The sequence below is a fragment of the Eubalaena glacialis genome, chromosome 10 (assembly GCF_028564815.1).
Source record: "Eubalaena glacialis isolate mEubGla1 chromosome 10, mEubGla1.1.hap2.+ XY, whole genome shotgun sequence".
NCBI classification, from domain to species: Eukaryota; Metazoa; Chordata; class Mammalia; order Artiodactyla; family Balaenidae; genus Eubalaena; species Eubalaena glacialis.
This window is the reverse complement of record NC_083725.1, coordinates 13,332,137-13,473,219: the sequence shown is the minus strand read 5'-3', so window position 1 is coordinate 13,473,219 and position 141,083 is coordinate 13,332,137. Positions and strand designations below refer to the sequence as shown.

Sequence of the window (141,083 nt, the reverse complement as noted above, 5' to 3'; positions counted from 1 at the left end):
GGGAGCCCAGCGGGAGGAGGGACCGTCTGTAGCAGCCCTCCAGACTATCTTGAACGCACACGGAGGGCCCCTCAGTGCAGGGATTGTGGGGGGTGTCCATGGGCACCCCTGAGCCGGGCCAGGGTTCAACTTCAGGGCCCCGCACCCGAGAGGCCACCTGCTCCGGCAGCAGTTCTGGAAGGAGCCCGAGGGGTGGGCGTGAGGGGTCGGTCTAGAGCCAGACATTGGGGTTTCTGCTAACCACTTGTGTGCCCTGGGTAAGTCCCTTGCCCTTGACCTCTTCATCTGTGACACACAGGGTCTGGGGCTTTCTTCCATCCAGCCTGGTCTTTCTGTGGTTCTGGAGATGCCACAGGAGCAACCGGGGTGGCTTTTGGTCCCTGAGGTTTGGAAGGGCCCAGGAAACCACACTTTCTAGGCTGTGGAGTGGCCCTGTCTTCTCTTCACGCTCCTCGGGGGAGTGTTGAGGTGGCTAATCCAGGCTCTTTGAGACAAAGAGGCACGTGGATCAGACTCCCCAAGCCTGAAGGATCCAGGACTTCTCAGACCCCCAGAGGGTTGGAACTAAGTGGCTGATTCATGGAGGTGCATCTGGAAACATGTCACCTTCCTTCCCATCAGCCCTGGGGTCTTCCCGTGCATGCCCAGGATAGCCCACTGGGAACACAATTCTCCAGCCCTGCCTGCCTTTCTTTTTCCACGAGCTGTCTTTCTGAGGTTGCATGGCTCCCTCTGAGTTCTTGAACGCCTAGGACAAACAGAATGGAGGACGTTCTCAACACGAGTGTGGGTAGTTTGCTTCCAATAAAGCCACGGTGTGGATAATTTACCTGTACAAATCAAGAGACGGATGTCTTTTCCGTCTGGTCTCACTCTGATTTCTTCTCAAATCAGAAAACACCTACTCTGTAGCCCCCAGCCCAGCTGATGCTGACTGCTCCTACACAAGCCCCCTTCCCAGCTTCCTCCAGGGCAATGGTGATGGATCTCCCCTGACGCTGCCATCCAAGTACCCCGGGATGAGAAAGCTGAGAGGTGGAGGAGCCTGGAGGAATCTGGAGAGAGAAGAGCCACTTAAAAATATCTCTTTGGCTTACAACTTGATGTAGGTGGGGAAGATACCATGATCACAGGGAAGTTAGGGTGGCAAACCTCATCCTGACACATCACAAGAAAGAGGTTGGGCCCTGATGCTGAGGCAACCTTCAACAAAGTATGTCAGGAGAACTTTTCTTCAATACTCCTAGCTCCCTTTCCTGTGCCACACCCTTTCCCCACCCTCTCCAGGGGCTTAATGTCCCCATGTTCTCTGCTCCCTCACTATATCTCTACAAGTCATTTACACCTGCATTAGAAGATAAGTTACCGGGTGACATCATGTGTAAATTCTTGGGTCATCTTTTCTGAAGATTTTCTATTTAAGTAATCTAAGACTTTAAAAAAAAAAACAAAAACAAAACTAACCCTGGGCTTTATTCCCTGGTCAAATAAGACCAACTTTGATGGCACTTGGGGGTTTCAGAGCCTCTGCAAGTAGCGGTAAGGAAGCACTTCCTTTGCCATCCGATGAAGTGACCCTGCTGAGGCTCTGGCAGTGGCGCAAGCCCAAATCAGGGCAAGGATCCCAAGCGGCCTTTCTCTCTCCCACCCCCTGCTGCAGGTTGCTGAGCTGGACCCAAGGGCTAAACTTAGGCTAAGCCCAGAGATTCCTGAGGGCTGCTTTCTCAGTCCCTCCTTGGTCCTCTTCTGAATCAGCCTGAAAGTGACCTCTCTTGGGAGAGCAGATTTGGGAGCGCAGATTACAGAAGCAGAGCCTAGGAAGGGCTGGAGGGAAGGAGGGAGGCGTGGGTTGCCGCAGCCCGATGCCGGCAGCTCCCTCCTGCCAGTCCCCAATGCCATCCCTCGGGGAGGGGAAGCTAGTCAACAGGGCACATGCGTTCGAGCCTCTCAGCTGGACTGACAGAGGCTCATAAATGGGCCTGTGGGTTGGAGTGGGTGAGGGAGGAGCTGCAGCTCAGGGGACAGAAGGCAGATCAGAGGGACTGAAGGACGCTGCACCCTCCTCACGGCCCACCCACTGCAGCCCCCTCTGTCCTCAGGTGGATCACAGCACGAGGGGACAGAAGCTCAAGAGATGTGCAGCCGGAAGACCTGAATCCTCTTCACCTGGTAACTGTCACCAAAACTTCATTTAGCCTCCGTCTTCTCATCTGTAAATTATGCATGATGTGAGACAAACTCTTGATTTGAGGCTTAAGTGAGCTTCGGTATGGGAAAGGACTGGGTAGTCTGCAGAGTGACGTGCAGATGTGAGTTATTATTGCTTTTCCCGTGTGCAGGAAGGGAGAGCCTGGCCAGGCCACTTTACCTCATAGCGTACATGGCTCATCAAGCCACTACCCACACAGACAGGTGCATGGTCCATGGTAAAAGGCAAAACAACAACTAACACCAACCAAAACTGAGGGGGTGGGGGGGTGATGCTTATCCACATGGGTCCCTCCCCATCCAACAGGAGACTTAGACTTGGAGAAGGGCTTCTAGGACCTAAGCCAGGTGAGGACCCTCTGAACACTCATGCAAGCTTTCATGGGAGCCTGCAGAAGTTAGGGAGGTTGGAGGAGGGGAAGTTTTCCCTAATGCAGACCAAGCCAGCCCATGTTAACTGGCACCACTGAGCATCCCCTGGGTACCCATTCTGAGCTGGGCACTTTATAGGACCTAAGAAAACTCTGAAGCGTTTTACAGTCCAATTGAGGTAATCAGGTGGCCCTTCAAACACGGGAAATAAGAGGCAACATAGACCGCCATACCCACAAAGGAAGAAGGAAGGAAGCTGTTTAGCCCCCCACCATGCCCTCCTGTCAAACAGTGGTCCTCCTTGGGGAAATGGAGTCCTCTTCAGCTGGGCAGGGAGCACGTGAGCCCGGGAGGGAGGGACATGGGGGTGCCAGGCATCATGGCAAGCTCACCTTCCATCCTCCAGTTCTCTGGCACCAGCTGGATGGCCTATAATTCAGTTCAATTCTGACACTAACTACCCAGAGTTAACACAGACCCCACAGGTTAAGGGGCTTGGTCCTGCAAGATTGCGTCCACTTCAGATGCCAGCTGCAGCACCCCTGCCCACGCCTCAGGTTCAACAATTTTCTAGAAAGATTCACAGAACTCATAGAAAGCACTATATTTATGATTATTGTTCTGTTATAAGCAGTACAAATGATTAGCCAGATAAACAGGACTGTTGGGTCCCAAGCATAAGCGCTTCTGTCCCGTGGAGTCAGGGCGCATCTCCTTCGCAGTATATCTACATTGATTGTTCACCAACCAGGAAGTGTGCATTGTTCAGACTTTTTAATGGAGGTTTCATTACGTAGGCACGATTGAGTAAACCATCGGCCACTTGCTTGAACTCAATCTCCAGCTCCTCTCTCCTCCCTGGACGCCAAGGGTGGGGGATGAAATTTCCAACCCTCTAGTCACCTAGCTGGTTTTCCTAACAGCCAGCCCAGCCCTTATTCTTAAACTACCTAGGAACCTACCCTGAGTCACCTCATTAGCATAAACTCAGGTGTGGTTGAAAGAGGCACTTTATGACAAAGACACTTTATAGCAAAAGATACTCCTATCATTCAGGAAATTCCTAGGACAAATACCAAATATATATATTATTATTTGAACACACCTTCCTATTCATGAGAGGGTCCAGGCCATGGCTATGATGGGGAGAGAATCGGGGAGGGTGCCAGGGGCTGGTGATTTTAGTGAACTGGAGATCTGTCCTGTAGAAGAAGGAGGCTCTGCCAGGAGGAATCTGGACCACTGAGCCAGAGTATCAGGGAACCAGGTTTCAGCTGGAGCTTCCTGGCAACAGATGGGCTGCCTTGAGAGGTAGTGAGCTCACAGCATTGGAGATATTTTAGCAGAACTGAATGCAAGTTCATAAGAGCAGACCCAGTCAGGTGTGATCTCTGCTGGATGCCTGGGGCCTGAATATTACCTGGCGAAGAGTAAATAGTTGGTAAATATTTATTTGTTGAATGCCCATTTGTCAAGGCTAGAGAAGTTAGATTAGACAGCGCAAAGGCACAGGTCCAGCCATAAATATTTAGAAGCTCCTACCATATCCAGGCATTGTGCTGTTTGCTGTTTGTTTTTTTGAGGCAAAACAATAAAAAAAAAAAAAAAAAGGAATCTCTTAAGAAGCTCACAGTGGGGAGACAGACATTTACATCTAGAAAGAAGTTCAATAAAGAACAAACCAGTTCCAGTTAAAGATGGCAAGTCGAAACCATCCATTAGTTTATACTCTCCTCAAACCCCATGAAAATGACAGTAAGGGGATTTTATTAAAAGGCATAAGCCGTTCAGTTCAAAGGTGAAATGCAGATGGAGACTTCCAGGTAAAGATGGTGAACTGAACACACACAGTTAATTTCGCTCTTCTTGAAAAACCTACTAAAGTGGCTATAAAGGAATTTTTGAAAAGTCAGAAACCCAAAAGATAGACAGAATGGGAGAGGAGGCAATAGAAGCTGAAGTTTGGAGACTGAAAAGCAATGAATGAGTGGACTTAGCCCACCCAGAAAAACTAAAGCCTAAACCCAAAGAGGGGAAAGTTAAAAATCCATTTTTCACCTTAAATCCCTCCAGAGTCTCAGGCACTGGTGACAATAGGCATTGAAAATTGAGAATTTGGATCCCTGGGACCCTCTCCAAATCTGTGCAGTTTCCCCACACCAGCAGAAAACTGAGGTTTGTTCCCGGACATGGTAAACAGAGGCTCTCTAGATTGGGGATGCCAGGATGGATGCCATGCTGAAAAAGGAGGGGAGATGAAATTAACTCATGTATATAAGATGCTAAGACTTTTACACCCCCCTCCCCAGAATGCCAGGCCTCTACTCTCAGGGCAGGAGACTGGAAGGGTTTCCTCTGGGGAATCTGACCAGCTAAAGAGGAGAGACTTGAGGATACAGACATCAGAGTTTCCCCAACTAAACAGCTAATCAGCATACAGGAATCCCACAGTCAACAAGTCCCATCACCTACAAAAAGCTTCCAATTAGCATTTGGTCCCCTACTCTTACATAGCAGCTGACCACCAAGGATTATCACTTATATGAGAAAAGTTACTAACGTGTAAGACAGGAGACAGGGACTAAAACAAACAGAAAGAAGCAATTTAGCAGAAATAAGTCCTATGCAGGAAGAAGAAAACTTCAGAAAAATTATCATTAATGTCCTTTGAGAGATAAGTGAAGATAATTGCTTGAAATAAGAAATGGATGCTATAAAAAATAATGAAAAAAGAGTTCTTGGAAGTTAAAAATATAATAGCATAAATGAAAAATTCAGTAGAAGCAGTAGAGGATAAAGTCTAGGAAATCTTCCAGAAAGTAGAACAAAGACAGAGATAGAAAACAGGAAGGATAGAAACATGTGGGGAGCCATCCAGGGGGTCCTCTATGTGAATCAAAGTGTTTCCAGAAAGAGAAAACAAGAGGGAGGAAGTCGTAAACTAACTCAAGAGATGTACCAGGCCTGACCTATACAAGTTTCCAGACTGAAAAGCCCCCCCGAAGTGCCCAATAATGGAAAAATAGACCACACCAAGGCACAACATGGCAAAATTTCAGAACACAAGAAATAGAGAAGATTCTACAAGCTTCCTACAAATGATTAGACATCAGAATGGCATCTTTATAGTCATAATCTTGTAACTAGTGATCTAACAAAATTTATAATACAAGTAAATTGTCAGGATGGGGGGTGGGTAAGAAATGTGTTTGTGTGTGTGTGTGTGCACGTGCATGTGTGTGAGGGTGATGTGACGGGAGTGCGAAGAGGGCCAAATCCTCATTCTACGTGGTGGAAAGTCAACAGGTAATGCCCCAAATGGAAAAACAAAGAAATAGCAATATAAGCACATTTTAAAAAAGATGTGGAGGTAAATATCCAAAGAATCAGCTAAAAGCATTGAAAGTAGTTGCCTCTAGAGAGTGGTTGCCTCCTCCTGGGCGGGGGCAGGGCTGGGGGTGGTGGGTATGATAGAAAGCACGAGATTGTTGTGTTTTGTTTTGTTTTTAATACCAAACCTGGTAGAATTCTATCACTCTTCAAACCATGTGCATGTATAACATTGATAAAATAAAGAACATAAAACTAAAAAAAAAAAAAAATTGGGTGCATGCATTTTGTTACAGTAGTATACATTTTTGTATCTCTGTAATCTCTCATAATAAAAATGTTTTAAAGGAAAAACTCCAGGCCAGGGATTTCTGAGGGCTGGAGCTGCCATAGAAGGTTCTGGGAGGGGGGTTCCTTTAGCTGGGTATTGTGTGTAGAGAGGAGTTATATGGGCAGGGGGAAGCAGGAAGGGAGGAAGGGGTGGCCAGAGCAAAGGCTCAGGGGGGCTATGATGGAGGTGTGTTTAGTAGGTTCTTTGCTCTAATTGGGTGAAATGCCCACCGGTACTTGACTCACAGGTGGAAAATGAGGTGGATTGTGAGGGAGACTGAAAGCCAAGCAGAGGGACGTTACCTGGGGGGGCGGCTGGAGCGACTGGGTATTGCTTCTGGTGCCTGAAGAGGGTGAACATCCCGGCCATGAGCAGGATGGGGCCATAGGAGAAGCTGGAAGCAGGAAACCAGCCAATGACTGCAGAAAACCAGTGATGGGCTCGAGCGGTGGCGGTGGAGATGGAAGGAGGGGAAGGAAGAAAGAAAGTTTGAAAGTTGAAAGAGAAGAACTTGTGGTGACTGGAGGAAAGGGGGTGGAGGGAGGAGCCCAGGTGATGAAGGCTGGGTGTGAGAGGATGGAGTCATGGGGAGAGATATGGGCGCAGGAGGGGAGCAGTGGAGGGATCTAGGGTGGGTTTTGGAAGTGCGCTGTGGCAGAGGGACCGGCCTGCAAGTAGGAAGGACTTATTGGGGGTTGGGAGAGGAGGAACTGAAGTGCTAGAGGAGTGTCCCCAGGTGATGGGACAAAGCCCACTGTGACACCTGACGTGTTTCTAGGGCTTCCCAACCTCAAAGCACTTTCTCAGACTCAGCCTTGTTCAGCCCTGCGAAATGGGTAAGGCAGGCATCACTATCCCCGTTTTAGCAGTGGGGAAGCGGAGGCTCCCTAGAGGTTAAGTGACTTACCCCATGGGCACACGATCAAAACTCGCGTCTTTTGCCTTCAGATTCCATCGTTTTCCTACCGTGGTAGGTGATGGGAGTGGATGTTGCCTCTGAAGGAGGTGTGTGAGGGGAGAGGAGAAGAAGATCCAGGGGGCCAAACATCCCCGGGGAAGGGGCAGGAGAGGCAGAGAAAGAGAAGTCGGGCAAGGTGAAGAGAGAAGGAAGTGGCAAGTACAGATGGGAGAGAGCTCGGGCCTCAGGATGACGTTAGTAACAAAAACAACAGCAAATGAGATGTACTGGGCTCCCTTCCCATGCCAGGCGCTGCGCTAGCTCCTCCTCTCATTTGGTCCTGGCGCAGCTCCATGAAGTAGGCGAGGTACCATTGAAGACACTGAAATTGAGCACTTTCCAAGGTCATTTCATCCGTGAGTGGTGTGGAGCCAGGATCTGAATCCAAGCATCTGACTCAGACACTTAGAAATAAGCTCAGCTCTGCCGTGTTGAAGGTCCTGTGCCTTCAGGCCTAGGAGGTAGGGGACAGGAGCAGTACTTTTTCAAAATTAAAACCTCTTATTAGTATGAAAAAGGCAGATTTTATTTTTCCATTTGCCAAAAGTAGTGATGATCATCATGTTTTTAAAAAGTCAACTGTTCCTGAAAGATGACGAATGGGACTTCCCTTCCCCTCCTCTACCCACAGCCATCTCTGTATTCACCCTAATGAGGGTAAGAACAGGATGGCCTGGGACCCTCACGTCAGGGGACTTAAGCTGGGGACTCGGGGTGGGTTTCAGAAAGGATATAGGTCCTTGCATTGGTGTGCAAACGTTTTGCATCTGTCTGTTTTTCTCTGTAGGGAGCAGCCAACCTGGGGACCCCTCAAAAGTTGAAAAGCTACTGATGCTGCCTTATAGCCTGGCCTTCAAGTTGGGGCAGGAGGTGCCCTGCCTGTGCAGTGAGAGGGGCGTGTGTGTGAGGGAGTGTGTGTATCCATGTGTGTGCATGTATGCATGCATGTTTATGAGCTTCATCGTGTGACTGTGTGCAGGCCTTGTTTGTGATTATGAATCGTGTGTCTGTGAGCAGAGAGTTGTGTACACGATGCCCGTAAATCAAGGTATGCGTTCAGACGTGTGTGTGTTCATGTCTGCGTGCATGCTGTGGGTGGAGGTGTGAGGATGTCTATGGTCGTGAGTCGTGTGCCTGGGAGCAGGTACATTTGTGAATGGGGGTGCCTGTGTGTGTGTGTGTGCACGTATGTGAGCTTGTATGTGGATGGAAGTGTTTTGTGATAATCATGGGTCATGTGTAAGAGGGCAGATGTATATAAGTGTGAGTAACTTATGTGAATTTGTGGATATGGCTGGAGGTGTGAGGGTGTGTGTGTGTGGTTATGAGTCCTGTGTCTGGGGCAGGTAGACGTGTGTGAGCGTGTGTGTGTGCGCGCGTGTGGTTACCTGGGTATGAATGAGTGCAAGCGTCCAGGTCTGTATATATCCACGCAGTGCCTGTGTGTGCTCTGTGTGTTGGGCTCTGGGAAAGAGGGCCTTCAGAAGTCCTTGCCGTTTCCCATCCCAGCCCCCAACCCTCAGGTCTTGCTCTCATTTGGGTCTTGAACATCCAGTTGCAGAGAGATGCGAACATCCTTTCAGCTGCCTGTCACCTGCCTGGGTAGCAGTGACAAGAAGATGTGCTTGTTTATATCCAAATACCTTAATAACCGTCAATTTCACGCGCGTGTCGGTGGGCGGTGGGGGGGGGGTGCGGGAGGGGACAGGTAGCATTCAACTTGAAGGGCATGCAGATATTAAACTCAAAGTTAATTTGTGAGCCGGGCCAGCTGGAGAGTGAGCCGTGCTGGAGACGGACTCCCCCTGCCCCTGAGAGATCGGGAGCACCATTTCTTTTTCACTCCTTTCTCCCATGCACGCCTATTCAGCAGAGCCTTGGAAGAACGTTAATTTATCTAATGCGTGCATGCCATAAGTTACTTTTTTAATTATTATGATCAAAATATTGCTTAAAATTGACGCCAGCTGCATGTGTTTCTGTCGGAGATCATAATTGCAATTGTAAATTGGGGAGCAGCTCAGAGCCGGGAGCTTCCCTGAGTAACCGCCCGATACCATTTTGGAGAGGTAGATAAAAATAAACCCGCAGATCGCGCCGCAAAAATACGCCAGAGCGAGTTAAAAGGATAATTAGCAGAGTAGAAAGGAAGCCGGGATGCTCACCGGCTTGGCGGCTCGCGGGGGCGGGGACCGGGAACCCGGGGGTGAGGGTCGGGCTGATAGGTCAGGTTCCCTCTCTGCATCTCATTTTCTCCTTCTGTAGACTGGAGATAATAAAAACATCTATGGATAATAAAACCAGGTGATGCATGTGAAAGTTTTCTGGAAACCCACAAATCTCATACCTAAGTAAAGGAATTATTATTAACGGGGCTAGGGGGACTGAGTGTTTTTTTGGTTTGTTTTGGTTTTTTGTTTTCTGTTTGCTTTTTACCTTCTGGATCAGGAATTGTTTAGACTTTAAAAGGAGGCTGCAGGTCTAGGATCAGAAGGCTGCCTTAGAGCATAATCATTGGGAGCACAAGCTTTGGAATTCATTCATTCATTCATTGATTCGGCAGTATTTATTGAGCACTCTCTGTGTTTTGGACCCAGTTCTAAGCATTAGGTGTACATATAGCAGTGAACAAAATAGAGATCTCTGCCCTTGTGGAGCTCACATTCTAGTTGTGGAGCCAATAAGCACTGAACATAATAAGTAAGTAGTGGGGTTATATAGAAGTAAATTATATAGCACATTAGAAGTAGATACATTTTAGTTGTATGACTTTGGGCAAGTTACTTAACCCAGCACTGTCCAACCCTTTGGACAAAATGACACTACCATTATCATCATATTAGGAATACTAATAGCAATAGCTAGTATTTATATAGCACCTATGGTGTGCCAGACACTGTTCTAAGCGTGGTGTATATTCAGCTATTTAATCCTCAGAACTAAACCTCTAAGGCAAGGAGAAAACGATGATATTTTAAGGCTCGTGGAGTGTACCCATGAGTCTGCCCTCCTGTGGCTGAATGGTTCTGTCCTCATTCCTGTACCCTATTTTCTACACACATCTCTGAACGTGTATTTCCATCTCTGAGAAGTGGGGGCAGTAATAGTGCCCAGCTCACAAGGGTCAAGAAAATGCCTGTGAAGTACTTAGCACAGTGGTCAGCACATAATCAACGTCTAAGATATGCTTGCTTTTGTTACTAACCAGAAAGCCTTTGACCAGACAATCCTGAAGCTAGTTGGGAGCAGAGAAAGGGGAGTTCCCACCTGTTAACTGTTAACCGGGGGACCTGCAGAGCTGGTAAGGCACAAAAGTCACGTGGAGGTCACTGAGGTGGCTGGCCTGTGAGAGGTGATTTCAAGTGGAAAGGGTCTTTGTTCCTGGGCTGTTGTCGAATAAAGAACAAATTGGGTTTAGGTGAGGAAGAGATTTTATTCAAAAAGACAATTGCTATAGGACGTCAGCATCTCAAAGATAAGACAAAGGGCTTCCCTGGTGGCACAGTGGTTGAGAATCTGCCTGCCAATGCAGGGGACACGGGTTCGAGCCCTGGTCTGGGAAGATCCCACAAGCCGCGGAGCAACTGGGCCCGTGAGCCACAACTACTGAGCCTGCGCGTCTGGAGCCTGTGCTCCGCAACAAGAGAGGCCGCGATAGTGAGAGGTCCGCGCACCGCGATGAAGAGTGGCCCCCGCTTGCTGCAACTAGAGAAAGCCCTCGCACAGAAATGAAGACCCAACACAGCCAAAAATAAATAATAAATAAATAAGAATAAATTTAAAAAATTAAAAAAAAAGATAAGACAAAAAGGGCTTTTTTTTTTTTTTTTTTAACAGAGAAAAGTAAACAAGGCTAGAAGAAATCGGGTGTCTGGGGTCGGGGGTGGGATGAGCAGGTGGCCTGAAGGGACAGTTGATCAGGGAACACTTTTCCCTGCAGTCAGCGGAGTCCTGGGAGGGGTCGTTAAGGAGGGGTTGTTTTGAGTCCTACGCGGGCTCAGGCGCGGGGTGGGTCAAAGTTCAGGGGAGAGCAGCCTGACTGAAGTTTGGTCAAGTTAGTGGGCATTTCATCCAGACTGGCCAGTGGGGACAGATGGTTGGGCTATCATCTCTCACAGACAGAGAGAGGGCATTTGCAGGGTCTCTGGCACTGTCACAGATGAACAAGGGAGTCATCTTCGAGTCTGATCTAAGTCATCTGGGGAAGTGTGGTTCTCTGCAGTGAGCCTTTTCCTGGAACATGAAAGGGCAGGGGATTACTGAACCGTGGATGCTTTCCAGGAACATAGGACTGAGTCCAGAGTAGCACTGTCACTGCAGGCTGGGTGGGAGATGGAGACAGAGGAGGTTGGCTGGCTCCAGGTTCCCCTAGTCCCCTACCTTGGAAAGGGGAGGGTGGAAGGTGGGGGCATTTGGAGCCTGGGTCCTGCCTGGTGAGATGGAGGCCTTGGCGCTGGGTGGCTCACAGCCTGATGGGTCTCCCGCCTCCCTATCTTTGGCCTAGGTAGACAGGGGGACGGGGAACTCAGGGGTCTGGGCCACCCCGGATCACCCTCTGTGTTTGCCTGGAGCTTCCCTGAACGATGGGAAGAGGGGCCCCGTCCCTCTGGATCTGAGCAGAGGGTGGAGGTGGGAGCCCAGGTCCGACCAAGTCAAGTTCATGGACTCTCTGTGTCTAGGGAGCAGGTTTACTCTGGCCTTTTCCTCCCAGCCGTTTCCCTGGCCCTGGCCTATGGGAAGAGTGCCCTGACTGGGCCCTGCTGCTCGTCGTGGGTGCAGAGTGCTGTGAGGCTGAGCTGGTACCCCGAGGCTGATCGAGGGGCACCGCCTTTGTCTGGAGCCCCGTGCCCTGGGCTGGCCCTCTCTCACAGTTTGTGCTGTGCCAATGTGGGCTGTTTTATGGGTGAGATGGATGACTCCCTGCAGGGAGAGGGCAGGAGAGAAGCCTCACCCGCTTCTCTTTCTCCAGGCGTCTGTGCTCCAGTCCCAGCTGGTCCTGCTTCACCCTGCCGCCGCCTCCCGCCTTCTGGGCCACGGATGTACCCACTGGTCTTCCCATCGCTCAGGGTGACTTCTTAATGACTATAATCAGGGTGTGCGCCCAGAGGGGAGCGTGCCCCCCCGGCCACCCAGTCCCTTAGTGGGGCGGTAGCTGGTCACGGTCCGGGAGGCAGAGAGACCCCGGGGCCAGGCCCAGAGGACGGGGTGGAGGGGGGTTGCTGGGCAGGGACCCCCTGTCTTCTCCACCTCTTCTTCTCTTCCCCAATCCAGGCTTCCTGCTCACAAGCTCTGCTCTAATTATAAATGGTTTGACAACTTTAGGCCAGGACCTGCAATTAAAAATAAAGAGGAAGACAGGCAGCATTGTCTTCTAACGATGCCTTTAATTGGTGGAGTTAATTTTAACGGGCCTAACTGGTCCTCGGAGGAGGGAATTCCAGAACTGGGGCTCTTGCTGCTTACTCCTGTGACGCTCACCCGGCCCTTTTACTCAACTGCATCACCGTCAGAAGGGAGCTCCTTAAGGCAGGAGCTGTGTCTTTATTTATTCGTTCTTATCCCTGGTGCCTGGCACACAGTAAGCACTTAATAGATATTTGTGGAACGAACAAAGGCCTAAGTGGCCTGCTGTGCGGAAGACAGGATCAGGAGCTTCTGAGGGTGGGTTTTTTTTGGGGGGGGGGTTTCTCTCTTAGCCCAGAATAATTCTCACTCTTAGAATCACCCCTTTGAGCTAAGATGGTGACTGGCAAGTAACAGAAAGAAAGCCTCTCAGACTAGCTCAAGTGACAAGGGAGATATTGAGAGGGCAGGGAAGGGGCTCTCATGGATCCCCCAGGGCAGGAAGGGAACAACAGCCGAACCGCTCGGGGTGGGGAGACAGGGACACCAGGGGAATCGGGAGCCCAGCCTCTCTCCATCTCCCGAGGCCTCCCCAGTAGCTGAGATTCCTCCCTGGGACGTCACATCCCCTTGGGGACCAGCCCCCTCCCCACCTCCCCCAAGAGACAGGGGACAGCTTTTCTTTTTTAACTTCAGCTCAGGCTGAAATTAAATCCTTTCCTTGGTTCTCTGAACATGGCCAAAAACAGGCTGGTGTTTTCAAATTTCACTGTATTCGAAAGATAGAAAATAGGAATAGAAAACACAAATAGCAGAATCAGTGTCCAAAGGGCAGGTTTCGAACATTAGGAATCCTGGTGGAAGTATAGGCTCACTTTTCTAAATTCCCAATCACACGATAACCTCACTCTAACCTCCCAAGAGCCGGGACAATTCTACCCCCATGAGATCCCCATGAAATGCCTCAGGTGGAAGTCACAGAAGCAGAACTGTCCCAGTCCTCGGGGGGACCCCTTTGAACAGAGCCTGGCACAGAGTAGGTGCCTTAGTAAATATTATATATGCTCTCCCACCTCCCACGAAGTGGAATAGTTTAGCAGGATGTCTTATTCCCTCCTGGGAGGAACAAAAAAGTCCCCCCAAAGACAAACCTTTCTGTAAATTAAGCCCCTTGGGTCTAAGCCTTCTCTCACCCCTTATCTAACCAAGCCTCATCCCTAAATCTTGCCAGTTTCCTAAGGGGCTGAATAATGGTTTTGAAATATTAGGCCAGTGTGTCCTATTGCCAGTGGTGGGGAGGAAGATTTTTTCCTCTACCCATCTAGGTTTCTGGCTGTTCTAAGAATTAAATTGACGTGAGACGGATTAACAGGAGAAAATAAAGCAGAATTTTAATAACATGTATACATGGGAGAGACCCAGAAAAACTGAGTGACTCACCAAAATGGCTGAAACCCTCACCTTAAATACCGTCTTCAGCTAAAGACAAAAGAGGACGTTGGGGGTAGTGGTTTGGGACTGCAAAGGAGAGGAAGGGAATTCACAAGGAAATGGAAAAGCAAATGTTTGGTAAACAAATGTTCGCTGGGCCCTGCAGAGACAATAGGACACAGAGTGGTCTCTGATCTCTGTCTCCCCGCCGCAACCCCAGCCCACATTTCTCTGGTGATATCTCTATTCCTGTAACAGGCCCTCCATCTAAATCCTTCAGGCAGTTAGGGAGAAGGTCAAGGTTCCTATCTGAGTCTTTTGGCCCTTGATTGTTTCAGCTTGAAATAATCCACAGGCCAAAGAGACACTTTGGGATGGCAGGTTTTGCTCCCCTACACTGGGTAGCCTGCACCCACTGAGTCAGTGGCATCGATGCCTCTGGGGAGGGTGGCTACAGCCTAGAACAAAGACATCAACTGAGTTGCCGAATGGATTTTTCAGACGCAGGTAACAATAGTCTATGAGCAAAGCGATTTTGATTGGCAAGATCTAGAGCTTAAGAGAGAAACCATTTAGCTTTAAACTCCAGAAAGGCTTAGCTTAAACTCAGGATTGGTCATTGAATTTTTAAAAGTTAACCACAGAGTATCTAGGGATGTTGTAGATGCTTAACTGTTGATTGAATTAACCTTCTCCATGTTCGAAAGTGTATCCATGCAACTAAACTTTTATTCTCATGCAATGCTTCTCATATTAGACTGAAGACTGAATGGCTAATAGTAGTTAACCTTGTGCTTACACAGTCGCTTACTGTGTGCTAGGCATTGTGCCAAGTGTTTGATGTATCTCATTTAATGCTCTTAACAACCTCATAAAAGGGTATTACGATTGTCCCCAGGTGACAGATGAACTCATGTCAATTGCCTAATACTATGCCCTATAACATGCCTCTCTCTCTCTCTCTTTAAATCAATCCTGTTACTTCTATTTCCACTACTGCTACTCCTCCAGGTTCTTTGTCAGCTTGGGGAGATCCAACCTCCCTTGTTCTGAGGCTTCTGGGGAGAGGTAATCACTTTCTCTTCCCTGCTACAACTAAACCTGAGAGCACTTATAAAGTGACTTTTGCACTTTACACGCATGACTTTTAAAAAAATTTATTTATTTATTTATTATTTTTTAAATTTTTGGCTGTGTTGGGTCTTCGTTGCTGTGCGCAGGCTTTCTCTAGCTGCGGTGAGCAGGGGCTACACTTCGTTGCAGTGCACGGGCTTCTCATTGTCGTGGCTTCTCTTGTTGCGGAGCACGGGCTCTAGGTGTGCAGGCTTCAGTAGTTGTGGCACGTGGGCTCAGTAGTTGTGGCTTGTGGGCTCTAGAGCTCACGCTCAGTAGTTGTGGCGCACAGGCTTAGTTGCTCCGCAGCATGTGGGATCTTCCCAGACCAGGGCCTGAACCCGTGTCCCTTGCATTGGCAGGCAGATTCTTAACCACTGCGCCACCAGGGAAGTCCCTACATGCATGACTTTAATAATTGTAAATGTTGGTCCCTCTTATTGTTCGACCCACGAGTACTGGAATTTTTCTCTGTATCTCTAGAATCTAGCAAATGCTTGGCACATAGTTGAGATCGAGGATTGACTGTGAAATAAATGGCTAAATGAATGTATGAATGAAAAAACAGTAACCACAGATTAGGGGCTTGAGGGTAGTTGCTGTACCACACGTGGAGGTGCTCCTCCTTGGGAAGCTGGGGCGCCCAAAGAGGCAGAGAGCTAGAGTGAGAGGCCTGAGATACTGCCTCTGGCGGCAGCCTTCCCCTGCTACCCTTTTGGTTCCTGGCCTGTGGCTGGAAACGAGGAAATCCAGAGTGGGCCCCAATCTGACAGATGAGGGCTGGTGGGACAAGTCAGGGCTAGCAGGAGGGGAGCAACCCAATAATCAAGATAAATATTATTTTACTGTAGCACTTAAAAAAAAAAAATCAAATTGGCGATCATGGCTGCCTGGTTTTATAAATAAAGTTTTATTGGAACAAGGGTTGGGATTACAGTGAGGTGAGTGAGACCAGGTTGTGCAAGAGCTGGGCTGGATCTTGCCTCTATTAAAACTTTAATATCTTGTTTCAGTTTGGGGAGGATGAATTCCAGAAACTGAAACAAAATTCCTCCTCCTGGGATTTCAGTTCCCCTTCACCCCCTTGGCAGACTTCCTGGACGAAGCTCTGTACAACTACATAAAGTAGCCTCATCCGGGGGACAGATCACGCAGGTCACCTGGCCCGTAGCCACTTCAGTGGCAGATGCAGCAAAGGCAGAAATCAATGCCCAAGGACCACAGAGGACAAGCTAGCCCTCAGGGGAGGACACGGGAGCCCTTGCTCAGGGCCATGATGTTACATTAAACCCCTGCCATGTACGAGGCGTCCTGGGGAGGAGGCAAGAGTAGAGAAAACCAGAAGCCCTGATAGGGAGTTTGAATCTGGAATCTGCTGCGTGTTGACCCCAAAGAGACTTAAGTTTTCAAAGGGAAGTGACTCAATTACCTTTACTTGGCAAGGTGAAAACTTCTTTGCTCTCAGTAGACATTGGGCTTCAGAACCGTATTGGTTATTTATTGCTGCATAACAAATGATCTCAAAAAGTAGGGGCTTAGAACAGCAATCACTTTTATTCTCTTTCACAAGTTTCAGTGGGTCAGGGACTCATTGGAGACACAGCACTGACAGCATGTCTCTGCTCCGTGTGGCCACAGCTAGAAAACCCGAAGGCTCAGGACTGCAGTTATCTGAGGGCTTCACTGGGTCTGAGGATCTGCTTCTAAGATGATGCACTCGCACAGCTGGCAAGTTGGTGCTGGCTGGTGATGGGAGGGTTCATTCCTGTCCATATGGGGCTCTTCACAGGCTGGAAGATGCTTTAGTGTCCTCATGGCATGGTGCTGCCTTTCCCCAGAGCGAGCAGTGAGAGAGAGAGAGAGAGAGAGAGAGAGAGAGAGAGAGAGAGAGAAATCTTTTTATTATCTTGCTTTGGAAGTTATTTAGCCTCGCTCCTGCCACATTCTATTAGTTAGAAGTGAGTCACTAAATTTGGTCCACGTTCAAGGAGAGGCGAATTAGACTCCACCTTCTGAAGAAATGACTGTCAAGATATTTTGAGGACATTTTTAAAACCACCGCAAGAACGAAGTTGAATTCAGTTATAGAGAGAGAAAGAAATTCACACTTCTGCATATCTCAGTTATGACTATATGTTTAAACCTGCTACATCCATCCTAAATACTTCTTGGATCTGACCGTTCCTCACCATCTGCACTGCTACTTCCTTTGTTTGGGTCACCATTATCTTTCACCAAGACTCTGTAACAGCCTCAGAACTATCAGGACTTCTCTGCTTCACTTTGTTTTCTACCCCATGGCCAGAGCACCTTCTTTCTAAAATGCAGACGAAAAATATCACTTCCCAGCTTGAAACCATGGCTTAATGGTTTTTGTTTTTTGTTTTTTTAAAATTTTTTATTTATTATTTATTTATTATTTTTATTTTTGGCTGTGTTGGGTCTTTGTTTCTGTGCGAGGGCTTTCTCCAGTTGTGGCAAGTGGGGGCCACTCCTCATCGCGGCGCGCGGGCCTCTCACTATCGCGGCCTCTCTTGCTGCGGAGCACAGGCTCCAGACGCGCAGGATCAGTAGCTGTGGCCCACGGGCCCAGTTGCTCCGCGGCATGTGGGATCCTCCCAGACCAGGGCTCGAACCCGTGTCCCCTGCATTAGCAGGCAGATTCTCAACCACTGCGCCACCAGGGAAGCCCCGGCTTAATGGTTTTTAATGGCTTATTTTTTTTTAAACTGACACATAATTCACATACCAAAATAATTCAGTATTTTCAAGTATACAATTCAGTGATTTTTAGTAATTTCGCAGAATTGCTGAGCCATCACCACAATCAATTTTAGAACATTTTTATCACCCCAAAAAGAAGGAAACCTGGTACCCATTGGTAGTCACTCTCTATATCCCCTCAACACCTCTATTCCTAGGCAATCACTAATCAACTTTCCATTTCTGTAGATTTGCCTATTCTGCCTATCTTATTTGAATAGAATCATATAACATGTGGCATTTTGCATGGCTTCTTTCACTTAGCATCGTGTTTTCAAGGTGCATTTGTGTTGTACCATGTGTCAGTACTTCATTCCTTTTTATGGCTGAATAATATTCCATTGTATGAATAAACCAGATTTGGTTTTTTGGCACAGAGCAGGCATTCAACATTGTTAGTTCCCTTCTCCTTGTATTAGAAAATTCTGTCTCAGACTGACCCTTAATTTGTTTCTCTGTGAATTTCAAATATCCGGTCTTGCAGCCACAGGAAATACATCTTTCTTATCCACGATGTCTGTCTCATATTTGGAGTCTCTGCCCTTAAAAGCCTCTCCTCTTCAAACTCCACATCTTCACTTCCTTCAGCTGCTCTGCTCCAGTCACCCACGCTGATGGGAGCATCACCTAGACTTCCTTGTAAGGCAGATCCACCCATGGGTACTGGCTGAATTATCTGTGGTTTTAGGTCATTTCTGTCAGCATGGGAGCCCTGTCTGATTCACTATACCCTGTAGAGCCTTTGCACATGGTAAGTACTCAATAAAGATGTGTTGACTAAGCCTGCCTCCCTTGGTCAGAATGAGTCCTCTAGCCCTGAGTCCCTCTTCCCTCCCTTGGCTGCTCCTTGAGACCAGGGAGTGAGGCAGATAGTAGTACTGTAGGATCATTCATTCATTCATTCATTCATTCTTTCAACATTTACTGACCACATACTGGTGAACCAAACACCATGCTAGGGACCTTAATAAGAAATCTGTTATGTCCCTAGGGCCGCAGTAACAAAGTGCCACCAACTAGGTGGCTTAAAACAATAGAAATGCACTCTTTCACAGTTCTGGAGGCTAGGAACCCAAAATCGAGGTGACAGCAGGGTCATGTTCCCTCTGAGGTTCAAGAGAAAAATCTGTTCCATACCTCTCTCCTAGCTTCTGGTGGCTTCTGACAATGCATGGTACTCCTTGGTTTGTAGAGTCATCACTCCAGTCTGTCTCTGTCTTCACATGGCATTCTCTTGGGTGTCTGTTTCCAAATTTCCCTCTTCTTAAAAGGACACCAGTCACATTGCATTTAGAATCCATCCTACTCCAGTATGACCTCATCTTGACTAATTGCATCTGCAAAGACCCTATTTCCAAATAATGTCGTGTTCACAGGTTCCGGGTGGGCATGAATTTTGGGGGGAGACTACTTAACGTAGTACAAGAAATGATTCCAGCTGTCAAGGAGTTCATTGTCTAGTGGAAGGGGGAGCAGACACACTAACAGGAGTGACGGAGTGAAGGGCATGTTGGAGCAGAGAGCTCATGACAGGGGGAGGGAGAGTAGGAGGAGGGGAAAAGAGGACATTTGAACCAAGTCTCCTAGGGGGATAGGAGTTGGTAAGGGAAAGGATGTAAGATGGGTATTCCAGGCAGAGGAAACATCGTGAGTAAAGGCCTGGAGAAATGCCCTGGGATGAGTAGAGAACTACTAGGAGTTCGTGATGCTGGAGCATAAGGTGGGGATCAGGAAGTGATGATGAGAGAGGAGGATGGGGAACTGAGCAGGGCTGTGGAGTGTCTTGGACATCACTGGCCTTACCCTATAGGTGATTGGAAGCCATCAAAAAGTTTTAGGCAGGAAAATGATAAGGCCAAATATATCTAGAAGGTGACTCTGGTGTCTGTGTGAGATGAGCTGGAGGGGTGAGACTGGAGGTCACTGCAATGGACCGAATGTTTGTGTCCCCCTTGAATCCATATTTGAAATTCTAACACCCAGTGTGATTGTGTTAGAAGGCTAGGCCTTTGGGAGGTAATAAGGTCATGAGGATGGAGCCCTCATGAATGGGATTAGTGCCTGTATAAAGGAGACCCCAAGGAAGTGCTTTCACTCTCTTTTCCACTATTTGAAGATACAATAAGAAGTCTGCAACCTGGAAGAGGGTCTCATCAGAACCCGACCCTGCTAGTACCCTGATCTCTGACTTCTAGCTTCCTGAATAGTGAGAAATAAATTTCTGTTGTTTGTAAGCCACCCAGTCTATGGTACACCATTATAACAGCCTGAGCTGACTAAGCTAACAGCCTGAGCTAACCAGAAAACTGGTTATAGGCTGTTGCTAGTCCAGGCTAGAGATGTGAGGCTGTCAACTGCTGTTGTGGACCTTGTCCAGTTTGCATGGACTATTCTAGTGATAAACACCATGCACTTGCACCACAAATTCCATTTTGCAGATAGAACTTGACCTTTGTAAAAGGAAGGCAGAGAAAGGAATCAGAAATTGTTTTCCCAGAGCAAAGGTTGGATTTCCAGAGGATCTGAAGCCAAGGCTGAATTTCTCAATGAGCTAGCTGGGCTCCACTTGGCATTTAGACATCCCAGGGTTTGCTTTCCATTGATTTTCCAGCAGAAGCCTTCTCCACATCCCTGGTCTTTTCTTACATTCTCAGTCCTCTGTCAGGTGCTGTTTCTGGCAAAGACCTGAAACCTTTCAAAGTGCCCAGCTGGTAAGGGAGCCCTTGGGGCCTATGTGACCTGGGGATGCCCCTGTCCTGTACGACTGTGTAATGCACCTCTTTCCTGGGCTACGGAGATCTTCCATGGGCCAATGCAAATGTTAGTGGCTAGGAAATCCAAGCATTGCAGGACCCTCATCTCCCCAGCCCACCTGTGCCCTTGATGTTGGCTGTTTGACGTGAGAGGCCCTCTGCTTTTTAGTACATTGTGATGCAACCTACTTTCTCCAGTCTAGACAAAGGAGATATTCCACAGGCAGCTGTAGTTGTGAGTCTGGGATGTTAGTGTCACTGTGAGTGGGAGTTGATTGGCAGTTGAAAGGCTTAGGGGACAGGCTGTGGGACCACCCCTTGTCTGATGGAAATAGGATGATAAAAGACGTGTGCAAAAATGCAATCCAAGAGAGACAGAATAAGGGGATGGCTGGGGGAGTGGACAATTCCTGTGGCAGCCCAGACAACTGCTTTTATTGATTCATTCTACAGGGAAACACTGTGAAAGGCTGAAATGGACCAAAAAGATAATTAGGTGTCCTGACTAACATATTCTTGTTTTTTTTTCAACTTTTCATTGTCTTTGAGCTATTTTACAACTCTGCAAGTGGTAGAAAACCGATAATAATGCAAAGGCTTGTTGTCTTTAAAAATGTAATTGAATTGTGTTCAGTGGAATGCAATTGGTTATTGCCTGTGGATAGACCCATTTTACATCTATTTGTAAATTCATGTCAGCATTCCTTATTTGCATGTTGTTATGGACTGAATATCTGTGGCCCTCCCCCCCCACCCCGCCCCAAATTCATATGTTGAAGCCCAACCTCCAGTGTGGCTGTATTTGGAGATGCAGACTCTAAAGAAGTAATTAAGGCTAAGTAAGGTCATAGGGTGGGGCTCTGATCTATAGGATTAGTGTCCTTATAAGAAGAGATACCAGAGACCTCACTCTCTCTCCCCCTTCCCTGCACAGGCACATACCAAGGAAAGGCCACTTGAGGGCATAGTGAGAAGGCAGCTGCCTACAAGACAGAAAGAGAGCTCTCACCAGAAAGGACCCTGCTGGCATCCTGATTTTGGATTTCCAGCCTCCAGACTATGGGAAATAAATTTCTGTTGTTTAAGCCACCCAGCCTGTGGTATTTTGTTATGACAGCCCGAGGAGACAAAGACATACATATTTGAGGTTCTTTGAGTTTTCCTTTGAACGAGTTGTAACATCTCAGTGGTTCCCTCATTAATTAATGAGTGAAATAAGACTTTCGATACAGATTGATTTTATATTTGTGTGTGAGAGTCATGATTTTATCTTTAGGACAGAAATTATTCTTTGACCATTAACCATTCGGCTTCCGTGGCCCAGGCAAACTGTGCTGATGGTTGGGAATACGAAGATGAATTTAACACAGTCCGTGTTCTTACAGGGCTGGTTGTCTGGTACAGGGCAGGCAGGGAGGCAAATCAGTGATTGTCATAAAGTGACATTGCTGAGGCTGCATTGGAGGAGGTGGCTTCAGCAGGGATTTCAGGCAGGATTGGGTTTTTCTCAGTGGGAAAAGCATGAGTTTGGGAATCAGACAGGTCTAGGTCCAAGTCCTAAATCCACCACTTCAAAGCTTTGCAATTTAAGATAAATTAATTTTCTTATCTGTAAAGTAAAAATAGTAGTATTTTAGTCTTAAGGGGTTGTGAGAAATAAACAAAGATGCTGTGGACAAAGTGCTTAGCCCAGAGCCCGGCAGGTAATAAATACTTGATACATGTTTGTCTTTTCATCCCTCCTTGGCTGGGATCTCAGAAGTGTAAGGAAGGCCCCCACTTCCTTTTGCTCCCTGTTAGATGACACCTGAAATTCCTTCAGAAGAGGAAAACCCTTTCATTACACAGCTAGCGAAGGGCTTGCAGTGTAAACAGCCTGGGACAGGAAATACAGTGACTGCAATGCACGTTAACAAGTAATTTGCTGATCCCAGGGCTTCCGCTTAGAGAAAGTTTTGATAAGAATAACCCCTTGCCTGTGAGTGCCTTGGAAAGCACTTTCACATCTCTGACCCCATTTAATCCTCCCAGCGCCTTCTGGAGAGGGTAGGGCCGGGATAATCATGCTCTTTTCGGGGAGGAGGGGATGTGGGCCCCGAGCAGTGAAACTAACAACTTGCTAGCTCCAGGTTCGCCAGCTAGACCTGGGACTCTGGACTCAAACAACTCACCCTTTCCTCCAAAGAGCAAGAGAAGGGAGAGAAGGAAGGAGGGAGGAAATGGAAGGAGGGGAAGGAGTCGCTCTAAAGAAGGGAACTGGGAGACCCCAAACGCAGAGAAGCTCGGGATCAGCTCTGCTTGGAGGAGACAGAGCCTCTGAGGGTGGTAGATCAAGGTTCTTCAACTACAAGCTGCCTGATTTTTTAACCACATTGGGCCTCAGTTTCTTTTTTTTTTTGGTACAATGGAGGTAGTAATGTCTATTTCACAGGGTTGCTATAAGAATAAATAGGATAAAGGAAGCCAAGTGTCAGGCACAACACTAGGGGAGAGGGCTGCAAGCTGCACAAGGGCAGGGACGAATCTGCCTGTTCACCGTTGGATCCGCAGCAATCTGTAATGCGCGGGGTACACGGGGGTGCTCCATAAGTGTTCATTAAACGGATGAATAAATGAGTAGCATGTGCTCAATAAAGGGCCACCATTGTAATTGTGCCGGAGAAATGGGGTTGCCTGTGGAACTAACCAAGTCTGGGGACATGGAGGGGAGGCTGGAGGAGCTGGGTCTGCAGGCAGCTCCCAGGTGGCTGTGAGGAGGACAGGCTCAAGGAAGGACTTGAGTTCTTGGGCACCAAGCCTCTGAGACACCTCTGCTGTGAATCAAGGGGCCAGGAGCCAGCTTACTCTGCACCCAGGCACACAGTAAGCCCCAGAGTGCAGAGGGATACTGAAGGCCAAGTCCATGCAGACCGGCAGGGGCAGCTCAAGTGGGTGGTCCAAGGGCCATGCACACAGCCCCTGGGGGGTGGGCAGAGAGAGCTTTGCTGCGGCCCCTGTGCTCAGGGTTGGGGGGGGTTGGTCACCGATGGCCAGAAGGACCCAAACAGCAACTGCATTTCCTGAACACTGCCTCTCCTCTGCCAGCCTGGCCTCACAAGGGGTTAGGATGTTCCATCAGGAGCATCTCCGTTCCTCCTATGACCCTCCTGGGACCATGGATTCGTGCCCAGATCTCTAATGGATTTCTGTGGATTCAGATGTTTTTGACAGAGCCTGTCTTTAGGAGAGGCCAGTGGGACCCTCCGTCCCCGAGCCTCAGAAGTCTCTGGTTGGTCTCCATCTGCATCTTCACTTCTGCTGTCTACAGCCTTCTCCACCCACTGTCTGGCTCCTTCCCACCATCATTTACCCTTGCTCAACTCTCCTTACACAAAACAAAACCAAACCCTCTCTCCCTCACCCCTACCTGTCTCGTCTCATAACGTCTTACCCTTTTTCCTCCATATCTTGCTGTCTTATGTTCTCATCTCTCCTTTACTTCTCAGGTGATAGTCCTCTGAAGGGAATCGCCAGTGATCTCTGAAGTCGCCCCCACCCCGCCCCACTCCAACACCCCACACCCTGTTTCTAAATCCATCCAATGGTCATTCTCAGGATGTTTCTGGAGCAGCATTGGACAACGTGGACCTCTGCCTCCTGCCCCCCACCCCACCCCTCCTGCGCCCCCGGATTCCCTGACATGAGTCCTCTCCACTCCCTCTGACCGCCTGGCCTCTCCTCTCTTGGTTTCCTTGCTGGTTATTCTCCCTGGGCCCCTCCCTTTCCTGGGGATGCTCCTGGGGTTCTGTCCAAGGTCCTCGCCTCCTCTCTCTCACACCTTCTCCCAGCCTGAGCTCATCCTCCCATGGCTTTAATTACCATCTGTAGGCCCATGGCTGCCTCTCCAGTGTGGGCTTGTCTCAGGAGCAGCAAACCCATACGCAGAGCAGCTTGCGAACATCTCTGTGTGGATGCCTCACAGGCACGTCCATCTCCACATGCACACACTTGATCGAACGCATTGTAAACGCCCCTCCCTGCCTTCCCACCATGGTCACCCCCTCAGTGAACATCCGTCAGAAATCTGGGCGTGATTCTTGGAGCCGCTCTCTCTTTCACCCTCCAAGTTCAGTCCTGTTTGATTTGATCCAGTTTTCCATGAGGTTTTCCCCTCCTAATTAGCTTCCCAATCCACTCCCTTATCTCCTTTCCAGTGGCTCCCACCCTGGCATGGAGGCCTCCTTCTGTTCCAGCCTCCGCCTGGGCTCCCTGCCTCCGGGCTCGCCTCTGCTCACTCCCCTCAGCTCAGCCGGTCTCAGGCTCTGCCTCATGCCTTTTGCTTTCTGTCGGGCACGTCCCCTTCCTTCAAGGTTCCCTCAAGCCTCTCCTCTTTGAAGATTACTGTCAGAGTTAGAAGGAGTGGTTCTGGAGCCAACGGACCTGGTTCAAACCAGAGATCCCCATCATTTGTGACTTTGGACAAATTTCATAACCACTCTAAGCTCGGTTTCTCCCTGCGTAACTGTGGTCACTGTATCGCAGATTGTTGCCAATCGAGTGTGTGTCTCTAGCTGGTTTGTGTTCTAGAGAAAGGTGCCAGTTGCTGGCAGAGAGACAGGAATCTTTGTTTTGGAAAGTGACACACTTTGGAGTGTGACAGGTAAAGCTCTCCAGCCAGCCCTCTCACCCACCCCGGCAGAGTGAAATCCGGGAAGAGGGGGCCAAAGTGGCGCAGGTGTCGGGAGGGTCTAGCAGTGCACTGGAGGGCAGAGGCTGAAGGGAGGACTCAGAGGATGTGCCTGGGGGAGGTGGAACTTGCAAGAACAGGTCTGGGTTTTAAATTTCCAGCTGTTTGCTGGGCTTAGAGAAGCGCCCATCTTTTCCCCAGCTACTCTCAGCTTTCGGTAAAGTTCTAAGTCCCTCCTTACGTTAGTAATGTTTGGGGGAAAATTAAGGAAAAAGCAGAGCCACCCCACCTGTCATTTCTTTTAGGAAGCCTTCCTTCCTGGATTCTGCCTGCACCCACCCCACCGCTGGTTAAGTACCCCCCTTCTGTAGATCAACAAGAAGACAAAAAAGGCCTGAACTCCAGTACTGAGGCAGAAGAGGATTGAGAGAGAAGAGGACATCAGAATGAGAGGGAATCATGAAAATGCCAGGTCCTGGCAATTCTCGGGAATCTTGGAGAGCACCATATTTATCTGAAGACTAAAGGAAAGGGTGACTCTCAAAGCCTTAAAGGGGCTTCAAGAGAGCATTTGGATCATTGAGAATTAAATTAGATGATGTACTTAAAGCTCCTAGCACTGAGCCCAACACCTAGGATACTCTTCAAAATTTGGAAGTTGCTATTTTTTGAACACATGATCATGTCCTGTTTTATATTTGGCAAGGGTACAAAAATCTCATCAGAAGTGAGGTGGGCACACATCTGCAGGAGCAGGTGCGGACCTCTCCTGTATCTTCCCTGGCACCCAGTCTCCCTGGTGGGGATGCACAGCCGCTGGTCACAGTCTCCAGGCAAGGGACGGTCTTACCATATTTGGAAATGTCCAATGTTGTTGTTATCGTCAGCTACTATTATTTTTAATAACACTGTTCTTCATCCTCTGTGTTCCCAGAGCATTTACTGTCTGTCTCCATCTTCTGTCGCTGAGTACTAATCTTAGATTACTATTTTTCTCTTTAGATGTAAGAAACCTGGCTGGTTTTCACGTGTGGTTTATGAAAATAGAATGACTATTTTTTGGTTGCGTCGTGTATTCTGTCTCCTGCCTCCAATTATACTGCAAGCTCTTTGAGTCAGAAATCGAACGGACAGTTTTCCTTTGGTTCCTTTTGTCTTACACACAATAGTGGCTCCACAGATGTGTTGCTACTGTGGGTGTTAATTCCCTCCCTGGCTGGACCCCGAGAGCCCGCACCTGGGCGGGAGGCTGGGATTGGCCCCTGTTCTGTTTTTGTCTGTTTCTTTACTCCAGTCTCTTGAGATATTCTGAGGTGCCCAGATGTGGTCATGGAGAGAAGGAGACAAAGAAGGGGGTCTTTGAGAGAGAAAGGTGAGCAGTGAGAAGTGAGGGACATCCCTAGGGCATGGAGATTGCCTTCAGTCACAAAGTCTGCTTCATGAGATCTCAACCAGAGACATGGTCCTTGGTTGAGGAAGTGTGTACACTTGTGAGCCATGTATAATTATTGACTTATAGAAGACTGACATCTTCTAGGCTGGAAAGGACCTCAAGGTCATCACATCCAACTCCGACCCACTACCAGAATCTCCTCTTATATCTCTGCTAGGTTTTATTCAGTCTTGAACATTTCTAATGATAGAAAGTTTGCTGCCATCAGAGCAGGAACTTTTGGTTACCTAATCGTATCTCTTCTCTCTGTCACCCCATTTCCCTTCCCAATGAATGATTTTGACAAGGGCATGGGTACGTGACATAATTCTAGCTGATGAGGTGGAGGAGAAGCCTGCTAGGGGTTTCTGGGAAAGGTTTCCTCCCTTTTTAAAAAGACACAAGAAGAGCTGGTCTCTTCTTCTAGTAGAAATTTGAGCCTAGATGTGATGTCTGGAACTGTGGCCGCTATCTTGTGACCATGAGGGAAGCTATGTTGAAGGGAGGGTGGAAAGACTGAGGCTAACAGAGCAAAAACATATAAAAATAAAACAAATAAACAAGCAAGCAAGTGAACAAACAAACAATGGGGGAATTGGTGCAGTCATTGAACAGCTAAGTTAAACAGCATTGGGTTGTATCTACCAATTTAAGCAAACCTCAGAAGCTGCTAACTCATTTTAAACATGTAGTCAATGAAGTTTACACGAACTGCAAATAAACCAGGACTCTCTCAACCTAAATGTATGTGACTGAATTCTGAACCTAAATAAAGGACTTTACATTTGTCTCTGTTAAAATTTGTTTTTCATTTCTGTTAAATTTTATTTTTTGGTTTTGATCTAATTGATCTAAGCTCTTATCTTTTACAGACCTTTTCAATGACGAATTTAATGATACAGAATATTCCTAGTTCCTTTCGACTCTACCTCTTTTACCCATAAGTTTTCAATAAGCACACTTTCTTCATCCAAAGAAATGATGAGAGCTGAAGCAAAGCAAAAGAGAGAGTCTGTAAAACTACACTGGAACCTCAGGGCACCAATGTACAGACATTTTGAACCTACCTTGCTGTACCAGGTAGCCCATATTTCTCTATCTTGTCCACATTTGGAAAAATGCCTTGCTGAAATCAGGATGTAGTGACCATGATATACTGATTCACCCCGCTTTATATAAATGGAACTCAAATTAGCAGACCTACGCTGGGTAAGTGTGCTCCCGGGGTTATGACCTTCTCTGTACAAGTTTGTATGTGGTGAGGGGATGGTCAGTCTTCTCTGCAAACATAGCTGGGTCCACAGTCCTGGTTTGGGGATGACGACTGAGGTCGGGGTGGGGGGGCGGGCGGGGCTAGAGGCTGGGCAGCTGGCTGGAAATGTAGAATGATAGCATAAGTTTTCTCTTGTCAAAGTCCAGATAGGTTATCTCAGGCCTCTCAAGCAAGCTACACACACTTCGGCTGCCTTCCGCTGGACCTTTCTCCTCCTGAGCTTCCTGACCCTCTGCCAGGGTAGGGCTCAATCTGATTGAACCCAGAAATAGATCTCCAGGGGGCTCTTGAGAAGGGAAGACTTGGTGGGGGAGATGGAGGCCCCCTGAAGCCTCTTCAGCCTATGGGGGGCCTAGATGAAACTGGGAATTCTGGGAGAAAAGATTTATCCTATCCAGGAGATAGGGACATTCCTGAGCTGCCCTGGCAGTGACCCGCTCTTGCTCTCCATCCATGATTGTGTACAAGAGCCAGCCTGGTCCCCTGCTTGCATTCTTTGGCCCAGGAGCAAGAAGAAGGCTGACTCTGAGTTGACCACGTCCCGGTCCAGTGATCTGGGGACTGGGACCGCCAGGCCCCGCTGCCCCCTCCCAGCTCTCCAGGGCCTGCTAGCTTGTGGGCAGATGTGAGTAGGGGGGACAGATGGCACCTTTATAAGGCCCAGCCCAGATGCCCCCAGGGCCCTCTCAATCAATGGCACTTGACACTCTGGAGATGCACTCTGTTCCAGGCCCGAGGGTTGGAGGTTGCTGGAAGATGGGAGCCTCTCCATGGCCTCCTGGGTCGGCTCTTTCCCAGTCAGAGGAGAGCCCGGTTGGAACAGAAGCTGTGTAGCTCCTGCAGGAGGAGGATCTCATAATTTGGGAGCCCCCAGGCTTCCTGGATCTCTTCCCCTGATGGTGAGCAAGGGGACCTGGCCCGATAGATATCCCAAGCTCTGAGCGGCCAGCAGAGTGCGTGGCTTGACCTTTTTTGGTGACCTGCCTACAGTGCCTGAGCTGGTGGGGAGTGGGAAGAAGGAACTTGCTATTTGAGTTTGGGGGTGATTTGTGGGGTGCTGGAGACCTGGGGGAACCACCTCATGGGGTCAGCTCTATTGTCCTCTTCCTGTGACCCTAACGGTCAGCTCCCCAGCAGGAGAGGAGAGGCAGCTGTCTCGGGCTGGCTTCAGGGAGGTGGGGGGCGGAGAGCAGTCAGGGCTGGGGCTCCGTCTGGAAGCATCAGAGAGAGGGTGGGGAGTGTGAGGTGCAGGGGAGAGGTACACACTCGGGCGTGCCCGCTCACTCTCGCTCACTCTCACCCAGATTCCATGCATTCAACCAACTATCGACTCACAAAAGCAAAGCCCCGTGTGTGCTGGAGGGAAGTGGAGCCTGCAGGTTCTGTAGGTCTGGGTGGAGGGGACTGGCATACAGGACGATGCTTCTGTCCCGGGCTGGCCCAGAGCAGCAGCTGGGAGCTGGGGTGAGCATGGGAGAGGGGACGGTGTCTTCTACATGGATGGCCATTAGAGGCAGGTACAGAGCCCAGGGAGGTCAGTGAAAAGAGGCTTGGGGAAGTGGTCAGGTGGGCAGCCAGCTCCAGGTAGTGGTCTTCCCAGAGGAAAGGGTAGCTCTGGAGGGCCAGGGGCCCATAGGTCTCATCCTGGAGCTCCAGGGAAAGACAGGAGGGGAAGAGGGAGGGCAGGGAAAAGAACTGGTGATAACGGGGTCTGCCGCCCACTGGGCACCTCCCAGTCCATCCCCTCCTCCCCGCAATGTGGGAGGGGGTCGTTATTCTCCCTACTCCAGCGTTGGGTGGGGGGGAGTTAACCTGCTCACCCATGGCCACGCGCAAGTAAGTGGCAGAGTGGGGTCTGAACTCAGGTCTGTCCAGGGCTGACCTCCCGCTGCTGCAGAGGAGGGTTTAGAGGAATGGAGGGGAGGAAGGAGGAGAAGGGGGTTCTCTCTGGGGCGAGAAGTGAGTAGCAATGGGGTGGCTGGGATCCTGAACTGATCTGCACTTGGCTCCCCACGACCCTGAGCCCTGGCCAGTATGTCTCGGGGTCCCCAGTCACTCCATCCTGTTCCCACTCCCACCTGAAGTCCTCCAGTGGCTTCCCTGGGGGAGCTCACCTTGGGGCTGAGGACTCCCTGGCTGCAGTGGCCTGAGGGCAGGGGCACGCTTCCAGGGCTGCCCAGCAGGGGGAGCTCTGCCCCACCAGCCCACATCCTAGGGTCTGACTGGGCTGGAGGGGCCGAGGCAGCAGCTTCCATTCTGCCCTCTGAAGACAGCTGAGGCCAATGAGTGGAGGAGCCTGGCTGGCTCTGGGGGAGGCTCCCCGGCCCTCTTCTCCCTGGCCTGCCCGGCCTGCACAACTCCTGGCCTCCCAAGAGGTTGGACATAAGACTTGGGCCGGGCTTCCCTGGTGGCACAGTGGTTAAGAATCCACCTGCCAATGCAGGGGACATGGGTTTGAGCCCTGGTCAAGGAAGATCCCACATGCCATGGAGCAACTAAGCCCGTGAGCCACAACTACTGAGCCTGCGTGCCACAACTAGTGAAGCCCACGCATTTAGAGCCTGTGCTCCGCAACAAGAGAAGCCACCACAGTGAGAAGCCTGAGCACCGCAATGAGGAGTAGCCCCCGCTCGCCGCAACTAGAGAAAGCCCTCGTGCAGCAACGAAGACCCAATGCAGCCACAAATAAATAAATAAATTTATTAAAAAAAAAAAAAAAAAAAAGACAAGACTTGGGCCGGGCTTCCCTGGTGGCACAGTGGTTAAGAATCCACCTGCCAATGCAGGGGACACGGGTTCGAGCCCTGGTCCGGGAAGATCCCACATGCCACGGAGCAACTAAGCCCGTGCGCCACAACTACTGAGCCTGTGCTCTAGAGCCCACAAGCCACAACTACTGAGCCCGCGAGCCACAACTACTGAAGCCCGCGCGCCTAGAGCCAGTGCTCCGCAACAAGAGAAGCCACCGCGATGAGAAGCCCGCGCACCGCAACGAAGAGTAGCCGCCACTCGCCGCAACTAGAGAAAGCCCACGCGCAGCAGCAAAGACTCAACGCAGCCAAAAATAAATAAATAAATTTATAAAAAAAAAAAAAAAAAAGACTTTGGCCATTCGGCTCCCAAGCCTCTTCCAGGGGTGAGCCTGGGCCTCCCACCTCCTCCAGGCCTAGAGGGGAGGAAGAACATGTGAGATTGTGAGGGGTCCTGGGAGAAAAGGCCGTCCGCAGGAAGGGGAGGAAGGACCAACCAGGGCCTGGGAGCTTGCTCAGGCTGCACACCCCCTGCAGGGATTTGCGGGGGGTGTGTCTCGCGGTAGCGGGTAAGGTGGCCACTTGCTCCCCGGGCATCGCTCCACCTTCCATCTCCCACCGTGCCCCGTGCCTGGCCGCATCTGGGCCATGGCCACTCGGGGCTCAACTGAGGAGGCTGGCCTGGTGTGCGGAGCCCTGGGGGCAGGAACTTCCCTTGCCCACCTCACCACCCCAGTCATTCCACAGACACACTTCAAAAGTCTCCACTGCCGAATGTGCCTGCGGAGGAGAGGGGCAGAGGCCAGGCATTTTGGTGGCACCTCTATCTGTCCCGTCCAGTACGGCAGCCCCTAGCCGTGAGTGTCTGTTTAAATTAAAATGAAAAATAAGATTACACTGGCATCCAAGTCCGTGGCTGGTGGCTGTGTACTGGAGAGCTTAGATACAGAGCACCTCCATCAGCACGGATAGTCCTATGGGGGCCCTGGGGTGTGTGGGGGGCGCTGAGCCAGGAAGCAGGTAGGAGCAGGTTGCTTTCCTCACAGTGTGTTTAGGGGGGGCAGGTGATCTGGAGGGTGGGGTGCTGCCATCTGAAGCCCTGGGACCAGGGAGTCAGGGACGGGCTTTGTTGGAAGGGGGGCAGACATCCAAGGGAGGGTCCAGTGGGTCCCAGCGGGTGGGGCAGGCCGGCAACGTTGAGCCCGGCCTGTGTACCTAGGCTCTGAGCTCCCATGTGCGCATTTACAACCTGAGAAGAATAATTCCCATCAGATGGTGTAGGGATGGGGGCCTGAGAGAGGCCAGGGCTGGCCGTGTGGCCTGGGGGCAGGTCCCGTCACTTCCGGAGCCTCAGTCACTCCCTGGAAAAGCAGGACCAGTGGAGGCTCCGGTGAGCTGAGCGCTCAGGGCTGTTGGCTGTGGGAAGCAGTGCAGACGGAAGATCTGTGCCGTGTCTCCCGTCAGGAGGGGCCTCAGAGGGCCTTGAGTTCTACTTCCTATGTTCTTTAAAATTATAATGCATGCAGAGCCTGCTGCCAAAGGAGGATTTGAGGCCGCTAACCCCTTATTTTACAAATGAGAAAACAAGCTTCGGGAGGTTTAGGGACTTACTCAAGTCACGTCTTCCTGAAGTTCCCTGATGTTTGGAGCCAAGAAAAGTTTCATAAATGCGGCCTCGGCCTTCCAGCTCCACCTCCCACCCCATCTAGACGCCACCATCCCCTTGAGGGATGTGGGGCTGGGCCGAAGCTGAGGGTGAGGACTCGGGCCAGAGGCTTGGCGAGAAGCGGCCGCCGGGGCAGGAGAGCCCAGTCTGGAGATAGAGCTGAGTGTCTGGTGGGGGTGATGGGAGGGGGCTTTCAAGTGGCCACTGCATCCTGGTGAGGATGAGGCCCAGAGGTCTGGGTTCAGGTGGAGCCTGTGTGCCGAGTGACCCCTTGGGGGTGTTAGGACTCCTGTCCTACAGGGCAGCAGTAGGCCTTACTCCCTGGACACCTCTGCCCTGGTCTCTACACACTTCCAGCCCTGGGAGTGCTATTGTAGTAGCAGTAGTATTAAGAGCAACAACTTACTGACCACCAGCTGTAAGACAGGCATCGTACTAGATACTTCACCTGCATTCTCTCCTTTAATCCACTCAACAATCCTATAAAGCAGATTAGAGTCCCGTTTAACACATAATGTAGCTATGTGTCAGAGAGGTTCAGTGACTTGCCCAAGGTCACACAGCCAGTAAGGGGTTGGCTGTTATAGTTTTCCAGCTTGTTGTTTGAATCCCAAGTGCTGGGAGCTTTCCATCAAACACAATGGCCTTTCCAGCACCAGGCTCTGGCTGAGAATGTGCTTCCCGGGGTGTTGGGATGCAGGACTTTGGCCTGTCAGGGAGAGTTACAGTCTATGGGGGGGGGGTGCGCTCCTGGAGAGTCTGGTCTTTGATGGGGGAGCCCAGCTTTGATCTCCTTTTGAAGTTCCGGCCTCTGGAACCGGCAACTTCAGTGGGGAGGGCCCAGGGAAGGGGGAGATGAAAGGGCAGAGGCAGCCGGGGTGGGAGAGAGAAGGGAGGGCGTGGGGGGCCGTGAAGAGACATAAGAGAGAAACAGATGTGAACCGAGAAAGGGGGCGAGGCAACTGGTGAAAGGGAGAGTGAGAGGCCGGTGGGGAAGAGGGACTGGGGGCAGGAAATGCTGCGGGCAGACAGAGGGACTGGCCAGGCCCGGGGCGGAGAAAGGAGACAGGGCCGAGTGGGCTGCGTGGGGCAGGAAGGAGGCGTGGGAGGGGGTGGCCTGGGGGCAGAGGCGGTTCCCGGGGCCCCAGCTTCCAGCCTCTTCTGGCCGGGAATCTGGGCTATGGGGTGAGCCTGTGCCATGGGGCCCACCGGTCCCTCACCTGCCATCCTCCTTCTCCTTCCAGGGGAGGCACCTCTCTCTCAGGCTAGTTCGCCAGTTGTCAGTGTCTAATGGTCTGGAGGTTCCAACAAGTTTCTGGCCAAGGCCTCATTGATGGCATCAGATGGCCCAAGGGATGGGTGAGGGGGAGGGGAGGAGCTCCCATCCTGGATTTCCCTGGGGTTTATGGCTCAGGCCTGCGCCCAGGCAAGGGGGTGGGGAGAGATTGGGGGGGGGGGTTTCTGCCCGCGGCCCGTGCACCTGTTCCTGTCTGACATCTTCCTTCCTCCCGCCGGGAGGGTAAGTGAGAACACGTGGTGGGAAGGGGCCAGTGGCGGGAAGCCAGCTAATTCCCGGCTCGGCAGCCTCCTTCCGCTCCTCCAAGCCACCAGCTCGGAGCCCCCTGCCCACCCCGACCCTGTCCCTAGCTCTGTGCTCCCTCCCCTCCACACTGCCCAGCCTCCCTGGAAGCTGTCAATTCGTCACAGCTTCTCCCCTGTCCTGGGCACCCTGGTCCAGCACCTTTCAGACCCTGGACCCAAACAGAGGGCCTCTCCGGGGCCCAGGATGGCACCCTTAGCTCTGCTGACGGTGGGAATGTGGGTGAGGTGGGGTGGGCCGTGGGGGAGGGGAAAGGCAGCAGAACCCCTCCCTTTCCTGGGTTTCCGCCAGCCGCGCCCAGGATTATATCCACCCCAACTCCCTGTACTTCAGAGGGGCCGGGAGGGCTTCCAAATTAGGATTTATGGGATTAATGGCTTTTTTCTGCCTCCCCCTGCCTGTCTCCCTCACTGCAAGCCTCATGCTCTCCCCCCAGGGCGGTGGTGTGGGCCCTCCCTGGGGCCCAGACCTCACAAGAAGGCTCTGCAATAGCTGAGCTGCTTCCCTTGGTTAGTGGGGGCGGGGGGGGAGGCCAGAAACCCCGCCTGGCGCCCAGCCCCTTCCTCTCGCCAGCCCGCAGCACCCTTTCCTTGGCGAGGGGGAGGACCTGTCAGAGTAGGGAGGCAGCCGATCCCAGTGGCAGGTTCTCCAAGCGTGGCTGTGCAGGGGCCTGGGGGCGGTCCCTACATCCCTTTGGGTCTTCACTCCTCCATACCCACTGGGGGGGTTTGAGGCTCAAGGAAATCGATCTGCAGAGGCGGCTGGGGATGATGTGTTGCAGGAGCACAGAGCTTGAGAGGCAGTGGGGTGGAGATGGGTGGCATGTGCGGGAGCAGAGTCCTGGCCCTTCTTGGGTCCCAGGACCCAACTGGCTCCTAGTTGGTGGGGAATGGTCTGCAGGGGCCACCAGTGAGTCCCTCCTGGGTCCTCCCCCCATGCCAGCCCTCACAGGTCTTGTGGGACTTTTCTCACACTCAGCACTGCCATGTTGCTCCTGGCTGATCCTTCCCTTCTCCATCCTGCCCCTTTCTTTATCCTCTTCCACCCTGCTCATCCCCAAACCATCTCAAGTGCAGGGCCCCGAGGTCAGCTCTCCTCATCTGTAGCTGGGGGGGGGGGGGGCGGGGAAGGGGGAGGGGGTGGACCCTTTGACCCAAGTCTCCAGCCCTATGATTCTACTTTCTCAGTTTGAGGGGCTTTCAGCTTACTTTAATCCCTCAAGAAGGCTCACGTGTTTGCTGAAACTCCTCTGACCTCACCATCTCCCCAAGTCAATATCTGAGTTCTCAACCCTGTGGCCTCCAGGTGACTCAGGATCCATGCTGCGGAGGGAGGCCTGCTCACCACACCCTGCAGAGCCCAGCTGGTCCCTTTTCAGCTCAGGGGCCCTGGGTTGTCACTTTGCTGGGAGCCCCTCAGGGGATAGGAACTTTGCCTCGAACTGTTCAGCTGAGCCAAGAGAGGTCAAGGTCAGGAGGAAATGTGGGTGTGCAGCCTTGAGCCATGGTAAGAAAATAAAATGTGGCACCCAGGTGCCCATGATGGCTAAGGGGCGTCAGTGTTGCAGTGAGTGAGGCCACTTCTGGGAGAGGCATGTGCCCATTGGACCCATAGAAGGATAAATGGGAGCCGCTGGAACAGGAAGGAGCCCTAGAGATTATTTCCAACCTCTCTGTTTCACAGGTAGAGAAACTGAGGCTCCAAAAGGGGAAATGAAGGTAACACAGTACATTGGTGGCAGAAGGGGACTACATTCCAGACCTCTGGGCTCCTGGTCCAGGTTCCTTCTCCTGCACCTGTCTGGCTCTCCCCCCCACCCCCCTTTATCCATTGCTGAAGCCCCCAGCTCTGCATCACTCCAGCCCTCTGTGCAGCTGGGCATTTGCACTGCTGGGAAGTGTGGTGGGCAGAGTGTACCTGTGGTCCAGAGGCAGGGTGGGCCGCTAGGGGTCATGTGCTAGGGTGGGCTCAGCTGGATGGTGGCATATTCCACAACCTCTTCAGACCCTAGCATGGTGCTCCGTGGCCCTGGCATGAGTTCCAGGGCTGATGTGTCCAACTCTGCATAGTGGATGTCAGTGTTCTTTGGACCAGAGCCCTAGGAATGAGGCAGAAGGGAGAGATGGCAGGAGGGGGTGGGGGAGGGGGAGTAAGGACCAGATGAAGCGCCCCAGGGCCAGGAGTTGGGATGAGATGGGGAGGTGTGGGAGTGAGGTGGGTGCGTGAGGAGAAAAGGGAACCAGGGAGGATTGTACAGTATGGAGGGAAGGAGAGAGAACCAGAAAAACAATCAATCACCACAAGCAATTGTATGCTCCGCTACGCTGTGTCCCCTTGGACTGATGTGGGGATGGGCAGAGGAGGGTGGGTCCCGCTCCTGGTCCCACTGCACTTGCCTCCCAGAGACTATTTGGGCCACCCCTCTCATTTTGCAGAGGGAAGAGAGTGAGGCCAAGAGAGGGGAAGTGATGTGACCTTCCAAGGTCACATGGAAGTAGCTGGCAGAGAAGCGGTGGCATAAAGTCAAACTTGGAGTCAGAAGACCTGGCTTTGAATTTTAGCTGGACCACTTGCCGTGTCTGGTCAGATTATTCAACCCACCTGAGCCTAGTTTTTCATCTGTAAAACGGGGGAATAAAACAATTCATTACATGAATCACTGTTAGAACCCAGAGCTCCAACTTCCACCCTGAGCTCTTCGGTGGCTCTGTATTACTTGACTCTTAACTTGATTTGGAAATTACTAGATAAGAGGGCTCGGAGGGCAGGGGCTGCCATGAAGTTGAAAGGGCAGAGACCCTCCCGGCCTCACATGGGCGTTAGCTCTACTGGTGGCCCCTGCTATGGCTGTGCCTGGGCCCTCTCCCTCACAGGGCCTCGGTTTCCCCTTTGGCAAAAGGATCCGTGATCTCCGAGAAGCTTCCAGCTCTTAGCCCTGGACCGTTCCTCACAAGCTCCTCCTCCTCAGCTCACTGCCAACATTTAGGCAGGCAGACGGATGGACCTGTCTGCAGAGCAGGGGCCGAGGGAGAGAGGGCTTTCCCCAGGTCGGAGGGCAGGGAGGAGGGCTCCCCGTCATGCGAGGCAGGCCCCTGTGACCCAGGCTGGTGCCCGCTCTCTGCCTCTTGGCGGGGCTGCCTGCATGGCAGAAAGGACGAGTGTCCTGATTTCAGCAGCGCCTGTCTGGTGCCCATCAGTGACTGCAGTCAGGAACACGTGGCTGGGCTAAGATTAGAGTAATTACCTCCTGATTTCTCAGAAGTGAAAGTCACGCCCTGATGCCTTTCCTTCCTCAGCCCCCTGTGCTTCCAGAGCCTGCCTGGAGGTGAGGGTGGAGGAAACACCTCTTTTCCAGGAGGAAGGGGTCTGGGGGAGGAGGTTGGAGGTACAAGAGGCCAGAGGTAGAAGGAAGGGGAAGGGGGCTGAACAGATGAGAGGTCTGGCTCCCAAGCCATGAATTGGAGGGCCAGTGAGGGTGGCCCAGGGCTGGGAACGTGGGCTCAAGGCAAGCAGGGCGGCATATGAGTAGGAGTTGCTGAGGGCAAAAGCCCTGACCCCCTTTGTCCCCGCGGGGCCCTGGAGGCAGGCGGAGCGTGGACACCACAAGTCGGGACTCCCATACGGTGGGAGGGTGGCTGGCACTCTGGGATGGTGTGAAGACCATCCTGCGGAGGCTGGGGATGGATGCACTAACTCTGTCCTCGTTCCACACACCCAACGTGTGGCAGGATGAACGGACCCCACCTCCTGACCTTCCCATCATCATGAGGATGCCTGCAGACAGGTGCTTCAGGGGGATGTGAGGCCGGGGGTGTCCTGGGGCTGCCAGACTCAGGCAGGGACCCCTCAGTGGGATTCCCACTGAGGCTGTCTGCTGAGAGACCACCAGCAGTGGGCCCAGTAACTTCTCTACATGGGCCCTTCCCAACTGAGGGCCATCTGTATGGAGCAGGCTTGGCTCTGATCCCCACAGAGGCCTGGGAGATTATGGGGGTGATGGCAAAGGTGGTTTGGGACCATCTCATGCAGGTGGGTGGAGGGGAGTTCTCCAAGGCAGGTGGGGCTGCCCTGGAAGCCCTGGCACTTTGCCTTCTGTCTTAACAGAATCCATCTCAAAGAGGCAAGGGAGGAGTGCCCTGAGACTCCTGCTTGGACTGGGGGAAACTTCAGCGACAGGTCAGGGAGTCAGCACCCTGTAGGCCAGGCGTGTCCCTGGCCCCAGGCACCAGCCTTTCTCAGGCTCTGCTCCCCATCTCATCCCAGAAGGTACACACCTCTTGGTAGAAGTTTGGGGAACTCGTAGAATTCTCACCCTGAGTTGGCCCCTGGAAAACTCAACCATCAGTTCCATCCCAAGGTCATTCCTGCCCTGGAGTTCCCACACTCCCTGCTTGGTCGTTGGAGCAGCTATGGAAACGCAACGCTCAGATCTCCCGCCGGGAGCGTGGCTGAACGACAACCCAGCCGCCGCCTGGCTGGATCCACCACGGCATTTGCAGAGGCCACATGTCCCCTGGCTGCCCCCTCCAGTGACTGAGCACGGCCGGTACTAGTGGAGACCCATTCCTGAGGGGCAGGACTCCTCTAAGGCTGGCCTGAGGACTCCCCTTTGGCCCCGGGGCAAGCTTCCCAGAGCTGAGCTGAAGACTGAGGCTCCTCCTTCCTTCCCCTCTCCTTTCTCAGGGCCAGACCTGTGTGGAGGTCAGAAGCCTGCCCCGCCTTCTCCTGTCCCCTCCCCTTTATCTGTCACAGGTGTTTCCCCCAATGAAGCTCTTGTACATCAAATCTTGTCTTGCTGTCTCTTCTTGGAGGCCTCGGATGATCAAAAGTGGTACCAGGAGTGGTCTGAGAAAATAGATGCAAAAGCGAAAGTGGAGATTTGGGCCTGGCTCACTCACTGCCTGGCAGCAAGGAGGCCCCACCTTGAGTGGAAAATAAGGCCCAGAGAGTCCCTGGCACAGTGTGGCAGCCCAGTGGTGAAGCTTCCACCAGCGGGGGCCTGGGAGGACATCATGGTGGAGGGGAATGCTCTCTCAGGCACAGTGATTCAGGCTTTGAGATGCCCGGGAAGCGACGCCGGAGGGGCAGCAGAGTTGGCTGGTTATTATTTAGTGATGTTGGCACTTACAGAGGGTTCATGAGAAACTGAGGGCCACTGACAGTTAAAGACTCAATGTGAGAGCTAGAGACCCTCTCAGGGAGCTTACACAGAGGCCCCATCTCCTCCAGCCGTGGGCAGTGGACACAGCAGAGAAGCAGATGTAGGATTTGAGAGCGGGAATCACGGGGCTCCAGAGATGCTCAGCCACGCCAGCTTTGTTATGCTAAGTGCGAGCTCAGGCTGGAAAAATCTGCAACTCTGAAACTGTGTCGAGGATAAATGGATAGAAGTCCCCCACCCTGCCGGAGGATGTGTCCCTCAGAGCACATGGAGGTGCCCAGCCTTCCCCTATAAGAGCTAACACCATTCCAGGCTTGCCCTGCAAGGTGAGAGGTGCCCCCCTTGAGAGCTGCCTCCACCTGTGTTCTTGGCTGCCAGGCTAATAACTAAGCTGGGGACAGCGGGACCTGATGAGGGAGGAGAGATTACACCCAAGGAGCAAGGACTGGCACACACTTCTAGCACGTTCCAGCAGAAGCCAGGCGAGCATTCCTGGGTGGGATTTGGGGGCATAAGCAAGACCGCATTGACCTGCAGGGCCCTTTCTCAGGACATGGGATTCAACAGCCTGGCAAGGACCGCTGAGAACAGGGCAAATTCACTACTAGGGGATATGGCATTCCCCAGTGCAGAACTGGAATTGACATGCTGACACCACAATAAGCCCATGGTCTGCGGGACAAGGCCCAAGTGGAGACCTCTGAGACTGCCCCCACCAGCCAAGAGAGTAAATCAAAAGTGATATGGTACCCGAGGTCGGGGAAAGATCGGTGTCGTCGTAGAGCCCTAAAGGACACAGGGATGGGGGTCTCTGTCTTATCTCCATTTAATTCCTCAGTCTGGCTGCACAGGATGCTAGAGGATCACTGTGGACCACCAAAGGCTCCATCAAGTGGCAGCCCCACTGTAGCTCCCAATGCCAGCTGAAATGCCAGCTCGGTGGCAATACTCTGAAAGGCCTCTCTATGGCACCGTGGCCCGAACAGGAAGAATGCGAGGGATGAAAACAGGTGTGACCCCACTCACCATCACTCCCAGTGACCCAGTGTGGGGATTGTGTGCTTCCCATCCCTGCCCCTCTGGGCTCTGCTGGGCACACTTGGACTCCTCGTGTTCCAGGCCAGCAGGCAAGGAGTCACATCTTGGCAGGTGTAACTGGCCCTGACCGGCAGGAGGAGGTCAGGCTGCTGTCACACATGAGGCGGGGAGGGCTATGTGACAGGCACGGGTGACGACTTGGGCCTCTTCTGCTTTAGCTGTGAACGGACACATGCAACAGCCCTGGCCTGCGAAGGGTGTCATTATCAAGGGCTCAGACGCCTCAGGAAGGAAGGCAGGTGACAGCTGAGCGAGGGGAATTTAGAACGGTTTTGGGAAGGAGAGGATGTGCACAGTTGTGGCCCTGAGATCTCCTGGAGCAATAGGGGCTACACCCTCAGGAAGAGAGGCCCCCGAATCATGGAGGTGGAGATCCCTGGGGTGCCAGGGTGACCCGTGGCAGTTGTGGACCCACACGACTTAGATTTCTGCTGTGGGCGGCGAGCTGCCACCCCTCGGGATCCACCTCAGCGTTTCTGCCGCACCCACACTTCCCCAGGCTGCTCCCACCAATGACCGAATGTGATGGGGACCTTGTGCAGCTCACCCCTGCGGGATGTGGGGCTCCTCTAATGGCAGCTGTGGCTCGAGGGCTCTCTGTGGCCTGCCCAGAGCTTTTGTAGAGTGTGTGGCCGTTCGAGACTCTTCCTACTCAACCTTCCTTCCTTCCCCCTCTCCCTGTCTACTTCTCCTCCCTCCTTGATCCTTCACCGGTGTCCCCCCCCCCAATGACTCTGTGTGTCTGATTCCATCTTGGCGTCTCCTTCTTGGGGGACCTGAACCAACGCAAAAGCTTCAGAACTCCATCCCTCCAAATGTCATTGCATCCAGTCTTCCGCTTCTAGCCTGGGCTGTCCGTCCTCACAAGACAGAGGAGATGGAAGCCCCTCTCCTTAAAGGTAAGGCAGTGCTTCTTCCTCCCACCTCTTCCACACATCTACTTTGGAACCTCTGGAAGTCCTCCCTGAGATCTAGTCCTGAGCCAGCCAGCTCTTCAAATGGTACCTGCCACCTGAGTGGACTCTTAGCCCAGAAACCTCGACAGAAATTGAGGGGAGGGTCACGCCTTGCTTAGTGCCCTGGAGTGTGTGGGAAGCATGGGGCCTGGGCCACCCAGGCTGGGGCCACTGGGCTTGGACGAGCCTCTAGTTGCCGGCCCCCCAGACCCCTGCAGCCTCCCCTCTGGAGCCCTGCCTCGGTGAATGGTGCATGCTCTCTGCCCGGCTCCCTCTCACTGCTTGTTGGGAAGGAGAATTGATGACAACATCAATAATGTGACTTGTATACAAGCTGCACTGCCAACAAACCTGAGCGCTGGGGATAAATCCTCTCCTGGCCCAGCGATTGCTCTGTAAGCCAGAAGGAATTACACGTCTCTTGGCAGCAACACCAGCGCCTCCCCAGGATGCCGGCGTTGACCTCCGTACACCACCCCACAGGCCATTCTCCCAAGCGTCCATCCACCTTGATGCCCTAATCCCGTGGCCTCTGGGTTCAGGACACAGAGTGCACCCATCCCCCAGCCCCTCCTGCCCGTGGCGAGGTGGGTGGGCACTAGCTTACTCTGCCTTTCGTCCCAAGTAGTCACCTTGTGTCTTGAATGCTTCAACTCATTTGGGGTTTCTGTCAATCCAATATGGCAGAACCTGGGGAGGCAAGGCTATCAGGGAGGGGACAGGGTCAGAGCCGTGTGCTGGGGTCTGGGGCTTGTATGAAAGAGAAGAGGGGGAGGAGGGGTCATGGTGGTGGGCGGGGGCTGTCCTGGAGCTGGAGCCGCCAGGCTTGGCCTGGTTCCTGCCGTGCCCCCAGGGAGGGCTGTGCCTGCCAGGCTGAGGGGGCAGCAGTCAGAGAGCAGGGCCGAGAAGTCGTTAGTGGGGATTAGGGCCAGCTGCAGCTGTCCCATTACATCACAGCGATTTTTATGCCGAGCCTGGGCCCACTCCTCAGGAGATCCCGCTGGAGTCTTCCATGACTTTCCAAATCACTCCCTTCCATCATCTTCCCTCTCCCCCAGGCCTCAGGCCCCCTGCCTGCCCTTTCCTGTTTTTTTCTCCTCTCCCCCCCTTTCTCCTTTCACCCAGGGCTCTGACAAGGTTACTGACTCCTAACTCGGGGCTGAGCTGAGGAAGGGGAAGGCTGATTTGGAGAATCCTGAGGGGGAATGGCTTTCCCTTTTCTGGAAACATTGGGGTCTCCGCACTCCCTCCTACCTTACCCACTTTCAGGCCTGGGGATAATGTGCTTTCTCACTGTCCTGAGGCAGGGGTGGGTAAGATGAGGCTCTCCAGGTGGGAGATTCCACCCTGCCAGGTGCTGGTTGTGTGGCCCAAAGTGACACCCGATCGCTCACTCAGGACTCTAAACCCAAGCTCTCAGGGCTGCCTTGCGGCTCTCAAGGCCCCTAGAGCTGAGGGACAGCCAGGCAGCAGAGCTGGGCGTTCTGCTGTGCGCAGGAAGCCTAGGGCCTTGGAGGGCTCTTCATGAGCTGGCGCCCACTCTGAGGCTCTTCAAGCCTCTCCAGGTAAACTCCCCACAGGTCTGGCCATCACCGTGACTGCTGTGTGGTAGGGCCTGGACTTGGGAGCCAGAGGACCAGGGGTTTGAATGATGTTTTCCCCAATTACTTGCTGGATGATCTTGGGCAAACCTCTTCACTTCACTGAGCCTCAGTTTCCTCATCTATAAAATGGGGGCAATAATAGGATTTATCACACTGATTGCTGTGAGGGCTAAACAGAGTCGTGTTTGAAAAGTCTCAGCAAAGTGTCTGGCACTCAGTCCGTACTCAGAACTGTCACTAGACTCCCTTTGCTGGAACTGGCAGGGCCAGGCAGTACAGGCGGGGACACAGGGGTGTGGGCACCCTCACAGGGGAAGGGGTTGTTCAGCTGCTGTCTGAGGAATGGTCTTTGTGTCCACTGTGAGTTCTAACTCACTTCCCAGCCTCGAGGTTGATTGAGGAATAACAAACGGCTGGTAGTCTTCTTACCCTCTGTGTAGAATCATAAGGGGGGGCTGAGTTGGTCCTCTGGGCTTGGCACCCTGGGATAGGAATGCTACCTCCCTGGAGGCAGGATTTGGCATCTCAAGACGGGCTCACTTTGGCACCTCCAACAGAGAGGGAGGATGGCTAAGCTGTGGAGACCATGACCTGGCTCTCCCCCTAGTGCCAGGAGAGAATGTGTTATCTTCGGGCCCAGGCGGTCTGGCGTGGGTCTCTGGGCTGGCACCGTATGTATGGGTACTGCCCTGGCCCCAAGTCTGCTGAAAGGAGTGGGCTCTGGGCGGAGGTGGCAGCCATTCAAGTGGATGCCGGCCCTCCGAGCGGCTGGGAGTGGGACCAGGAGGAGGGGCTGGGGCTGGCCTTCTGGTGGTCATTGGCAGGTCCAGGGACTGGGGTGCAGGGTACAGAGCCAGGGGGCGGGGCTGGGGGAGGGAGAGCTGGGCATCAGGTTGGGGCTCTGCCTTCACTGGAAACCCCACCCTCCTGCCCTGGTCGTCACGGTGCCTGTGGTGGTGCAACAAGGAGGGGCCTCCCCCTCCCTGGGGGGGCTGTCCTGTGCCCTCCCTGCCCAGTCTCCTCAGCCTCCTCTGCCCCCCTTCTCTCTCAGGCAGCTGGGCTTGTGGCCAGGCCGGGTGCAGCTGGGTTGGGGACAGCATCCTCAAGGTTCAGGGGTCCTTACCAAGGGGCAGTAGGGAGGGGAGGCCCCCGGATCATAGTAGGGGGACTGGGCGGGCAGCTTCTGCAGTTCTTCCTCTTCCTGCTGTGGATGCTGCTTCCCAGGCTCCAGGCGAAGGATCTGGAAGAGAAGGGGCTGAGCGGCTGCACGGACTCTTGCATGGGCCTGCTCCAGGCAGCCCTCTTGGAGGGACGTGGATTCCCCTCCTAGGTTCCCATGCGCCCCCATCCTGCATTCACTACTTTGGCGGCATCTGGGAGGCACAGGGCAGCCTGAGCCTTTGGCTTTGCAGGCTCTCTCTGACCAGCCCGGGGCCACACATCAATGGTTATTTTTAAATGAATGATCTGAGAGGTGGAGAAAGAGGTTCCCCTCGGGGGGCCCTGGGTAGGAAGGGTTCTAGTTTGTCATTTCTCAGGGTAGAGGAGGGGAAAGCCCCGACCACGATCTGTAGCCTGGACTTGGCCTTGTTGGAACTGGCCAGGGCTAGTGGGGCGCTGGGGACTGTCCAGGAGTTCATGGAGTTGGGAGCGCTCTGCCTTCAGGTTGGGCCCCCGCCCTGAGCCCATCTCCCATTTTTTCGACCCCCTCCCTCACTCAAGCGACCCAGGCCCACCTGGATGTCCTCAGGTGCAAGGTGGCTCTGCCTGTCGGGAGAAGGCTCCAGCTTCTGGGCGAAGGGCAGGGTAGTCCTGGGGGAACAGGATGAGGCTCACATGGGGGTCTCTGCCCCAGTCAGGCCACCTGCCAGTTACTGGTCCCGGAGGCCCCGTCGCAAGGATGGCCCCGGGCGCAGGAGGCCCAGGTGGCCTCCTGAGTGGCCAGAGCTTGGGAGATGGTTACTCAGCATAGTGGGATGGAGGCTGAGAGAGCCTCTGCCATCTTCCCAGCCTGTCCCTCCCTCCAGCCTGGGCCCAGGAACCAAGTAAGTCAGGTGTCCTAGCTTGAAGGACAGTGGGAAATCCACATGGGCCCTCAGCGGGGGCCAGGACCAAAGCGGGGGGACTGAGGCCTCAGGTGCAAAGCCTATGGGGACACTGTAAGTCTCAGTCATCGCGATAAAGAATGTTTTAATGCAATATTTAAAAAACCACAATGAATGCAAAAATCCGTGATGAACAAAATATCAACATTTTAAGTAAAGACAAGGTAAGTAATAGGGCCATGCCAAGTCATATCAGAGCCTGAGGCAAAAAGAAAAATCAGTATTACTGATCCTGTCTTTATTTAAAGTGTTGATATTTTGTTCATTGTGTATTTTGGGCATTCATTTTGATTTTTTAAAAATATTGCATTAGAGTATTATTTCTCACGATGATGGAGGTTTTTGGTGCCCCATTGAACTTGGTGTCAGAGGCGAGTGCGCCACTCAGCTCACCCTGGTCCAGCTGGGAGAAGGTGAGCTTGTGTGAGGCATCTCACGTCTATGTCTCAGTTTCCTCACCATAAACCGTGGATTATAATCGCGCACGTACTTCTCAGAGTTGCTGAGAGGATAAAATGCATCTTCGTAAGCCAGCGTAAACATTGGGAGGTGCCTCCGTGCAGTGAGCTCTCTGAAGGCTTTAGCTCTACTGCAGGAGGGGTAGGGTCCCCCTCCCGCCTCGCAGGTGGCAGGAGGAGGAGACGGGGCCTTGGGGGGCGGGGTAGCCCTGAGCCCCTTACAAGTCCGGGTTCTTCAGCAGGAGCCCATGGAGGTGGGCAGCGGGGGGCGTGTGGGGGAGGTTTGGGGGGACAGAGGATGGGCTGGTTCGCACTCACCCGCCCCCGTCCACCTCCAGCCTGCTCTTCTGCTGCCGGTGATACAGAAAGAAGACAGTAAGAGCCACGCTGAGGATGAGGACCACGGCCACGGTGCACCCCAGGAACCCAGCCATACTTCCTGGGCTCCCCTGGGGGAGGGGCTTTTCTGGAACCAAGAGACCAAGGCAGAGAATGAGAGAGTAGGACAGAGGGAGACATAGAGAGAAGAGAGGGAGAGAAAGAAAACTTTTGGGGTCAGAGAGGTGGGCAAAAAGTAAGAATCAGAGCCTGAGGCGGTGTCCTGCCCTAACCCCTTCACCTGCAGCTCCCCTCCCCCATCATGCTCCAGCTCTGGGGGGGCTGTCCCAGTTAGGGCAGGACAGACCTCATATGCTGGCTCCCCAGGGGCCTGTAATCCCAGCCTCTGCTCTGATCTTGGGATCTGGGGCATGGAGGTGGGAAAGGGGGATGGGAGCACAGGCCAGGCTCAGGGGTGCTCAGGGGTGGGGGTCCCCACGCCTTCATTCCATCTCTGGCCCTGCAGGGAAGATCTCTATTGAGGAGTTTAATTTCCTTCCTCTTCCTACCCAATTAAACAGGCAAATGAACTAATTAGTGCTTTGCCCTCCCAGCTCTGGAGAAAGTGTGAAGATCTGGAGAGGGGAAGATGGGAGCTTGAGGATGAATGGGGATCCTTGGGGGAAACCTAGTCTGTCCAGTGCCCGAGAAGCTGAAAAACCCGTCGGGCCGGAGTCTAAGGGGAGGGGACTAAGCCTCCCGCCCACTGTCTGGACCCGCCCGGCCGTTGCCCCGGAAGCCCTGGCCCCATGGGTGGGAAGTGGGGCTGGGGTAGGTGGCAGCCCCTCTCAGCTTGCTCTCCGATGACCTGGGCAAGTCACCCAGTCTCTCTGGGCCTTGGAAAGAAAAGGGCCTGGGAAGTTGTGAAGTTTTGTCGAATGATTCAGGAAAAAACGCATACGCCCTTTTTGGCCAACCAAGCAAGCCGGAAATGCAAATCAGCCTGAGGGGCGGCCACTGTGGGGGTGGTCCCTGAAGACAAGGACACCAGAGCTGTTGGAACTGAATCTGTGGCCAGGGGCACGTGCTGCTTTCTGGCCAGCCCTGCCGGCCCAGGCTTGGAATGGGAAGCCGTGGATGGTGCCAGGCCTTTCCCTTCCCTCCCTCTGCTGGGCTCCATTTCTCACCTCTGACCTTCCCAACACCCAGGGAGGAAGGGACTGAGGAGAAAATCATATACACTCCCTTCCCTCCTTCCTCCCCACACCGTATTATACGTAATTAAACAGGAGAGCACCCGAATAGAGATGCTAAATTGCAGTTTGCAATAAACATCATGGAGCCAATTTCCTAAAGCGGGGTTGACAAGCACCTGCCTCTCTCTGTCTCTGTCTCTCCGCTCCATTCCAATGCCCTGGAGGAGGGGGTGTCTGGCAGAGACCTCCGTAACAGATTGGCTCCCGGTGAACCTGCCGCCCCTCTGGCCGGGCTCCTGACCGTGCCCGGAAGGAGGACTCTTTGCAAAGGCCCAGCATCTATCCATCCACAGCTGGTGGGCTGTGGTCCCGCTGGGAGGGCAGTGTCTGCGGGTGTGTATCACAGGGACTTCGGAACCTCAGACTCCTCCATGGACCCTTACCCTCCCCCATCTCTCCTCTCCTTTCACAGACCTCTCGGGCTGGGGTACTGCAATCCATTGAACAAACCTCGTCCTCTTTCCTCTGAACCTTAACTTCTTAGCACCCACCATCCTCTCCTTCCTGGTCCCTCTCCTTTATCCTCAAGCCTTCCTGCTTCCACTCCTGCAGCCTCTGACTCCGCTTCTCCTTTGGTTTAACAAGCATTTATTGAGGATCTACTGTATTCCAAGGCACTGTTCCGACCCTGAGCAGCAGAGATGCATAAGTGCACACACCCCGCCTGGCTCGTGAAGTTCAGGTTTTTCTCCTGCCATAGCCAGCTCAGCTGGGTGGGCCAGCCCTGTGTGGGATCCCGGCGGGAGGGAGAGACAGCTTCACGTCAGCCCTTGCCCTCAGCTCCCTGCTTCCGGGTGCCCTCTCCCACGCCCTCTCACCCATCGCCGTCTCAGTGACTCTGGGGCCACTTCAGCAAGACAGGGAGGCAGCCGTCCTTCTAAGGGGCCTTATAGCATGCTTATAGCGCAGACAATAATATACGCAAATGAGTCTGTAAAGGCACTAACGTGGTCATTAAAGAACTCAAGGGCCAAAAAGGGTGGGATGCTGCGGGCAGGGCCTCAAAGGTGCCAGGGCCAGAGTGGATAACTCTGATTTTGTTCCCTCAAATTGCCCTCTCTCCATGGCCCACCCTCTCAAAATATAAGTGCAAATTCCCTTGGAGCCCCTGGGCCCTGCCTGCTCCACACGGAGGGCCCCACCCTGGTGGAAGAAATACTAGTGGAGGGAAAATGAGAGATGGGGAAGAGAAAAGGGGAAGGCAAAGAGGAGAATCAGTCTGAAGTCTCCAACGTGTCAGGCACTGCCCGGCGCCTTGGCTGATTTGGGATTAGATGCTCACATCAAGCCTGCAAAATTAGATAATGCTATTCCCAGTGAGCAAAATGAGGTTCAGAGAGGTTAAGCGCTTCGCCCAAGGTCACCCAGCTTGTCAGTGGCTGAGCGGCCCTGGAACCTGCATCTGCGTAACATTCCCCACTCAGGCCATGGGGTCTTCTTAGCAGTCCTGGTCCCTCACACGCATGGAGCTGCCACCCGCCTCTCCCTTACCAGACACAGCCCTACCTATCCCCTCACCCCCAGTTGCTTTGTCTCCGGACCTCCTCCCCTTGACAGCTGTGAGGTGGGGGCCTGGCACTGACCCCAGCTGGAGCCCTGGCACTGAGCCCCCAGACACTCTCTGGTTACACCGGGACAAATCCGTTCCCCTAGCCCCAGCTCCACAGGCTTTAGGGCAGGACCAGTCACCTGCAGGCAGCCAGGCTGGCCAGGGCTAGAGCATAGGGCCAGGGAGAGCTGGGAATCAGGGTGTGAGGGAGAGGGGGGCAAGGGGCCTCCCGGGAGCATCTCCTGTGAGCCAGGCTGGGTGCTGGGCTGAGGTTGGTCACATTGGCTTTATTCTACTAAAAAGGCTCAGAGAGGTTAAGTTAGTTGTCTGGAGTCCCACAGCCAGGAACTTCACAGCTGGAATTGGATCCAGGTCGACTTCTGAAGTCCCTTTTTTCCCTACTCTGTCAGCAGGGGCTGGTTGCTTTGCATCCCAGATGCAGAGTCTGCATCTGTCCTGGCTCAGGCTTCAAGGATGGCCCCCAACCAACTCCTTCTTACCTGTCTCTGGGGTTACACCAGTGATATCCCCTATGCCTCAGTGCTCTCACCTGTCACTTGGGGACAGCGTGCCTGGTTTTTGGGTCCCTCAGACTGGGAAACTGAAATCCGCATTTGGGAAGTAAACACAGACCTGGGTTTTGTCAAGGGGGCTGCAGGCCAGTGACAGTCAGGAGCTTCTTGGCTCTTCCTGGAACCAGACCGGCCCGCTGCACTGAGGCCCCATGGTGGGGGGTGGGAGGAGCTTTAGATCCCACACAGGGGTCCAACAATCTCAGTCTGCTTCTCCCTACCACCCCCCTTCTCAGCCATACCTCGTTGGTCCTGAGTCCCAGCCTTTGCTGGGACCCAGCAAAGCGGGTCCAGACATCCTGCTTCACAGCCTGCTCACTTGCCTACCTGTTGCCCCCCGCTCAGTTCCATAAACACATCCCAGCACCTTCCATTTTCCACGCACTGTGCCAGCTGCTGGAGGTTCTACCCCCTGGCTAATGGGGGAATCTGACATGTATACAAATAAACACTCTATTTTATGATTCATGTCTCAAGAGAAGTCTGTCCAAGGTCCAGGACAGGTGTAGGGAAGAGAGTGATTAGCTTTGGGAGTTCTTGGCTTCACAGATGAGGGGCCTTCTGAACAGGGTTTTGAAAGCATAATAGGAGTTCTTCAGGAGAATAAATGGAGAAGAACATTGTAGGCAGGATAAGGAGTGTTGCAGGGACACATGTGTGAGATGTGGGGTGTATAAAGGAAATTCCAAGCATTGGCTATGTCTTGGAAATTGGGTTCAAAAGAGGATAGACAGGGCATGAATCTGGGGAGAGGTATGTAGGGAGTGGACCTGGCTCAGAGGTTAGGTTTTATCCATAGGTAATGTAACCCCTCTCTCCTGCTGCCCCGGCCTGGGGACAGAGATGCTGCTTTCTCAGGAGCTGGACTGACCCAGGCTCTCCCGTGGGCTGACCTTCCAGGGCTCCTTGGGGACCACTTGGCCCTCCTGCCCACGAAGCTGTCCTGGGTCGGTCCGCCGCCTGCTCGCCTTCTGTGGCACAGGCCGAAGAGGTGTTTCTGGGGGACCAGGAGCTCAGAGGAAGCTGGATGTCTGGACTTGGTGCGGATGCTGGTAGGTAGGATTGGCTGGGGGTGGGGCTGATTTCACTGCCAAGGGCCTGCCCACCCCCTGGGTCAGAGTCCCTCTGGCCGTTTCTCCAGCCCAGGGGTGCGGGAGTGGCTCCTTCCTGCTGGCCAGGGGTGGGCAGCCAGGACTCGCGTCCTTGTGTTCAGCTTGCTCCAGCTCCCTTTCTCCCTGTCTCTCTCTCATTTCAACACTTTCTTCCAATGACTCCAAGTGGGGCGGCTGCTGCACCATCACACTGGGGGATTGTGGGAGTATCCTCTCTCCTTGCCCAGGAAGGGATACATCCCTCTCCTCCCCTGCTCAGTCCATACAGAAGAGCACCCTTTTACGTGCTTTCTTGTGACCCAGGTGGTGAGGGAGCCCACTCAGAGGCCTGGAACTGAGTGAGTCACAGAGCCCTTTCCTCAGCCCGATGCAACCAGCACGACTACCTGGCCAGCACGACTCAGACTCAGCCAGGCCTCTGCCTTCTCCTTGCCTTGGGCTACAGGCCGAAGAGGCTGACCTTAGGAGCTGCTGGGAGACCCTGCCTCCCTCTTCCCTGAGGTGGGCTCCTGGTCATTCCCCCTGCCCTGGGCTGGGTTGCCCTTTGGCTTTGCATCTGCCCTGGTGGGTTAGTATTAGTGCAGAAAGCCTTTGGCCACAGAATTTTCTCTGGTTCTGCACTCAGGTGGAGGTCAGTTTGTAATCCCCTTCTTCGGCCCCTCTGGATGGAGGCTGGGAGCTCTGGGCTCTGCAGCCCCGCCCTCGTTTCTCCCTCACCTCTGACTTCCATGTCATCTGTCTGGAGCACACATGAATTACGGAAAGTGTTTAGCACTGTGCCTGGCACATAGTCAATATGTAATAAATGGCTGCTATTTTTGTTGTTAGCTACTCCATAAATGCATATTGACAGTGGTGATGATGTTGGTGATGGTGATGTTGATGGTGGTGATGATGTTGGTGGTGGTGATGTTGATGGTGGTGATGATGTTGGTGGTGCTGGTGATGACGAGGATGGTGGTGATGATGTTGGTGATGGTGATGTTGATGGTGGTGATGATGTTGGTGATGGTGATGTTGATGGTGGTGATGATGTTGGTGGTGCTGGTGATGGTGATGTTGATGGTGGTGATGATGTTGGTGGTGCTGGTGATGACGAGGATGGTGGTGCTGATGTTGGTGGTGCTGGTGATGACGAGGATGGTGGTGATGATGAGGATGTTGGTGCTTCTCCCCTCCCTGGAGTCCTGGCTTCTCCCCTAAGCTAGCATGCTGGGCCAAATTACACCTGTGGCCACCTTAGCTTACTATCATATATAGTATGATACCATACATGTATTCCATGTGCTTTTACTTAAATTACCTCATTTGATGCCCCCCACCCCATTGCCTCTGTTGACAGATGGCTAACTGGAGGCTCAGAGAAATTTAATAAAATGCTCAAGGTCACACATCTCACTGATGATGGAAGTGAGATAGGGACCCAGGTGTCCGGGTCCTCAGTGCAGAGCTCCGAGCGGCCTTGATGAGGATCTTCTCCCTGTTCATCTGCAGGGGAAGACAGGCCAGCTCCTTCTTAGTTTGCCACTTACTTAGCTGTAGAATCTTGGGCAAGTCACTCAAATTCTCCGAGCCTCAGTATCCTCACCTGTAAAATGGGAATCACAACAGGGTTGTTGTCAGATGTAAATGAGCTAGTGCCTGTCAGAGCCCTCAGCACAGTGCCTGCGCCCACTCAGTGCTTAATAAGCATTGGTTCAAGGAGGGCAGGGGACGTGTCTGCTCCTTGGGCAGCTCCCAGGCAGCTCGGGTTGGGACCCCTGCTCTAATCTCACCTGTGGCCCTCTCTCATCCCTGCCCTCAGCTTTCCCTAGTCCCTTGCTGGTCACGATCTGCAAAGCCAACTTGTCTAGGCCTCTGCGGGCCTTAGGACATCCAAGTGTGTGTGAATGTATGTGTGTGTGAGTCTATGTGAGTATGGGTGTATGTGTGTATATGTGTATGGGTGTATACGTGTGTATGTGGGTGTATGGGTATGTGTACATGTGTGTGTGTGTGACACAGAGAGTGTGACACTCCTTGGGGAGGGCTGAGGGCAGTCACTTCCCACTCTGCACGCAGCATTCCCGCCATCTGGAATGCTCTCCCCAGTGTCACCAGGGTCCCAGCCCCTCCCACCCAGCCCTTCACACCTTGAGTTGTCATTAGGGGGAGAAAGGAACATGAGGGAGGCTAACTTTCCCAGAAGCCCGCCCCTCGCCACAGGGTTTGCTCCCAGAGCCCTCTGCAAAGTTGGGCCCAGCTGGAGAGAGTTACTGGGATTTCACGCACATTCCTGGGGGGAGAGGGACTATCTCCCTGTTGGGGACCCTGCCAGGCAGGACCCTGAGCCCCAGCCCTCTCAGAGGGAGGAAGATGAGTGAGGCTATTGCCCAGCCAGCTGGGGAGGGCCGGGGGGCACAGGGAAGCCATTTGTCTGTCATGCACCCTGTGGGCTGGGCTGGGCACTCCCTCCCGCCCCTCTGCGTGCCCTCTCCCCTCACCTGCCAGCTCCTAACTCCTTCCTGCCTCTCTCACAAAGGGCTGCTTTGAAGGGGAAAGAAGGACCAAATCTGAGAGGGCGCACAGAGCAGTGGGGAAAATAATGGCCTGGATGCTCCAGTATTTCTAGTGCTGTGACCTTAGCTGTTCTGAGCCTCAGTTTTCTCCTCTGTAAAGTGGAGAAATGGCAGAAATAAGTGAGATAACGCACACGGAGCTCCTGGGGTAGAGCGGCCTCTATGAATCGTAGCAGCAGCAATAGTAGTGTTCTAACATCAGTGGTGTTCTCCGCGACTCCGACATTGAAGCACAATGCTGGTTCCCTCCTTTGCCTGGATTGCGGGGGAGGGACTGAGCACCTTTGGTGAGCTCCAGATTCTTCCAACCCCAGCAGGTGTTCCTTCATTACCCCTCACTGCTGCCCTCGGGAGCCACGGTCCAGCACCCAGCAGTAGGAAGCCTGGGCAGAGCAAGGGGCCCCGGGCTCTGTCCTCACAGAAACCAAACCTCACTGGGCTGGGGTCGGTGTCCCCAGACATCTCAGGCAGGCTCCCCAGCCCCCTTCCCACTCTCAGCTGCTGGGCACTGCACAGCGACTTCCTGCACTGTTGGAGCCTCCACTGTCCCCTGCGGAGGGGGAGAGACCAGGGGGTCAGGGTGGCCCTGCGGGAGCCTCCTCTCTCTTCTAGTCTGGTTGGAGCTCTTACAGCCGTGGCCTGCCTCCCTGGGGCTGGGATGAGACGTCGTGAGTGACAGCATTAAAGCAGTCACGTCTGACCCTGCCCCACTGTGGCGTGATGGTATCAGCTCTGTGCGTGGAGCAGGAAGATGTGAGGTCCAGGGCAGCTGAGACGATTCCTAGGCATGGTCTGGGGGTTGGACTGAAGGCTACGATAGCCGGTGGATTCCAGATTCCTGCTCAGCTACAGGGCATGGTCTGGAGCTGGTTCAGGGTGCCAGTGGTGGGTGGGAGGAGGGGACAGCAGACTGACTGCCCCTCCTCCGCCCCGACAGGCACGCTGCCCGGGGTCTCGGAGAGAGCCTGTCGTCCAAGCCCCTGCTCCCTGCTTTGGGGATCCATCACTCGTCCCAGTCTTGGTGGGTGCCCAGGGGGACCCTCACCACCCACAAAGCCCAGGACTTCCCCTGCACGGTTTGAGGGCTGGCCAGGGAAGGGGCTGCATCTCCAGCTCTTTCAGGCTCTTCCCCCCTGCTCCCCCTCTGAACAGGCTCTGGCTTTTGGGGAGGGGTCCCATGGGTCCCATTATGGACCCATAATGGTCCCCACATGCCCCCCTCACCCACTGCCTAAACTTCCTGCTACAACAGTCACTGCCTATGAGGATAAACTTCTTCCATTTTATTTTATCTGGGACAAGATGAGCCATTTCCAAAAGGAGTGTTACTAGGAAAATAAGAAGAATAGGAAATAAAAACATACAGGGGTGGCCAAGTTCATGGAGGACCTACTTCTTCTCCTAAGGTAATTTACCATCTAGCCACAGACTCACTAGAAATCTCTGAAGGTCAGTGCTGCTGGCAGAAAGCTTGGGCAGAAAGCCCTGGGAGGAAGTGAGGTCTGTCACTGGAGGTATTTTAGCAGGGCCTTGATACTTCCTTGGTGGGGAATGACCTTGATAGCTCACTACATAATGATGGTCCTTCACTTCCGCATAGAACTTCACGGTTTACAAAAGGGCTTTCGCTGGCGTTCTTGCGTCTTTGGTGTAATCCTAGGAATTAGGCAGAGCAAGGATTAACATCACTGTTTTGCGGACGAGAAAACTGAGGGACAAGAGAGAAGTGGCTTTTCCCAAAGTCACAGGGAGGTGGTGGCCACACTTGCTGGGATCCACATGTTGAGCCACCAGGGCAAAGCTGCTCCACCCTCAGGGCACCCGTGGTTCTTTCCTGACTCAGTCTCTCGTGGATGCCCATCCCACCTACCTGCCCCTTCCTCCAGGGTTGGACCACATTTGCAGGGCACTTAGGAGGTGGCTGGAGGTGATTCTGGAGTTAATGGGGCGTCAGCAGGGAGAGTGGAAACATCTCTCCAGGGACACATGAGCCAGATAAACTGGGGGCTCTTGAGGCTTCTGGGAGGGGCTGGGTGGGGAAGGGGACCTGAAAAGGCTAGAATTCTGGAAGCAAAGAGCCAGAAGCTGAGGGGCTATGTCTGTCTCCCTGCGAGTCATGGGTGTTGATGTTTTAGCTGTCTGTCCATCCTGGGCAGGGGTCCTCTGCAGGACCCCTCTCCTTGTAGCCTCTCCTTGTGGCAAATCTCCCAAATCAAGTGTATATTGAGAGTAGTACTCGAAATGAGGGGATTTAGATATGGAAATTCTACGTTAAAATGCTGTGAATTCAATGGTGCTTCTCTGGGCCTTGCCAAGGTGGGGAATGCACGGCACACAGGAGGAGCTCTGGTTCTTAGAGGGGGTGCGTTGGGCTGCGGGGGGATGAGCTCCAATGCCCTGGGGTCACTGGGGGCCAGGGGTTCGGAAGACTCAGGAAATCTGGAGGACTTCAGGATCTGGACACATCTGGGGAGGTCAGGAGGAGAGGAGCAGCTTACTTCTGGCAAGTTCTCTGAGTGGCACCATGGCAAGCCTGAGAGATTTGATTACATTTGTTCACCCCTCTCAAGTTGAGGGGAAAACAATCTCAAGAAAAGAAACAGGGGACACCTGGACTCTGGGTCCTTCTTGGGAAAAACACTGGAAGAGGTCAGACTTGGATTGGGGGTGGGCGTCTGGGTGGGGGAGGTGTGGGATGGTATTGCCTGTGCGCAGGCCACGTGCATCATAACACCTGCCCCTCACTGCAGCCCGTGAAGTAGGCCTTATTGTCTCCATTTTACCCCACTTGCCCCGAATCACCAAGCTAATAAGAGACAGATTTGGTGACTGAACCTAGGTCTGTATGACTCCCAAACTGGGCCCGCCCATCAATGTTTGCGTGCGCCTAGGCTGTGCTTCGGGATTCCGGAGTACTACCTCAAAGGGGCCTGTGTATGTTCCACACATTTCGTAAGTTATAAGCTGGTGTAAAACTGTGACCATGGTGGCATTTTGTTTCTTTTTAATGGGAGGTTCAGTAGGGAGCAAAGAGCACTTGGCTTGGAGTCAGAAGGCCTGGGTCCAAGTTATGAGTCTACCACCCACCACCTGCGTGACTTTGGGCCAGACGTTTAACATCCCTGAGCCTTTAGCTTAATCATCAGCTAAATGGGGTTCCTTGCTGACCTCCTCAGCTGGCTGTGAGGATCCTGGGGTTCCGAGTGCCCTCCGGCCACCCAAAGCGCCTGGTCTAGTCTAGTTGATTCCTGATGCAAACGTTTACCTGGAGGTCCTCCCCACGCTGGGTGTTCTACGTCTTCTCCAGATCACTTTTCGTTTTCCAAAGTCATCTCTGATACCATCTCTTCCAGGAAGCTTTTCCTATGAGCCCCGCCTGCCCCTGATGACGCCATCCGTTACCAAACGTGGTTCCCACAAGCTCAGTCAATCCCCGCCTGGGATACTTGCTGCTTTGTGTACTGAAACTTGTGTCAGGCCCAGGATCCCCCCAGGAGTTAGGCTGGTGTGGCCCCCTCTCCTGGCTCTTCTCCCACTCTGTTGTCAGGACATGACTCTGCCCTTTAGGAGCGCTGCAGGCAGTGGGCAGGGTAGTACCATGGTTAGAGCATGGCCTCTGAGGCCAGACTGCCTGGGTTCGAAGCCCAGCTCCCCACCAGCAAACTCTGTGACTTTGGACAACTCTCTTCATGTCTCTGGTAATGATGGTAATAGTAATTCTAAGTCTGAGGTAAGGATTTAATATCATAGAGTAATTTGAACAGTGCCTGACACTTAGTGAGTGATATTATAAGTCTTAGCTATTATTAAAAGCTCTTGATTCACTGTGTAATTTCCAAATGTCATATAAATGTAAGGAATTCTTACTGTTGTTAGCCTTCTGGGACTCGATTTCCCCATTTGTGGGTTGGGGCAAATGATCTTTGAGGTTGCTCTGGTTCTAATGGTCTATAATTCTAAAATAGGTAGATAGATGTCTTGCTTGGGATCTGCACGTGTTGTGCTGTAGGGGCAAAAGGATAGGGCAAAGGGTGGGGCACCCCAGGACCCAGGCTCAGGAAGGGAGAGGATGATCGCTGGGAGGTGATGGCAGAAAACACCTAAAAGGAGGCAGCAGGTGTTGGAGGGTGAGTCTTCCCAATCAGGGGGGTCCTGTGTGCTGTTTTCACCCAGAGCCTGGGGGAAGGCCAGTACCAACCAGCTTTGGGCCCCAGTTCCCTTGTGAGCCTGTGATGTCTCCTGAAAGAGCTGCATGTAAGGGACCTACACTTTTCATTGATCGAAACCCCAAGTCTTTCTAGGGTGAACTCCGGAGGAAAACCCTGGAGACACATAGCAGCTGGCACCCCCTAAGTACGCTGTCAGAGGAGACATGGGGAGCCCACTCCCACTGTGGTTTTCCCAGTGGGGACCGCTTCTCTGCTCAGCCCTTGTAAAGGCTTGGATCTCTGCTCTGCTAGCAGGGCAGATCCGTCACTTCTCTGCAGAGGAGGGTGGCGTGGGGTGTTCTCACCGGTGAGGGGGCTGCTGCCCACCCTCCCGCATACTCCCCCTGCTGCAGCAAGCCAGACTCCTCTGGAAGCTACCCCTGCTCACTATCACCCCAGACACCTGGCCTCAGGATCAATTACAGTAGATAGAGGCAATGGAATGGGGCGTGGTGATTCATCACTGTCAGGGCTGCGGGGGACCTGTCACCCCAGCCCCGCTTTGTCTCCAGGGATAGCCCAGGAGAGGCCACCAAGCTCCCATCTCCCCGGTTCTTTGTTCCACACGTAGAAAGTCATGAAATCAGAGAGGCGAAGGGTTTTGCTCAAAGTCACTGGGTGAGACGTGGCAGAGAGGAAGCAGAGCTCCACCTCCTGATTCCCAGTCCAGGCATCTTTCCAGCACATTACCTGCCTCCTGCCTTCGGTCCAGCCCTGACCACCTGCACGTCCCTGCCAACCCATTATCATCATCAGCGAAAAGCCCATCTGGGTGTGGCTCACTGTCCCCTGCCCTTTTTTTGGTGAAACTCCAGGAAAACTGCATTGCTTAGGAATCGATCGTGGGGAGCAGAGGAAGGTTTCCCAGCTAATTCCACCCAATGTCATCATCGTGACACTTCGACAGCTCATTTCAGCCATAGGGCATTGCTTTGTGTCTTGTGTCAGAATTCCTGATTGCCGATGGCTGGCCCTTCCTTCCTGCTACTCTGGGACTCTTCCAGAGCACACACCATCCTCCCTCCTCCTCTGGCTCTACCTGTTCTGTCCCCGCCTCCCCAGGGCCTCCTAGGCACCTAGAACAGGGACCTGTCCCCAGATGACCACAGAGTGGCTGGCTAACCCATCCTCCAGGGAATGCATGACAATGGATTTTCCAAAAAAAATTTTTTTAAGTCTAGGACCCTTTCAGAACTCCAAATCTCTGATAGTTATATGAAAGTGCTGACATTCTTAGTCATCAGGGAAATGCAAATTAAATCACGAGATACCTCTATGCCCTTGCCAGATGGCTAAACCTAGAAGGATAGATGATACCAAGTGTGGGCAAGGAAGTGGAGGCATCAGAACCCTCTTACACTGGGGCATAAACTGGAAAACTGTTTGGCTGTATCTATCAATCCTAATTCCGTTCTAAACAGAAATGAGTGTTAAATGCTCCAAGGCTACATACAAGACTGTTTGCAGCAACTTTATTCATAATTGCCCCAAACTGGAAACCACATACATATTCACTAATGACAGAATAGGGGACTACATTGTGGCACATTCACACGATAGAATATTACACAGCGAGGAGAAGCACACCGCACGGATACATCTCATAGACATCGTATTGAGTGAAAGAAGCCAGACACACAAGTAAGTGTGCACTTTGCATGATTCCATTTATGTGAAGTTCCAGAATGGGGATGTTTGCCTGAGAGGGAGCTTGAGCGAGCCTCCGTGACTTGATCTGGGGCTGATGACGTGGGTGTATACATATAACATGGTTATAAAAATATGGAGCTGTTCCCTTAAGATTTGACACTTTACTGTTGGTATTCCTCAATACAATTTTCTTTTAAGTTAAAAATAACAAAGGGTTAAAACCTGACACAGAATCCTGGAAAGTAAAACAATGGAAAGTTGAGACCCACCCTCTTGCCTCCCACCTCAGGAGGCTCCGGGGCATTCCTGAAGATGAAACTTTGGAGGGCTTGCTGGAAGCCTTTGCTCTGGAGTAAGCGTGGCCTCAGGTTCCCACAGCTGGCCCCAGTCCCCCACCCCCCGGCGGTGGCCTAGCATAGGAATCCCCACCAAGGCCATGCCCTTGAGGGACACATCGCAGCCCCTCAATGCCCGTGTCCCTCCCACTAGCTGGTGGGTCTTTGCGTGGGATGATGCAAATCAGGGAGAAAGGAACTAAGGGGATGGTCACCCCGTAGCCAGGAAGGCGCAGAGCTGGGATTCTACTTGGACTTGGCAAGAGTCCTAGTGCCTGATGTCGTTTCTATGACAGGTTCTGTTTCCATGCTGCAATTTGCTGCTGCTAAGGGCAGTTGCACAGTGGTGAAAATAATAGTGAGAGCTAATATTATCCTAGCTTAACCGAGCACTTACTCTGTTCCAGGCATTGTGTTAAGTACTTTATAAAGGGATGATTCTCCTTTAATCCCCACAGCAACCCTCTGTGGTAGGTGCCACTGTTATCTGCTTTACAACTAACTTTCTCTCTCTATAACTATCTTTATTCATCCCAGCGGTCTGTTCACATGGATTGAGAAATAAAGCTCGGGGAAAGCAAGCAACTTGCCTAAGGTTCACACAGCTGACAAGTGGTAGGACTAGGGATTGAATCGAGATCAGTGGACCCTAAGGCCCTGCCTGTTTCCTTTTACCAGGTTTTCAATAGATGTCGAGTGTGAACTCAACTGATGATAGAACCAGCATCTGAAAGGATCCCAACAGGCTGAAATGCTGACTTTGTCATTAAGATAAAACAGAGCAGAGATACATGAAAAGCGCCACATTTAGGAGAAAAATAGACAGCCCAAGTACAGGGTGAGAGAGATCTGCTCAGAGGCAGCACACATGAAAAAGACTCAAAGGTTTATTCATCCACCCATCCATCCACCCATGCATGCAGAAATTTAACCACCACGACTGAGCCCCTCTGTGTTCCATACCATCACCATGAGGTCAGCTGGGTTGGCTGTGCCACAGAGTAAGAGAGAGTACGCCAGGTTCAGGGAGGACATGCAGATAATCTCCCACCCCTCCACCCCCATCGCCTGCTAGTCAGATCAGTTCCTGGAAACAGCATTTATTCCCTGCCCCTCAGAATGGGAGGGAGCTGGTAATGGGTTTTTTTCAGGAACAGCTGGAGTAATGGGATTTTTTTTAAAGGCTCTTTTTTTCTTAGAGCAGTTTTAGGTTCACAGCAAAATTGAAAGACACAGAGATTTCCCATATACCCCCCTGCCCCCATATATTCACAGCCACCATTATCAAAAATCTCTCACCAAAGTTGTACATTTGTTACAATCAGTGAACCTCCAGAGATACATTATGACCACCCAAAGTCCAAAGATAACTGGGATTTTTGATGTGAGCCAACTCACATCAAGTCAACGCCGCCAAGGCTTGAACCCAGGTTTGCCTGACTCCTAAGTCCAGGTTCCTAACAGATGTGTTGCTAAGTGGCCTGATGACTAGAGCAGAGGGAGAATCATATGAAAAAGAGGTTGGGCCAGGAGTAATCGTCTCCAAATACCCGAAGGACTGTCCTAGGAAGGCCAGATCATGTAGCTTCTCAGGGAAATACCTAGACCAATGGGTGAAATTTAGGGGAGGGAAATTTTGTCTGAATAGAGAAGTTGCCCTTTGATGCTAGGGCTTAGCTCTAGAGGTAGTGCGGTGCCCCTCTCCAGAGGCACCTGGGATGCTTGGAGGACAGCCCTGCCTCGGGGAGGTTGGGCCATGCCACCTGCAAGATCTCTTGACTCTCACTTGGATGAGTTCAGTTTGGGTCAACCTTTATTTACCACCCACTCTGTCCCCCCTGGGCTGGGTGCTGAGGATGAATAAGATGGGATCCCAGCCCTCCAGGGGCTTACAGCCTGGTAGGAAGGCAGCTTGTGTGGTCCTATCACTTGCTGACTCTTTTCTCATCCATGGAGGCTCTCTCGAGGCTGAGGGTCCCATGGAGATGCGCTGGCCACTAACTGAGGGGCCGGTGGGTGTGAGGAGTTCAGGCTGAGGGCACCCCAGCCTGCCGGTCTGTGAGTCAGTTATTCCCCCAAAGGTCTTTGCTCCCTGTGGAATGGAATACCTTCCTCAGAGAAGGCTCTGGAGGGGCCCTCTGGCTAGTCCTTGGGCAAGGAGGAAAGGGCTTACGGGGCCCGGGTGTGCCACCTTCCCTCTCTGTCTTTCTCCGAGGGCTCCCCCCTCATCTGCCTAACTGGACTCTAAGGAGACTATCACTGTCCTTCATAAACCCCATTTGCTTCTCCAACCCCATTCGGGGCGGGCCTGCGAGACTGCCTGCCCGAGCTTTTAACTCAGGATCCCACTTTCCCTCTGACAGGTGCCCAGAGGCCAAGCACTCAGGAATGTTCTAAACCCAGAAAACCTGCTTCATTAGTGTTACAAGCACGGTTCCATCCTGGCTCCCTACTTGCCTCCAGGGACTGGCCTCCATTGCAGTCACTGTCATCCAGGATCCCGTCTCAGAGGGGATGAGGATGGCGATGATGCAGATGATTGATGATGGTGACAATACAGAGCATATTTGGCACCCAAACTCTTATGTGCATTAACTCACCGAATCACCTAACTACCCACCCCTCAGTCCCAGTTTCCCATCTCATGACGTGCCTCTTCCTCATGATTGACACCTTGGATGGCCTCTGCCTCCACACCGGGGGCTCTGACTCTGGCTGTTCATTGGAACCTCCTGGGTAGCTTGTTAAAAATATAGCTGTCTGGGTTCCAACCCTAGAGCTCTGACCCTATTGGCCTGGGGATGGGGCCTGGATATTTGATTTTTTAAATCCCCAGGTGATTTGGGTTGTGTGTCCAGGGTTTAGTTCCCTGGCTCAGTGGAGCCTGCGGTGTGTGTTGATGATGCCCTGGGGCTGGTTCTTGAGCCAAGCAAGGCCATTCCTATACCTTTCCTAGCTCAGGATGAGTTTGGATGCAGCAGGGCCAGAAGGGCCAGCTTAGATGTGGCCCAAGGCAATGAAGCGAGGGTGCCCTCCAGCTAGGGAAGGCGTGGCTGGCAGAGAGGAGGGAGGGAAGAGGACAGTGCTTGCAGCTTCTCATCTGGGAGTTGATGCTGGGGTTGGGGAGTGGGATTTGGCCTGGCTCTGCCATCCGGCCTGTAAGCCAAGGCAGAAAATAGGGTTTGGGGGCCCTATACGCCAGTACCAAGCTGGAGCCCAAGCATTGCTCCCCAGAAGTGTCTGGCTGTGGGGAGAGGACAGAGGGGGTCTAGGAGCAGGGTCTGGTTGCTGCTTTCCTCAAGCTTTCACAGAGCCCTTTCCTCTTCCATTTTCCCACCAACCTATGTGCCTCTCATTCCTCAAAACCACTGCAGATACCATCTGTGATATTATGACTTATAACAGGAAGTGTATATTTGGCCTTCGTCTTGTTCCTGGCACAAATCCTAAAACCCTTGGAATTTCCTAAGGAATAAGAGTGAGAGAGGTGTCTTGTCATTCTTAGGACATCCCTTTCAACCACGCCTGAGTTTATGTTAATGAGCTGGCTTTTGGAAAGCACCTAAGGATGGGGGTTGGGTGCCAGGCGAAGGAACCAAGTTTGGAACTTTCGACCCCACCCCTGACCTCTGCAGAGGGGAGAGGGGCTGGAAATTGAGTTCAGTCACCAATGGCCAATAATTTAATGGATCGTGCCTATGTGAGGAAGCCTCCGTAAAACCCCGGAAGGACAGGTTTGGAGAGGTTCCAGGTTGGTGCTGGGAGAGGCTAGTTCCCTGAGAGGGCATGGAAGCCCCACGCCCCTTTCCCATATACCTTGCCCTCTGCATCTCTTCCTTTTAACTGTTCCTGAGTGGGATCCTTTTACACTAAACCAGTAACCTAGCGAGTAAACCGGTTTCCTAAGTTCTATGAGCTGCTCTAGTAAATTAATCGAACGCAGGGAGCGGGTCGTGGGGACCTCTGATTTATAGCCAGTCAGTCAGAAGCACAGGTAACAACCTGGACTTGTGATAAGCACCTGAAGTGGGAGGAGTCTTGTGCGACTGAGCCCTTAACTATGAGATCTGATGCTACCTCCAGGTAAATACGGTTAGAATTGAGTTGATTGCTCGGTGGTGTGGGAAAAAACTACATCAGAACTGGGACCAGAATCACACCGCCTTTTCCAGGAAGTCTTCCGCATGGGCCCTGTCTGACCGATGGCTCCACTCAACACCAAGTGTGGCTCCCGAAAGCCCAGTTTACACCCCAGGGGTGTTTGTCCTATTCTGGGGCCGGGGTGGGGGACTGAGCCTTGGGTCACATCTAGTACACCCCCGAGGGAGTTAGGCTGGTACCACCCCTTCCCCTGGATTCCTCCTACCCCTACTGCTCTCAGGACATGGCCTTGTCCTTGAGCATGTTTAGCACATGCTTTCTGATGGTCTGGTTACCAAACCTTAGTTTTCTTTCTAGGCTCCAGTTCTCCACGTGCTGAACGAGTGTGCTGGACTAGAACGATCTCTTTTATTAGAAGAATTAATATAAGATGCTAAATTCCAAGTCGTCCTGGAATACTCTTAACACACCTTTGGTCTGGGGAACTTCTACACATCCTTCAAGGCCCAGGGGAAAATTCACCTCTGCTATCAAGCCTTTCAGACCTTCCCAGACAAAATTAGTTATTCCCGTTCTGTGCTACCATGGCACTTTACACATAGCTCTGCTTCAGTCCATGGCCAGCATGGCACTGTTTTTGGGTTTAGGACCCTGGAGGCTCTGAATTCTTTGAGACCAGGGACTCTGGGTGGGACTATCACAGGGTCGCACAGTGCCTGGCCCAGCGTGGCCAAATGAATGAATGCATGAGTGGATAAATGAATCCCTCAATTCATCAAGTTCATTCCCTTAACCACCTGCAGAGGGTAAGGTAAGGAGGATGGGAGGGAGGACTCCTTGGTATCCAGAGAGGAGCTTTGACTGCCCAGCTATCTCAGCTCTGGGCCCACAGTCGAGGTAAGGCAATGGTGGGCACACCCCAGGGGGACCTTGGCCTCTCAGGTGGATCCTGTCTCCAAGCCATCGAGCGTTGTGTCTTCTGCTCTGCTGAGGGTGTGGGTGGAGCGCAGGGGCAAGGGTTGAAGCTTGGGCAGAAGTAGCCTAACTAGCAGAAGCTTCTTCCAAAGCCTAGCTCAACTAGAAAGCTACGTGTGTCCTGGCCTCCTGGTATCTTGGGGGATGGGGCTGGGTCTGGCTTTTCCAGCCCGGAGAGGCTGTGCCTGGGACTAATTGGCTTGCCCTCCTTCGGCTGCCGGAGAAAGTCTTGGCTAATTTGCCGGAACGCTCTAGTTAAATGCCAATTACGACATTCTGTCCATTGCTCTCTTCCAATATATTAATAATGTAATTAAGCATTTATTGCCTGTGCAAATTAAAAATTAACTTAAACGGACAGCCTGGAAAACTGAGGAAGTGACCGCTTAAACAACCAATTTGCATCTCACTCGAGTATCAACATCCAAACACAGTCTAAGGTGCTGGGTTTGACCTTCCAGTGAGGGACCCAGCCAGCTGCCAACAGCTGCTGGCTTCTCCTGCTCCCGCCAATTCCGCCCGCCCCAAGCCTATGTATGGAGGGCGTGGTCCTGCCCCAGATGGGCGGGAGGGCTTGCTGCTGGGCAGCCACCTAGGCTTCCAGCGTCCCCACCCCCTTTTCTCAGGGGTGTATGGTGTGGATTTCAGTGAAAGGAGATGCTGCTGGGGGTGGCTGGGAGGGGGCAGTCACTGAAGCCCCTGCCACTGCCACCCCTGGATCGATTTGTCCTGCATTCCAGCCCAGGAGATGGGAAGCAGATGGGGCTGGAGCGGGGAGGGGCGAGGTGACCAAGGAACTAGGAGACCCTCCTTCCAACCAGCCCCCGGGGGGTGGGGCGGGGTCTCTGAGAGCTTGCAGGGGATGCAGTCGGCAGTATCCTCCAAAAAGATGAGAGGATAAAGCTCCTGTCTCTGCCCTGTCCCCAGGGATCTGTCTAACACGACAGGTGTGACATTGCTGGTTTTCTTCTCCAAACCGCCACAGGAGGGGACTTGGCAGGAAGGAGCAGGACAGTGGGGGGGCAGGGGGGGTGAGGAGGGGAATTCGAGGGGCCTGAGTAGGAGCTCTGGGGCAGGAGGGCAGGGGACTCTAGCCAGCACAGGGTCCTCCCTCTGCACCATCGGTCCCCAGACTCTCAGGCCGCATGTTGAAGGGCTCCCTGCTTGTGTCTGAGCAGCCAACCCCTCCTGATGCTGCTGTCCTCGGCTGTCCCACTTGTGTGCAAGGCGGTTCAGTGGCAGCCCGGGAGCTGTGCTGAGGGCTCAGGCAGGACCCTCACGTCTGCCCTTGGGGCTCCCGCAAGAGGGCGGGTTGGGGCTCCTTTGGCCTGGGCAGGGGGCTCCTTCGGGGTCCGAGTCAGTGTTCCAGAGCCATGGGAACGGGGCCCGGGGTGGAGGCCGCCTTCCTTGCACTGGGGCGCTGGCTCATCCCCGCTGTACCCTGTCCTGCCCCCAGGTCCGTGGGGAAGGGCCCAGCTCCCGAGGGACACGAAGCAACCAGGGTTGTTTTAAAGACTTTATTTATAAAAAAGTACATTTTTTTTTCCTCAGTACATTTTTCAACCCATCATTTTTTTTTTTTATACAAGTAAAAGGGGGTGATGCAAACACCCCCTGGGTTAGAACCAGGAGAATCTGCTGGGCCGTCCCTGGGACCAAAGACAAAAACAGTGACTAAGAAATTGAAGCAAAGGTAGTGCATCACACTCAGGGGGGAGGGGAGGGGGCAGCTTCTCCTGGATTTTGTTTCCATTTATACAAAAAAAGAAAACCATTTGTTTTGTTTGTTTGTTTCCGGCCAAGAATCCCATTCCTCACATTAGGAGTGAGAAGAGCTGCAGCACCTGTGGGGCAGGGGCTCCTCTGGCCTTACAATCGGGCGGCAGCAGCGAGGTCCCAGAAGCCCTCACCGCCTGGGCCACGGCGCAGGGGCCTGGGCACGTCTCCCCGTGGGCCTGGGGCCTGGTGGGGCCCAACTGAGGGTTCCTGGTGGCAGTCAGGCCTAGAAGGTCTCTGTCTGGCCCCCGGGAGGCCTGGCAGCCCTCCCCTCCTCCCACGTGAGCTGCCCACACCACCTAACACAATCCCCGATTCCTCTGCTTGGAGGATGGCAGAAAAATTATTGCACCAGTGACTCGGGCATGCGGGAGGGGGTTGGCATGGGGGCACATGCCTGGGAAACAGGGCCCCCGTGAGTCTCTCTTATGGCCCGAGCGCTGGGAAATCAGTTTTTCCTGAAGGGCTTATCAGCAGGACCAGCCCAGCCCCTTGGCATGTCTGTGGGGCCGGGGCACCTGTGCTTGGGTCTGTCGGGGGGGGGGTGTGCGCCAGGCCTGACGCATGGCTGCACGTGCCACGTGGGCCAGGCCTGACGTGGCTGCACGTGCGTGCCTGTGTTCCCTGATTCCACGCTGCCGCTCTTCAGATCCTTCTGGTCAAAGGGGACTCGGGGTTGTTACACATTAGAACAGTATCAAAATCTTAAGGAAAGAGGGGTATTGGTGGAGTGGGGGGCGGGCAAGGATGGGGAGGGCAAGAGGCAGGATGACCAGTGGGGAGGCCTTGGCACAATGCAGACCAAGTTTATTTCATTTCCAGCAAAGGCAGAAGCTCAGCTCATGTTGGGGGCACGGAGGAGAAGCAAGACTTCTTCGTCTCTCTGCTGGGCCAGACCTCCACTGTGCCAGCGGCTGTGGCTATGGGCCCAGCAGTAGTACCCACCGCCCCACAAACTCGGGGCACAGAAAACCCCGTCACCCCAGGCCCAAGGGCCGACCCCGGCCTCGTGCCGACTCTTGGCCCCGGGTAGCAGCTGCCCTGCTGGGCGTGCTGCTGATGGGTCCCTGCCAAGGCAGGGGCCTCCTACGTGGCCCACACATGTGGCATGGACCCCACAATTTGTGCTTTGCTGGAGGGGAGGGCTTGGAGGTGTCTTAAAGGGGACTCAGTGCTTTGGCTAGGCCCGGGGGCCTCCTAAGTCCATCATATAAGGAGGAAGAGGGGGTGGCAGTGCAGATAAGGGAGACACAAGAGGAAGAGTCCTTTCAGTCTTGTGATTTCAAGGGGACAGAGAATGCCTCTATCAGGCAGGCCCCTGGGATTTCCTCCTGCCTGGGGGCAAGGGGACCAAGCAGAGGGGCCAGGGTGGTGTGAGGTGGGATGGGGCAGTGATGTAACATGGAAAAGGTCCTCTGCCCTGGGGGGGACACTAATACTGCTGGGAGATGCAGCCCAGCTCCTCCACCCCCTCTGCCCTGTGGCTAGAAAGACCCCAGAAGTTTCTCCCAACTCCACCCCATCCAGTACCCCCAATGCCAAGAGAGGGGAGTGCCGCCCCAGGGCTGGCATGGCTTCAGACTTCTGCTACGTGGCTACTGGGTGGTCTGGGCTGGGGCTAGGGCAGTGGGGGCTGGGGGAGGAGCGTGACCCAGCTGGTGGGTCCAGGGTTGCCAGGGCAGAGATGGAGCTGGCTGGGGGTTCCATAGCAGCACCAGGGAGGGGAGGAGTAGGGCGGGAGGCTGGGGGCTCCCTTGGGAAGCCTATGGCAGGGTAGGTTGGTGCCCGTGGGGCACAGAGTGGTCTGCCTTCCTCCCCCCAACACTTGCCATCCCACAGAGCCCCTGCACCCTGGGCTAAGTTCACTGGAATCCTCATGGGCAGGCATGAACCTGCCTCTCCCATCCCAGGGTCTTTCCCATCTAGAGTGCTAGCGGGATGGGGTAGGCAAATGGAGGAACTGAGGCACTTTGAGCTGGGGGAGCAAAGAAGGGGCTGGGAGGGGCCTTCCTCCATGGTATCCTGGGGAAGACCATCAGTCTCGGGTGATTGACAGGAACCCAGAACCCCATTCAAGAAGGGAATCTACAACTCAAAGGGAAAGCTTCTCCATGGTTCCCCACCTCATCCAGAATGGAGACCAGGGATAGCTGAAGCAGGACGGGGAGGGTGGCGAGCAGGAGCTTCGGACTCAGGATCCCTGGCTCCCCGTGCCCCTCGCACTTTCTGGCAGGCCCGGAGCAGCTACATTGGCCTTTGTGGGCCAGGAGCTACCTGCGCTCTGCAGGGTCTTATCAGCTTGTGTTTGCAGAGCTCCTATTGTGCGGGCTTCCTTCTCCGGTGCCCTCTGCATTGATCCTCCTTCACCTGTAGCTCCTGGAGGTAATTCCCTTCTGGGATCCCAGCTCTGACTCCCCAAGAAAATCAAGAGTTGCTAGCACTTGATGGATAGGGAGAAATTCAAGAAACTTCCATGCTATGAGAAGCGGTTAAGAGCCAGCCTGAGATCCTAGGGTGGAGGCACCGAAGGGCCTAGTCTCAGCTCTCCCTGGAAGCTTCTGAAGGCTGGCCCCATCCTCAGCTGGAAGGAAGGGGGAGAGGTGGAGCAGAGAGGCGGGCCTTGGGCAGTGTCCAGCCTGGGTAAGGCATGTGACCCCAGGGGGAGCACAGGGGTAGACACGAGTGGCATGTGTGTGTGTGTGTGTGTGTGTGTGTGTGTATAAGTGTGCATACGTGTTGGTAGAAGTGTATGGGAAGTGTGGGCCAGAGTCTACCTGGAGTCCCGCTATGTGGGGAGCAGACTGGGGTAAAGAGGAGGGACACACCAGAGCTGGGCCACCTTAACTCTCTGGAGGCCAATGAGGAAAAAAAATGTAAAACTAACTGTGCCAGGAAAACACACTGCCCAAGGCCTCAGGTGGGGACCTCAGCTTGATTCACTTAACAAACAAAGACAACCCTGGGTGCTTTGGAAAAGCCACCCCCCCCTCCCCTACCCCTTGGGTGCAATGGCGGCCTAGACCGGGGTGGGGGGGGGGTCCGAACTCCAGCTGGTCAGCTCACGGTGGGATGGGGGAGGGGGTGCCGGGTTCCCTCTCCCAGGGAAAAAGGAGCAGCATCTGGGGTCGGCGGCAGCGGGCTTTTCCTCTTGGAGCCCCTTCAGCCCTCCACCCGCAGAGACAGGACACAGACAAATTCCAGTGTTGGAGGCAGGAGAGGGCTGGCTCCCCAAACCCCGGAGGGACGTCTAGGTACACAAGACGGGACTAGGGCTCCCTGCGGAGGGCGGCAGGTGGGGTCAGGGGAAGAAAGGTACCAGCAACACCGAAGCCACAGTGAACACACACCATGGGGGAGGATGGGGGGGAGGCAGGGAGGAAATCAAAACAAAGCCAGGCCGCGTGCCCTGGGCTCCCAGGTACCCCAGCAGCTGGGTGAGTCTCTGCCGAGCTCCTGGAGCAGTGGACGGTGGGGGGCGGGCAGGGGGCGTGCGGGTGCGGGCTTGGGGCAGGGTCTCTGCAGACAGGGCTACACGTACCACTCCTTCTTGGAAATGAAAGACCCGTCGTTCTGAGAAACCATGTTTTCGGCCAAGTCCAGCTGGTCAGGGTCGTACTGGTAGCCCAGAGTCCGGTCCCCATAGCAGCTGTCCTGACGGGCCTCTGCCTCATCCACCGTGAAGTAGGGCCGCTTGGCGTCCTCGTCGTATTTGGGGTGAGGGCCGCCCACCTTGCGCTCGCCGCCTCCGCCCTCCTCCTCCTCTTCCTCCTCGTAGCTGCTGCCGCCCAGGGGCCCGGCTTTCTTCTCGTCGTCCGAGTCCTCAGGGTACTGAAGGTTCTGGGCCATGGGCGGGTGGTGCTGGGGGATGCCGGCCTTGCTGTAGCCATTGCCGTACACGTGCTTCTTGGTGCTGTAGTCGCCCTTGAAGGTGTGCCGGCGCCGGCGCAGGGCCACCACGATCCCGCCGACCACGGTCAGCACCAGCAGAATGCTCCCCACCACGCCCCCGATGATGGCCGTGGGCACCGGCCCGGCGCGCCGCCCGGGTGCGCGAGGAGACGGGGTGTAGGGGAACTCTGGGTGAGGAAGAGAGATGGAGGGGGACAGCGTCAGTGTCTGCTCCCGGGGAGTCAGCAGGGGTGGCAGGGGAGGGAAAGCCAGGAAGTGGGCCCGAGATCCCCCCAGCACCCCACCCATCCAGGAGCCCAACACGCTGCAGCGTGGGTAGCTGGGGCCAGAGAGAGGCAGAGTCAGCCTCGTAGCCCCAGAGCCCCCATGCTGACTTTCTCCTCGGATGTGGAGCCAGCCCACCCATGACCCCGTGTCCAAGTAGACGCCAGTCACCGCCGTGACACCCCGTGAAGTAAGTATGCTGTTAATTTCCCTCTAGCACACGAAGAGACCGGGCTTAGAGAGGTCAAATAACTTGTCCGAGGCCATCAGCCAATGACGCGTCGTTGATTCTCTTGCACCGAAAGCCTGTGCAAGTGTCACCACTGCCCCTCTGCCCGACACCTGCTGGTCACTGCGCCCCAGCACCACACCTTGGCTTCTGAGACTCGGAGCCTGGAGCAGACCGGGTGCCCCACGCCTGATTTCATCTGCTCCGAGATGCTGGCCCCGTAGATGCCCCGTGAGTGCCAGAGACCCGGGCTGTGGTTCTTGGCTGCAGTCTGGCCCTGCAGGGCAGGGTGGGGGCCAGGGTGCAGCCAAGCTGGGCTACGAGCATAAGACGCTCAGCATGGCTGTGCAGAAAGGGGGCGTGAGAGTACGTGAGTAGCAAAGATGACAAGTATACACAAGCGAGCACGCGTGCCGGCATACACCCTTGTTGTCACCACCGGCCCACACACATGTGCTGATGTGATGAACGTGTGTGTACGAATATGTACACACTGAGGGCAGAGCAGAAACGAGAAGGCAGAAAAGATGAAAAGAGAAAGGAAGTGGGTGGGCAGGGAGAGAAGGCTGGGCGGGTGACTGTCGGCCAGTGGGGCCCGGGCCAGAGGCCGAAGGGGTGCCCAGGTGATGCTGAGGGAGGCGGTTCCCAGCACCACCACAGGGTGGCACCGGAGACCACGGCTGGCCTTGGACAGGAGGAGCCGGTGGGCAGGTCCAGGGCAGGCCTGGAGGGCTGACCTCGGCTGCTCCCAGCCCTCCTCTCTTCAGGCCAAGGGAGGCGGTCAATCTGGGCATATGTTTTGGCCTTTGGGAATCTGTTTCTGCCAGCTCACTCCCCGATTCAGCATCACTCCCTCCGTGGGAATCCTGTTCCTCCTATGAGACCAGTCCCTCCTCCCAGAGGTGGAGCCGGTCTGGTGTGTGAGCCTGCGGGGTGCTGTCTGCAGCGGGAGCAGGGCAAGGATTCTAGAAGAGAAGAGGAAGCGCCTTCCACGAGTTCGGGCTGGAAGGGCTAATGAAAACACGGGGGCTGAAGAAGGGAGGCGATTTGCCTGCGTCACATGGCTGAGCTGGGACCACCCAGAGGCTCCTGCTCCGGGCCTCTCCACGGGCGGGAGTTGGCAGAGAGAAGCACAACCACTGAGGACGCAGCTTCCCACTTGTCACCACTGTGTCCTCGGTGCAGGTCACCGAGTGGCTGCCCAATAAATATTTATTGAATATTTGTCCTCACCGCCCACTTCCAGAACAGTCTCCCTGAACCTCAAGCGTCTTCTCCTGGTTCACCAGGTCCCATCTGTTCACCGCCCTGAAAAGGGCTGCACACTCGCTCCCCGCGAGGTGGGAGGTGTTGCCACAAGAAACGCCCAAGAGGCAGCTGGCAGGAACCTAGCCACCTGTGTACTTTCAACCTGCCGCTCCCTCTTCAGTTCTTACCCTGTACCTGCGTGCTCTCTCCTCTCGCCACCTGCCTCATCATCGCTCCATCCACACACCCACCCATCCACTCAGCAAACATGTACCGGGCATCTGTTTCGCTCGTCACAGGATACAAGGAACTCACAGCCCAGCTGAGGAACCAAATGACACTCTTAAGCAAAGCAGCATGCGGACATCAAGGGCGCTGGCAGATAAGGGCTTCAGGAGTGCCGTGCAGGAAAGTCCTGTGGCCTGGAGTTTGAAAAGGCTTCTTGGAGGAGAGAAGACTTAGGCCAAGCCTTGAAGGATGACTAGGACTTGGAGAGGTCGGCAGAATAAGAAAGGCATCAGGTGGAGGAACCTGCCCTTCCTCTCTGACATGTTTCCTTTGCCTTCCAATAAACACAAGGAGTCCTTGACCCTCGGCTTTCTTTTTGGAGTCTTCTGTCTGCAGACTGCACTGCTGGGCCTTCTCTCTGCTCCAGCCGCCTGGCTGGGGGCTCCATCCTTGGACCTTACCCTCTGCTTTCTGTCCTAGGGACAGACCTGGCCTCAGTGTCATGAGTTACCTTGATCCTGCTGGCTCTCCAAACCATCTCGGGTAGCTAGCTCTCCCCCAACTCTGGGGCTTTATCTCCAAAGGCCTCTGGGACAGCAGTTCCCAAGCTGTGGCCATGGAACCTCAAGCCATTGGCTCAGAGGGCTGGCAAAAATACTGGGGTCAAACGCTTCGGGAAATGTCGGTGGAGACAAAGCATCAGAGCCCTTTCATCTTTTCATGCACACTGTGAACTGTAAGAGGAACACAAACCCCACCCTCCTGACTCAGGACCATTCACAGGAGAAGTATTTGGGGACACACTTTGAACGCTCTTCTATCTAGCACGACCTCACTTGGAATTCTCTCCACCCACTCAAGGCCCATCCCTCCCAACATGGTTCACCGTCTTCCCTCCAAACCCACTCCATTCAACACCACAACTCCACCACCATTTGTCTACTCTTCCAGTTTAGAATCTTATTTATCTTTGACTCTTCCTCCTCCATCTCTTGGGTCAAAATCTGCCACCAAATCCTGTTGACTCTTCCTATTCAATAGCTTCTCACTTGACACCAGGTTTTACTTTTATAGTAGATCCGTGAATCTCCCACCTTCATTTGGTCTCTGCCCCCCCTTTAGTCACTCCATCCACAGTCACCAGGTTAATTTTCACTGTGTAGACACTACCATTCCCTTTCTCAAAAGACTAGCAATGACTTCCCCATTGCCTGTTGGACCACGTCAGTCTGGTCTTCAAAGCTTCCATCACGCAACTTCATCTTGGGTCTGGCCAATTCACCGTTCTTGCTATCCAAGTAGATTCTTTTTTAATTAATTAATTAATTAATTAATTTTTGGCTGTGTTGGGTCTTTGTTTCTGTGCGAGGGCTTTCTCTAGTTGCGGCGAGCGGGGGCCGCTCTTCATCGCGGTGCGCGGGCCTCTCACTATCGCAGCCTCTCTTGTTGTGGAGCACAGGCTCCAGACGCGCAGGCTCAGTAGTTGTGGCTCACAGGCCCAGTTGCTCCGCGGCATGTGGGATATTCCCGTACCAGGGCTCGAACCCCTGTCCCCTGCATTGGCAGGCGGATTCTTAACCACTGCGCCACCAGGGAAGCCCCCAAGTAGATTCTTTACTGCAGACCTTTGCTCATGCTGTTTCCCCTGCCAGGAATGCCCTTCCTCATCTCCTTCTGCCTATTTCAGTGCTTCGGTCCCTTCTTTGTGCAGCCTTCTCTTCTCCAGCTCACACTTCTCTTTCTCTTTAGAATGTTTACATACCAGTGGTCTGCAGCTTTCATTCTGGTATAAACAATAGCTTACTCCGTTTCGTTAATCATATACTGACATATTACAGTAAGGCCTGATAGAACAACCTGCAGTAAATGCAAATTAGGATCTACCATGATTGGCTCTGGTCCTTCCGCCAGTTTTCAAGTGGCTAAAGTTCTTTTCTTCTGCAGGAACAGGGAAAGGGGTTGAGGAAGTGGCAGTGTCATGGTAATTTGGGACCGACTCAATTCAGTGTGTTCCAGTTGTGTACAATATTAGTTCAACTATATTTACTTTTATGCTTTCTGTAGCAACAGAGACCCAAGGAGAAGTAAATACCTCCTACATTTCACTTGACTAGACTGAATTTTTTGGGCCCCACTAATCACAGTATGGTAGAGTTTACCGTATTGCCTGTTTCACGAGAGTGGCTGCTGTCCCAACTAGTCTGTAAATTCGAATTCAAAGTAAATCTCGAACCTGACCTCTTCTCACCATCTCCATCACTACTACCCTGATCCCAGCCACTATCATCTCTCAACTGGATTATTGCAATAGCTGCCTAACTGGCTTCCGCAATTCCACTCCTTTCCCGTACAGGCTATTCTCAACACGGCAGCCACAAAGATCCTGTTAAATCTGAGAGCTGAAAATGCTCTACATGATCTGTGCCTCTGCCTTCATCTCTTGCTTTCCTCCCAGCTCGCTCCACTCCCAGCTTCCTCAGGGCCTTTGCACTGGCGGCTCTGCGCCCTGGAAAGCTCCTCCCCCAGGTGTCCCATGCTCACTGCCTCAACGCCTTCGGGGCTTGGCTCCAACTTCTCATGGAGGTCACCTTCTCACCAAGGCCTCCCCTGACTACCTTATCGAAAATCACAGCTCACAAACTCCCACCCCCAGCACTGTGAACCCCTCACCCTGCTTTTCTTTTTTCCTTATCACCTTCAAAATGACCACATAATTTTTTCAAACGTATTTTATCTGTTATTTGTTGTCTGTCCTCCTGTGCTAAAGCGTAAGCTCCACAGGGACAGGGACTTTGGCTCATTGACGTACCCCCTGCCACCTAGACGGCCTGGCACGTGGCCGGAGTTCAAGAACATTTGGTGAATGAATTCTACAAAGGCAAGGCCATGTCTCAGAGGTGAGCCTCTGGGCCTCTTTCCTCTCTAGGGCCTTCTGTTTACCTTTTCCCCACCTGAGTCCTAAGTATGTTTACTCTTCCCTGGAGATTTTTGTGACCAAAGGGAACCCTGGTTATTTTGCCTACTTTAGGGCCAGCCTGCCTAGAGGCAGAAGACTGGTTAAGATGACCTTCCAGCAACGCAGACTTGTGTGGAGATGCCAAGTGAGGGTGCAGAAGGAGTGCACGTGGGGACCTAACTCATTTGTAAGCAGAGGTGGCTGTCTGGTGTGGAACGGAGCGCCCTCCCCTTCCACCCCTCCAGCTGTCACATTCAGCCAGTAGCTCCTGTCTTTGTGCCAGTAGCAGAGCCTCAAAGGCCGCAGCTGGCGGGAGAGAAGAGCTGGGCCATGGGGGTCATCTGCGCTTCCTGGTGGGGGACCAGCCGGCTCCCCTCACTTCCTCTTACGAAGGGGGCAGCCCAGCCCCAATGCTGAAGGCTTGCAGCCTCCCCTCGGGGATGGCAGGCTGGCTGGGACCCTGGGGCAGTGGAGGCTCCGCATTCCTTTGGGGCTGGGGGGTCTCCTGACTGAGGTGGGTGGGCTGGTATGGGGGCTTTGGATGGATCGGAGGTGGAGCGAGGGTTAGGGTTTAGTCTGGTTCTAGGATCCAGAGGAGGTTTGGGGTCAAAGAGAATGTTCGGGCTTCTCAAACCAACGCCTGCTGCTTCCGCAGGCAGGCAGGCAGGCAGCGCTCTGGCACCAGAAGCCTAGGCCGGGAAGCTGTGAGAACTACACCTCCCAGTGTGCAGTGCTGCGGGCCCAGGGAGGGGGGAAGGCCTGAGGTCAAGCTCTGGGAAGCCCTTCTCCTGCTCCTGCAGCTGCCACAGCTGTGCACTGCGCAGACCAGCGGGCAGGGCCTCATGGCGGTGGAGGGGAACTGAATCCTCCCAGGGGTGTGGACGCAGCTGCCTCCCCACAGGCTCCCCAGTGCTGCCACGGGCGGCCCGGAGGCGGCCACATTTGCCCACAGCACAGCTGCGGGCCCCGTCTGCACACTCAGCACGCAGACATCGCTCGCCTGCTTGCCTGTGCACGTTTACACGCTCAGGGGCACACGCCCACACTCACGCCCGGGCACACACACTCGCAGGCTCACACAGCCCTCCCTTCCAGATGGACCTCCAAGCCCCGCCAACCCTTGGTCTGCAGGACTTCCGGCCTAATGCGCAGACCCTGTTGCCTTCACCCCTGATGGCTGAGCCCGCTCAGCGCTGGAAATGGAAACTGGGGGCGCCCTGCACCCCGGTGGCCTTCCTGCCTGGCTCCTGGGAGTGCCCTGGACACTCTTCTCCGGACAAACCCAGTCCCAGGGACGGATGCTGCCTTCTTTGGCCTCTTTAGTCTGGTCAAGGCCATACCCTCGCAGCTCTCCCCGCCCTCAGCGTTGCCCCCAGAGGGAGGACGGAAGGGAGCTCACAGGTTTGTTTTGTGACGAGGGGCCAACCCCATGAAACCGCCCCTGGGAAATGGGCTTCTCTGCGGGCACAGGCCCCGTGAAGTGTATCCGCAAATTCCAGTGGGTTTGTCTCTTCTGCTGTCAGTCGCACGGCCACAGCCTGGACCTGTCGTTTCCCTCTAGAAAAACCCTCATTGTACATACAGCCCCTAACTGGTCCCCCAGGTGCCATCCACACAGCCTCCCAGGCGCTCAGTCTCGACCACCCTCCTTGCCACGCTGCTGCTTTCGGAGGCCGCCCGTGGCCGAGAGAGAGGAAGCTCTGCTCCCCCTGTTCCTGCCCACTCGGCCCCAGACATTCTCCTCCCACACACTTCCTCCATCGCCGCTCACCCACCACTCATCCTTGGAGGAGCAACTCAAAGGCCACCTCCTCTGGGATCTGCGATCCCAAGAAGCCTGTGCCAAAGTGTGTCTGTGCAGGTGGTGCAGCGGCCCTGTGCAAGCGTGCCCTGCATACACGTGTGTCTCTGGCACGCACCCTGCTGCACGCCTTCCTCTGCCCTGCTCTTCATTTCCCTCGCCAGATGCGCCCAGGGCAAAGCTATTACCTGTACGATGGCCAGAATGAAAAATTAAATTTCCACTTATCCATCTCGTTCATGCATTCCTTCCAGACCAGCGGGGCTTGGAGCACAGGGCATGGCTGTGCCCCCCGGAGACCAGCCGATGCGGGAGGAAGGCTGGTGGGGTCGGCGGCTGCGTGGAAATTGCCCGTGAGTACGAGAGTGAACAGCTCTGAAAAGGCTCAGGCCGCCTGGCTGAGTCTTCCTGAGAGGGCTGAGAGACCTTCCCTCGGGACGGCCAGTGAAACAGCCCCTGGGCCCATCAGTGATTCAGGGAGCATCACGCCACCCTGGCTCCTGCCTCACTGGGCTGTCAATGACAGAGTCCCCTTACGCAAGGCCCTTCTCACCACCCATGTGTGTGGTTTTGGTGACCACCCCCATCCCGCTCTGTATTTGGGGAGCACGCAAGGACACGCTGCGTGCCTCTTCCAGCTGGAGCCCTGGGCGGCCCCGGCCCACCTTCCCCGCAAGGCCACCTAGGCCTGACCACAGATCCCACGGAGGGCACCACTGGAGCAAACACGCCCAAGGAGATGGCTCACCTGCACGCTGGTTTCCCTTCCTTCCTTTCCTCTCTTTTCCCAGCCTGGGCCTGGGAAGTTGCTCCCTTTCCTTCCTCCCTGCTCCTGGACCTGCTGTGTCTGCCTGATGAGCAGTCCTGCACTCACGGTGGTCCTGCATTCTCCTGGGCTTTGGGAGAAGGGAGGCCCTGACTTTCCTGTCCCGGCCCTGCCTCTGGGGTAGGGCAGTACCACTTAGCCCCGTAAGCTTAGTGGGCCTCTGGCCGGTCCGCTCATGCTGGGCAGTAGGACCAATGGGAGGTCATTGCTCCCGGGTTTCTTGGCCTCCGCCCCTGATTTCCCAATCAGCAGTTTCCCCAGAGAGCCTGAGTGGTGGCGGGGGAGGCAGTGGTGGCGTTGGTGCTCCACGGCTGGGTGAAGGTATTCCCATGCAGGAAGTCCAGGCTGTGTGCTAGGCCGTGGTACACGGATTTGGCGTGATCAAAAGAAGCCTGAGATAAGTATGATGATCTCTGTATTATAGACTAGGAAGCTGAGGCTCAGAGGGGTGAAGGCCACACAGCCAGGAAGAGCCAGTATGTGAACACACTCAGGCCAAGTCTGTGCTGTCCCTCACAGGACCTGCATCCCCTCAGCTGGTCATGCTCCCTTATGACATTGTTCACCCTTATCTGCCACATGGCCAGAGCTCAGGCACCTAGGAGGCTCTTATTGAGCTTTGCTCAGACTTTCTCCAGGGGGCGAGAAGTGTGTGACACTGGCCTTCCCATCCTTGCCAACTTATGGGAACCCCCAAACCCTAGAGTGGGGGAGGGGCTGTCTCAGCTTTCCCCAGGCTCCACCTCTGACACTTCTTTTTTTTTTGGGGGGGGGTTAAGTAGAAAAGAATAGCTCTATCGCTTTGCCAGGCAAAGGGGGACACAGCGGGCTCATGCCTTGAAAACTGTGTGTTCCCTCTGACATTTCTACCACCTTAACCAGTCCCAGAGCCAAGAGCAGGGAGTTGAAGAAAAGAGCAAGTGACAAGTAACTCCACCCTCCTCCCAACCCCGGCGAGAGAGGTGACAGAGCAGCCCCGAGGACAGGTAGATGCAGCCCTTGGACAGCTTTGGGCTGTTTTATCAGCAGCTGTGCCTTGAATGTACCCACAGGTGAGGTCTCCCACTTCTGAGAAACAGGCTCAGAGCTAATGAATCCTCAGGACTTGCCCAAGCTCTGTGCCTGGAGCCAGGAACCGCCGCCCAACTTCCAGTATCCCTGAACCTAGCTCAACATCTCCCTGAGGTCACTTCCTGTCTGGCTCAGGAGCAGCACGATGTCACTTCCTGTCCTAGGAGGGTCTTTCTGTCACTTTCTCATCCTGGAACTAGCTCAGATACAGGGTTAAAGACACCCTGGTTGCGAAGTTGTGATGGTAGTTTACCCCTCTATTGGCTTGTTTTGATCTTTCCATTAATAATGATAATGACAGAGACAAGATAATAACCATAGAACACGAGCCATTTATTGATAGACTGGTCTGTGCTAGGTACTTGGCCTACGTTATATAAATTCTGACAACAAGCCTTCAAGGCGTGTCATATTGTGCCCATTTTACAGGTGAGGGCTTGTCCAGCTGTCTGACACAGAAGCCCATGCTCCTTTCACGTTCCATGTGATGTCTCCCCCAGAACATCCCAGCCCCTGTGTTCCCTTTGCTCTAAGAGGTCAAGAGGCTGAGTCTCCCTCCCATCTGCCCTGAGAGAGAAACATGCAGGGAAAATAGCAATTCAGTTGCAGGGCACACAAACCACCATGGCTTTGGGCTCTATCCTGGCTTTCCCTCTGTATCTTTGCTTGAGGTAAGCCTCGCCCTCCAGCCCACGCAGGTTTCTTAAACTGCAGCAGCAAAGCTCGGAGGAGATGAGCTCCTCCCACAAGCCCACCCCACCAAGGCAGCATCACAGGTGTGTTGTCGGCAGACCCATGGGCAGGCTCTAACCACGCCCACCCCCAAAACAGCATTGCTGTAAACAGCACTTCCTTCCTCTCTCCTGGAGCCTCCCTCCTGCCCCTCTCTGACTGGGGCGGGGTGGGGGGGGGTCACCCTGTCTCACACACAACCTTCACAGAGGAAAGAGAAAAGCAAAGCAAGACCAATGGCCAGAGCTCAAGGGAGAACCAGAGAAGCAGGGAGAGGAGACGCAAATTTCCTACAGTGACACAGCCCATAGGTGGCGGATGCTGGCAGTGGAGGAGGCAGTGGGCGCGGAGAGGCGGAGAGCGGCAGGGAAGGGTGCAGCTTCCTACCTGTGATATTGACCTCCACCTGGCCTGAGCGGGTGCCGATGGGGTTGGTGGCCTCACAGACGTAGGTTCCTGCCAGGCTGTAGCTGATAGGTCCCCTGAAGAAGAGAGTTCTGTTCTGGGCCTCCACACCCTTGGGGAGGGAGCCATTCAGCCTGCAGGGATTGGGAGACAAGGCAGAGGGTTATGACTCTCCAGCCCCAAGAAGCTGCCCCTGTGTCACCCACCTGACTTCAACACCATCAGCCCTTTGGCTGAGTTAACAGGCAGCATCTGTCTCGGAAGGGGTAAAAACAATAAAAAACAACAATCATCTCTTGCATTTGGCAGTTTTGTATCATTCAGTGTTTCACATTTGCTCATCACAGCACTGACAAGCAGACAGGACAGGTAGATACTGGTCCCACTTAACAGAAGAGAAACAAGGTTCAAGGTCAAGGAAACATAGCTAGAAAGTGACAACTGGAGTTCTAGCCAGAGCTTTGGACCCTTGGCACAGTGCTCTTTCCACCACACTGGTTCCTGGTGGTTGGTCCTTGGTTTCCTGGGTAGCTGGTTAATAGTCTGGGGTCCTAACCCCAAATCTACTAAAGCTGCACCACTGGGGTCATGGCCTAGAATTTTAACAAGCTACTCAGGTAACGAGATGTGACCCATGTTTAGGAATTACGTTCCATTTCACCATCTCATTTTCTTGCTGGGCATGTCACAGGTCTTTTTCACGTGGGGAGAGTCCTAGAAGGTTCCTGAACACAGGAGACCTTTTCCTTCCTCCTGATCCTCCATGCCACAAAACTATTATTCTGCTGGACCCGGAGCTGAAATTGGCAAGCAGGCCCTGCCCACTCGCACCTTCAGAACTACTTCTGGTTCCAGGAAGTGGATGGTAACAAACAGCTAACGTGTGTCAGTGCCTTCTACTCCCTAGAAAAAGAATGTAGACACGATCTGGGCAGCCATCTTCTGGCCACCCATGTCAACCTGCTTCTTAGCTTCCCCACGCCCCTGTCTTTCTGCTTTCTGTGTGTTCCATCCAGCTCTTCTCTGGGAAGAACCTTGGCTCAGGCCATCAGAGCTGGCGGTGGGGGGGCGGGGGCGGTGAGACTAGACCCTTTGAGGTCCAGGCCCAAAGTCCACGAAGCCAAGAATGGGAGGATGGGCCTTGGGGCAAGCACTCTATGAACACAGGCATTCTGGGCTGACTGCTGCCTCTTCCCTGAGAATTTGGGGGTGCTGGAGAGAAGGAAAAGGAACAAAGAAAGATCTGGGATGCTCCAGAAAGCCAGCTTCCCTGGGGACACCTCGATAAAAATAAATACTGGGGGCTGGGGTGGGAGTGACTCAAACTGAATCACCAAAGGGGAATGACAACATTCTTTGTTAGGGAGAGGAAGGAAGGCAGATCACGAGGGAAGCCCCCCTGGCAGAATGGTTTGTCCCAAGGACCCTGATGCTGTCATACAAGGGGGTGTATGTGTGTGTGTGTGTGGGTGTCTCTCATGGCCCCTCTCCCCTTCTCACCGAGCAACCTGAGCCTAGGCCTTCATTTCCTCTCTGCCCAAGGTTTCTGGACGTGGGGTGGGTGGGCCTCCCTGTGACCAGCAAGGTTCCGGCAAAGCGACCAGCCAGCCCCGCAGCACTTACGTGGTCCAGTGGTACTCGGTGGCTGGGGGGTTGGCATCAGCTTTGCACTTGAGCTTCACATCCATCCGCTGTAGGTACCAGTTCCCATCAAACCCCTCGATGGTCACCTCGGGCTCGTCTGTGGGACAAGAGGTGATGTTTGAAAAGGGTGAGGTCAGGAGAGCAGGACTTGGGTGAGGGAGGCTCTGATGGGGAAGGGATGGAAGGGGAAGTGACATGGAAACAGCAGGAAGAGGGGGAAGAATGACAGGGAGGGTGGAGGTCACGGACCCTCGGAGCAGTAATAGCAGGGGAAAGAGAGGGTGGGCAAAGGGAGAAGAGGCGGGGAGGACAAAGAACCCCCAGAAAGAGAGAGGGAGGAGGAAGGAAAAGAGGAAGGATAAGGGGTGAGGGAAGGCGGGGTGGGGAGAGTGATGAGAGGTGAGAAGCAAAGGAGGGAGGGCTGGCGAGGGTGGGGGTGGTGTGAGGGGACCACGGCGCCTGCCCCACCCCGGGAGACCCAGCCCTCCGACACTCTGCCCCACTCACACTGCACATTGAGGGTGAGGCTTTCCCGGAAGCGGTCCATGTGGTAGTTGACGACGCAGGCCAGGGATTGCTGGTGGGCTTCCCGGCTGGGCACCAGGCGGTAGCGGCTGATGACGGTCACCGTGCCGTTGGGGTTCCGGATCTCCTGGTACTCCGCCTCACCCTTCAGCCGCGTTTCCCAGGACACCACACTGGGAGGCTTCCCATTGGCCGAGGTGCAGGTGGCCACCAGGACCTTGTCATCCTGCCCCTTCCTGGCTCGAAGCACTGCCTGGGCGCCCTCTATCCAGTTGGTGGGTTTGGCTGCGGGGAACCAGAGAGAGCCATGAGTCTGACTCTGTTGCCTCATCAAGGACACACAGGCCAGGAGGGCAGGTACCTGCCAGGCCTTGCTTCAGGTCACCCTGGCCATCCATGCCTCTCAGCTATGCTTCACCAAAGCCCCTCCCAGCACTTCTCACAGGGACCTCTTCGGGTCTAACCCACAGCCTTCCTGCTCTAGTCTTTGTATCCCCTTTTGTCAAGTGGAAGTCTTCTTGGAGTCCTGCTGTGCTCAAGAGGCTCTCTCCTTTACCATGGCGTCTGCCTGCTTCCTGGCCACCTGGAAAGTGCCCCACGGTGGGGCTCCAACCTGAATACTGATCCTCAGCTCTGTCCACAGCGAAGGCCCAGCCCCCATCCCTAGTGAACTGAGACAGCCTGGTTAGAAGGGACCAGAAGTGCCACGTCCAGAGCACGGGAGCATGCCGACCCAAGGAGAGCATCTGGGGCCACTGAAGATGGCCAAGCGCCCAGGCCACAGGCCCCACCCAAACAGAGAGGAGTGGTCAGGTCAGCTTACCCATCACAGTGAGATTGAGCTGGCTCTCTCGATTGCCGGCAGGGAAGGTGGCAAACTCGCAGATGTAGACGCCCTCATCCTCCAGCTCCAGGCGGGAGAGGCGAATGGTGCCATCTGTGAAGGAGGGCCGTAGGAACTCCACGCGCTCGCGGTAGGGCGCCAGCACCGAGACGCCCATGGCCGGGTTGTAGATGGCCACGTTCTGCTTGGAGCCATTGTTGGCCTTCTGCCACGTGACCTGGGTGATCTTCACACCGGGCAGCGGGTTGGCGAAGCTGCAGTGCAGCACCACGTCCGTGCCGATGAAACCGTACATGGAGTCGTTCACCTGGACCACCTGGGTGTGGGCGCCTGGTCGAGGGAGATGGCAGAAGGTGGTCAGGGACAGCCACAGCCCCCGCCCCAACTCCCTGTGCGCTGGTCTTCTATTTTCCAGTAGTCATTATTTAAAAAATTCTGACTCTAAAATAATAATTGCTTGTTACAGAAACACTGTTGTGGGCAATACTAAAAAATACTGAGAAGAAAATGACAACAACCCATGATCCCACCACTCAGACATATCATTGATCATCTGATAAGAAGTGTTCTCTTTCACAGCCTTCTCTATATATCCAGGTAACCATCTGTTTTTTTAAACAAAATCAGAACCATACCGTAATCTGTTCCATAAACTGTCCTTTCACTTAGTGATATATCATCAGTGTTGCTCCATGGCAGTAAATATCCGTCCTCACCCTTATTTTTGATGAGGGTTGAATGTGCTGCTTTTTGAGCAGAGGCTCAGCAGAGGAGCCACCAGCTGCTTCCCCTTCCTGGGCCTCGGTTCCCTCGTCTGATAAATGGGGCGGATAATCCAGTCCTCTCTAGCTCACAGGTTGCTAGGAGAACCAAATGGTATGACGGATGAGAAAGTGTCAGGAGGCAGGAAGCTCTGGGGGAGCACCGGGGCCCACAGTGGCCATCATTATGGCCACCTCCACTGCCTTCTCCCTCAGGAAGGGCTGAGGGCCCGGGCCCTGGGGTGCACTGGCTTGGCCCCTCTTACCCAGCAAGGCAGCTGCACAAGGCTCAGCCTCTCTGGCTCTAACTCGCCTTCACAATCAAGTCTGGATGTCTTAACTTGGCATTTGACGTCCTTATCACCTGGGTCCTGCCTTTCTGTCCACGTCTCTCCATACATGAGGCCTTCCAACCAGGTCAGACTGGACCCCTCCTCAGAACGTGCCATATTTCTGTGTTTCCTTCTCCCTCTTCCCATTTACGTATCAATTTCTGAGTCTATTATCAGCACTGGAGTCACGTCAATGAGCGATTCAGTCCCAGACTCCAAGGAGCACAGAGCCGTAGATGCTACATGTCTAGGCTCCTGTTCCTCTGGTTCCCTGGAAGGCCCTGCCCCTTTTCCACCTGTGGATATCCCACTCAGGCCGCCTCCTTTGGGAAGCTTCCCTGATCCTCCCAACCCTATTACAGCTCTTTTCTGACTGGGAATGTGGTTGTTCACACCTCTGGCTTCTCCTCTGCCAGACGGTGAGCTCCTCCAGAGCAGCGTCTGTGTCTTTTCCATCCCTGTAGCCCCAGCGCCTAGCCCAGTATCCAGCACACAGTAGGTGCTCAGTAAATATTTGTGGCCAGACAAATGGCACTGGAAGCCGTGAGAGGAGAGATTTGCAAGAGGGAGGGAGTGATCAGTGGCATCGAATGAATGAATAAACTCCCTCTACTCTCCCTACCGATTTTGCTTTATTCCATCTCAAGTGGCTTCTGTTTGAGCTTTTCCTTAACCCTGAACTTGGCTCAGTCATTCCCTCCAGCGGGCTCACTCCTGAGATCTGTCATCAGCCGTCCTTCCATTCTTATTTCAGTTACTTTATTGAGTGCCATCAATAACATCAGTGTCAGGCCCTGGACTGACCCAGAGCCCGAGGGATGGCCTAAACGCGCCCCCCACTAAGGGAGTCTGCTGCTCCAGACTGGGAACTCGGGGCTTATGCTTGCCTCTGCATGATGGAGGTGTGAGCAGGCCACACTCCTCTGAAGGGTCCCGAGACCATGGTCAGTGAAGTATGCTGGCCCCCACGCCTCCCCTCAAGAAGGTACAGGCCAGGTCTCTCCAGGCACTGCGGTATCCCGTGTGTTTGGCACACAGTAGGCACTCAAGACACACCTGCTGAATAAGTATATCTTTGGCCCTCCAAGCTAGGCCCTCGCCACGCTCTGAAAGCTTCCCTGATGGTCCCCTTCTCTATGCCCGCTCACGTCCACACAGCCCTTCAAGGTCCACCTGGGGTACCACCACCCCACCCCTCCAGCTGTCCCCTTGGCCCATCTGGGCGGTTCTGACATGTCCCCAGCAGAGAACACTGTGGGCTGGTGGGAGAATCACGCAGGAGACACCCAGCAGGGGGTCAGGAGGGCTGGCTTCTAGCCCGGCTCCGTCTTGAGCTCGGCTTGGCACTTTGGCGGGTCACTTCCCCTTCCCGAGCCCTCTTTTCCTCCCCTGTAAGGGAGCAGGCTGGACTCCACGATGTCAATGGTCCCTTCTGGCCTTAACAGTCTGATTCCCTGAACTGCAGCCCAGCCCAGCTGTGGCCTCACCCCTGACACAGTCCCACAGTGAAGTCAGTGGGCCAGTAAGCCCAGTACTCCTGCTGACTGGCCAGTTGGCAAGCACCTAAGCCCTAGCCCTTCCAGCAGGGTAAGTGGGTGCTCCCTCCCACACGCCCCAGCCTCTACTCACCAAGCCTGCTGGAGGCTTGCCCAGCAGCTGAGATAATGTGGGTATAATTGGGGAACTTTCACCACACAAATCCGGGAACAGGAAAAGCCAGTTGGGAAGGCTCGGGCCACGGTGGGGGGGTGGGTAGGGGTGTGGGCACCAGGATCCACCTTGGGATTGGTGCCAGGGCACAGTGGGGCCTGCAGCGGGACACAGCCCACCAAGCCCGCCGCCACCCCATCTCCTTTCACCCGCTGGGGATGTAGGGACAGGCAGGGTTCAGTGCCTGGAGCACAGGCTGACATTCATTCGCCACGTCCTCAGCAGTGACCTCACCCTGCAGAGCTGTGAGCGCCAGGAGGGGAAACGGCTGACTGCGGCCTGGGCGTGGGGAGGAGAGGCTTCTGCAAGGGGCTCAGGTGCCCCAGAAGCCCCCTCTCACCCATCAGCGCCTCACCAGGCTGAGGTGGCCCTCCCCACCCCACGTCTGTTTTGGGGTTGAGGCTGCTGTCTCCTCTCCTGTGTGACTCTCCCAGAAGCAACCCCATGGCAGGCGGGGCAGCGAGGAAGGTGCCTGGGTGCCCGCTCACTGCGCACTAAGTGGGTTCCCTGGGCTCCTGCCCCTCTGCCCCCGTGATGAGCGGGCAGGCGGGCGGGAGGACCTCTAAGGAGCAGGCAGGTGCATCCTGACACGGGCCTCTCTGCCTACAGCTTACTGTTAGCCTTGTCTGCTATTTCCACTGTAAGCATCTTTGCCGCAGATGCCCTTGCCACATTTCTTGCCGCATAACTAATTGTCCGTAAGGCAATTTTGCCGAAAAAGATAAAATAATAAAATATAAATGAGGGACATTAAAAAGGCCATAATGAAACAGGAGAAATGAGTAACAAAATTAAAAAGACCTTATTGCAAAATACAAAATATTTGAATTTAAAATGTGTGTAGGGACTTCCCTGGTGGTGCAGTGGTTAAGAATCTGCCTGCCGATGCTGGAGACACGGGTTCGATCCCTGGTCCGGGAAGATCCCACATGCCGCGGAGCAACTAAGCCCGTGTGCCACAACTACTGAGCCCACGCGCCACAACTACTAAAGCCCGTGTGCCCTAGGGCCCGTGTGCCGCAACTACTGAGCCTGTGTGCTGCAACTACGGAAGCCCGTGTGCCTAGAGCTCGTGCTCTGCAACAAGAGAAGCCACCACAGTGAGAAGCCCACGCACTGCAACGAAGAGTAGCCCCCGCTCACTGCAACCAGAGAAAGCCCGCGCACAGCAATGAAGACCCAATGCAGCCAAAAATAAATAATAAAAAAAATGTGTGTAGATGCATGGCAATACCGTGCAAAGAACTGATTTTCTTTTGTGCGTTGTACTTGTCTAAGCAGTAAGCACTTGTCTTCCAAGTCTTTCGTTCATATTATTTTATACATTTGTTGATTCGTCTCATTTGGTATCGAACCTTTTCGGCTAAAATTTCTTCCTTTATTAAGAGGGGTATCAGTTTCCAAACACTAGGGTGCATGTTTGTAACTGAACTTTGTCCTGCGTTGGGAAAGCCTCTGCACTGCTGTGTGTTCTCGGCACATTGTCTTGTGTCCATTGATAGACTTTCCAAAAAGTCCTATGGGAAATATGGGCTCAACTCAGTGCCTTCGAGGCCCTTGGCCTCTTTCTCCTCCAACGTAGTGTGTTTCAAAATACAAAACCAACTCTTGGGGCAAACCATCATCTTCTGTCAGCTTGATAAAGCCATCAGTAATGTCACTAACTGGAAGAAACGCTAGTGCATCTCAACTAGTTGAAACCAAACGGTCAAACCAAACTGTCAACCAGTTATTTTCTCTTTCATGGCACAATTGCCTCATGGCCAATTAGTTATGTGGCAAAATGTTTGCAGTAAAAATGTTTTTGGTGAAAGCACCTAGAACTGCTGCTGTTAGCAGGGCCGGTGAGGGGACCCTGGCGGGTGGGCATAAAGGAACGCTTGGAGTATGGGGTTTGGGGTCACTGAGGGCGGGGATCCTAGAGTTGTGGAACTGGGAGGGGCTGGGAAGACTGGTAAGGGCTGAAGACCCTCCCTTACCTTTCCCCCCACTTTAGGCTTAGGGACCCAGAACCCAGTCCACGTGTCTTGGTCGGGGGATGCGGGGGTGAGGGGACTATGTCCCTCATTGTTTAGATTGGGCAGATTGGGAGGCTTTCAGAGAGGGGGGCACACTCTACCCCAGGGACTCTGACAGCCAGGGTCAGAATGCTGCAGGCACCACCGAAAAGTGAGAAAGGGCTAGTTGACGGCGGGGACCCAGGAGAAGGGCCCTCCTCTGTGCAGGATGAGGTGGATTGCAAGCCTTCTCTGGAAGGCCTGAGAGAAGGGGTGTACTGCAGGGGAGTCCCCTTGGGGACCACACAGCCCCTCTCCTCGGCTGGTCCATGCCTCTCCACCAAGCACTCCAGCCCTGACAGCCCGAAAACTGATGCTTATGTCTCCCCTACCTTGCCCAAGCTCCTCCCACCCTCTGAAGAGAAGGTCACTATCCCCATCAGGCAGTATAGTGGGTTGTGAAGAGCCAGACAGTGTGGGTTTGCATGCCCCCTCTGTCACCTACGAGCTGTGAAAATTTGGGCAAATGACTTAGCCTCTCTGTGCCTCAGTTTGCACTGAGGATGCACATCTGTAAAATGGGGATTATAATAATACCTATTATAAAAGTTGTTGTAATGATTAAACGAGTAAATGTGAGACTCGAGGACAGCACTTAGCACAAAATTAAATGCTTAGTAAATGTTAGTTGCTATCATCATCATCATCACCATCAACATCACCACCACCATCATCACCATCATCATCATCATCATCATCACAATCACCACCATCATCATCATCATTTCTCATTTATGAAGCAGGAGGCCTCCCTTCCCGGCACTTCATTCAACAAATATTTATCGAGCACCTTCCCAGTACTAGGCACTGTACTGTGTGCTTCTAGTCCCCCTCTTCCAGGAAGTCCTTCTGGACTCCTCCTACTTAGCTGACACCTCTATTCATTGCCCAACTGCATATAACATGAATCTGTACCCTTTTTTGTTTCCTCCATGTGTGTTTAGCATGTTTTCTACTGTAACCCCCCGTCTCCAAATAGACTGCAAGTCCCTGTGGGAGAGGGAAGGAGCAGGTTTGACCTTGGGTTGAGCTGATCATGTCACGGCTGATGCTGGCAGGGTCCAGGGCTTGGAGAGTACTCTACAGACTCTCTCTGGTTCCCCAAGCAGCTAGGGCTGGTCCACAGAAGGTACCATCTCTTCTTCCCCACAGGCTCCCTCTTACATGAGAAGCAGAGGCTGTCCCTGATGTGGGAACCAGGACCACCAAAATGGTGGCACAGTGGAGCTCAATGGACCATGCAACCCATCATTTTACAAAGGAAGAGACAAGGGTCCAGAGCAGTTGGGTCACTTGCTCAGGAACACAGAACAGCAGTACCCAGCCCAGTGCTCTTCCCAACCTGCCATAAAAATAGACTCAGGTTCTCAATCTAACGCTCCAGGGCCTCATTCTGGGTGGTGTCCCTCCTGTGTAATCTCAGTGCCTCCATTGCTCCTTTGGAGAAATGGCACAAAAATACCAGTTACAATACTGCAGCCACAGTGCCTGCGGGCTACCTGCGCTGGGCTTGGCGGGCAGGTGGGTCAAGGGGCTGGGGGCCAGGGATGGAGCCCCCATCGGAGTCCAGCGACTACGTGTCAGGTGCAAGGTCAGAAACAGGGACTTTTGGGAGCCCAGGTGGGGGGCACCTGCAGGAGGCTGCTATGCACAGAGCAGGAAAAAGCCAGGGAGGTGGGGAGTGAGGGTGAAGAGATCCACTGGGACCTGTGTCCTTGGCAGAGGGGTTCTTTTTTTTTTTTTTCTCCAGTTTTCTTATTCTTTTTTTTAAATACTATTCTATTTTATTAATTAATTAATTATTTCTGTCTGTGTCTGGTCTTAGTTGCGGCATGCGGGATCTTCGCTCAGGCTCTGCATTGCGGCATGCAGGCTTCTCTCTAGTTGTGGCGCGTGGCCTCCAGAGTGTGTGGGCTCTGTAGTTTGCGGCACGTGGGCTCTCTAGTTGAGGCACGTGAGCTCAGTAGTTGTGGCATGCGGGCTTAGTTGCCCCATGGCATGTGGGATCTTAGTTCCCCGACCAGGGATCGAACCTGCATCCCCTGCATTGGAAGCCAGATTCTTTACCACTGGACCACCAGGGAAGTCCCAGCAGAGGGGTTCTTGCATCCTAAGGATACCATAGAATGAGTCTGTTTCTTTTCCTGACCTCATGCCCTGCCTATTTTCTCCCTGGCCACCCTATGAGCTCCAGGGTCTGGGACCCAGGTCCCGGGGACCTGTGCATACGTGCCTCAGTTTCCCCACTGGCGCTGGGGTCGGGCAGTTTGGGCTGCCTTCGTGGCTTCTCAGAAGTGCTGAGCCAACAAGGCAGGCATCAGGCCGGCCCCCGAGACGTCACGGACCTGCAAAAGCCCCAGCTCAGCAACAAAACACAAAGGCTCCTCAGCTGTGGCCGACAAACCTGCTCCCCAGGGCCCTGCCCGCCTGCCCTGCCTGCCATCGAGCTAATCCGAGGCTGGGGCCACGGGTTCCCACGCAGCGGGGTGTGGCCCAGAGCGGGGGCTGCTCTCCTCCCCATACCCACCTCGACCAGTTTGTCCCCACCTTTGAAACCTCAGACCCCTCTCTCTCTAGCCGAGCAGGCTGGGACTGGGCCCACGTGGTGGGTGAAGGGGAGGGCCGGGGCCGGGGGATTCAGAGATTTCTGGCACAGGCTACCTCTTCTTCTGTGCCCCACTCCTTTCCTGAGACTCTGCCCGGGCGCCCTCAGTTGGGTGGGCAGAAGTGGCAGGCCTGGCCTGGGTGGGAGGCACTGGGCCCTGCAGAAAGGGCCTCTCTGAAATCGGCATCCTTTGGGATCCATCTCTAGGGTTTTCCAGGGATGCTCCCCTGCTCCCTGCCCTGGAACTGGTAGAAAGGAACAGGACATCCGGTGAGAAACCAGCTAAGTGGTAAGTGGGAATGACTCACCCATTGGAGGGGGGAGAGCCTCCAGACGAAACCCTGCTGAGTCAGCACAGTGACCTAAAGGTTATAGGTCCCCTCCTCCCAGTGCAGCTACTTCTCCAAATGTCAACTCCCAGGGCTGCCTAGCTCCTCACTTTCTGGTGTCACGGCCTAACCTCATGGGGGAGAGGCTAGTGAGGTAGAGGGTGAGATTCGGAAGGATTCCCCTTCCTAGGGTTCCCTCCTCTGGGAAGATTTTGCCAATCAGTGTCGTCTGGACCCAATCGTTCTGCCAGCAAGAACCCACATGAACAGGGCTCTCACTGAAGTCCTTTGAACTTGTCCTGTCTCGTATCTATGCCCTGGGCATGTTTCCCTATTAGTTCTGGAGCTCCCCAAGTGCCCAGGCTACATCTCCAGCCTCCAGCCTCTCCTCTACATCCAGGATGGGGTCCGGGGTGAGCCAGGGCAGAGGTCTCAGTGAGGAAACAGGGAAGTGGCAGCTGGCCCAGCTCTCGTCCCTGCACCCCTAGCCCCCCGTCACTGGGTCTGGACATGGCAAGAAGGCGTGAGGGCCGAGTCTAGGCTGAGCAGCCCGGCCCGGTGCCACTGTTAGGTCAGCAATAATGCTCCCCCTGCCTCCTGCAGAGCAGGGGCTTTGCCTGGTGGGATTCTCTCTGGGAGCAGTGCCTACTGGGACGGCCCCAGGTGTCCTGGATCCTTGCGTCCCCTCCACATCCACCTTACCAGCAGAGGTGATAACATCCCGTGATCCCACAGCCAGGGACTAACTGCTACTGTCCGAACCCAGGCGCCTCCACCCCTCATTTGGGGTCACAGAAACTGCCAATGTTTTCCTCTCGGCTGATGCACACCCTCCTCTACTCCCCATGCGGAGCTGGTTAATGATGGGCTGTGGGGCTGGCGCCCGGCGCCCGGGGCGGCTGAGCACAGTGCGTGGGAGAGGAGGGGGCGCGGCAGCCTGGGAAAAGCCCCAGAAGGAGCCGGAGTGGAAGCCCGGGATCTTCCAGACGGGCTGGGCCGGCCCGGGCCGGCCCTGCTCTCTGGCAGCGCGGAAGCCTCTGGGGAGCGGTGGCGGTGGGGCCTGCTCTGGTCCCATCTCTCCCTGAACCCTAGGAGGAGAGGTTGGGGGATGGGGATGAATCAGGGAGCTGGGCTTTGCCTTCTCCCACTGAGGAGCAAGTGGCCAGGGACACCTGGACGGCTCTCCTCTAGGCCTGTTTTCACGCTGGCTGCCCATCCCAAAAGCCCAGGGTAGGCTGGTCTTGAGGAGCTCCTGACTCCACTCCTGGCATCCCAGAAACAGGAAGCCTCTCTCGGCTCTGCCCTCTCCGTCTCTAGCCTTCAGGCTTCGCCTCTCGGTCCTCTCTGTACTGCTCACCTGTCACCTTTCCTCTGGCCGGATGGTGGGAAGGGAGGGTACTTACTGGAAATTGGGAGAGGCGGGCTCTGGCCCCCACTACTTGGTCACTTTTTTCTGTACGGCCTTAGGTAGGGCAGTTTGCTTCTCTGACCTTAGTTTCCTTTTCTGTAAAACGAGAGTGCTGGACCCCATGTCCCTGGAGGACTCGACTTTGGATGTCACCTGTCCAGCTCTCTCTCTGCCCCTGCTCTGCACCTTCCCTGGGTCAGCCTCTGGAACTTCTCTACCAAGCGGGTGCTCTACCTCTGTATACTGCCCAGCTCCTCCAAGAAGACCTCCCAGATTAAGTGGAATGCCAGGAAAATCCAGGCTGCACGACGGCAGAGCTGGGGTGCACAGGGCTCTTCCACGGCCACGTAATCACCAAGCGCAGCTGGTGCTAGCTCCTAAATGCTTTTGAAATCACCTTTGTTCTCCATCCCCACCGGCCCCAATCCAGACTCCTCCTAAGTCCCCTCCCTCCAGCTCAGCCCCTTTCCTACCCACCCGCACCTCCAGCAGAGTCTCACTTCCTTATTTTCTCAACATTCCTGGGCTGGGAACCCACAGTGAAGTAAACCCCAACCCCTTTCCTTTGAACCCAGCACCTACCATCTCATCCCTGCCGCCCTGTCCCCTTCTCCTCCCCAAGCCTTGCCCCTGGTGCAGGCCACCATCATCTCTCGCCCAGTCTACTGTACTATAATGCCAAGGACACATACCTGCCTCCAGGCTTCCCCCTCTAATCCATTTTCTGCTCTCTAAAATACAAATCATTCTCGATTTAAAATCCTTCCATGGCTTCCTACAGCCCTCAGGATCAAGTCCAAAGTCCTTTTGGGCTCTGGACCTCATCTTGGGCATCCGAGACTCCAGCTGCCTCTCCCCTGCCTGCTCTCTCTCTCCCGCCACATGGGACAAGACCACCAGTTCCCTGCCACGTTCTTCCTTCCATTAAAAACACATACCCCGGGGCTTCCCTGGTGGCGCAGTGGTTGAGAATCTGCCTACTAATGCAGGGGACACGGGTTCGAGCCCTGGTCTGGGAAGATTCCACATGCCGCGGAGCAACTGGGCCCGTGAGCCACAACTACTGAGCCTGCGCGTCTGGAGCCTGTGCTCCGCAACAAGAGAGGCCGCGACAGTGAGAGGCCTGCGCACCGCGATGAAGAGTGGCCCCCGCTCGCCACAACTAGAGAAAGCCCTCTCACAGAAACGAAGACCCAACACAGCCAAAAAAAAAAAAATAATAAAAACAAATAAATAAATTTTAAAAAAAACAACAAAAAACCCCCACATACCCTGCTACTTGCCCATACCTCTTCATCCTTCCTGAATGACCTTAGCCTTGACTTTTGGGGAGGCTTTCACCCCTTCCCCCATGAGTGAGGTGCTCCTACACCCCGAGGGTCCCAGGACCTCAGCATACACCTGTCATAGCATTTCCCCTACTGAGCGGAAAGATCAGGGCTTCAGCCCAGTGCCTGGCATCTAGTAAGCATAAGGCGGCCTCAAGTGGTTGGTGGAGAAGGCTGTGAGCCGGCTGGGGTCCCAGGCCAGGGTTAGCCATTTCTCAGGTCCGACTGCAGCTTCCTGGAAATTGCACATTAGCCAAGGAGGGGGGTCTGTACAGGAGGACACAGCATGGTGTGGCCAGGTAGGGTCGGAGGACAGAGACAGAAGGTGAGGCCTCACATCTGCACGGAAGGGAAGCAGGTCAGGGCCTGAATCTCCTCCTTCCTCATGGAAACCAGGAAGCTACACCCCCAAAAGGTGTAGGTCTGCCTGACCTCTTGTCTGCCCCCCAACCCCATATCCTCCGCTTGCTTCCCACTTGCCACCTCCCGATTCTTTCCTCTGTCCTCTGCCCCAGTTCCTAGCACCCGGCCGCACTTCCTTCCTCACTCCAGACCATAAGGTGAAAAATATTCTTCTCACCCAAGCGAGCTGCGGCCCTGAGGCCCTGAGGCCCTGCTCCTGAGGTCTCAGCCCTGCAAAGCCTGCACGCTCCCCAGCTCCACGCCCCTCACTACACAGCCTGGATTTCTCCCGGCCTGGCCAGGCTTTTGAGGCTTCAGAGACCTGGAACCACCTGGCTCTCAGGCCAGGATTTAGACAGGTCCCCTCTCTGCGGCCAACGCCAGCCGTCTCCACCCCGGCTGCAGCAGACGACATATCTCGCAGCAGACACACGGCAGCCCGGATTCCCCTCAGCAAATGTGTGTTTGTAAGGACACATTTTGGGGAGTGTAGGCAGCAGCCTCCTCGGAAGGCTAGTGTGGGCCGGGAGAGGCTGGGGGCTGCCGGGAAAACGGAGGGAGAATTCCCCAAGCCTCCCAAGGCTCAGGGGTGACAGATGCATTGTCTCAGCCCTGTGGGTTCCATGCCGACGGTCACCACCCGTTTAGAAGTGGAGGTCTCTTGATCTGCCTCTTACCAGGAGGGGCCTGTCAGACTACCCCAGTGCCCAGCTCCAGACGCCCAGGCGGCTGCCTGCCCCAATGGCAGGGGGCTGGGCCTGTACAGGGAAGGGAAGGCAGTCAGGCGGGTATATGGTGCCAGCTTCAGGGAAGGCTCAATCTAAAAGGGCAGGGTTGGGGTGGGAGACTGATGGGGAAGGGGTTAAGAGGAATATGGCGGGGCGGGGGGATGTAAGTAATTCATTCATCCATGAGCACTGACTTTGGATTCAGATAGACCCAGGCTTATATCAGCTCCTTATTCGCTGGGTGACTGAGCAAGTTGCATCAACCTCTCTGTGCTTCAGTTTTCTCATGTATAAAAGGGGAACACTTATAGGACTGTCTCCTGGGGTGGATTTGAAAATTAAATAATTCACATCAGTTCTTAGCGCAGTGCTTGGCACAGTTACGCTACACAAGTGGTTGTATTATTGTCACTACTATAGTCTTGGGGAAAGGAGCTACCTAGGAGTCAGGTAAGCTGGTTTCCATCCCAGCTCTACCAACCTGCCATGTGATCTTGAGCAAGTCCCTGTTGTGATAAGGCCACTCTCCCAGAGCAGGGGCCCTCAACCTCAGCACTGCTGACACTTGGGGCCTGATAACCCCTCATCGTGGGGACCGTTCCGTGCACCGTGGGGCATTTAGCAGCATCGCTGGCCTCTACCCGCTCCACGCAGTAGCAGCCTCCCTCAGGTGTGACAGCCAAAAACACCTCTAGACATTGCCAAGTGTTCCCCGGGAGGCAAAACTGCCTCCAGTTAAGACCACTGGCCTAGAGGAAAGGGCATGAAGCTCAGGCAGGGGTGTTGGAGTGTGGGATGGAGGCGCAGGGCAGACCGGAGCCAGCTGGGTGAGGAGGGGAGTGGGGAAGAGGGGTGGGGGCACTCCGGAGGGGAAGTGTCCTGATCTCTCTTGGCGCAGAGGAGCTGCAGGCTCCTGTCTGGAGAGGCTGCTCCCGACCCGGTAGGAGCAGGTGCGTGTTAGGGGGGAACAGGCGGAGAGAACAGGAGGCCTAGGGCGTTTGCACCTGACTGCTGTTTGCTGTCAGAACATGGGTGACAGAGTGGCGTGCAGTCCTCAGAGGACAAAAGAGCATGGGGGAGGGGGAGTCGGGGACAGAGGCGCAGACAGGGAGACACTCGGTGCCAAGAGGCCACAAAGACAAGAGGGCTGTGTTTCTAAGAGCAGAAATGAGGTCGGCAGCATCTTCCTTCGGCTGGTAAACTGCTATCATTTCGGAAGGATTGTCACCTCATTTGGTTCCTGCTTCAGCGAAATCCACAACATGTGTTCTCTGCATTAGTGGAGTGCTTGTGCTTAATTAGTGGCAAATTCTTTCATATTAAAGTCATTAAGTTTTGCCGTTTGCTCTTCTCACCCCCGGCCTGGCTCGCCTCTGTCTTTCCTTTTAAGGCAGGTGGCCTGATTGCTGCTGTGCAGGTTGTTCAGTCTTGAGGCCTCAGGAGATGAGTGGGCATGCGCGCGCGCGCACACACACACACACACACACACACACACACACACACACACAAACACCACCCCTCCCTGTGGCATCTACAGCACCAGCCCTTGTGCCCATCCCACCCTGGGCTGGCATTTGCGGCTCCCAGCACCTCTGTCCACTCCCCAGCCTCCTCCACGTGGGCTGGCAGCTCTGCGTCCTGTCGCCCCCGCCCACCCCGCCTCTGGGGGCTCCTCCTGGGCAAGGCTTTAGGGTCAGAATTCTTCGTGCCGGGAGGGACTCTAGGGCTGGAGTGGGAGGGTTCGTCCAGGCTGCAGGGTGTGGGCGGGGCCACTGCTGCTCACAGGACGATGACAGGGCGGCAGGACTACGCTGGACTTGCCCCGCCGGTGCAGCAGTGAGGGTCTCAGAAGGAATGCTGGGGTGCGGGGGTGGGCGGGGTGCGTGGGGGAGACCGGCTATTGACCCCGCCCCACAGGAAGGCCTCTGGTCTCACTGGTCCCTAGTGCTGAAATGCAGCGGCCTCTGCGAAGATGCTTTGTAGCCACAGCACAGTGGCAACCCTGGACTCTTGGACAGGGGGTGGGGGTCAGTGATTAGGGCCCAGGACAACCTCTTCCCCTCTACCTGCTTCTGAAGAGGCTTAAGAAGGAGAAGGGGCCTGAGAGGGAGAAGGTGGCTGCTGCAGGCACCAAACTTGCTATTTCATTTCTGGGCAGGACGCATGGGTCCGTCTGGACCAAATGAGCAATACTGTAGCCACACTGCAGCCCAAGGCTTAGCTCAGACGGAATATTCCCAGGCAGGGCAGGAGGGGCCGGGACTCTGCTGGGCCCCCTCACTGTACAGATGGTACAAGGACAGAGCCAGGCCTTGGGCGTTGGCTCCTGGGACGCTTTCTGTTGACTGTGGGGATGGGGGATGGGAAGAGGGTGCTCCCGGGCCTGCAGACGGGGCCTCCTCTGGATCTGGACTCGGGTGCAGGGGAAGTGTCTCGGGTGCAGCAGAAGGGCCCTTCCCTGCACAGCCCCTCCTTGGTGAAGCCCCTCCTGAATGTCTGGGTTGCCACAACCTGGCCCCAGACGTCAGCAGGTCAGCCTCCCTCTCCACATGTCCCAGTTCAGGACTGTCTCCATCCCCCCAAAGCCTTCCCTGCCACCCCATGAGCTCCGCTCCTGGGCTTCAGGCGGGCGGGGAGCAGTCTTGATCTGACCCACTCTGGGCAGCATTAAACCCCCGTACTGGGCAGGGTCTAGGATGCAGACAAGAGGCGAGGGCAGGAAGCAGGGAACCGGCAAATGCTCGGGTCACAGTTTCTCTCTGATTGACCTTCTTCAGCTAGTGTTGCCCCAGGGGCCTCCCCTAAAGGGTCTCCAGCGGGGGGCTGGCAGTGGGCCAGGAAGGCAGGCCCCTAGGGCCCCTCAGGTCAGGGCCGGGGGCCTGCTGGGGTAGAGAGGAGGAGGCAAACCCCAGTCCTTACACTCCCTTGGCCGAGGGGAGAACCCAAACCCCACAGAGGAGACACTGCCCGATGCCTCAGAAATTCAGGCTTAGGTCTGGGTAGCATTTGAATGAGGCCTGGGGTGGCCTGGGTCACGGGATGCAACAGGTGAGCAGAACTTTGGGAAAAGGGAAGAGAGAGTCTTTGAATGGTCCTTCCGTCACATCCAGAACACCCTCCCCTTTCACACCCCCGCGCTCAACCCACTCTGGCTCAGCCGCCACCCCCAGCCCCGCTCCTCTCCCCAGTCCACGGCTCAAGTGAAAATGATCATTTCTCCTCCAAACATAAGCAGGAGGTGCTGGATCCCCAACCTCTCCAACACCCCTTAGCTGTGACACCCCCAACTCACTGTTACCCCAATGGTAACCCAGAAGAGCATCCTCCTCAAGCCGCAGTATGAACCCCCAAACCAGCCCCAGCCAAGTCGCCATGTCAGCGCCAACCTAGACCACAGACCGGGGTCACGACCCTAACACTTGCGCTAACCTCTTCTTGGTTTTAACCACAGAATGAAGCACAATCCTACATGTGGTTCTAACCTCAACTCACTCCAGATCTGAACTCAGCCTCAGCTCTGTGGTACCCCGGAAGGAAGGCAGTCACAGCTCACAGTTTTTTTCCTACCCAGTAATCCCCGACTGGGGTGGCCAGAGAAAGTGGGGTCTTCAAAGGGTCCCGACATCAAGTTGCAGGGATAGGCTGGCTGAGCTTGAAGGCCTCCCTCTGTGGGTGGATCTGCCTGACGGGGGGCTCATCCTGCTCTCTCCCCGTGCCACCCCATGGCCCAGGACCTTGTAGACATGTCTAGTCCCTGGGCTGTCCCTTCCCCAGCGCCCAGGAGGCTGAAAGGGGTGGTGATGGGGTACACGCTACCCAGTTTGTCCTGCTGTGATTTCAGCATCAGCGATCGCTAGCAGTGGGACCCACGATCACGTCCCACACCTTCCCCGAAGCCCAGCCTGTTCCACCTGTAAAACGGGCCTAAGCACGTCCACCTCTTTGGCCGGGGAAAGGATGGAGTGAGGGCATCTGTGTCAAATGACCCCTCCTGCCTGGCCCCACGGGGCTGCCATCTTCCCTCCCCCTCGTTTCTCCTCCACTTCCTTTCTCAGCGGCGCTGAAATCATCACCCTCTTCTTGGCAAAATGCTGAGAGGAGAAGGTCCCTGTCGTTGTCACAGCCTGTCCTCTTCCCACCCTGCCGGGCCAGGGCAGGTGGGGTGAGAGGGAACCCAAGAGGCAGGAGGAGAAAACCCCAAGCCCTGGTCACTTCCCCCCAGCCCTGCCCACTCTCCCCCAACACGGGTAGTGCCGTTGTTTCGAGTGGGGGGGTCTTCCCCATTCTCCCCACCCTCTCTTCCGCGCCATCCCTCTGCCCAACATGAATCTATCAGGAACCTCGCCCAGTCCCACTTCCAGCTCAGACTTGTCAGGGTTTCAGGAGTCACTGGGTAGGGGCCCGGCATGCCAGGACCTGCTTCTCGTCCTGCCTTGCAGAGAGAGCTAGCACGTAGTCAGCAGGGCACAATACCCAGCGGCGGGGATGCAGCCCAGCCTCTGCGGCCACCTGCTTCCCTTCCCTTCCCCGCCCTCCCTCTCCTTCCCATTCCCATGCCCTCCTCGCCCTGCCCACCGCATTGCCGGGAGCGGCCCCCGAAATCCAGGGGTGGCCCCTGGCGGGAATGCGTATGCGTGTCGTGGGGAGCAGACCCACATGTTCTACTAAGTCTGGGAAGGGTGTTGCCTGCTACCCACAAGTGCCCCAAGACTGAGCCCATCCCCTTAGCAGCAGAAGCCAGGGGTCTCACATGCTCCCCTCCCTCCCTAGCACAGAAAGTACAAAAGGATGACGTTCCCTGCCGGGCCCCTGCCAGCCCCCTGCCAGTGGACGGTAAGAACAGTTAACACATGTATATTACCTGTCTGTGCCAGGCCGAGGTCTGAATGTTTACAGATATTAACTCACTTAATCCTCACAACAACTCCGGGAGCTACGTACCATTATTGTCTCTATCTTAGAGATGAGGAAACAGAGAGGTCAAGTAACCTGCCCAAAGTCACATGGTCGGTGAAGCCTATTTGACATGGCAGCCTGGCTCCAGAGGCTATGCTCCTCAACACAACACCGGCTGCCCGCGGCCTCCCTCTCCCCACTCCATGAGGAGACGAGTGGCCAGCACACACCTACCGAGCCCCAGAATCGTGGGTGAGGGTGCACGTGACACCTGGGACCCTTGTCTGTTGGCAGCCATGCTGATGGGGCTGGGAAGGGCTCTTCGTTGGGAAGGCAGACACCATCCCCCCTCTCATCCAGGCTCTGGGTGAGGCTGAGCCCCCCAACCCCACTCCTATCGGGACTACTGGGCCGGCTGGGCCCAGGGCCGCCCTGGCCAAAGGGATAATTCTGGGCACTCCAAATGCATTCTTCCCCTCCTCTCTTTTCCTCCCAGTCCAGGAGCTAAGCAACTTGACTTTCAGTCCGATCTCTGGCTGTGGATCTTCCTCTTTCTGTCCCTGGGATGCCCCACCTGTGAAGGCTGGTGTTCACATCTTCCCCCAGGGCCTCCGGGGATGTGCGGCTCGGAGGACCAGGCGTGCAAAGGGTTAACGCTGGCCACCGTCAATTAAGCACCTATGATGTGTCAGGCACTGACATATATAACCTCACTTCCTCTTCATCGCCATCCCCGGCGGGGGAGTTCCCTCAGCCTCGGGCCCAGACAGGAGAGTGACTGCCAACCTCTGCCTTTCCCAAGGCCCCAGAAATGTCAGGTTTTTCTTTTCCTTCTCATTTCTCATCCCTGCTCCTCCCACCTGGCCTGTACCACACTTCCACCACCACGTCATCCCCCCCACAAGCCCCGCCCCAGCCACTCTGGGTTATTAGCTACCCTGAAGCCCCCGGAAGTGGGCAGCGGGTGCTAATGAAAAATGGGCAGACTCTTCATGTCCCTCCCTGAGCAGGGGGCTGGAGGGGGTACTTGGGGGTCCAGCTCAGCCCACAAGGTGAGCAGGAAGCTTGGACACATCTCCCAGCCAGCTCCACCAGCGGGCTTCCCATCAGAGGCTGCTGGGTGGGATGGCATGTCAAATTAGCTTAACGAGTGAGGCCCCAGCTTTAATTGGGGCCCTCTGCTTTGCAGTGCTGTCTCCAGCTTTCATTTTTAATGCTGGGAAAGGGTGGGTTTTCTTTCTCTCTCATTCCCATGCATTTTCACCCTGGCTAATGGCTCCTCACTCAGAAAGGCCCCTACAACTGCTAATTGGGTTTAATGACTGGGGTAATGAATGATGCTATTGGAAAACTGAAATGTTGTGGGTGAATTCTGTGTATAAACAGATAGGAAAGTCAAAGGGACAGAGCACTCAGACAGACCCAGGGAGGAAGGACCAGGCTGAGAATCCTTCAGCTGTGGTGCATTCCCTTAGGTGGGGACCATCTGGCCTAAGCTCCCACTTATAGGAGAGGAAACAGAGGTGCGGAGAAAAGCAACTCATCCAAAGTTGCTAAGAAGTTGGTGGGAATGGGGAAAGGAGGAGCTGGCAAAGCTGGGCCCTGGAAGAAGAGCAGTGGGAAGGTGTGACTTTAGCCACCTGGGCTCAGTACTGTGAGAGTGGATGTGAGAGTACCTGGGGACGGTTATCAGCCAGACACCAGCCCATAGTAGTATCCTGTGGTTGTTTCTCTTGTTGTGGTTACAAAGGCCCTGCCTCTGGGTCATTGGATAAGCAAATAGCTCATCAAGCCGGAAGGCAGTCAGGTGTAGAAAGAAAGAGCGGTGGGTGGGCCGGTAGTGGAAGGCTACGACCTCTACACCTCCTCTAGCTGCGATTCTCTCTCCCCTCTGGTCTGTATGGAAAGGGCTGGATGGGCGTCTCTTAAGGCATCTCCTGTATCTTTCTTGCTTGGCTCACACTCACCAGCCTCATCCTGAAGTGATGAAGACATTTAGCCCTCGAACCTCATGGTGACCTAGAGATTTTGTACTCTTCTGGGGAGGAAGGAGACTGGAGGAAGGAACATGAGATGAAGGGAGGGGAGAGGACTGGCTGCCTGGCTGTGGATGTTTGGTCAACTCTAGGTGGGTCCACGCGCCCCTAAGGCCTTGATGATGCCTCCATGCTGAGGGGCCCCAGCATGCACCTGCCAACTGGGCAGCTCCGCACTGAGCTCTTCTCTCCAGCGGCTCTCTCACCACCCCCGTCCCTCCCAGGGCCCCATCACACCAGTCACCTCATTATATCCATTTGACTCTCCTTCCTCTGAATTTCTAGAATACAGCCCTTGACCTCCTGATCCTTACTGCAGCTCAACTGGGAATTTAGGCCTCCACCATTTCTAATCTGGAATCCTGGCACAGATTACACTAAAAACAGCGAAACTTTAGTAAGTGCTCACTATCTAAGAGGTATTGTTAGGCGCGGAATCTCATTTCCCCCTCACAAAATTCCTCCCAGTGAAGTCTTCCTGTTCATGTTGGGAAGCTGAGGCTCAGGCTGGTGAAGTGGCCTGTCTAAGCCACAAGTGGATTTGAACACAAAGCAGACCTTGTCACACCAGTGCCCTCCCCACCCCCACTTTCCACTGCCTTGGGCGAAATCTAAGGCAAATCTGAGCTGCTTAGCAGCCTTCACAATCTGTCCCTGCCTGTATTCCCAGCTCCTTCTCCGGGCCCTCCCATGTCCCCACCCGCCACACCAGCCCCTGTAGAAAGCTCCCACCCGATTCAACACTCAGGTCCCCTGGCCACTAGCTCCGTGCTCAAGCACCCACAGCACAAGCTTTCCCCGGGTGCCCAGTGTGGCTTATCTCTTACTCTGAAGCGCCAGTGCCCACACAAGGCAGGACCCCGATCTGTGTTTGTTCAATGAACTGCGAGCCCAGCTACAGTCACATCTCAGAGGACAGACTCAGGGACGGGGTGCTCTGTTGACTGCTCCGGTCATTAAGATCTTTTAATCAAGACTTCTCAGAAAGCTCACGATCAAAGACTCCCTGGAGAATGCCATGATTATGTATAAAAAGGAAGGATTCTCTATAAGAGAAAGACTGAGAGGCCCCATATGTGAGAGATGCATCCAATTCCAGGCCCCAATGGGAGGTGGGAAGACCCCCCCCCCCAACCCTTCCTTTGCAGTCCAGCCCAGGGTGCCAGGGCTAATCCCATCAGTCTGCTCTTCCAGCCCCATTTACCCTGATGACCCTGGAACGATCGTTTACCTCTGGAACGATCCAGAGGAAGGTGCCGCCCATGTGGTAGATGTTGAAATTGAGACCCAGAAGGGTGAGGTGATTACTAGAGGCTATATAATAAATTAACTGAGAGCAGAGAGTGAATCCAAGTCTCTTGACGCTTCTTTTACTCTTCTGGTCCCAAAGGGATGAGGAAGAGGAATGGTGTAGACACAGCGCCTGGCTGAGTGAAGGCCTCTGGATAGGAGTCATTGGTGGGCAGGCTGGCGTCCCACGTCCTGTTTTCAGAGACCCAAGCTGGCCCAGATCAAGGCGAAGATGGCCAGCACCCCTCTCCCCTACTCCCCTCAGTGGCCCCAGGCTGGGGCCCTTAAGGGTGAATCAGGAGGTGCTCTGGAGTTCACCACCAGCCTGCCCCCTCGGGGTTGGGGGTGGAGGAGGAAGAAAGCCTGAAGAAGCAGGTCAAAGCAGATCCTCCCCACGTGCCCCACCCCCACTGAGAGTGGGCAGAGCCAGAGCCTGGAGGACCAGAACCCAGGCGCCCTGTCCCGACACGTCCCAGAGAACAGCTTGGGTGGGAAGTGAGGGAATGAGTCAGGGCTCGGGGGCCAGGGTGGGCGGGGAGAATGAAGGGGAGAACAGAGAGCGACAGGCAGGTGGCTGGGAGGTCTGTCCCACCTCAGAGGACATGGGGACCAGGGCTGGCAGGAACCAGGGAAAGGGTGGGTTTCCAGGGTGGGAAGGAAGCAGAGTTGGCTCAGCGGGCTTTGGCCCACGGCCCGGGCTTCCCAGGTTACAGGCTCAGACATGCCCCAGGAACAGGACTGCTGGCTGTAGGCAGGGCAAGGTAGGAAGCAGCACCTAGCCTCCATTGTCTGGGGAAAAATCCTGCGAGGCCTAATAATAGTGACCTAGCTGTGCCATTTCACCCTGACAGTAAGCTACAGTCAACAGGAGGCCCGGCAGGCAGAGGTTGGGGGACCTGCCTTTAACTCCTATCTCCCACACCCCCCCCCATCTCCCCATCTCCCATCAGGCCTGACAACTCTAGGTGCTGCCCACCACAGCGGGCAGGGGCTGGCCCGGGGAGGGGCAGAGCCCCCGTTGCTCAGGGGAAGGCCCCTCACCCACAGTGGATGTAGGGGGTGGGCAGGTCGGGGTGAGGACTAGGGCAGGGAGACGCTTTGAACCCAAGACAGGCCGGTGGGAACTGGTTCTTGGCTCATGGCAGAGAAAGGCGGGGATGGCCAAGGCTTGTGCTTTAGTTGTTTTCCTTTTATGAGATGTGAACTCAAGCAATTAAAAATATGCACTTTATTTTACACAATCTGCCCTGTTGTGTCTCTTCATCTTTGCTCCAGCCCTGTTCCCATCAGACAGGTTGGCATTTCCCAGCAACTTTTCATTTTCAAAGTGATTAGACAGATTGTGTGTGTCCCTGTTTTATATGAGGCTCAGTCCTCCCTCCTTTGTGGGCTCCCTCACCCCTAAAAGTAAGTACTGGTATCTGTGCTTCCTGCCTCCCAGAATTCTAACAGCAAGCTGTTTTATTTCCTCCAATACTGATTGAACCACTCCTACGTTCCAGGCACTGGGAAGTGCTTCCCATTTAGGATCTCACATCATTCTTACTTCCATCTTTTGGAGCAAGTACTGACGTTCCCATTTTACAGAGGAGGAAACTGAGGCCCAGTGGTTGAGAAATTTGCCAACTTGCAATGCTAAAAAGTGGTGAGTCTGGCTTCTGTGCACTTTCAGAATGAGACTGCCCTCTGTTTTTCTGTCTGTTCAGTTAGAACCTCTCCTAAGACCAGATTTCAGCTTTCTAGGCAGGCAGTGCCCAACTCATTGGCTGACATTCATAGGTTCTCTGCGGATTTGCTGAAGTGAATAAGATGGACTTCCCCAAAGGACAGGGCGGCCATCAGAGGCTGAAGCCCTCGGTGACCTGCCCAGTCTGGGTCTCCTCTCCCAGCCCAGTTCTGGGAGCAAGGGAGGGAAAAGGAGCAGAGTCTGGGGCTTTGGAGTGGCTGAGCTCTCCCCATAGAGCCAACTGGTGCCCGGACAGGTAGCTGCGCACCACACCTACCCAGGCCCTGCCTTGCCCCACATGCCGCCCCAGGCACCAGTTGGCAAGGGCTCCAAGTGGACTTGGGCAAGAAAGCATGTCCTTAGAAAGGCGACATCCATATCTGACCCTCTGGGCCAGGTGGCAGCAGCAGAGGGCAGTCATGTCCAGCCAGAGGCTGAGCCTCTGAACTGCCCAACCAGAGGTTAGAGAGAGGGGCTGTCATATACTACCCTCTGCCTCTGACAAGGCTTTACCCCCCAGAACTCTACCTAGGTGACTAAATAAATCTCTTCCCCTTCTTTCGAGGTCTTCATAGTAGGAGATCCTACCATTTTCCCTGGGAAACTGCTAAAATGTTCTAGACACTTCATTGACAGAGAAGTCCTTCCTAAAGTCTGTCCTCAATTCCTCTTACTGCAGTGGAAGCACACTCTATCCTGTGGTGTGCTGGGGCCTGTTGGATCAGGTGCCAGAGCTGGAGATCAGGCAGGTCCTCCTCTTAAGGAGAGAACGGGAGAGGTAGGGAGGGGACGTGGGTGGTAGCAGACAGACCTGGGCTGAGCTCTTCCACTCACTGGCAGTGAGTGCTCATGAGATAAGTTTCCTTATCTGTAAAATGGACTTAATGTGTGATCATTATATGGCTATAAGGATTCAATAAAATAATGGATGTTCATGGATAGTGTGACATAGAGCAATTGCTCAGGAGGTGGCAGCTGGTATGTAGGTACTTTGGGGTCATGGACACAGCCAGTAAGCTGAGACCATCCCTCAGGGCTGGAGTAGGCCCTTTCTAGCATCCCAAAGTAGGCTCCAGACCGTCCCCAAAGACCAAGGCTACCCCCATTTGTCTGGATTCTAGAAGCTGCCCTGTGCCCTCCTGCAGAAGAATGGACAGCCCCAAAGCTCCGTGATAGATCTCAGACAGCTCAATTGTTTTTCCCCCAAATCAGCACCCTCAATCTGGTGTGTGGCCTGGTCCTGGAGTCCTATGGCAAGTGGCTGGGGACCCAGGAGAGCTTGGAGTGTGCTCCCCGCAGAGGGTAAGGGGCCTCCGGGGCGGGTGCCAGCACAGACCTGTATTCATATTGTGGGCCCTGAAGATGCAGAAGAAAGAAGGACCAGAGGGGCCGGAGGTTTGACGAGGGCTGAGGGGCTTCTCCCGACCTCCTTTCCCAGTGCCTCTAAGAAAGTTCTGAGTGTCCTCGCGGGAACTCTGGGACTCTATCCCACATCCAGCCAGCCGACGCCAACTCTGCCAGCTCCACTCTCTCCCTGGGCCCTTCTCCCACCACCCCAGCCGGCCACATCCAGCGCTGTCAGGGCCCGGCCCTGAGTCCTGGAGAGCAGAGGCCCCTGTCCCAGCTGCCTGCCACACCCCTGCGCTCTGGCACCTCGGGCCTCTGGGCCTGGCTGGAGTCACAGGATGGCTGGGAGGGCTCCTTTCTGACATCTCTCCCGGCTCCCTCATCGCTCACAGACGTGTGAGGGACGGCGGCAGGAGCCTGGGGTGCGGCCTTTTGAAAGACACTGGTGGACTCGCTGGGCATGGGCACTGCCTTCCAGAGCAGGCGTTAGGAGACAGCTGAGGAAACCGTGGCTCAGAGGTGCTCGGACCACCACAGTCCGTGAGCAGAGGGGCATGGACGAAAACCCCCTCCCCTCTAAGGCCTCCCGAACGAGGACACTGCTTTTCAGGCCCACGAAGATGGGGACACTCAGAGCCTCTCCGGGTCTCCGTTCCCCATCTGTACAATGGGAATTCTAACCCCCACCCCGCCGGCACTAGTGGGTCTGCTGAGGGCATTTGCAAATGAGACAAGCTCTGCAGAGCACGGAGCTGCCGCCGCCGATGAGGTGCCTGGCTATTACCGGTCCATGATTTGAGGGCATGGAGCAGGGCCGTGTGCCCTGTAGGGGTGAGGCCCCTCCTGAGAGCTCTGCCAGGAGGCCCAGAGGGCATGGGGGCAGTGATCTTGCCCCCGGACCTGGGCCTTGTGGTCTGGCCCCGCTAGGCAGACGTCCCACCTCCCCTCCCCCAGGGACGCTGCCCTGTCCGGCTGCCACCAGCCCTCAGCCTGTTCTTGGCTCTGAGGGTCCCTGCTGTAAGACATTCATCCTGTTGTGATGCCATTCACCAAGCGCTAACACCTAGTTCATGAAAGGGCCGGGGCTGGGAGTCAGGAGACCCAGGTGCTGACCCCGGTGGTGCCATGAGCCAGTGAAACATGTGGCTTTCTCTTTTGAGGCCTCAGTTTCCTCATTTCAAATACAGGAGCTGGACAGTCCACGCTTCCTTCAGGTTCCCCCCGGCCTGGCCAGCCAGGGAGTCTCTGCTCTGTAGCCAGCCCCCAAGCGGCCCCATGCGCAGAAGGCAACAAGCTCTCGGGCTGCAGGGAGATGCTACCGGCTGGGCAGTGCTCACCTCCACGTGTTCCCAGGGTCCCCCCGGGAGCAGCCGGTTGGCAGGAATGGAGCCTCTAGGATGCCACCACAGCACGGCAGGCAAGAGCACAGACTGGATTTTGCAGCCAAGGCGTGGCTGGTTCTCGAGGGCTTCTCCTCTGCCTGGCGTGGACAGGCGTTTCTCAGAGCTGGTTATTCTCCGAAATGGCGGGGCTAGGCCCGGTTCTGGGATGGGGGCGGGTGGTGAGGGAAGGCACCCACTCTGCAAGACGAATCCCCACTCTCGCCCACGTCAAGGGCCAGCCTGAAGGAGTGCCCGGTAGCGAGGGCAGGCTCCTGGGCTGGAGACCTTGAGCTCAAACCCAGGAAGTGAGGCATCTGGTAGTAGGTGAGGCTCTGGCCATGAGTCAGGTCTCTGCAGAGCCCAGGGGTGGGGGGGGATGGGCCGGGCCGGGGAGCAGAGCACTTGCCCAGCTGAGTTCTGGTCTTGCCTCTACAGCGATTTGCTGTGTGCTTTCCATAAGGTCCTTCACCACTCTGTGCTCCCTTTGGGTCATCTGTGAAATGGGAACACCAATGACTGTTTCTTAATACCTCCTGAGGTTACTGTTAGGGTCAAACCAAAATGACCTTGTGAACACGAAGGAACTGTGAGATCTTTCCAGTGCTTTACTTATGTTCCATCTCCCAGAGTAACATCGAGAGCTGAGTTTGCACCCAGAAGGTATCAATACTTGCTGCTTCACATTCTCCCAACACCCCTGGTGGAGAGGCAGGCCCTGACTCGGTTTCTAGGTAGAAGCTCAGAGAGGTGAAGTAGCTGAGACCTGGTGCTGGGGTTTTCTGGGGCTTTACCGCCAAGCTGTGTCACCCACAACGGGACTCAGCACCCCAGGTAAGTGGACAAGAGAACTTGGTGGGGTCCCTCTCAGCCTGCAGTCCCTAGAATGGGACCCCAAAGCCCAGATCCGGCCTCTTCCAGACTCCTCCCTTCCTCCTGCTCAGGGGGGCAGCTGGAGAGGAGATGAATCTGGTAGAGATGTTAATTAGTTCTGACAAATTAATAAAGAAAGCCTCATTTATTCTCCAGATCTAATTTCCTTCCCCATGTTTATTTTCCTGCCCAACAAGCTGCTGATAAGGAAATGGAGGGAATGGTGCTGGCGGTGGGGTCAACCTGGATGGACGCAGCCCCCATCACCCTGCCTCCTCCGTGCTGGCTGCCTGTGTCCACCCTGCCCCACCCCTCCACTGCTCTGGGAAGCCAACCCCAGACATTAAGCTGTCAAACCACTCCCAATTATCTCCCTCCGTGCCCGCCGGCTCCAGGGGCGACAGTTGTTAGCAAGCTGGCGTTGACTCATTCTGTCACTGGTCTGCCCTGCTCTGGGAGAATGCAATTTAATGAAGCCCGATGGCAGGGCTGGGGCAGACAGGGTCCCAGGAAAAGGGTGGCACCAACTTGGGGACAGCGGATGTCTCTTTCTGTGGGACAGTGCCCTGCGATGTGTCTGACTGTATCTCACCTTCGGAGCTGAGCCGAGGGGTCATCCCATACCTCCGCAGCCTCCACTCCCCTCTTCTGCAGCTCTGAGCAACCAAGACATTGACCTTCTCCATGAGGGGCCTCCACCTCCCTCGGCTGCCTGTTTTAATAGCGTATGGTCATGACAGCTGGGAAATTCTTCCTGCTGTTTCATCTTGATCCCTTTCACTGAAAAGCAAGTGCATTTCCCCATGCCTTTTGATACAGAGCCCGGGAGAGGGTCAGCCACCACCAGATGCCATCCAGGCCAGTCCCAGATTGGGGAAAGAGGCTGTCTGTATACTGCCAAGCCAGCTCTGTGCCGCAAGAAAGCGTGTCTTCCCTTTTGATTTTGGCTGGGCTGGGCCTGGCCCTGCCACTTGCTCCTGTCCTGGTCCTACCTCATCAGGGGCGTCTGCTGGAGATCCCAATTCTCTCGAGTTGTACAGCAGAGAGGCTCTGGCATCAGGCTCCTGGGTTCAAATCCCAGCTCTGCCACTGGCTAGCTGTGTGACTATACGCTTTCTGTATTGTACTTGTTTCCTCATCTATAAAAATGGAGAAAATGCCAGTCAACTCCTTATAGGTTGTTGGGATGCTTAAGTGAATTTCTACAAGCGAAGCACTGAGAGCGGAGCCTGGCGCAGTAAACGTTAGCTCAAGGTGTGCTGCCCATCACGCCTACCAGCACCCAGGAGTACCACGCCTTCTGCAGATGCAGGGCCCCCACGTGTGCTCTTCCCTTTTCTTTCTCCTCTTTCTCCAGTGTCCCTTCATCCTTTAGGTCCCTCCAGACTGGGTTAAGCCTCCTTGCTGTGTGCTCCCACCAGGCCATCTCTTTGGCTACTGCCACACCTGTAGTAAACTGTTCACTGTTCCCTGCTAGAACATAAGCTCCATGAGAATACAGATGGCGCCCACCTGCTCAAGGCTAGATCCCAGCACCCTGCCAGGGCCTGCACGTAGGCCTTAGTGATCAGTCACCGAGAATTGATTGATGCCTGGCACAACTGGAGGGGCCAAGGTGCTGAGCTTCCCCCACCCCAGTGGAAAGGGTCTGGGACCCTGGTGGGTTTGAGAATCGCTCCTGGCAGAGACAGAGGGGCCAGGTCCTGCCTGGCTCCGCTCTGAGGCCCAAAGGTAGTCAGGAAGGGCCTTCACGCTGGCTGCCAAAGGGACAGAGAGATGTCTGACAGCAAAGGCATGTGGACATCCCCAGGGCTCAGGGACCAGCTGGCCCCTGGGAAGTCCCAGCACCACATTCTCCTGTGCCCTTCTTGGTCTCTGCGTGCCTTGGACTTCCTCAAGTGGTGAAGTCTAGTCACTGGTCCCACGCACGTCACTGTACAGCGAGGATGGGTCAGCAGGGACTGCACAGGGACAGCTAGTCTAACGCTCTTGCTGTACAGATGGGAAAACTGGGGCCAGAGAGTGCCCAGGGTGACTCGGCGACAAGTGGCTGAGCAGGACTCCTAACCCCGAGGCTGGTGCTCTTCCCCCGAAAGCACACTTGGCCCACGTCAGCAATCCTGCTTCCTGTGTGACTTCCACATTTGATCCCTGTCACCCTGCATTATTGCCAAGGTAACTCCCCCCAACTTCAATGCTCCAAGTGAAATCCCCAAAGGGTCAATCACGTACGACGCAAGGTAGCTCATTGCCAGGTTAATTTAACGCGTGCTCGGCCCTTCCAGATTATCTACTCCACCGCATCATGCCTCTTCTCCAGGACCAGTCACCGCTCTTCCCAACCCACTGGGCTCAGCTCCTTCAGAAACCTGCTCCCGTGAGCCCCTCCAGCTCCAGGCTTGGGGACCCCACCTTAGCACCAGGGACATGGACCTGGCTTGGAAGGAGCGCCTCACCCAAGGCCACATAGCTGGTGTCCCTGGTTGCCATTGTGTTCCTGCTGGTGCACCGAGGGCAGGGCTGTCTTCCTTCTCCCTCTGGATCTTTCCAGGGGCTACCCCAGAGTTTCTTGAGATGGAAAAAGCCCAGAGCTGCGAGAGAAGGGCTTCCGGAGGCAGAGAGCCGACCCAAGCACAGAAGGGGTCCTCCCGGACCCTCCCAGTGTCCACTTCTCCATCTATAACTTGGAGTACTAAGCGTTGTGAGGGCTCAGAGGGGGTCTGACTCTCCTCGCTGGGGTAAAGACAGGCCACCCTGCCCCCTCCCAGGAGGGTCTCTCCAGCCAGGTGGACAGATGAAGAAAAAGGGCTGAAAGATCAGCTGGGCCTGTGTGCACGCCAGGGAGTGAGGGGAGGACATGGGAGGGGACCTAGATGAGCTGGGACATGGGGCAGCAGGTGGTGAGCCGCTCCCAGGACAGGACAGCCTGCATCCCAGGCCACGGTGACAGACCCGAAGCTGGGGGAGGGCTCGGACATTCTTCCACTCAGCCCGGCAGAAGCTTCTAGAAAAAATGTGCATGGCTCCGGCTAAGAGCCTGCCGCTCACATGTGGAATTCTCCAGCAAGTCCTGGACCTCTCGGAACCTTCCTCAAGTGTAAATCAGGGATGCCCACCCTGACCTGCAGAGGATGCTAGGAGGATGAGGCGAGAGCACTCTAGATGCTATAAAACCCTGCAGGAAGCGGGGCACCGTCGGAGGGCTTGGGATGCACAGGTCAGGGACAGCTCCTGGAGCAGGGTGTGGCGAGCAGGACTTTCAAGGGCACTGTGTGGGTGTGTCTCTGTGGGTATGTGCGAGGGCTGCGTAACTTCAGACCAAGGGTCACCAGAGAAGGCCTCACTGAGAGAAGGACATTTGAGGAAAGGACCGAGGAGGCGAGCCCGCCGGCCGTGTGGCCGCCTGGGACAAGAGCATGGCAGGCAGAGTAGAGGTGCGAAGGCCCTGAGGTGGGCGTGTGCCTGGTAAGTTTGGTGGCTGTGGCTGGAGGGGAGAGGTGCAGGGGCCAGATGATGGAGGGCCCAGGCTTCTCCTCTGAGCGAGACGGGAGCCGCTGGGGAGTGTGAGCGGCGTGGGGGGAACACAGGTTAGCTTTGGACAAGATTGCTGACACAGTAGGGAGTGGAGGCAGAGGCACTGGTCAGGAGGCTCTTGTGATCACCTGGGACATCTCAGCAGCCTCTGCAAAGATGGGGAGGGAGACCCAAGGCCAGAGGCAGAGCAGGGCGGGGGAGGGGTGCGTTCAGGTCTTGGGAGCCCACCTCTCCCACCTCTCCAGGTAAGACAGCTGGCAGCCCACTCCCTCTCCCTGCAGACAATCTGTCTTCCCCATCCTGGGCCTGAAAGGGAGGTTGGGAGGGGCAGGGGTGAGGAGGAAGCCTGCACCAAACAATGGCCTTGAGCCAAGACAAGCGCGATGCTTGTTCCCCTTTATTTATGATTGTTATGGGGAGAAATAAAGCCTCAGCTCAGCCAGGAGCCAGGCCCTCGCTCCTCTCTCTCCTTCCACCTTTCCTTCCATCCCACCTCTTCCCTGGGCACAGGCCTTCCTCTGACACACAGAGATCAAATAACTTTTCACTCAAAGGGAAAGATATTATCTCCCCTTACAATTCAGCACCAACACCATCGGACTGACATCCCCAGATTAAAAGGCAATTAGGCAGCTTTGTTTCTGCAGGGGCAGGAGGTCTGCCAGGCACCCTCCTTGGGAACCGGATCGCACCGTGGGGAGGGCCAGCGGCTCCGGTGGCTCCCCGTGGAGAAGGCCGCCGGCCTCACTTGGTCCCGCCCCACCCTGGCCACCAGCCCCTCACTGCTCCGCCGGCAGCAGCAAGGACCCGATTCCCTCTGCTCCAGAACTGCTGGTATCTGTGAAGAGGGAGGGACCTCCCGACGCCCCCAACCCAGCACCACTCTCTTTTTTCCCACATCCCCAGCCCTCGGAGTAGGCGTGGAGGCTTAATTTGTCCCCCTCATCACCGTCCTCCCAAGAAAATACAATTCTGTTTGCTTTCCAGCCTATTTCAAATAAACAGTATGGAATTGCCCCATCAGGGTTTCTAATCTCTTGCAAATGACATAAAAGACAAGAAAAGAGAAGGGGTGATTCCTTCAAGCCAGAGACCCCGGGCCTCCACTTCCTTCCCTCAGTTAATCTGTGCTGATAGCACATGTGAGAATAAGTGCTCTCCCGGCCCTTTCAGAGCATTTGTATGCCCCCTCTCATTCACTCCTCAAGGAAATCCTCAAAGTACGTGTTATTATCAACCCGCTTTTATACTCAGTTGGCCAATGTCTATAGGAGGAGAGAGGGTCACAGAGGACCCTCAATTCTTCCCCATGGGGCTGGGTGAAGAGGGAGAGGGTTTTAGAATCCATCGTTTGCCTTCTAGTAGTTTCCATCTGGCAAGGACACTAGGACTACTGATATCCCTGCAGGCTGGGGTGGTCAGGGAGAGTCCATTCATCCTGAAGGGACCCTTGAAGGATGGGGAGGTTTTCATCAGACACAGGTGTAAAGGCCACCACCCTTACCTTGTCATAAAGCTCCCTGGGCAACTGGGCTCCTGCTCACCTCACCAGCCTAAGCCTCACGCTGCCCTCCCTGTCTCCCGCACTGGGCTCTCTCCTCCAGGATATTTTGGACACTGGCTCTTTCAAGTCTGTGAAGCGTTACTGAACACATACTGTGTGCCAAGCACAGCGCTAGTTCATTTGGGTAGAGGCGATGGTGGAAGCGGCAAGAGGTAGGAAGGTAGAGGAATAAGAGAGAACAAGACATTTTCTTTCTCTGTGCAAGCTCAGTCTAGCAGAGGACCAGACATGAAAACAAATAATTACTGAGTGATAAGTGCTGTGTTTTGTTTGTTTGTTTTTTAAAGTATGAACCAAAATCCATGGGAGTTCAGATGATGAGTGGTTCTGAGGGTGATGGAGGAGCACAGAAGAGGTGAGATTTTTAGCTGGGTCTTGCAGGATAAGCAGGAGTCCCTCAGAGGCAGAAGAGGGAACAGGAAGAGGGAAGATGGTCTTTAAAAGCCTGGCTGTGGCTAACGTGCTGGCTGTGTGGTGCGGAGGTGACACGAAAGGGAACTGGCCGCCAGTTTAAAGAGGGCTCTGTACCAGACAAGGGTCTGCACTTCACCCCCTTCACCCTGCTGGCAACTGGGAGCCACTGGTGCTGTTGAATCAGGGTGGTGACATGGAAAGAGGCACATGGGATGCTCAGTGAAAGACACCAGCCACAAAAGGCCACTCCGGGTATGATTCCACTTATACGAACTGTGCAGAACCGGCAAATCCAGAGACACAGAAGTAGATAGTGATTGCCAGGGGTTGGAGGGGGTGGGATAATGGGGAATGATGGCAAATGGGTACAGGGTTTCTTTTTGGGGTGATGAAAATGTTCTATATGAGGGAGTGGTGATGGCTGCACAACTTTGTGAATATACTAAACCCCACTGCATTGTACACTTTAAGAGGGTGAATTTTATGGTAGGTGAATTATGTCTCAATAATAAAAGAAGAGGCACACGAAGAAGGATGGGTGGCAGGGAGCTAGATCCCACCCCGACAGAGGCAGGCCGGCCACTAGGAGACTTCTGCAAGGTTGCGGAGCCCCCAAATGTGGTGTCCCCTGCTCAGCACAGCTGCTCTGAGCATCGACGTTCTGAGGTCTTCTTCCCTCCTCTGCCCCGGACTGATTCTCCTGGGGTGGGGGGCACTGGGGAGATCCTGGGACCCCCCACCTCTGGGCAGGCTCCCTGCCCCACATCCAGGAGGTGTGGTGGCACCTTATGCCTGGGACCAGAGCGACAGACGGGTCACCTGACAAGCCACACCACTTATTTTTGAAGACAGGCGGGTCCCCTGGTAATAGAGCAGGCACGGAAGAGGCTTTGCCATAGATGGGGAAATTAGGGCAGAAAATAACACTATGAAAACAGAACTGTCTGTCCAGAAATAGGAGAGAAAAAGCCTCACCCTCATCCCAGTGTGTCTGAGTCTGTCTGAACCCCCGGGAATCCAGGGACCATCCAGCTGCAGAGCTGACCACCACCCCCCAGGCTCAGAGTTCTTCTATCTGCCACGCACTTGCCGGGGCCACCCTGCTCACTAGGGCCAGGGGGTGGGGTGGGTGGGAGAGCCCCGGGTACAGGGGGCTCTGACAGAGTCCTTTGTGCGGGGCCCTGAGTGTCTCTAAGGCGGCTGAGGGAGCACTCACTCCCTTGGGAGGGAAGCAAGGGACCCCACTCTCAAAGTTCTGTCATGTGGAAGGTCCGTGGGGACTGAGGTTCCCTGGACACTGGCCAGGGAGGGGAAATGCACCAACCATCAAAGTGGGTTGAAAGTTCTGATGCTTGTAAAGTGAGGGGTGTGCATGTGTGTCATCCCTGGCTGAAGGAGATCTTAAGATGCCTGGATGGGGCGAGGAAGTGGTTTGGAGGCAGGGGTGGCTGAGGCTCAAAAGTGCAGGCAGAAACTGCAGGGCTTTGTGCCCCCAGATTTCCCTTCTAGTCCCAGGTGTGGGTAGAAGGACAGGGCTAGCTCCCCAGTCTGCTGGTGGCAAGAGCTTATGAAAGGAAGCCGGAGGGAGCCGTGTATAGGAAACCCAAAGGAGCCTGGGAGAGAGCAGGGCTGGGCTGGGCTGGGAGAGGGGATGCTGGGGGACTTCACGCCCTGGCAGGCAATAGCTTTATTTTGGCTCTGGGCTTGGGGGTGAGGGCAGGGCAGAAAGGAAAAGGCGAGGCAGAGCCAGTCTGAGGGGGAGGACATCACTGATTTTTCCCAGCATCCCCCAGGCCACTTCTCTCACCACAAATCTCAGTCTCAAGCCACTTGGTTGTCATGGAAACAGGACGGAATGGAACAGATGGTCTCCACTAGACAAATTCCAATTAAACAGGGCAGAGATGGATCGGGAAGGGGGTATGATGTGACTAGGCCACAGAAGGCTCTGCCCTCCAACCTAACCTGCCTACCCTAGGCTGCCCCAGGATGGACAGCAAGCCCCTGCTCACTTCCAACAGACCATGGGCTGGGGTCAGAAGGAAATTCTGCGAGGAAGATCTCAGGTGGCTGGAGAAAGCTGCCTGGGGGGAGTCACCACCCAGCCCCCTCACCCTCACTCCTTCCATTCTCAAAGGTGAGGGGCTTGGAGAGGGGCTGCACTGGGGGGGACCCACATTTAAATCTACAGAAACACTGAGACGGAGACCCATGCACGCACGCATGTCCAACCAAGCACACGTGTGCAGTTAAATAGTGCTGTATACATACAGACGTGTATGTATGTGCACGGTTGCAGGCACAGAAACACATGGGGGCACGTGCAGAATGATTAAGCAAAGTCATTAATCAGAGACACATTCTTAGAACAGTACAAAGAAAATGCTTTAGGAAAATAAGCAATTTACTTCAATTTACTTAATAAACAGGTATTAAGAATCTATCAAGTGCCTGAAAGTAGGGATTATACACACACACACACACACACTCATACACACACACGAGTGATATCGTCCCGGGCTTAAGGACACGGGATCCATGAACTAATACCGTGATCACGTGCTATGGTAGGAATGTTCACAAGTGCCATGACGGTACCAGGGAGAAAATGATGAACTTGGGGAGAGGAGTTAGAGAAGAAAGGGCCTTGCAGGATGACTGGGACTATACCAGGCAGTGAAATCGGGCCCACCAAGCAGAGGGGACAGCGCGAGCAAAGGAATGAAAAGTGAGGGAGGGCGTGTAGAGGGGACAAGCCCAGGGTGCCTGGCCAGTGGAGTAGCTAGTGGAGGAGCAGACCCTCAACAAGCCCTGGCATGGATGGCACAAGTTCTAAGTCAGACACAAACACCTGCACCTAGCAATGCACCAACACACACCCTGGGAAACCACACATCCACACACACCTTCACACATGCGCGTCTACAGAGCCCCCTGCTCCCTAGGTGTCGATGCATGGGAGGTAAATACTTAGTAAATGTTGACTAAATGGCAAAAAGATGCTTTTGTTTGCCACAAACAACACGACATGAGTACGGGAGGTGTCAGGAGAGAGGGAAGCAGAGCAGTTTTCGCATCTTGGCTGTGGGGTTAAACAAAGTGCCAGGAAAACAGGGAGGTGCGCGGGGGAAGGAAACCTCAGAGCTTACTGGGCTTGAGAAGGAGGGCAAGCCAGCAGCTCCCATCGGTGTACTGTACATTTACAGGGCACCTACTGTGTACAGGGCACTGAGCTAGAGCCTGCAGAGATTGTAAGGCTGAGACCTCTCCTGCAAAGACCTCAGCGTCTAGGATGAGGGGAGGAAAGAAAGACAGTACCGGACAACACAGTACCAGGAGACTGGGGAAGGGGCCATTTGGGAACCTGGTATTTCACAGGTATTTTCACATGTTGGGGCTTTGGGCTCAGCCAGCAGCAGGAGCCAAGGCCCAGGGGCAGGAGTGGAGGAGCCAGGAGCAGTTAACTCTGGCTGCAAACTTGAACGTGCCCAAGTCAGGCAGGGGGAGATATCTTTGGAAAAGTAGGTTCTGGCTACAGCAAGAGCCTAGACCAGCGGTTCCCAACTGGGGGTAACTTTGCCCCCAGGGGATGTTCAGCAATGTCTAAAGACATTTTTTCCTGTCACATGGTGGGGGGTGGTGGGAGGATGCTACTGGCATCCACCTGGTAGAGGCCAGGGATGGTGCTAAACACCCTACAATGCACAGAATTACTTGGCCCAGGACGTCAGCAGTGCCAGTTGGGGGGTGAGAGCCCTGGCCTCGATCACGGAGTCTGTGTTTAAGACAGCAGCACTGGGGAGCCCAGGAGGGCTTCAGGCAGAGCAGGAGCATGCCATGCCCCAACTTCTCCTCGCTCTCAGTGTGTGCAGGCCACACAGGAATGGGGAGAGGCCCCCGGATGTCTCAGAGGGTGATGGTGTCGGGACTGGCACGGGGGTGGGGGTCTGACAGAAATGGGACCAATAAGAACTGGCAACAAATCAGATGCAGAGGATGGAGGAGAATTGGTCAGAGCTCCACTGAATGCAAAATCGGGGTTCCAAGCACAGAAATGGGGAGAGTCCAGCGAGGGCTGTGTCCTGGGAAGAGGAGGATTGTACACGGGGCCTGAAGCGGGACTGTCCAGCTGGCAGTCAGACCAGCTGGTCTGGGGTGCACGTCAGGCTGAAACTGGGCAGAGCAGATAGAGGAGATTGTTCTCTGAAGGCCAAAATCCTCCACACGGCCTTCCCAGTGCCCTTCATGGCCACAAGCTGCCGGCTCCCCCATCCTGAAGACATTCCAGACGAGTCTAGTCTTCTTTCATGTGTGTCTGCATCTGGCCTCCCTCAGACTGCTCTGGTCATTCTCCTCTGCCGCTTCCCCCAGCCACTCCTACTCAGACTCCAGGTCTCAGCATCAAGGTCACTTCCCCGCGGGAAGCCTCCCCCAAGTTAGGGCCCAGGTGTCTCCTTGGCAGCCCAATGCAGCCCTGTGCAGACTTTAATCACTCGAATAATTCCCTAGACCCGCTCTGTGTGCCATCCCAGAGCCCAGAGTGGGAGGACACCTGTTTTCAGACGGTACATCACAACTGGGCTCAGCCCCAGCTCTTGCCAAGGACTGAAACAGGCAGGAGAGGCTCCCAGTGCCCTCGCTTCAGCCCTTGTCTCCTTTCCCTTTTCCCTTTTCTGCCCTTCCTTTGCCATCTCCCCATCCCCTGACCACACGGCTTACAAAAACAGTTCTAGAAAGAACTGTTCTGATAGCCACCAGGATGGGATTGCACCAAGGAGCCAGGAAAAGGCATGGAAACCCGGACAACTGCCAATAGGAAGTGTTCCAGCAGTTACAGATGAAAAATGCCACCCAAAGGCCAAACCTCAACGACACGTGCCCCGCCCGCCCCAAGCGCCTTTGAATAAAGCCTTTAATGTCAATTTGAATGGCTTAAAGTACTTTTTCTTGACATACGGTACCTGGCACTTAATAGATGCTCAAAGAACATCTGTTGACTAACTGACCTCACCTAAAGGATTAGGGAAGAGTTACCCACAGGATCACCCCAGGACCCCATCTGGCCAGCAGAAAGGGCCCAACCAAGTCAGTCAATGGGGGCCAAGTGAGTACTGAGATGCTCTCTGGGGTGGTCGAAGGGCCTGCCCTCCCAGCAGGCAATATCTAGGTGCATCCAAAGAGCCTGTGGGAAGGCCGGCAGGTCACTAATTACTCTTGGAGATTAAACACCATGCTGGCTCTAGAGACCAGAAAGCAGCTGGGAGAGGGGGAGGGCAGAGCCTAGAAGGATCTCCAGGGTTGGAGGGGGGGGAGCTGAAATTGGGGAGAAAACACTAATGATTTACTAACCAGAGTTACTAATTATTAACCAGCTAGACTTGAGGGCCCACTTTGCGCCTTCACCCCTACACCAGTGTTCCCGAGCACCTCTGGAACTCCCCAGCCCGGCTCTGGAGGCTGCCCCACCTCCGCCCCATCCACCACAGACTGTCCCCAGCCCGGCCTCGCTCTTTATCTTCCCCCGCCCTTCCCGGTGGCTGCTACCATTGAATATCGACTCCTTCTCCCCGCCCTGGTGGGGTGTCAGGAGAGAGAGGGATGACAGCGATAGAAAATATTATTTGGGGGCGTGTCTGGGTGACCCAGAGGCGGCCAAGGGAGGCGCCATCCCCTCTTCACTTCTCACCTCCCCGCCCCCTCCCTCCGAGGGTAGCCCAGCTCCTTATCTCTCCCTGCTCAGCCTCAGGGTTTGGCAGGTTTGGCAAGGGGACCACCGTCTGAGGCGGGGTGGGGTGAGGAGTTGGCAAGGAGCAGCGAGCCTGCGGGACAGGGCAGAAGGGGCTCCAAGCCACGCCTCCTGGGGTTTGGGGGGCGGGGCGCTGGGGCTCAGGCGGGTGGAGACGTGTTGGGGGGCGGAGCCTGGCTAACCTCCTCTCGGGTTCAGGATGGAGGCTTCTGGTTTACCCTTAGGATAAAGAGAAGCCCAGACTCTCCAGGGGCCAAAGACTCATCTCACCAACGGCCACGGGAATCCACGGCTAAGAAGCCCGGAAGGGTCTTCTGGGGTGGGGAGCGTACGCGCTTTTAGTGCCTGGACGGTACTGATGTACTGCCTGCGGCGGTGGGGGGTGGGGGGACGGACTTGCGGCTGCAGAATCTGTATCACAGTCTGTGTATCACAAGGTCAGATGGTGAGGTGCCTCACCCCGCCACATGCCGTGGCTCGCTCTCCCAGCGCCGTGACATGCCACAGAGCCGCTGCACCACGGCACGAGGCACCAACCAGGAGACCACCCCACCGGAGGCATCCCTGTGGGCACCGCCTCCCACCGGTGACCACACCCATTCCAACCAGTCCCCACCCGTGCCAATTAGGGCACAGGCTGCTGGGAGAATTAGGGGGCTGCCCCCACCACCTCACAGTGAGATGACTGCAGGCAGAGGGTCCCCCGCCCTCCCCACTGTCCTCTTTATGCCCTGAATCTCTGCAATATGCTCCCTCTCTCAGGCCCCTCACCAGCTTAATTCCTTAATTCCCACTGGAGATAAACGGATCTTTCACTGCAATTTATTGTTAATCCAAAGGAAAACAGGGGTTGGGAAGGGGTGAGGTGGAGGTGGGGAAGGGTGAAGGCAGCTAACCCACTCCCTCCTCCTGGCCCCTGGGACAGTGGTTGCAGCTGGGGACGCCTAGGCTGAAATCCCTGGGCCAGTCAGCCGGCGTTTGGAGCATCACACCTGTTACCGGGCATCTAGACAACTTGGTTCCCAGGAAAGCATCTGAGACGGAGGGGGTGTCAGACTTGGCTGGCTGAGCTCATGGGAGAGAAGACGCCGGGTGCCAGAGGCCATCTTTAAATGCCTGAAGGACCCCCATGTGCAGAATCAGATGTGTTCTACAGGATTCCAAGGGGGCAGAAACAGGACTAAGAGGTGGGAGCTTCAGGGATACAGACTTCAGCTCAGTACAAGGAAGAATTTGGGGCAGTGAGAGCTGTATGGGCTTCCATGTAGGGTGGTGAGTTCCCCATCACTGCAGGTATTCATGCTGAAGCTGGATGATCAACCAACAGGGATGTGGTTGGGGGGTTTTAAGAAGTGAATGGGTGTTACATTATTTGACTCTCCTTCCAACCCTGAGACTCTAGGGTTCTGTGACTTACTCTTCTGGTCCGCCCCACCTTCACCTGCAGGGCAGGAGGTACCCTCAGCTGCGGGCCCAGCTGGGAGGCTCTTCCCAGACCTGGGGCTGGGAGGGGCCAGGTGGGCTCAGATGTACAACCTGCCTTTAAGGATGAAGGAGCACGCAGCCCCTGCCTAGTCACCCCCGCCCCTTCATGTCCCAGCAGGGAGGGTTTAGGGAGAGTGACGGGCTTAGGTAATTACCTCATGAGGCCCCAGCTCCTCCTCTCCATCTCCCAGCCAGGCCACTGTCTTACAGGCATGCAGAGGTGGCACTCTGAGGTGTCACCTGCTGCGTGTCAGGTCAGAGGGCTGGTGCTGTCCCATGCTGTACTGGAGGCATCAGTGCACACGGGGTTGAGTGGGTGCAGGAATGGGCCTGCCACCCCTCTCCCACCACACACCCAGGGCAGTGGGAGTCCCATAAGTGCTGGCATCGGGCTCTGGGGGCGGCCGGACTCCTGCACCTGGGGTACCTTGGTCGAGGGCGTGTAACTCTTGCTTCTAACTACCCTTTAAGAAGGGAATACAGGATGGCTCCAAGGGTCACCAGGCACCTTTCCAGGTGACCATCTGGGCAGGGGGGTGGTTTTCCAGGAGCCCAGGGGCCTGAGTGCCTGACTCTTCCTGAGTTGATCACCATGGAGAGGTCACAGGAGCCCTGCTGAGGGACACCCCACCCAGCGGGTCATGAACTGCTGGGAGGGCTCCTGGGCCTGGCTTCCCAGCCCCTGGGAAGTGACCTTCCTCTAGACCCAGGGTCCCTAGGCAGGCAGTAGCTAATAACAGCCAAGTGGTGTGAAGACTCGCTCTGTACCAGGCACCGTGCTAATCACACCACATGGCCACATGCATTCTTTACCACTTCTAAACCTCCCAGTATCACAGCCCCATTTTCCAGTGATGGGAACTCAAGTCTGGAGAAGACAAGACATAGATATATACACGGCCACATGTAAGTAATAAAAGGCAGAGACTGCTTGGCTCCAAAACAACCAGTGGGTTCAGTCAACTTGCTGGGAAAAAAATAGTCAAACCAGTTGTTTGTGATCCTATAGACAAAACAGTTATCTAAGATTGACCTTCTGCATTCTCTAACTGGTGGCTGGGGGACAGTGCAGACCCTGCCTCGACAGCCATCATCTTTGACTGCCTGCCTCTCCCTACTCTTCCCCTCACCCCCCAGGATCCAGACTCTGCCCTCGCCGCAGGGAGCTGGGTGAGAGCCCCCCACCTCCGTGGGGGAGAAGATGGCAATCAGAGTCTGATCGGGAGCAGACACACACACACAGAGCACGTGACCTCATGCGTGGGCACACACATACACACACAAACCATAAACCTCTCTCATACACACACAGAGGACATAAAAACACTTGTAAAGAAACACATAAACCAGCACAAATTATCATTACAGTGCAAACTGTGTACACAAGTGCCGAGGGGGAAGGAGTAATGGAGTGATGGGAGATGGGAGAGGATAATGGAGCTGTTTCCTGGGACGGGTGCTTCTGAGCAGAGCTGGGCTGTGTGTGTGTGTGTGGGGCGGGGGAGGGGGGTGACTTGCAGAGAAACTAGCTGGTGGCACTGTCTGCCCGCTGTCCCAGGCTCCCTGGAGGGAAGGGGGAGCCACAGAGACCCTTTCCAGTTATCCCACAGCAGTGCTGAGAGGTGGGGGCCAAAGACTGTCACCTCTCCTCCTCCACGACTACCCCCTCTTTCGGTTCCAGCCCAGAGGCCCATTATCTGACTCCTGGGAGGCGTCGAGGGTTGGGAAGGGTGCTGAGGCCCAGGCAGGGGCGGGCACAGGGGAGCAGGGGCAGGGGGTTGTCATCTAAGTTCCCCAAAGGCTCATCCATCAACCGAGTGGAGATAATCAGAGTGCGCAGCCGGCCCAGGACACTGGTTACTCTCTGGGCACCGTAAACACAGGGAATAAATCTGGGAGGGGGCTGGGGAGGAGGTGTCTCGGTAGCAGGGCCGGCCACCCTGCCTGGGAAGGGAGAGGCAGCCCATCCATCATTCTGAGAGATGCAGCAATCTAGGCCAATGAGATCAGGATGGTTTGGGGATGGGGGAGGTGGGCAATCATAATAAAATAATCCAGTGCAGTGTGGCTGCTCCGCTCCGATCTTATTCACACTCAAGGAGAAGCCTGTCCCTGCCTCTGCGCCAATTTTTACCCAGGAGCCGCTGTAGAAGCTTCTGCCATTGACTTAAAACCCTCAAAGGAGGCCTGGCCCAGAGGGCACACGAGAGGGGCACGAAAGTGGCTCGACTCAAAAGCACCCGTGGGCATCGCAGGCTCTGGGCAGAGCTGGCTCCTTTGTGCTGACAAGGCAATCCTTAGGTTTGCATGGAGGTCAGATGGGTCTTAAGCCCTCCTTCCTCCTATTGCTTCCAAGTACTTCCCGGGTGCCGGGCGGATTCCAGCTCCAGGAACCGATCGCATAGCTCTGGCCTGTGTCTGGGCCACAGAAGTTGCACCGTAATTCAAACTAACGGAGCATGGATAATCTAGAACAGCAGAGGGTCTAGGAGGAATTTCTCTTTGGCGTCGAAACATATCAGATGACTGTTTTGCAGCTGAATTACCTTCCTAATTAAGCAAGGGAGTTTGTGAGGCCTGCGCGCACGTGGTAATCTGCAGGGTCAGGGTGTGCTGGAGGAGCACTGGCCCCAGGCGACCCTCGAGAGGACAAGCCACACGTGGGCCATCTGGAGTCCACTCTTGGTCCTTGACCACAACACTGGGAAAGGGTTTTGATTTTTCTGCTCCCACGATCCTCCTTCTTGGGACAGTTTCATACCTCAGCTGCAAGGCGGCCAATGCCTCTGTCCCCGGCTCCCTGTCTTGAACCTGCCTGTGGTACAGGAAGCACCAGGCCCTTTCATCCCAGGAGATCAAAGCAGCCGGCACAGGTGAACACCCTAAATCCTCTCCCTGCCCCTCTCCCCAGGTAGGGGCCACCTCCCTTGCCATCTTTTGGGATCTCTAGGTGAGGGCAAGAGGGACGGGAACCTTCCAGAAGCTTAGGACAGGCCCTGGCATAGGATCAGTTTGCTGAGCTGTGGACCCACCCAGGATCTGGGGCCAGCCTGGGAACACCTGCTGGGGGCAGTTCCAGGCAGATTCTCTGAGAGGAGCTATTACACCTGCCTCTAGTCTCACAGTGAAACATGGTGGGAGGCCCCCAAACGGCATCAGTGATGCTCAAAGGCTCAGGGGATGAAAGAGCAATAATGTCAAGACATTTCCCTCCAGCACAGGCACATGAATACTTCCAAGACACAACGGTGACGGTGGCAGGATATACCAGGAATGTAACAACTATACTTTTAGTACTTGTAAGGTATCCAAAGGATAAGTAGTAACAACCGCCGAAACTCCCTGATGATAAGCACTAATAACTCCCCAATGCTCCAGGGAGGCCCCAGGTCATTCCTGCACCATCAAAGGGGGCAGGAGGGTAGGCTATAAGATGCTATGCAGGGAGGATGGGCATTCTTGAGGCAAGGTCCTGTGTTACTCCAGGCTTAGTAAGCTGTCTTCTTCCATCACCCAGAAGAGAGGGAGCTTAGCCAAATCGTAGGATCATGGACACTGGACCTGATTTCCTGGATCTGAATCCTGCCTCTGCCACTTACTAGCTATGTGACCGGAGGCGAGTTACCTAACCTCTGCTCAGGTCTCCTTTGTTCATATGTTAAAGACGGGGGGAAGGATCCTCCACAAGAAGGAGGTATTGTTATGAAGACTGAATAAGTGATTACACGTGAGATGTTTACAACAGTGTCTGAGTGTCTAAAAACTCTTGATAACAGTTCACTGTTATTGTTATCATCATACTGTCCAAACAAGCAACGATGTATCCACTTAGCATGTACTATGCAATGATGTACCCACCTACTACAGTGCTATCAGCCCATGGTGTGGCCAACCCTGTGCAAGGCCCTAGGGATTCCAAGCTCTGTCAACATGGGCCCTGTCCTTTTGGAGCTCTCAGTCTTATGAAGATAAATCCCAGGCCCAAATAACTATAGCAAGATGCAGAGTGGTTACTGCCATGGGTGGCATGGATGAGGTGCTGGGGATGGGGGGTGGGGGCTTTGAGTGAGAGAGGTTATCTCCAGCTGGGGGCTTCATGATAAAAGTAGCTCTCAACCTCAGTTTTTGGATATAGGAAATAAGGGCGATTTGGGGGGAACGGCACGTGCAAAGGCACTGAGGTGGGAAAGCATGGGGTGTGTGGCTGGCTGGGCCTGCCATGCAGGGAGGGGTGGTGGGAGCTGAGCCAGCGAGGGGGCAGCCATCAAATGCTTCTGGGCTTGTGAGTACCCTTCTCAGGCACGCTTTAGGTATATTCATCCAAGAAGCAGTGTAGGCAGTTTGGAGCCAGAGAGCCAGGCATTGGGGACGGAGGTGAGCCAGGGGCTGCTGCAGGAGTCCCTGAATGAGGACGCTGCTACCAGCCCCTCCTGCAGTGGGATCCACGTCAAGTGGGTCAAGTGGCGACAAGGCTGGCTCGGCTCTGAGGCACCTCGTCTACTTCCTTTGTCCCAGCAGCTGACAGCATTTGCCCAGGAGAGACCAGGAGTGACGGAGGGGATACCTGGGGCGCTGCTCAGGGGTCAGGGAATGGAGCCCAAGGAGTCAGCCCACCAATTCCACTTGGGGCTCGAATTCCAGACAAGCTGCAGGGCCTTACAGGGGAGCATCAGGGGCTGGCATAGATCTCCAGCCCCCGTTTCTCCAGAGCAGGGCTGACTTGCCGATGTCTTCCCAAACAGCTTGGCGCTCCCACCTCCGCTGACTGATTTGGCGGGCGCTCATGTGCTGAAGTGTGGGCTGGCCTGTGTGACCCCGGTGTGGAGCACACCACGTGAGCCCGTGTGCACTAAGAACCAATTACTCTGGCCTGGCACTCTCTTTCCTCTACAAGACTGAGGCTCCAAGAAGGGGCAAGGTTTTCTTTGCCCTCGTCTTGTTTTTCATGGCTACATCCACTGAGCCCTGGTGGTATTGTGGTGACTGGCTGGTCTGCGGGGGAAGAAAGATAAAGCAGAGGGGTAGGGCACGGGCAGAGGGGCTGGCTGTCAACAGATACCAGAATCTGCTGAGAAAGAAATAATCCCGTCTTTGGTGGGAAGAACCCCAAGATGGAACCAGGGCTCCATCACAGTGACTGTGGGCAAGTCACTCCACCTTGGGGAGAGGGGAGGGGTCAGGAAGCCCCTGTGGAGGCTGCCAGCTGGTGAAACTGCATCTATAGGGAATGAAAAATGCTTCTCACATGGGGTCCCCAGGTCTCTACCCCCACCTTTTGGACAGAAAGATGGGCTAAGATTCAGGCCAAGGCCGTGTGGAAGGCTCCAGACTCCACCTCTGCTGCTAGGATGTGTCTCTCAGATCTGTGGTGGTGGTGGGGGGGCGGTGGGCATGCTGTCCCCTGTGCCCTCTTCTATGGAATGACAATGATCTGCTGAGCTTCTCAGAGAAGGCGGACTCCTATGCGTAGCCCTGGAGGGAGCCGTGTCCTTGTCTCCTTAAGGTGGGGAGCAGAGCTGAGGGTCCAAGTGGGCAGGAGGGACTCCATGTTTCCAGCTTTGGGGAACATGCATTCCAGGAATGTGTGGGTGCTGGTGGGGAAGGAGGACCCTGCTTAAGCCCACAGATCAAACTCGAACTCCCAATGGGACATGCTTGTGCCCATGGCCATTGGCCTGTTTTGCTGCCTGGGCCACGCCTGCAGCTGTGTCCCAACGGAGCCACCAAGCCAGCGGAACTAATGTCCTCTAATGAGATCCGGGCCAGAGTGGCCAGGCGGGTTTTATTGTCTGTGGCTTGGTAATGAGACTCCTCATAAACTGGGAATGAAATTGGGGTCTGCGTGGACCAGAGAGGGGTGGGGGATAGCCCAGGAGAGGGAATCGACTCTGCCTACCAAATCCCACCCCCCCTCCCCCTCTCCACTGTTCCAGTCAAGTTCACAATGCTGTCTGATCACTGCTCTGCCCCGGGCCAGGCCCACACGCTGGCTGTGTGCCTGCCTGTGCCCTGAGGCTCTGTGCTCACACCTCAGGGGCCGTGCCCACGTCTCAGGTCAGATCCCCGGGAGTGGTGCTCTAGCATCTGAAAGGACATGCTCCCCTTGACACGCCCCCCCCCCCAAGCTGTTCTGTTGTTGGGCATCTTGTGTTCTGTGCCAACCTGGGCTCTGTGGTCAGCTCCAGCTGGGCCACCCTCCAACCTATATCCTTAACTTATCCCTCGCTTCTCCAGGAAGCCGCCAGGCTCTGCTTGTTTTGGGGCAGAGTGTAAGCTGGTGGTTGCTGGCAAAGTGAATGACCACCTCACCGGACACATTCTCTCGTGGCCTGGCTCAGCGTCTTCCGCATCTGTCCAGCCCAGCCCATCTCATCTTCCTCATCTACTGAATTTGGAGTCAGAAGACCTGAAATCTAACTTGGCTACACTGGCATGAGATGGTCAGCAAGGTACTAAACCTACGTCTCACTTTTCTCATCTGTAAAATGGGAGAACTACTGATACCCTTCACATGGGGTCACTGAGAGGATCAGCTGAAACTATGAACTGAAAAGACTGTCACAAACATCTTTATTATTATTGGTGAAAGGACTGAACCTTCAGCTGGAGAAACCAAAAGGACTTTCTGCCAGTGAGAAGGGCGTAACCCCAGGACAGATTCTCTACCTCTCTGACCGTACCATCTCGCCTGAAGAGCCGGTACCGTGGACTGCTGGGAAAGGGTCCTGTGGCCCACCCTTCTCCCAAGTGTGGAAGTTTGCCGGGGCCGAGTCCCAGGCCCTCCATGCCAGCCTCAGCCTGGGCCCCAGCCAGGGAGTGAGGCAGGTGCGGGGGAGAGCCCTCGGTGACAGGCTGCAGAACAAAGGTGCACAGCACCTGCTGCTCGTGCCATACATGACCACCAGGGCTGGGCTCAGGTAGGTGCCTGCAGCCAACCAGGCCACCTGAGTCCCCCAGGGCTGCTGCAGCCTTTGCCATCATTTCCAGGTGGGGAAGAGAGGTCAGCAGTGGGCAGGCAGCTGAGTGGTTCTTTCTCAAGGGATTGTGAAGTTGGCACTGCCCAGGTGGCAGACACAGTGGGGGCCAGGACCACTCAGAGGAAAGGTGTAGGGAATAAGAGCAGCTACCACTACTGCACGTTTATCACATGCCTGGCAATGCACTAAGCGCTTTTCATACATTACTGTCGATCTAATCTTCACAAACCTCCTTTGAAAGCTGTATTAGCAGAAACCCATTTTACAGATGGGAAAACTGAGGCCTACAAAGCAACTTAACCAAGTCCACTCAGCTGGCAATTGGTAGAGATGGGATTCAAATCCAGTCCAGCTGGCCTTGCTTTGCTCTCTCACTCTGCTGGGTGGCCAAGATGGGGTGATCTCCAGGTTGTGGGAAGAGGAACTGAGCTATCTGCTGCTCCCTCTTGACTGGGGCCTGGGACCACTGCTACTCTGCTCCAGAAGACTGTGAAAGGCACAGATCCCATGAGTCCCTGAGAATACATAAGCATTGCCCCTCCCCTACCCCAGAATAAACCTTGGGATTATCCATTGCCCTGAAGAGCCTACAGTCTGCTGTCAGGAAGACTTTCTTTGTGTCCTTCTTGGGTCTCTCCTGTTGCACTGAGTTCATCTCTCCTTGTCAGTGTTCAGATATTAGGTTTGATGTGTTTTCTCCTATCTTTTCCCTCTCCCCATTTCCCAGTTCCAAACAGTACAAGAGAATCCAGAGCTTAAAGGGTTAACCGGACTAAGGGGTGTTATCTCCAGCTCAGGGCTTTCCCTGTGCAAGGTGATCCCTGCTCAGATCTTAAGTTACCTCCTGCCCCAGCCAGCACATCTGCTGCTGGCTCTGCAGACCTGGTCTCTATGGAGAGGGGCGGGCATCATGGGGCAGAAACATTTGCCAGCTGGACTCGGGCACAGGGTCCTGGGATCCCAGGACTGCCCTCTTCCCCACTCCTTGCCCCTCATCCCCACTTGTCTTTTCAACAAGGGGGCTCCTGCTTTCTGCTGAATGAACTGGGATGCTTCCAGGTACATGTATGTTGCCAACCTGGGCACACATATGGTTCAGCAGGGCTTTTCACAGCCCACGACTCAAGAGCTCCTTTTTAAATGCCCAGAGTACATCACCTTTCTCCAGCTGATCCTTTCCCCCAAGTATTCATGCAGAAAGCAAAGATGCCAAAATAGTAGCTGAAACTCTATTTCTTGTGGCCCCTCCCAGCCGTTTAGGAATCCTGAGAAGCAGCGGAAAGTCTCTCCAGGTGAGCATCTCCCTGTGAGGATGCAGAGGCCCAGTCTAAGGCCAAGGGCAGAGCAGAAAAATAAGGCAGTGTCCAGGCTTCCCAGCCCCAAAGGATATGGCAGCTCATCTTGGAAGGAGCTGGCTAAGGGCAAATCCTAGGTCTCCTCCAAAGTCACCCTCACTGACACTCTGACATAAACACAGGTGTTACCAAGGCTCACAGCCACTCACAAAATCCTAGTTGGAAAGCCATAAGAAATCAATTGCATGTGAATATACATTTGATGTATATTTATGGCCCCTGCACCATGGTGACCCACAGATCCCAGTGCACACACCTCCTGGTCCTAGCCCCCATGGGTCTGCATGTGCACAGTAAATTGTGGATGACCAACACATGCACACACAGTCTTGCACACGTGTGTGTGCACCCACTCTATACTGAAGGTGAGGCCACATGCAGATTGTCAAAAATGTTACAGCCTAAGTCCCATAGCTGGCTAATGTCCATTCTAGCCTGGCCCACTGGCTAACATTCAAAGTTAAAAAAAAAAAAAAAAATCAGCAAAACAGGTGAATATACAGACACCCTCACTCTTTCCCCCAGCAGGTAGGAGCCATTCAATTTACCAGGTTAACCAGGAAAGATACAATCAGGAAAACCGAAGGCATATTCACACCTCCCTTGGGTATTTTCTGTTTGTGCTGAACAATGAACATTAGTCAGCTGCTAAACAATGGCAGTATCATAGGCACAGCAACTGGGGCTGCCCCCCTGCCCCCCACCCTCCCCAGCCTGGCGCACTTGCTCAGCCGTCAGCACTAGGGTTCTGGCCGGAGACCATCCTGGCAGTGTACAACTGGGTCCCGGGTCAGGCCAACGAGGTGGATTCATTGTGCAAAGCTGAGCAGCCGAGAAGGGAACGGATATCAGAGTCGAGGCCAGTATCAGGCGACAAGGGGCGGCCTGTCCCATAAACACAGAGAGTCAGGCTCAGAGACACTTTCTAGACCACTCAGCCCAGGGTGCTGGGCCCAGGCTCTGCCATATCTCCTCCTCCCTTCCAGCCTTGACTATTCGGCCTTGAATCTGAGTCTGAGACATTCCACAGCGCTGCCTCCGAAATGGGCACTGGGATTCCTGCTTACCGGCGCTGCAAACCCCAGGCCAGCAGGATTGGTTTTGCCATAACGTCCTGCCCAGCAAGCCAGAGCACACCACTGTCTGTGAGCGATGGGGAGAGAGGAGAATAACCCAACAGTCCTGACACCCCAGGTTTCGAAGGAAACCACCATGACGGCGAGCTCTGCATAGGCTGCAGAGAAGGGGGTGCTGTGGCCCGACAGGTCTTCCGAGGGTGTGCACGACACCTGGGGCGTGTGTTCTCTTTCCAGACAAAAGGTTTGGGGAAGCCAATTAGGGAGGGTGTGGTGTAGGTGGGACACCAGCTCAGCGCACCTGCTTCTAAGACAGGTTCTCTGCCTCCTCTCCAGGGCTCCTCCTGTCCCTCTGGGATGCAGCCCCCGTGCCCCACTGGCCCCGGCCTCTGAGTGAACAGATTCATCTCAGAGGCTTGTGGGGCTTCACCACCCTGCCTGGTAAAGTCTGTGTTGTTGAAAACATACTTCTGTGCTTACACATCAATAGCCGGATTTGGAGTGTTTTGAAGTCCGTGGGCCACCACACACAGCCCGGCGGGCTCCCCTCCCCCACCCCACCAGGCTCCTCTCCTCCACCCTCCACGCTCCCTGCCATAGCCTAGGAGAACCCAGAAAGGAGCATCAGGCTGGCAAGTCCCCAGAGAGAAGCAGCAGCGGGCAATCAGGAGGGTGCCTGAGGGTGATGGTAAACGGGGTGTGGGAGGGCGACTTCTGGGCCCACCAGCCTCTGTCCAAGTGTCATGTGGGCATCCACCTCCCTCCCTTCACAGAGGCACCAGGGCCACAGGCACCGTGTAGAGGAGGTTGGCGGGTCGGGGAACTCTGCCTGCCCCGCTGACTGACGCTACCCAGCCATGACAATTACGATCAATCAAGGAGGCTTATTAACTGCCTATCTGAGCTGTGTGGTTCCTTCTCTGCGTCCCACCCCCTCAATCTGGATTTTTGGTGGGGGTAGTGTCTACACTTGAGCCAGGTGACAGTGTCACCTCCTTGCCCCCACTTCCTGAGTGGGAGGAAGCAGGGCAGGCCTCCAGTCCCCCAAAGAAGGAATGAACTACCAAGCACAGCACCACAAAGCTGGGCAAGAGAGTAACAAAAGGAGGGGAGAATGGGGGGGAGTGAACTTCCCCTCCCCAAACCTTCCCGCTCTTTGTCTGACCCAGGATTAGGTTAACCCCTAGTATGCTGGGCCACGCAGGCCTCAGGAAAGCTGTCCTTTTGCTGGGTTCTGGGTGTGGGCAATATGGGATTGAAGGGTTCCCAGAAGCCCAAACCCTGGTGTCGGACACGTGCTAGAGCCTGAGCTTCTAGCATCTCCTGCTGGCTTCCCAGGAGGTCCAGGGAAAGATAAAGACCTCTCATTCTCACCAGAACAACCCTGCTGCACGGAGGGACTCAACCATGCCTCTTTGAAATGGGCAGTGACACCTGTGTGCCCAGGAACTTACCCTCACCCCGCACACCTAGCAGGGCAGCGCCCCCCAGGCTGCAGGGCCGGGGGCACCACGGTGCGGGCTTTCACAAACCACTTTCTCTGCCATCGGCCACTCCGAGGCATTTTCGGAGCCCTGGCAGTGAGCTGGTGGCGGACGGGGTACAAAAGTGAATGCGGCCAGGTTCCTCCCTTCCAGAAGTGCAGGCCAGCCCCGCAAAACACACAACCTGGCTGGCCCTCAGATAACAGACCGCCCTCCGAGTCTGCAACATCGCACGTACCTCCTTCGCGGAGCTGCCGGCACAGCCGAGACCCAACATTTCTCGCCCCACGCGGAGCCGGTCTCTCTGTACTTCGGCCCCTTATTTTGCCACCTAACGTCGGGGCCACGTGCTCCAGCCAAGCCCCCACCCTGCCCAGCCCCCTCCCCCCAGCCCCCCATCTAGCTAGCGCGGGAGGTAGTCTCAGGTTTCCTTCACGAAGGCTGGAGGAACTCCCCCAAACCCCTCCCCCACCCCACCCGCCAGCCCCGACTGGCGCGCGGTGTCCCCAGCCACCGTGGGAGCCAGGCAGCTTCCCCAGGGACACAAAGGGTTAAATCCAGGCGAGGGGACTCGGTCGGATTTGCCTCCTAAACGCATTTTCCAGTTCATTCCCCAGCACAAAACGCCCGGGCCAGTCCCAGCCTCCGCCCCCACCCCATCCGTCAGAGGGGCCACCGCGGGCCACCCCCGGGGTCGGGCGTCGCGTTAACCCCTCGGCTGCCAGCATCTCAAGGAAGGACACGCGGGGCACCCTCGGGAAAGTGGGTCAGGCAGCTACCTGGCTGGCACGAAGCCCGCGGTGCCTCCTGCGGGGTGAGCCCCCCAAACTGCGCTTGCAGTTCCGAGGCGAAGCCCAGCCCTGCGCAACGCGGGGAGGTTGCGATCTCGCGCCGCCGGGGCCTCACCCTCCGGGTAAAGGAACCGCAGGTGAGCCCTGCCGCAGGAGCGGGCTCTCCGCGTCGGTGGTGGGGCGACGCGGTGCGGCAGCGCCCGAAACCATCTGGCAAAGGGGCTGGTAGAAGAAACGAAGCCCCCCTGCTATCCGCCAAGCCCTGCAGCCCACCAGATCCGAGACTGACGCCCTCCCCCTGGGGCTGTTGTCTCGTCGTACCCCGAGACGGTGATTACGGTGATTATTTTGCATTTATGTAACATGAAGTGTTTCCAAACTGCTTCCCGAGCTGAGAGCTGGTTATTAAATAAATAGAACGCTATTACGTATTATTATTTTTGTGTGAAAAACTGTGCGGAGAAAGTGCTTTCTTGCTACACAGAGACGTGCATCCTACTGCTTCCCTGCAGGGCAGGCTGTTCGGCTCCTCAACCTCTCTCTCTCCGCCGTGCCACCCGTTACCCCCCTTACCTAAGCCGTGACCCAACTTTTCTGGCTCCTTTCACTCCCTACAACCCAGACGTGCCCGCCATCCAGCTCCCAGTCCCGGGGGAGGCACTGGATGGGGGTGGGGGGGGGAAGGCAGAGGCGGAACGCGCTTACCTGGGAGGAAGAAGGCGGTCAAGCCGAGAGCGAGTCCCCACCAGCGTCCAGCGGCGCCCGCAAGCCCCATCCGAGCCATCGGGGTCCGGGGGTCCGGCGAGAGGGGCCGCGAGGAGAGCGCTCCTCGCGCTCCAGAAAGCAGCCCGGAAGACGAAGGCGATCCCTGCAGGCCGGCGGGCGCTCTGAAGATCCAGGTCAGCCTCAGCCGTCGGCCGGGGCGGGGTGGGCTGGGTGGGATCGGCGCGGACGCAATCCGGGCCCCGGGCGGCCGCCGGCTCAGAGGCTCGGCAGATGCCCGCCGCAAGTTGCACGAGTCATGCCCCCTTCTCCTCCTCCGCTCTCCTCCCCGCGCCGGTCCCCGCCCTCTTCTTCCACGCAGAGCCGGGCTGGGGAGAGGGACCCACCCCCGGCGCGCCCGGCTGCCCGGCGCGGGCTCCCGGTCCCCGGCGCGCTCACACCCTCCCGCTCGGCTCCAACTTGAAGGCGTCCATGGGCGGCCGTCCTCCGAGGGCGGCGGGACGAGCGAGGGCGGCGGGCGGGCGGGCGGCGCGGTGGGCTCGGGGCCCAGGCGGAGGGCGCGCGGCTCGGCGGCCCGGGCGATCGGGCGGTGCGGCTCCAGGCGAGGAGAGCGACCCGGGGCGCCGCGTCCCCGCAGCGCCGCAGCTGCTCGCTCTGCCGGGTCCCGGCGATCCGCAACAATGTGGAGCTGCCCGGGCGCCGAGTCGAGCCGCGCTCGCTCCTCTCCCTCTCTTTCTCTCACTCGCCGAGCTCCAGCCTCTCAGCCTCTCTCCGCGTGATGTCAGCCCGAGGGGGAGGGGTTAGCGTTAACCCCCTCCTGGCTCCCACGCGCGGCCCGCGCTCGGCCCCGGCCTCCGCCCCGCCGCGCACACCTTCCGGCCGCAGGCAGAGGCGGATCCCCAGCAAGGGCCGTGGGGTCGCGCTCAGGCCCACTGCTCGGGAGATGCCCCTTCGGTCGCCTTTCCGCCGGGGAGAGGGCCGAAGGGCTAGCCGCCCTCCTCCGTCGTTGACAAAGGGAGGCAGTGACCCCTAGCGGCCGGCGTCAGGGGAGAAGCCGCTCGGTGGGGGTGGAGTTAGGACGGGGTGGAGGCGGGGCTGTGGAGGAGGGGGCGTGCAGTACGGAGAAACCAGGATCCAGCAGTGTCCGAGGCGAAAGGGCTTCTCCAGGCCCTCTCCTCCAACCCTGGCCCCATTTTACAGATGAGGAAACAAAGGCTCAAAGAAGGGCAAGGCGGGTCGCCCAGGGGCATGAGCAGAAAGTGGCAGGGTTCGGACTAGAAGCCAGTAGCTCCTGCTTCTCTGCATCACCTGAACGCTAAATGGAGAGGCAGCTATGGGGTGAGGGGGGGGGGATCCTCCGGAAGCTGCCAGAGAAGTCGGTGGTGGGCATTCGTGGGTGAGATGGGGCCACTGAGGTTTCTGGTCTTTTCTAATACACGCTCCCTTCAGGAGTTCCTTTTCCAATAACTGAAGCCCCCTCCCCTCTCTAAATAGAGCAAGAAATCTTGCTCTGCCCCCTTCGCGGAACCTCTGTTTTGAGCGATTTGCAGGATACCCGCGTAAGGGACCCATCCAGTGTCCGCGGCAAGGCAGGGACTCTCCGCCCCATCCCATTCACCACCCACCACATCCGGGTGTGGTTGGCTTCCTGCCAAGCGGCTGGGCCCTCTGGGCCCTTGGCAGTCCGGCGCCTGCCCTCTGTTCCTTCCCTCTGGACCCCATCCTCTCCCTCAAGAGGAGAAAGACAGAAAGAGTTTCCCAATAAGGAGAAGCAAGTTCTTCCCAGACGCCTGACCAGACAATGCTCCCTTTGCCCATTGCTGCCCTTTGCCCAGCAGGCAGGAGCAGAGGGGAAGTGGCCCATTCTTGATAAAATGTAAATTCTAGTTCCTGGGAGTAGGAGGAGAGAAAGAGGATGGGCAAGGAGGACACCACTTTCCCACTATTTGGGATCTGGCCCTGGAGTGTCTCTTGGTTTCCTGCTGAAGCCTGTAGACTAAAGCGCTCACATGAACATTCACACTCATACAACCATCTTTTACATTTAACAAATGTAATTGGGCTTTCTTTGTACCAAACACCATACCAGGCTTGGGGATACAGAGACATCGTCATTGCCCTAAGGGCACTCAGTCTAGTTAGGGGGCAGAGGGGGAAGACAAACAGAAACAGATGTTATAAACAAGCATTTAATGTGTGTGGTGTGTCCCGGAGATGTGCACACATGATTTGATGGGTCTCAGAGAAAGTGCCCAGTTCAGTCTGGGGTGGGGTGGGGATCAGGGAAGGCTTCTGTGGGGAAGGCACACAGGGGCTGAGTGAGTTATCTATCAGACAGAGGCAAGTGCTGGAGGAGAGAGGCATTAAGATGTAGCCTGAGCCTAAGACTCGGGGAAAGGAGAGACCTGCAGTGAATGCCAGGTAGCCACCAGGAGGGTTTTACCTGGAGAATGCCTTATCAGTTTGGTTTGTGGTAGTCCAGTCTGGCCCTATACTTTAAGGACCAGTGCTGGATTGAGGTCACTGCAGTGGTCTCAGACTCTGCCTCTGAATACTTGATTCATTCACCATTGGGCTGTCAGCTCCTCCAGGACAGGACCACTTGTAGGAGCTGGACTGGATAGGTTGAAGGGGCAATTCCAGATGCACCAATGCCTGCTAGTTCCCCGCTTATGTTCTCCCATCTCTCCATCCTTGGGTAAGGCTTCTTTGACCTTCTGCTATTAAATGGGCTTCCAGAGAGAGTGTGCCTGGGGGTTGGCATGGCTGCCTGGGGATGGGTTGGGTGGAGAAGATGGAGGCGGATTAAACCAGTCCCTGAAACATGCAAAGCACCAACATGGGTGCCAGCTTGTATGTGTTGTGTGTGTGTGTGTGTGTGTGTGTGCGCGCGCGTGGGTGCGCGTGTGCGGTGGGTTGCAGTAGACAGAAAAGGGAGCCAGGAAGGGACAAAGAGAAATAAGATAGAGCTTGTTTACTCAGACAGATGATTCACTGAACAAATATCTTTTTGAGCATCTACTATGCTATGTACTGAGGTCACCAAAGTGAACAAGAGCCAAGACCCTACTCAAATAACTATATTATAAGATGGAAGTTGTTCGCTGCCAAAGAGAGCCAAAAAAATGCTGGCGTCTAGAGGAGAGACTGAGTGCTTCTCATTGTGGAGAGCAGGGAAGGCTTCTGGAAGAGGTGGCCTTGAAGGGTTGATCAGATTTGGACCAAGGGAGATGGAGGGGACAATTTCAGTGGAGGGAACAACTTGTACAAGGACATGAAAGTTGGAGAGGTTGGGGCCTGTTTGGGAGCAGCAGGTGGTCCAGCTTGTTTTGCATTTTGAAGATCATAAGAGAAAGTGACAAGTAGGTGCAACTAGATTGTGAAAGGTCTGGAATGTTTCCCTCAGTGACGGGAAGAAACATAGGACCAAGCATCAGGAGACTAAGTTCTGGTCCCTACTCTTAAGCCGGAAGGAAGCCCAGGAGTCATTCTTGCTTCTTCCCTCTTCTTTGACCATCATATTCCAATTCAAAAGCAAATGTTGAGTATGCCTCCAATAGATGTCTTAAGTCTAGTGACATGGCTCCATTTCTACTGTTATCACCCTAGTCCGTGCACTCATGATTTCTGCCTGATCCTTGCAATATCCTTGCAGTAGAGCCAGTGCACACTGAGGGGAGGGAGTACAATGTAATGCTCAAGCACACAGGACTCTGGAGCTAGACTGCCTAGATTTGAATCCTTAAACTCCAATTCTGTCCCTCAGTAGCTGTGTGTCCTTGGGCCGCTGACTTAACCTCTCTGTCCTCAGCTTCCTCATGTGTAAAATGAGGTGGAATAAAATACTTACTCATGGACTTGCAAGGATTAAATGAGTTAAACACATTAAGTAATTGAAACAATGCCTGGTGTACAGGAAGAACGGTTTAAGTGTTAGTCATCGTTATTACTGTAACCTCTCTCCCTGCATCCAGTTTTGCTCCTCTCTGCCACGGTGCCAGAGGAATATATGTATTTTTAAAACTTTTTATTTTGAAATAGTTTTGGGCTTACAGAAGAGATGTAAAAATGGTACAGAGTTTTCATGTGTCCTTCATCCAGCTTCCCCTAATATTAATGTTTTACATAACCATGGTACCTTTGTTAAACCTAAGAAATAAGTGTTGCTTTAATACTATTAACTCAACTACAGAATTCATTCAGATGTCTTTTTCTTCTGCTAATGTCTACCTTATGTTCCAGGATCCAATACACAATACCCCATTGATTTAGCAGTGGATTGTCTTCCAATGCAAATGATTAGGTCCCAATGCCTGAGAAGCCTTCCTTGGCCAGCCAGCCTCTGAGGCCAGTGTCAAGTTCTCAGTAAGGCCATTGAAGCTGCCTGCTTCTGCAGCCCTTTCTCAGCCTGCTCCAGGGCTTTGAGTAGGAGCCGCTGGGCTTTCCTGAGGTTCCGGCCACCAAACTTGCTTCCTTAGGCTTCACCGAAGCTGTTCCATCTGCCTCCAGGCTCTTCTACTTCTTTTGACCAGCTACTTATCTATCCTTCAGGGCTCAATTTACATGTGTCACTTCCCCAGGGTGGCCCACTTTGCCCTTCAGACCAGGCGAGTCCCCTCCTATATGCTCCCACAGTTTCCTTCGCATACTTGTGACCACTTTCAGTCGTTGTTTATAATGCTTGGTTCACTCCCTGCTGGGCTGTCAGCCCCTCCAGGGCAGGACCACTTCTGTCTCGTTCTCTGCTTTATTGCTGGCACCTAGAATGTGTCTGGCACTCAGTAGGCACTTAATGAAAATGTGTTGATTGACTAACACATCTTGTGCAACTTTCTACCAGTCACTTCTCCTCTCTGGGCCTGTTTTCTCACCCGCAGACTGATGAATTTAATATTTTCAGTGGTTTTCTAACTGTGGTTTGAAAGCCCTAGAATTTCCTGGGATCCCTATTCCCTGCTTCAATAGGAACCATGTTTAAAGAACATACTGTTTCCATGCTCTTCAAACATTGGGCTTCTGAGAAAGAGTCTTCATAATGGACTCTGCTGTTTAAAAAGTTTGAACCCCCTGACATATTATTACATTGTATCTTATGCATTGCTTATAGTTGCATCATTTTATAACTCCATGAGTTTTGTTTTATTTCCTGCAGGCAATGGTGAGCCATTGAAGGTTTCTGAACAGAGAAGTGCTTATTGGGAGCTGTTGGAGCTGGGCTTCCAGGAGATGAATCTGGCAATAACGTGGGTAGGATAGACAGATGAGGACTGGTCAGTGAGGGAGGAGGGGGGCAAGGAGAGAGGGTTGTCATGGAAGCCAAGTGAGGAGAGAATTTAACGGAGGAGTTTTCCAATAGTGTCTGATGCTGCAGAGAGCAGGTGGGAATCAGAGGAGGCCTTTGGATACAGTGGCAAAAATGCCAGTGACCTCTGAGAGGGTGGTGTTGGGGGCAGAACCCAGATCAAAGTGGAAGCAGAAGAATGTGGAAGGTGAAAAAGCAGAGGCAGCTGGTGTCCACCCTGCTCTCGAGGAATTTGGTGGTGAACAGAATGAGTAAAATGGACCAGAATCTTGAAGAGGATTAACACAACAGAGACCAAGGGGCTTATTTGCCCCTTTGTGATGGGAAATCAAAAGCTCCTGAGCATCCTGAGGCAGAAGGAAGAGAGCTAGTGGCCGGTGAGGATTGGCAAAACAAGTGTAAGAAGTGAAAGAGGGTGTACTTCATGGGGCAGGCCCTGGAGGAAGCGCGGCCGGTGGGACTAGGGTGGAGGAGGGGTTGGCCTTGGAAAGGAGAGGACTCATTTTTCTCTGAGCCTGGAGGGAAGGTCAAGAGAGCAGTGAAGATGGAAGTTTTGGGGGTGGAAAGCAGGGAAGTTAATCATAAGGTCATTGCAGTAAAGTAGGAGTTGGAGTTAACTGCAGAGAGAGGCTGGAAGGTGGCCTCAGACCTCATAAAGGAGAAGGCCAAAGGAGGTGGAAGTGAGATGTGATTAGCAAGCTCCCAAAACCCTGACGGGAAAAGGAACAAGCCTAGCCTGTGTGCTTTCACAGAGAAGAAACAAGACCAATGGGCATATGCGTTGGGGAAGTAGATTTCAACTTAGCCTAAGGAAGACTGTTCAGGGAACCGACGATGGAATGAACTCCCTGTCCCTTTTCAGACTGAAGCCCCAGGTCCATTTATCAGGGATGCCCTGGATGGGATTCTTGCTCTGACGTGGAGAGTATACCAGATGAATTCCACGTTCCCTCCTGGCTCTGAGACTCAATGACTACAGGAATGATAGTCTGCTCAAAGGACAGGCCCTTGGGCTCACCTTTCTTACCTTCTCCACGGCTGAGGGCAGTGACTAGACAGAGACCAGCCCTGAGGAAGGTGCCCTACCCAGGAAACTGTCCCCACCGTCCCCCCTCGGCTTCCACAGACTCTTCCAGAGAGGCAGCTGTTGGGCTTGGGGAAGGCCCAAAGTCAATACAATAAAGACTTCCCCTCCTGGCCATCTCCCAGGCCCCTCTGTGTCATTCACTAATTGGCTAATAAAGCTCACTTTGATGTGAGGGGAGTCCTGTTAAGAAGTCCCCAAGATTCCCCAATCCCCTGAAATCTGTTGATAGGACGAGATGAACTTGAACCTACCTTAGAGTGATATGCTGAATGGGAGTCACCCTCTCCTGTGTCCCCAGTCCCCAATCTGGGGTCAGTGGAGGCTGAGGGCAAGGTGAGAGAAGAGGAGGAGGAGGAGGAATCTCATGGAGGAAGTGTGGCCAAAGCCCTAGCCAGCCCCAGAGAGGACTGGCTGGCATTGGTGCCCCCTTCATTAACCTGACAGGCCAGCCTCACCCCAGGCAGTGCTCCCAGGGGGTAGTCGGGAAACCACAGCATCTAATTACTGTTATCATCACCCTGGTAGCTGTGGTGATTATGATGGTGCCTCCGTATCCCGTATCCCACAGTGCTTAGAAACGTTTAATTATTGTTATTCTTACAGAGATCCCTGCAGAGCCTCCCTGTTGCCACGGCTGCCATTGATCTTGAAGATGACAGATCAGTGGAACGCAGCTGCCCCCCACGTCCGGTGATCTACTATGTCAAAGTGGTACCTCAGTGGCTAATAGGCAGCTAGCCTCTCCCTTGTGGGCCATAGTTTCCTAGGGATCTCTGTGGCTCTGAGGGCTGGAGCTCTGAGCAATGATTGAAAGGCCCCAGTTCCCTCTTGAACCACCCAATTCTCCAGAGAGAAGGGATTCCAGAAGGTAAATCAGTCTACACCCTGCCTCTGGTTGGAAGACCCTCAACACGTTCCTGTGAATCACCACATCCAAAACCCTAGGGAATTCTGGATGTGACGGGGGGAGCATTCGTCATTTGGGGTGGGAATACTTAAAATTCAACAGTGGTACTAAGAAGAGGGTTTCAGTGAGGATACCCATGGACCAGGGAGCTTAGACCAAGAGACGGGAAGAGGATGGGTCAAATTCCAGCCTGGAGCATACCCAATGCAGAAAGAGGTGAAAGGGAAAAAGACTTAGAGAAAGAAAGAAGACACTCAACCTCCCACCCACACTCTCTCCCCTTCGATGTTGCCTTTAGATTCAGGCTGGAGGGGGGCGTCGTGGTCAGGATAATTATCAGGGTCATAGAGAGGAAACAGATTTTTTTTGAGAGCCATATGGAAGCCAAGAAATGGAATTTATTGTAAGGGAGGAACAGAGTTCCTGGGTCACCCCAGCCCTGCAGAGAAAGTGCATGGTGGACGCTTGCCCTGGGAGTGGACGTGAGGCTGCGTGTCCTTCTCCAGGGCGCTGATCTTTTCAGGATCTGATGAAAGCTGTGTCCCTCTGCCCTGCAAACAGCACACATGCCCAAGGAAGGTGTTTACATGGCAACCCGCAGGAGCCCAGCTGGGGCCCTGAGTTAGCAATCCCTGCTGAGAAAGGGGTCTTTCAGGAAGGAGGCAGCCCTGAGCCCAAACTCCCTGTGATCTAAGCTAATGGGTGTTAGTGACATGGAGGATCCAGAATGAGGCAAATCTAAGCGAGAGTTCTGTAATGTGAAGTGAAAAAGAGAACAAGCATGATACTTACACTTCATTGCGGTTCTGTGAAAAATCCGCACTTAAAGAGAAAAATGCAAAGGCAACATGGAGAAATGAAAATGTTTTGTGAGTGAAGTTTTTTTTTATTTTAAAAGTTGGCTTTAATATCGTTATGAAGTTATTTTAATAGTAGACTTAGTTTTCTTCTATATTATGTAAAGTGCT

At 54.5% G+C, this 141,083-nt stretch overlaps 1 protein-coding gene across 2 annotated transcripts; it reads right to left on the bottom strand.

The window, feature by feature from the left end:
• Positions 1 to 43,910: 43,910 nt before the first annotated feature.
• NECTIN1 (nectin cell adhesion molecule 1) lies at positions 43,911 to 133,254 on the bottom strand. Of its 2 annotated transcripts, XM_061202472.1 has the most exons (8): positions 132,802 to 133,254; positions 82,443 to 82,793; positions 81,602 to 81,904; positions 81,074 to 81,191; positions 79,433 to 79,584; positions 45,690 to 45,837; positions 44,545 to 44,620; positions 43,911 to 44,048 (listed from the first exon to the last, which is right to left on the bottom strand). In XM_061202472.1, the coding sequence occupies exons 1-8, from the start codon at positions 132,878 to 132,880 to the stop codon at positions 43,911 to 43,913; spliced, it is 1,365 nt and encodes a 454-aa protein (XP_061058455.1). In that variant the 5' UTR covers positions 132,881 to 133,254. The 2 variants fall into 2 exon arrangements, with proteins under 2 accessions (XP_061058455.1, XP_061058454.1); XM_061202471.1 differs by lacking the exons at positions 43,911 to 44,048; positions 44,545 to 44,620; positions 45,690 to 45,837 and adding an exon at positions 67,398 to 69,857.
• Positions 133,255 to 141,083: the final 7,829 nt, after the last annotated feature.

Bases quoted from the DNA above. Each gene is read 5' to 3' on its own strand.
- NECTIN1 (XM_061202471.1), bottom strand. From the start codon at position 132,880: ATGGCTCGGATGGGGCTTGCGGGCGCCGCTGGACGCTGGTGGGGACTC. The intron at 81,905-82,442 runs GTAAGCTGACCT...GGTTCCCCGCAG, and splicing joins GCTCAATCTCACTGTGATGG to CCAAACCCACCAACTGGATA. The intron at 79,585-81,073 runs GTAAGTGCTGCG...CAATCCCTGCAG, and splicing joins ACCGAGTACCACTGGACCAC to GCTGAATGGCTCCCTCCCCA.